The following is a 122209-nucleotide window of genomic DNA, read 5'->3' on the forward strand; positions in this document are numbered from 1 at the left end:
AAACATATATTTGACGTCAGATAGCGCCCAGTTACGGGGCAGGTAATTAAATCAGGATGACACGTTCAGATGTGACTGGAAGGGTAGGGGAGAGAGAGTGGGAATTTAAACTGAGACCTGAGACAAGAAAGAAACCAGGCAGCAGGAACCAGTGGTCGGTCCCGAAAGAGAACAAGCTTGGCTGGCAAAGGAGGCCAGGATGGGTGGAGAGCAGAGAGAGAGGGACGGATGCCAGGTAAGAAAGGCGCCGGTCCAGAACATTCAGGTCCTCGAAAGCGTAGGGAGGAATTTAATTTTATCTATAACGTCAAGAAAAGCCACTGAGGATTTTAAGCGAAGTTGGAATTACGTCTCATATTTATTTTTACATTTTTATTCACATCTTAAAAGGCGTCTCTGGCTAATTGGGACCTTCAGTGGAGAGTAGGTTACACTAATGGTAAAGCCCCTAACTTTCCAGCTGACCTTTCCCCATTTAGGATCTTCATTCCACATCTACAAAGGGAGAGTGGGAGGGGACAGGGTCCCAAGGGATCAGTGATAAAGACCTTCCAGCTCGAAAAGGCAGAACACTTAACCACTCTAGACCGAAAGCTTCCGGGTCTCTCCGGACACCTTTTCCTTGCTACGCTTTCAGGGTTCAGGTGCAAAACCGCTGATAATTCCTCACAGCCCCCAGCGGAGAAGGAACCTCCCGAAGAACCAGGGACTCGCGGCCCTGCCGGGCAGCCAATCGTGAGGAGGAAAACAGCCAGGGGGCGGCACCCCCGCGGTCCGGGCCGCGTCATTGGCTGGCGGCCGCGTCGCTCGCCCGCGGGGCCACGTGACTGCCACCGTCCGGGCAGTCATACTGGCTGGGTCTTCCGCACCTCTCCACCGGTGCTTCCAGGCCGCTCTCCGCGGTCCCGCCCGGTGGGGCCCCGCCTTCCTCGGGGGCCGGGCGATGGGCGGGGAAGGGGACGGGCCGGTTAAAGGGAGGCCGGCCCGGGACCGGGCTACCTCTGCAGGCGCTGCTGTGTCCCCTCAGCCTCGCCACGGCGCAGGACGTGCCGCGGAGCCTCGTCGCACAGGGAGGCCAGGGACCTAGAGGTGAGAAGAGGGGAGGGGACGCGAGAAGGGGGAACCGGGCGGTGCCGGCCTCCACGCGGTCAGCGGGCCCCTCTTAGGGTCGTTCTGGCCTGTGCCGGAGACGTGGTGGCAGGAAGCCCGGACCAACGGTCGACGTGGGCGTCGTGGCCAGGCCGTTGTAGGTGGGTGTGCGTCAGGGTTGTACCCTCGGTCCGCAGACCCGGAGCAGGGTGAAAGCCCCCGACTCTCGTTGCGGCGATTCCGACCCCACTCCTCGGCCTCAGGGCTACCCACCTTCCACCCCACATCACGCGGATGCCCCGCACCTCGTAGATAGCCGTGCTGCTCTTGTGTTGGAGCCCTCGTCTAGGCGTCTGAAACTCGGAAAACTGGGAGAAAGACCTAGGAGATAGGAGCCGCCGCCACCACCCAGCGTCCCACCCTCGGACAGATGGGGAACCAGGCTTGGACACGGGAGAGGACCTCATTATCTTGGTTTTTAAAACCACACATCTGGTTAAGTACAAATCAGGGACTGTACTTCGAGACACATAGACTAAGTTGTAATCTTTCACTGGATAGTTGGGAACACTGAAAGGACACAGAGAGGGAGGGCCAGGTCCTCTCCTGAAATTATACAGCATGTCATTTGCAGAGCTGGGACTTGTACCCACCTCTCCCAAACTCATAGAATATAAGGCTGAGTCCTTTTTTTTTTTTTTTTTTTTGCACGGATTGGGGACCACCTGAGTTGGGAGCATTCAGGACTTAAACTTTCTGGCACCCATTCTAGTACCTTTTTTTCCGCCCCCCTCCTTTTCTCTAGGGCTCTTTATGTCAAATCTGGAACCAGTGTGATATCCAGTATTGGGTTAAGCAGAAGTTCTTGTTTTTGAAAATCAAGAGAGAAAAGGAAAGCCAAACCTACTGGAAGACAGAAGCCCATTTTTTTTCCCCCGTCAAGAATCTCGAAGGACAGACTAGTAACTGTCGTTTATTGAACAAATGCTATGTGCCAGGCACTGTGCTGGGTACTTGTACTACCTTTACAACAGCCCTGCAAGTTAGATAATGTTATCCCCATTTTACAGGTGAGAAAATGATGCTGAGTAAAAGGAAGTTTTTCACCCGTGCCATACAGTTGTTGAATAGTGTGGCTGGGATCTGAATAGAAATCTGTTCAACTCCAGGACATATCCAGTGATTCTCCTAGTAGGGCCCTTACCTCACTGGCTCTGAGTCTCCAGGGATTCAGTCTTGGATCTCATCCCTGGATTTGCCTGAGAAACCGCACTTGAATATCACTGAACTATAATATGCTGCCTCCCAGGGGTAGATCTAGAGATAACACATTCAGGGCTGGGGAGAGGTCCAGATTGGATTCACAAGGGGTGAGGATTTTGATCATTGACTTCGCTTTTAGTGAGCATAGACCCCCCCCCCCCAAGCAGATGCTTGCCACACTGAAATTTCATGACATAAACTTCGTTATGGCGCATGGAGGCGGAGAGAGAGAGAGAGGTCACTCCTTTTTCTTTACTACATAGCTGTTCAAGTGTCATTTCTCCATTCACTCAACAAATATTTGTTAAGCACTTATTAGGTGCTAGCATGGTTCAAGACCCTGGAGATAACAGCTGTGAACCAAAGAGCAAATTACTGCACTGATGAGAAAGACAATTAACCAAAAGTTAACTAACTAACTAACTAACTAACTAAATAAATAAATAAATAAATAAATAAAAGTATGAGATGGTAAGAAGGGCCATGGAGAAAAATAAAGCAAAGTAAGGGGGACAGGAGTACAGGGCAGGGATGAGGGAGGGAGGCGTGGTGGCGGCAGTGATGCTGTATTATGTGTTGTGTCTGGGAAGGAACTGCTTAGGGTAGTATTTGAGCGGAAACCTAAAAGAAGCAAGAGGGAAAGCTATGAACACAGCCCCGAGCACCATTCTAGTTAGAGGGCCAGCAAAAGGAGACGGAGGTAGGAACAACCTGCTTGGCCTGTTTGACTCTCCGCTGGGATCTGAATTATTATTCTGGCCAAAGTACAGTTACAGAGATAAATTTTACATTGTTGCTCCTGACAGAAAAAAAGAAAATGAAAACGTTACCAGTGCACATGTGTAATGTGAAAGATAAAATTGATTTCATTCTTAATCCTCTGCCAAACCTGCTTCAATAATGTTGTGCCAACAGCTTCAAGAGTTTTGCCACCTTCACTGATTAAAATTAATAAGACTCAGAACTATGAGTTGAGCACTTGGCCGCAAAATGGCAATTTGAACTAGCCCCGAAGACTTCTTAGCAAGGAAACAAATCTGGGGGGTCAGGTGGTATTTTGGAAAGAGAGGGAACCTTGGAAATTGGAAAACGAGGGTTGAGACTTTGGTCCTACTAGTTGAGGCAGTGACTACAACTTTGGTTTTTCTCATATTGGAGGAGAGGACTCATAATCTGTTCTCGGATCTGTTGAGGAGGCAAGTGGGAGGTGTATATGAAATCTTTTTGAAAGCTGTGACTTACTCTTCAAGGAACTATTATTTGATCGTGGTTTTACATGACGTTATTTTCCTCTTTGGTATTTTAGTTTTTCGTCTTACATTGATTGGGCTTTATACCAGAAACAATACGTCATAGTGGCGTTTGAGGTGGGCCTTAAAGGATTAGGAAAAGGACCAAGATAAATGGAGATAGAAAGGAAAGGCATTCCAGATTGAGTGAACAACATGAGGAAAGGCTCAGAGGAACCAGGGATGCTTAATATTTTCCTAGATTGGTGACTAGAACACCAGAGCATGGAAAGAAGCAAAAGAAAGGCAGGTTCAGCTCGTTCAGAGAGAGAAGCCTGTGCTAAACTTTGTAGACCGTATGCAGGAGGAGGTGGGGTGCCATTGCAGATTTTCGAAGAGTGATCCACATGGTTCGATCTCTTGTTAATGAATGCTTCTTTTGAAAAAGAGGCAACACAGCATGGTGGTTAAAAAAAAAAACGACGGGTTCAGTTAGGTGTTTAAGGCTGAAGTACGTCTGGGGACAAAACTCCAAAGCAACCAACCGGTGTGGATGGAGAGGTGCAAAAGTGCAGACGTAGCAAAACGTTGACAATTGGTGAACTGTGAAATTGTTTAATAGGTGAACTGTGCTGCACGTATCATTCTTTCAACTTTTCTGAAGGTTTGAGAAGTTTCAAAAGAAGCAGTCGAGAGACAGAGTGCGTGTGAATCACACAGGCTTTGCTTCCCGTCACGGTTCCACTACTTGCCAGCAGTGTGAGTACAGGAAAATGATTCCCAACCGCACAGTCCACACCTGTTACAGCCTAGTTGTAACTGAGATTTTTCCGTGTAAGTGAAGAGAGAGAGTCTTTTGGTAGGTGACTTGTTCACATTAATATGAGGTGAATGTTAAGACTTCAAGTTTCCCACAAACTTTAGATCTCGGTTATTTTATGGAGTCGCGATTTATTTTCCCTTCTCTGTTTTCTTTTGGATTGTTTCGTATTATTTTCTGTGATTCCATTTTAGCTCCTCTGTTGGTTTATTAGCCATAGCTCTGTGATTAATGGAGTTGTATTAGGGTTTATAGTATGCATCCTTAATTTATCACACTCTACCTTCGCCATTATTATACCATTTTGTGTATAAGAGCCTTTTAATACTCTGCTTCCTCTCCTCCTGGTTTTATGTTCAAATATATATTAAACATGTAAAATAGACCACTTTAACCGTTTTCAGTTTGCAGTTCAGTGCATTAGGTACGATTCACTGTGTCGTGCAACTGTCACGACTTTTATTTTTAAAACTTAAGGGGCACCTGGGTGGCTCAGTCAGTTGAGTGTCCAACTCTTGATTTCGGCTCAAGTCATTTATCTCCCGATTTGTGAGTTCGAGCCCCTTGCCAGGCTCTGCGCTGATGGTGCGGAGCCTGCTCAGGATTCTCTCTCTCTCCCTCTCTCTCTCTCTCTCTCTCTCTCTGCCTGTGCACTTTCTCTCTCTCTTAAAATAAACTTTAAAAAAAAAAAACAAAAAAACTCGGGACACCTGGGCGGCTCAGTAGGTGTTCTTCAGCTCAGGTCGTGATCTCAAGGTTCCTGAGTTCGAGCCCCACATTCGACTGCACACCGACAGTGCGGAGCCTGCTTGGGATTCTCTCTCCCTCTCTCTCTGCCCCTCCCCCGTGTGTGCTCTCTTTTTTAAAATAAATGAATAAACTTAAAAAAAAAAAACAACAAAACTTGAAACAGAAACTGTAACCATTAAGCGATAACTCCTTCCCTGCAGTCCCTGGTAATTTCTAATCTATTTTCTGTCTCTCTAAATTTGCCTGTTATAGATACTTTATGTAAGTGGGATTATATAGTATTTGTCCTTTTGTGACTGGCTTCATAGTGGTTTCAGAGTTCATCCATGATGTATGTGACGAGTATCAGAACTTCATTTATTTTAAAGGCTAGATAATATTCCATCTTATGGCTGATATCACACTTTGTTTATCCATTCGTCTGTTGGTGCACACTTAGGTTGTTTCCACTTTTTGGCTGTTGTGAGTCAATGCTGTTATGAACAGTAGCATACAAGTATTTGAGTCCCTGGTTTTAATTTTTGGGGTGTATATATCTAGGAATGGAATTGCTGGGTCACATAAGGATTCTCTAACAGAGGAAACTACCAAACTGTTTTTCTCAAAAGATACACCATTTTACATTTCCACCAGCAGGGTACCAATTACCTTTCAGAGAAACAAAAATTAGGTTTTAAAAGTAAATTTAGTTCTTTTTGAAATCTTTTTGTTAAAATAACTTTTTAAAATAAAAACCAACTGGGGAGCCTGGGTGGCTTGGTCAGTTAAGCATCCCACTTCAGCTCAGGTCATGATCTCACGGTTTGTAGGTTTGAGCCCCACATCGGGCTCTGTACTGACAGCTCAGAGCCTGGAGCCTGCTTCAGATTCTGTGTTTCCCTCTCTCTCTGCCCCTCCCCCCGCCTTGTGCACATGCTCTTGCTCGCTCTCTCAAAAATAAATAAACATTAAAATAATAATAATAAAAACCAATCCACCCATTAACAAACAACTTACTAGGTGCCTTCTGTGTGCCAGATTTTATGCTAGGTATTGTGAGAATACACAAAAAGTAGAAAACATCTCTTTGAACAATTCTTAATCTAGTTGGGAAGATAAAGCATCTCCCCAACAAATGTTCATTGAACATCTAAACAATGGGAGTTCAGAGAAAAAATGAGGTACCATTTATGTGCTAGTATGTTCCTTTATGTGCAATATGTTCCTCCTCTCCCCATTTATTTTTCCAGTTTTGGCTTCTCTCTTGGGCCTGATACCCCCATTTCCAGTTGCTCACTGGACATCCTCATGTGGACATCTGATAGAAATTTCAAACCTGTGAAACCTAAAGTCAAACTTTTTGTTGTCTCCTATCTTTTCGTTTCCTCCTCCGTGTTCCTATACATCATTCTTCCTTGTGCGTGTCGCACCTCACGATCTGTCTTGGATTTGTCCATCTCCTTTAGTGTCTCCGGTCTTGTTCTACCACTGAAATGTCAAGCCTCTCCCATCCCTGCCCTGCCTTGGAGTTTATGCCTTTGTCAGCCATAGCTTACAGGATGAAATCTAGGCTTCTTGGGATCAAATACGAAACCAGTCTTTCACTCTAGTCTTAACCTCCTGCAGCTTCACCCTAGGAATTGGCATTCTAGGTGACTTTTTCCTGGGTCTTGGATTAAACTGTGACCTTTTACTTGCCTGAGTTTCCTTTCCTTTCTTGCTTACAACTTGTTCACATTGGCCCACAGCTCATCCTCCACTCTCAGAATACGCCAAACCTCTGTTAATGGCATGTAGAGTGTTATAGCTTATCTGTTTATAATTGTCTTAGTCCTTTGATTGTTGGTAGAAACTGGATTTCTTATTCATTTTAGCAAGAACTTACTGATCTATTATGTGCTAAGTATTGTTCTTGTACAGTGGATATGAGAAAGACTATAAATAATGGTATTTTTAATGTATAAATACATTATATAATTTCAAAAGTCCCTGTGAAAGTGCTATGAAGAAATAAAGCCAGGTAAGGATTTAGAGAATGATGGAGTGGAGTATTATTTTATTTGCAATGGCCAAGGAATGTCTCTCTAAGGGGATGATACACTGACTGAGCCCTGAAGGATGAGAAAAAGCCTGCAAAGATCTGGGAGTGATTATTACAGGCAAAGAGAACTTGAGCAAGTGCAAAGACCTTAGAAAGGGAATCAACTTGGCGTGTTCCAGAACAGCAAGAAGGCCAGTAGGAAATGAGGGTAGAGAGGTAGGCAGGGTTCAGGTATTGTAGGCCATTAGAGTAGCCCAGATAAGATGTGATGGTGGAGGGGAGTGAAAAGTGATTAGGTTCAGGTACTTGGGACAGTAGGGAGCAGGTGGATATCATATTTGAGGTAGCACAGACAGGACTTACTGACGGATGATATATACGATTAGTAGGTTAGAGGAAAGAAAGATTGACCCCTTGGTTTTGGGTCTAGATTCTGAGGCAGTGTGTCTAGCACAGTGGTTAGCTTATGATGCTTAGAAGGGGCGCCTGGGTGGCTCAGTCGGTGAGGTGTCCGACTTCGGCTCAGGTCATGATTTCACGGTTTGTGGGTTCGAGCCCTGTGTCGGGCTCTGTGCTGACAGCTTGGAGCCTGGAGCCTGCTTCGCATTCTGTGTCTCCTTCTCTCTCTGCTTCTCTCTCTCTCTCTCTCCCTCTCTCTCAAAAATAAGCATTAAAAACAGTAAAAATTAAAAAGAAAAAGATTGTCCTCTGAAAAGGCACTTCAGTTTCACAAATTACAGAACTGTTATACATGCATTGTTAGTTAAAAGTATGTGCTATAATTACCAACAGCAGACATTGGTTTGCTTCTATCCAAATCTTCAAAAAGAAGTTGGCTGACTGCTATCAGGCTCATACAGAAAGGATGTAACCTCTCTTCTAGTCCAGTGCTCTAGCCTCTCAGTAATTCACACGGGAATTGTGTCAATGCTGCCTGTCTGCCACCTGGATCACACCGCTTTCTAGGTGTCACAGCTGCATGTGTGCAGCTAAAGAATAAAGTGAAGAAATGTCATTCCTTTTTGTGTTACTCAAACTACCATTGTACTTTAATGTATGCATAGGTAAATGCACTGTTCAGCGTTTTGTTTTTTTCTTCCCCTGTGATTCCTGCAAGGTAATGTGGAAGGTTCAAGTATTTTCCTCTTGAACCTTTCCTTTTCTCACTCTCGATTATCAATGTTAATAAAGGGAGAAACTGGCCCAGATGATACGGTACACTTGTGTTTTATTGAACTTCATGGAAAGTATAGTTTGTATTCCAGCCTCCTTAAAATGGAAGTCTGGCTGTAGGCTCCATTCCAAGGATAAACACTGTCATGTCTTAATTTCCATGAAGCAATTGATGAATACTATAATTGAAAGCAGTAACTGGCTTAAGGAAGGGAGAGGATTTTTGTGCGAAAAGGGGTATTTGAAAAATATGTTCCAAAGGAGATATTTCCACTTGAAAACAAATATTGCTTTGCATTCTACTTTTCCTGTACTTGAGTTATTTGCTTAGCAAATATTTTAGCTCCTATTTTGGAAAGCATATACCTGGACATGTTGGGGGATACAAAGATGAATTAGACTGGAGCTTGCTCTCAAGGAGCTTACTGTGTGTGAAGGTCACACCTACCATTTAGTGTAAGATAATTTTTTTTTTTTAACGTTTATTTATTTTTGAGACAGAGAGAGACAGAGCATGAACGGGGGAGGGGCAGAGAGAGAGGGAGACACAGAATCGGAAGCAGGCTCCAGGCTCTGAGCCATCAGCCCAGAGCCCGACGCGGGGCTCGAACTCACGGACCGTGAGATCGTGACCTGAGCTGAAGTCGGATGCTTAACCGACTGAGCCACCCAGGCGCCCCAGTGTAAGATAATTTTTAATGTAGTTTTATGTTGCTTTGTGTTTTAAAATCTGTGTGAAAAAGGAAAAAAAATAGTGTTGAGAGTTTTAGGAGGTGAGTAGAATAGATAAAGGAGACTATGCGTGGCTTTTGGATTCAGACTGATGGCTGTGTCAGTTCTACTTCTAGGACTGTTTGTGAATGAATACCTAAGTTTTTGAGAGTTCGAGGTGGAAAAGGGCCACGGCCAAGAGTATAGTAAAAGGAGAGTTGGGTACACATTTGTAGGTATCAGTCCAGGTCATTTGGGGTAGCAGGTAGGTGAAACTGGAATGTGTCGAGCAGCTGAATTCTATAGTGTTTGGAACTATGTGAGGTTAGAGAAAGCTAATTAGATAGGTGATAGGAATAGTGCCTTGCTCAAAAAGAGCTATACTTAGAGTCCTAAAATCTGGATTTTATTAGCTGACTCAGTCACAAGCTAAATAAATCACTGCATTGGACAAGTCCTTTCACTTTTATAATCTATCTATATTTAAAGTGGGTTTCTTATAGATAGCATATAGTTGGGTCTTAATTTTTAATCTAATCTGACACTGGCTACCTTTTCAATGGCACGTTTAGAACATTCACATTTGACGTGATTATTTTTATGTTTGTTTTAAACTCTACATCCTGCCAGCTATTTTCAGTGTGTTCCATCTACTTTTGGTCTCCTTTTCCCCCCCTCTTTTTTTGTTTTCTTTTGGGTTGAGAATTTTTTACGATCTCATTTTATCTCCACAATTAACTCACCGTTTATGCCTTTCAAAAAATTTAGTGGTTCCTCTTGGGTTTACAAATACATCGTTAATCAGAGCCTACCTTCAAATAATAATGAATCACTTCACATCTAGTTTAAGACTTTACAATTCCCAATTACCCATTTTTTTGTGCTATTTTTATAAATATTATTTTGCGTATGCTATAAACAAAATACATTCCTACCATTGCTTAGATGTTTACCTTTTAGAGCAGTTTAAGATATTTTAAATTAAAACATGGATTTGACTTGATTTTCATTTGTTCCATTCCTTGACTTTATTTCTTTGTTGTGTTTTGTGTAGCCCTAGTTTCTGTCTGGTATATGTATACATGGTAGTGCTGGTCTGCTGGATATTCTTAGTGTTTGAGAAAGTCTTTGTTTCTCCTTCATCTTCTAAAAGATATTTTCTCTAGGTATAGAATTCTGGGTTGACAGCTATTTTTCTGTGATAAAGGTATTACGCAGTCACCTTCTGATGTTTCTAATAAGTCCACTGTAATTTTTGTCTTTATTCCTCTGTATGTAGTGTGTGTTTTTAATTTGGCCATTTTTAGGCTGTTATCTTTGTTTTCAGCAGCTTGAATATGATATGTGTAGGTGTGGGATTTTGTTTGGTTTTTCTTTCTATATTTGTCATTTTTGGTATTCTCTGAGATTCTTGGATCTATACTTTGGTGTCTGTCTTTAATTTGGGAAAATTCTTGGCCATTATGTCTTCAAATATTTCTTCTGTCCATTCTTTGTCCTCTCCTTTTGGGATTCCAAGTACACATGAGTTAGATTGTTTACTATCTTCCATAGCTCTTGGATGTTCTCTTACATTGTTGTTACTGATTAAAAAAAAAAAAAAATCTGTTTTTCTCTTTTTTTTTAAATTTGGGTAATTTCTATTGACCTATCCTCAATTTCATGGATTCTTTCTTTGGCTCTGTCGAGTCTGTTGATGATCCTGTCAGAGGCATTCTTCATCTCTATTACTGTGTTTTTTTCACTTTTAGTATTTCAATTCAATTATTTCTTATAGTTTCCATCACTCTTGTACTTTGTAGTATTAATTTTTATCTTTTTCCTTCCCGGATAGCAGCCGTGTAGGGCAAGATTTGGATTTTCTTAGTTTTTTTCTTATGCCTCTTTTGCATATCTTAGGTTTGGAAAAGCCCTTTGACCCAGGAATCACCAAGAGCTGTTCCAAAATAAAAGGACCTAAGAAATGTACTCAAACTAGGTTGGCCTGAGTAGGAAGTAAGAAGAGAGTTACAGACCGGTTGCATTGAGGAATGAAGACCTGCTGTGTGTATCCACCAATCTGATTGACTTGCTCAGGGTAAGTTGTGATCTAAATCTGTTCTTTTCTTCTTTTTCTACTTAATGAGATCATCAAGTAACTATTATTTTACTCTTGTTCATTGGGAGGATCAGCTATAGCCCCTTCATCCAAACAAAATTAATGTGGATTACTTTGCAAGGGTGTATTTTTCTGTCAATTCCAAAACAGGAAACTTTCTGAGTCTTCTGTCTAGTATATTTTGTCTCTGTTTGGCCACAGTCATAAAGTGTGTATTCATTTGTTCTTTGATCCATTCAAACATTTTGTAAGCCTACTATCTCGGAATTACTATCCACCTGTTGGTGATTACAATGATGAGCGAGATATCCTTTCCTCCAAGAGCTGGAGAGACTCTTAGTTAACTAACACAAGAGTATTACTAGTACTATAATGAAAGTGAAAAATACTATGGGATATAGAAGTATAGTGATTCACTTGGGCTAGGGGATTGGTCGGTGCTTTGTAGAAAGGGTAGTGTTGTTTAACTGGGTGTAAAAATGATTAGAATCTTGATGGGCAGAGAGGTTGATGGCCATTCTAAGCTAAGCAAACAGCTAACACAAAGACACTGACTTGTGAAGTATCTGGTAAACAGTTTATGGTGTATTCAAAAAGAAAAAAAAAAAAGACCATCTTCTTTGCTTCAGGGACTTGCAGGTAGCAGCAAAGTTTTGAGACTAGATCCTGTTTTGCAGTATACCTGGGAGTGAAAAACCTGGAAAGAAGATAGTGATAGTAGGAGACAGGCCACCCTGATACTTTTTTTGGAGGAAAAAAGTGCAGGGGGAGCCAGGCAGAGATGGGGAAGAATCCTTGATGGTTTTTACTTTGGGGAAGCCCTATACCCAATCAATTATTTGCTCTGACTTGGCTATTTTTGGTCTATATTTTGTGTTTGTTTTTGTTTTCCCTGATCAAAACATATGAGGCTCAACTAACTAAAGAAAGTGAATATAAGACACCTACCCCCGAACTGAACTCGTCTTCACTCTCATGGATGACAAGTAGGACTGTTAAAATGTGTGAGCACTGAGAATTACTTAACCAGTTAATCCCGGTTTTTTCTTTGGGGTAGGAGGCTGAAGCATCTATCTCCAGAAATGTCTTTGGAAAGTAAAGAGCAACATGATCTGTCACTCACTGACTTATCTGAAGGAAATGACCAACACGGCCCTCTGTGTAACATCCCTCCGGAGCCTGCAAATGAATCAAGTACCGACTTCAAGCAGTTTGAAGCCAATGATCAATGCACACCTTATCGTAGGATCCATATGGAGCCTCAAGAGAAATCAAATACTAACTTCAAGAAATTTGTCATTAAAAAATTGCGGAGGACTTGCCAGTGCAGTCCAACCAAAGCCAAAAATGTGATTTTTGGTTTCCTTCCTGTTTTGCGATGGCTCCCAAAGTATGATCTGAAGAAAAACATTTTAGGGGATGTGATGTCTGGCTTGATTGTGGGCATCTTATTAGTACCCCAATCCATCGCTTATTCCCTCTTGGCTGGCCAAGAACCTATCTATGGTCTGTACACCTCTTTTTTTGCCAGCATCATTTATTTCCTATTGGGTACCTCCCGTCACATCTCTGTGGGCATTTTTGGAATATTGTGCCTTATGATTGGTGAGGTAGTTGACCGAGAACTACACAAAGCCGGCTATGACACTGCCCATACTGCTCCTTCTTTAGGGATGGTTTCAAATGGGAGCACATTATTAAACCAGACATCAGACTGGATATGTGACAGAAGTTGCTATGCAATTGCAGTTGGCAGCACTGTGACCTTTATGGCTGGAGTTTATCAGGTAAGAAACAATGGAACGGGTGGTTGCTTCTACCAAAAGAATTCACCATACATGAAATCTCAGATCTGTAAGGGATCTCAGAGATCTTAGTAGTTAAAGCTGTCATTTACTGAATGCTTAGGATATGTGAGGGATAGAGCCAAAATTCAGACCATAGTTTGACTCCACATGGAAGATAAGGCTGCTTCTCTTTCCTCAACCTTAGGCTGCCTCTGAACCAGTGAATTTCAGTCAGCCAGATTGTAATTATTTGGTTGCAAAATGTAGACCAGAAAGGGACCTCAGATCACCTAGTACAACTCCTTAATTTTACATGTTGAGAAACACTGGGTTTTCTTGAGATTGTGTGTGGTTCCTTATTGGCAGAGTCAGCACTAACAAGCAGGAGGAGGGTAACAGGATGAGGGTTGGCAGAGGGAGGAGTGCAGGAGATTTCAAACTATAGATGCCCCCCCCCCCCCCCCGCCACCAACCCCACTTTAGAATCGTTGCTCTAGTAAGTGACTCTCACTAAAGACAGCACTTTCCGTGGACTGCTAGGGAACAAGTTGAGAACCATATTTCATATGATTAGCCAGAAGAAAGGATTACAAATTAAATTCTCCTTGGGTCTCCCATAGAATCCGCAAACCTACCATTGTCATCACACCCCTGTCTTTTAGCATCTGGGAGTCGATGCCAGCATTAAACCTCTTCTCCATTATAGGCATCTGGTTCCAATATGGGAAAGGGAAGAGTAGCTCACTTAGTTTGGTGCCTGGGAAAGAGGAAGAGAAGGGGCTGCTGTGCAGAGTGGTGCTCTTCAGGGTCCAGTTTTGCTTTTTTGTTATTATGTCTCACCAAGAATGAGGAAGGGCTCAGGGAAATTCTGAGGAATTATTGGGAAGAGGAAAAAAATAAAGAAGTAAAAATGTATCTTTGACGATGCAGAATTAATATGGGAAGCAGTTTGGCATAAGCACACACACACTGAATGAGAATAGTTTCTCAGCGTGAGGTTAAAGACTGTTCTATAATTTAAATGTGATTCTATTTTGATGTGAATCAAAATTTTTTTATTAATTAAAACTTTACTTTTATGGTAACGATTTATAATTTAATGGAAATACATGCCCTTGTCATTAGAAGAATTTTTCCAATTTGAGTTTTTGTAATTTGTAATTTTTTGTGGACATTGTTTTCTTGAGGTCTGAACTTTATTCACATTTCAGAAACATTGTACAAGAAGGTAGGAACCCTAAGTTCTTGTCTTACCCAGGCTGAGGAACAGTGAGACTTTGGACCAGTTGCTTAACCCTCTGAGTGTCAGTAAAATGAACCCTCTCTTTGTAAAATGAGAGGGTTGATGTATGATTGTGTTTTTTTCTACCTCTGACATTTTGTGATGCTCTGATGTATGTCTCCATGCAAGGCAGTGCCAGGATATTAGAGGATTTAGAAGCTCTTTTCCATTTATATTTAACACTTGTATATCCTTCCTTCCAGGTAGCGATGGGCTTCTTTCAAGTGGGCTTTGTTTCTGTCTACCTCTCAGATGCCTTGCTGAGTGGATTTGTCACTGGTGCCTCCTTCACTATTCTTACATCTCAGGCCAAGTACCTCCTTGGGCTCAGCCTTCCTCGGAGTAATGGTGTGGGCTCGCTCATCACTACTTGGATACATATCTTCAGAAACATCCATAGGACCAATATCTGTGATCTCATCACCAGCCTTTTGTGCCTTTTGGTTCTTTTGCCAACCAAAGAACTCAATGAGCACTTCAAGTCCAAGCTTAAGGCACCAATTCCTACCGAACTCATTGTCGTCGTGGCAGCCACATTAGCTTCTCATTTTGGGAAACTCCACGAGAAATACAATAGCAGTATTGCTGGACATATTCCCACGGGGTTTATGCCACCCAAAGCACCGGACTGGAACTTAATTCCCAGTTTGGCTGTAGACGCAATAGCTATTTCTATCATTGGTTTTGCTATCACTGTATCACTTTCTGAGATGTTTGCCAAGAAACATGGCTACACAGTCAGAGCTAATCAGGAAATGTATGCCATTGGCTTTTGCAATATCATCCCTTCCTTCTTCCACTGCTTTACTACTAGCGCGGCTCTTGCGAAGACTTTGGTTAAAGAATCAACAGGCTGCCAAACTCAGCTTTCTGCTGTGGTGACAGCTTTGGTTCTTTTGTTGGTCCTCCTGGTAATTGCTCCTTTATTCTATTCTCTTCAGAAAAGTGTCCTTGGTGTGATCACTATTGTAAATCTCCGGGGAGCCCTACGTAAATTTAAGGATCTACCCAAAATGTGGAAGGTTAGCAGAATGGATACAGTTATCTGGTTTGTCACTATGCTGTCCTCTGCACTGATAAGTACTGAAATAGGCCTGCTCATTGGGGTTTGTTTTTCTATGTTTTGTGTCATTCTCCGCACACAGAAGCCAAAGATTTCATTGCTTGGCTGGGTGGAAGAGTCCGAAATCTTTGAATCCATGTCTGCTTATAAGAATCTTCAGACAAAGCCAGGCGTCAAGATATTCCGTTTTGTAGCCCCTCTCTACTACATAAACAAAGAATGTTTTAAATCTGCTTTATACAAAAAAACTCTCAACCCAGTCTTAGTAAAGGCAGCTCAGAAGAAGGCTGCCAAGACAAAGATCACAAAGGAGACAGTGATTTTCAGTGGAATCCAGGATGAAGTTTCACTGCAACTTTCCCATGATCCTTTGGATCTCCATACCATAGTAATTGACTGCAGTGCAATACAGTTTTTAGATACAGCAGGGATCCACACCCTGAAAGAAGTTCGTAGAGATTATGAAGCCATTGGCATCCAGGTTCTGCTGGCTCAGTGCAATCCCTCTGTGAGGGATTCCCTGGCCTGCGGAGAGTATTGCAAAAAGGAAGAAGAAAACCTTCTCTTTTATAGTGTCTATGAAGCGATGGCTTTTGCAGAAGAATATCAGAATCAGAAAGGAGTATGTATTCCCAATGGTCTAAGTCCTTCCAGTGATTGAGAAAGTAGATGGAAAGAATACTTATGTCTAGCCAGTAGGTTGGTTTGAAGTGTGTAACACTTTCCGGTTCCACAGCAGAAAATGTTGCACACTTGAAATTTTAACCTGATGATTAGGTATTATTCCTTTGAAGCTGATGGCCTTTGTAGATATCTACACATATGCAGCAGAGTAGAGCTTATAGTCAACCAGAATCAAAAAGAAGAAAATACCATGGTTTCAAGCTTTCTTGCAGATATGAGGTATTCTTGGAATTAAATGTCTATTGAATTGAACTGTAAAGTGACCCCCAAACTTAATTACCATCTTGTGTTTTAGAAGATTCGCATTTGGATTCTTCCTTCTCCAGGAAGTAAAGCTGTCGTTGACATTCTGAGAAGTGCTGGAGCCTGCTTGATATGGCTCTTTGGAGAGGGAGTAGAAAGGAGGCAGGGAAACAGTGTTGTGCCTGCTCTTATACCAGCAGGTCGGGAGACTTCTGGAGCACCAGGTTCGTTCTTACTTGTGTTTCTCCATTCCCAGTCTTTACTCCCTAGACAGCAGTAAGATCTCTGGCTTTTAATACGAGAGCGCCATTCCTTGCCTTAAGGCAAGGAACCACGGGCACTATCTTATTAGGAGCTGGATGGCTGGGCAGGCTTGTGAAATCCTACCAGCCAGCCTCATATTACTTACAGCATTCTCTGTAATACACTTGATGTTTTTATTCATGCCTTTTTGTTTAGGGTAAGTGGATAAGCAAAGGGCTCTTGCTCATAATCAGCCAAAATAATAGGAATCTGCCCTGTCTTTTCTGTGACCTCAATCAATCCCTGTTTCTGAGTATTTCTCTACCATTAAGCTCTGGTGTAGCTTTCATTCATCCATTGTTTCCCATGGAATCTGTCTTACACTGTTGAGGATTACCAGCAACTAGCTTGCCAGGTAGAAGGCAGAATGCCAACTCCACAAGTCTAGAAGGCGTTTTTAATGAGCTTGAGGCAAACTGTTGGATGGATTGCAAAAAGGAATGATTGACAGTTTCCCTTAGGAATTTGTATACTTAGCAGTGAATTTTTTTCCCCTTCCCTTGGCATTTTAGTGAGGGTCCACTGCGGATTGACAGTCTTTCTCAAGTAGGAGGTACTGTTCATCTTTACTCTGCAAGAATATTTTATTGTAACCAATGGAAAAGAATGCATGGAAGTGATAGCGTGCTTCCAGAAGAACATCAATAATTAATTGGTGGATGTTTTAGTGAAAACAAAGCTAATGCTCACTGTCAGGCACCCTATTGATGTCCAGTAAATATGGATGACAGTGACAGCTTTTAACTCTTTGGGCCACCTAAAGCTGTTATGCAAGAGGATTTAGAAACATCCCAGATTCTGTGGGTGTATTATTTATGACAGCTGGCCACAGGTTGTGGCTCCAGGAATAGTTCCTTTTGAAAAGCAAGAATGTCTGGCATTGAAAGCTTATTGTCCTGTATGTGGACCTTGATAGACAAGAAAAAATAGGGGTTTTCCAAAGTTAGGATGAGGAGACTAATTTAGAGGACGTTAAAACATTTAGCTACAGTATTTAAAGCAAGAAAAATAATTGCAAAAACGCAAATCATTTTTTAACCTGCACTACATTCTAAACAATTTAAATGTGAGACCCAAACCCTATGGGTAGGGCATCTATTAGAGTGGGACACTTTAAAACATATTTAGCTTTCTTTTGGGCTTCATAAATTTCAAGTATTGCTTTTCTATTGGTGGAGCTCTGTCCATCTATTTGCATGGAAAATGCCTTTCAGTTGTTAAAACAAAGCAGTTTCTCAGTAAAAAGTTGGATTTCTGTCTTTGAGGTGATTGATTTCATGATTAAATATAATAGTACTAAATTTTGACATCCTTTTAGAACTTTAGTCTAGAATTTCAGAAATGTTAACTACCGTTTGTATTCGTGGGGTTTTTTGGTTTGCTTTCAGCCAATATTTGCCCTTTCTACCCAGTTTTAGGGATAGAAATAGTAAAATTCCAGTGTCTTGGTTGGTTATTTGTTTTTAATCCCTGTTCTCCCTCCCTCAAGGCAGGTTTGAATCCCGACCATTATAGATGTCTAATGTCATGTGAGAGAGTAAATAAGTACATGTTCAAGACGACCCTGTCTGTAATTTAGCAAACACTAGCACAGCAAAGAAAAGTGTCCACGGAATTTGGAGAATCCCTTAGGAGTAACAGGGTCTGATTTTTACCTGGCATTTCTGTCCACATGTGGATATAAACAATTAATGGAGCTGTATGCAATTAGCAAATTCTCGAATTGTATTCTGGTTTGTTCCTCTCCTACCCAAACAAACAAACAAAGAGATTCTGCTTTTGGTAGCTACTTACAAAAACACTTAAGATTTCACTAGAATTTATAGCTCCATCCTCTGCTTTGGTTGAGGTCCACCTATACTTACACATTATTGATTGCTAGTGTTTAAAAAAAATCAAATCCGAAACCAAAATCTAGTTCACCAACAAAACTATTGTTTTCATTTTCTTTCTTGCTCAAGGGCTTAGACCTTGAGTTCAATAACTGATACTTTACATACTTTATTGATACAAAAATATCTTGCATACCTTAAACTTTAGAATCTAAATGAAGTGTTTTCTCATTGCTTATTGACAAATGTATGAAATTCTAAATATCTTAAAATGGTCATGTAATTGAAACGTAATGTGTACATTCTTGATAGTAAAAACTGGAAGGGGGGAGTATGCTAAAAACAGAAAGAGTAAGGATAACTGTCAAGAGGAGTGAAGGGAATACACCATCGAAAAAAGACGATCTCTGACCAAATGGGGGAGAAAGGAGAGGGACTCAGTTGAATGGAGTCCAATCCCTGGTTGGTCCTGACCTTGGGAGATCAGGATTAGGAGCCACACCTTAGTTTTGACAGCAAGGTCGGAACTGGGTTCTGTTACAAGAAAGGGAGGGTAGATTCACCAAAGCAGAAAGAGCTGAGGAGCATGTGGTACCCTAGGGCTGGGGCAAAGGCCCAGTGGACCTGCTCTGGAGCACTAGACTGAGTGACTATAGCCTCTGATGGTGGTAGAAGTGACAGATGTCTAGTTGACAAGTTTTGTTTAATAGGACCAAAGGAAAACAAATTTTGATAGTCTGACTTAGCTGTTAAACAGTAGTAGTCATTGAAGCCAAAATTTGTTGGTAAATTTACAGTATGGTACATGGTAATCTTTAAACATGTATCAAGAAGTTAGATGAGTTCATTAGACTAGTCTAATGCTAATGAAAATGTTTTAACCAGAACAATAATTCTCTGTAAGGGGATTTTTCTTAGCAGTTGGTCACTGAAGAATGCATTGTGTGGCTTTTAGCCCTGATCTTAATAGGAAACTGAGAAAAACACCATGAATTTCTTGGGAACTTAAATTAGTCTAGAAGTTACAATGATAAATTTGAGCTTTGTGATGCTTGTTATTGTTCTTAAGGATTGTTTTCCTTTGTGTATTGCTACAGATGAGCTATAGGGTTTTGTTTTGTTTTTTCAGCAATGTAGATAATATCTCAGTACTTACTGAGGATCCGTGCTGGAGTCTAGGGTCCTGCACCAAGTACTAGAACTATGGTACTAAATCTCGCAGATGGGCTATAATGGTCACCCTCCTAGGATAACACCCAGGACACTTGGAGGGGTTTATGGAGGGGCTAAGCTGAGCCTGGACTGAGGTCTGAGCAGAAGACCGGCAACTGAGGCAAACAAGGAGGCATGAACACTCCTGGTCTATTCAGGGAATGATTCCAGTGACATGGTAAAAATCCCATGAATAGGATTTAGACTTCGTTTAGTTTTTCTGTTCTTTGATGTTTTTCATTTTTTGCATCTGTTTTCTTTCTCTATTTTAGTGATGCCTTAATTTGAAGCTGGGTTTAAAAAACTGCAAAGAAGAGGAAATCAGATCTAGAAAGCTTTTAGCCTTTGAACTAATTTGGCTTTTTTTCCTTTTGTACTAAGATTTTATTAGATAATCATGATTGGAATCATCAGGTGCTAATAACAAGAATGAAAATTATAATGGAACAGGCCCAAATAATAAGCCTACTGGTTTGTTATCACAGCCTATGATTAAAGTAAAACACTGTTGAAATATTGTAAGTTAAAGGTACATTTTAGTTTTTAAAAAACAAACATTAGTAACTTTAGGGATGGAGAATTTAGATGTGGGAGTAGGAGAAGATTTATTTTTATAAGGTAATTTTTATCCTGACAAGGACTATTTTTGAAAAGTGTTTTGCACCTAAAATTTTTAAGTGAACATATTCAATACAGTTGGGAAAGTTAAATAAGCAATATACTAAATAGTGAATTTTTTTGATATGAATTTTATTTTTCTCTTAATGACACAAGATAAGGAGATCCTGAATTATGAAAACTAGAATAATGAAGGACACCAAATGCGTTCATTGGAGGTACAATGTTTGCAAGTCTGCACTGGAGCATTGTACCTTTTTTGGACTTGAATTATAGCTCTTAAAAAGGCCAAATACTTACAATGTAATTAATATAATCTAATCCAATATAAACAAAATACCAATGGCAAAATTTCTAACTGAAGGTTTTTTAGTTGGCAAATAGACAAGCAGACTTAGCCAGAAAGGATTTTTAACTGCAGCTTTAATGGACTTATTTTACGGGGCATGTGGGTAGCTCAGTCAGTTAAGCTCTGACTTTTGATTTCGGCTCAGGTCATGATCTCATGGTTTGTGGGATCGAGCCCTGCATTGGGCTCTGCACTGACAGCACAGAGCCTGCTTGGGATTCTCTCTCTCTCTTCCTCTCTCTCTGCCCCTCCCCCCACTCACAATCTTTCTGTCTCTCAAATAAACTTAGAAAAAATTTTTTTACATTAACTTATTTTAGGGAAGTTCACACCCCCTTTTCACCATCTCCCATCCCCCCGTCCCTCACCCCTAAAATAATAAGATGCTAGGAATCGAAAAGCTCTTGCCTTTTCCATTCAAATCAGTTGGGGAATTAGTATTTGAATTCTGATGCTACCATGATTTCTCAAAAATTAGTGGGAACAAATCAATCTATATACAACGCTACCTTTTTTTGTCTCCTTTGCAATGTTATATACAAATCAAGACAATATCAGGGTGACAGGTGAATGAACGTAAATTCTCAGTTTTGTCTATTCCCTAAAAAAGTATACTGCCCTTTTTTTCCCCAATTGTTCAAGGCTAATGACTTTTGGGAACATGTTTTATACCACATATATCTGTTTTTAATTAAAGCAAGTGCCTTGATGCCATTCTATATAAATCATGCTTAACCCTCTATGGGATGAGAATGAGTTGATGGATTGCAGTCTATTGCAGGAGGGGGGGGCGGGTAGTTGGTTAATAGCAGATGTTTTTCTTCTGGAAGGATATGTTCATGTTGTTTATTATGTAAGATCCTGTACGTGTTGAGATCTAGAGGTGTCATTTCATTCTGCTAATAAATTGTTAATGCTAATAAAATATTACTCTGTGTCTAAATTATTTAACTGCTTCACTAAGAAATACATTTAGGTCACCAGTGATCTTTAAAATACCATCTCTTTACATTTGGAGAGGGATCCATCCGGTCATTAATTTTTCCCAACTATGACAAGAGGATCTGTCCTTACAGAAAGCCATAATGCATAAAGAAACACAGTTCTTTTGTCTTTGCTTTGTGATCCTGAGTGAGTACATTAACCCTTTGGGGACTCAATTTTTTCATCAGTGAAGAGGGGAGGAGCACTAGATTGCTTGAGGAACCTTCTTCCAGTTCTCATGTTGCCTGACGACTACTACTCTGTACCATGTTGGAATCCAAAAATCCCAAACTGGCTAATGTCTCGCTAGTCCTAACTCTGAATTTCAGTAAGTGAATTTTGCGCCACATTTTCCCCGTCAGTAAGTGGAAGCTAACACCTTATACACAGAATGAAGGAGTTGGACTGAATGGTCGTCTAAGGGCCCTTCCAGTCTTGCTGTCCTGTGTACTCACCCTGTCTGCACGCAGCACCTGGCATGCAGAGCCTTGTGAAGTGCCTCACACACTCTGTAGCATCTCTGCAGGTGCCTTGGAGGGCTCTGCTTCCCCATCTGTCCTTTCAGTGCTCATGTTCTTGGTCTCTTCTCTCCTCATTTAGCATCATTGCTCGTTTTTAATTTTCAGATCTGATTGAGACCGATGAAAGTATGACTCTTGGAGAAATACCACATGTGCATGTAAAAATATCCACATTATTAAAAAGGTTGGTTCACAGACCCCACGTCATGACCATTTTGCATTATAAACTCCAGATGACTACATCCACGTCTATGGCTTCCGTTGCTTTATTATCTGCATGCTGGTGGCAGCCAAACACGACTTCCAGCCTTTCTAGATAGAACACCAGTCAGCCTGTCTATATATAAATCTCCAGAGCTGTTATTGGACAACTGTGCCTGGGTGCCCAGAGGCACGTCACATGCAACACATCCTCAAACTCCTCTTTTCCCGTTGACCTAGCTTGATCATGGCATGACCCAGCAACTCAAGCCAGAAACCTGGGAAATCCTAGAATATTCCTCTTCAATTCAATCACCAAATCCATCTCTTTCAACATCTCTTTCTTGCCCTGAATGTTCATTTATCTTCAGGACTATGCCACAGCCTGACTAGCTAATCTATTTCTCCACCACTCAGCCTCTACACTAGTTATCAATTATTTTCTTAAAAAAAAAAAAAAAAAGAAAGAAAGGACCTTTGCTATTTCTAAGTGGTTCTCTAGTGTTTTCAGAATAAGTTCAGAACTAATGCTGTAGCCAACAAGGCCTTAAAAACTTTGCCCTTGGGGCACCTGGGTGGTTCAGTCCATTAAGCATCTATCGCTCAGGTCATGATCTCATGGCTCATGGGTTCAAGCTCCACATCGCGCTCCGTGCTGACAGCTCAGAGCCTAGAGCCTGCTTCAGATTCTGTGTCTCCCTCTCTCTCTGGCCCTTCCCCACTCATGCTCTGTCTCTCTCTCTCAAAAATAAACATTAAAAAAAAAAAAACAAAAAACTTTGCCCTTGCTTACATCTTCAACCTCTTGTCCTGCCATACATCCCTTTGCTTGACATAACCTCTGACCTTAGGTGATCCCAAATGGGCCGTTTAAAAATACTGTTATATACGCTCTTGTTATGCTGTTCCTTCCACCAGGAGTTGCCTCCCAGCCCCATATGCCTAGCTTTTTACTAGTCTTTCCAAATACTTCTTACTAAATGTCCCTTGCTCTTGGCAAAATTTCCCATTGAATTCCTCTTCTCTCATGCAGGGTCTCCCTTTGGGCTTCATCTCTGTATATTCTCTAAAATGGCATTTACCATTCTGTTGTTTTTTCCTCTCTCCTCTCCTAACTGGACTCCTCGAAGATAGGGCCATGTATTTCATCCTTAGAGACTTCATGGCCAGCAGTGGGTATAAGGTCCAATGTATGACTATTACAAGCATGGATATGTTTGATGGATAGTCAATTCTCTAACATTGCCTCATTTGCAGAGCATGTCTATCTGTCCAGGGTCAATCACATGGCCTGTGGTTATCAATGGTTGGAAAAAGTCCCTGGTGAAGGGGTAGATGTGCAATGGATTGGATCACAAGGTGGTCCAAGTCACAGTTATTTCTTAGTTGCCCGAACAAGTCTCACATCCTGTGTCTTTTCTCTCCTTGTCGTCCTTTTCAATCTCTGCCATGTCAGGGAAATTACACATGGCCGCTTCTAAGGATACTTCGATTGGCCAAATGTTTCCATTATGTAGTCTTCCTCTGCCCTCTGGTGGCCAGAATATGCCACAACATTCCACTTCAAAGAACTATGGCCTCTGGTAGTAGGAACAATTGTTTAAGAGGTATGCAACTTTGGAATACATTATCTGAGCCTATTTGTCCTTTTGCATTGCAATTTTCTGGAAAGATTAAATGATAAGGAGTAAAACGGTTCTTGGCATATAATAGGCAATAATTCTTAGCTTCTTTCCTTTTTAATGAAAGAACCCATCTTAAGAACAGGACAAAGAAAACTTGAATTTTATCTAATGATTAGGCTGGGTGGTTCCAGAACACTAAACCCCAAGATCTGTTAGTGAAAAAAAGGTCTGGCAAGGGAGGTCCCTGCCTCTAGAAAGTACCTGTAAAGTTCCGAATAGGGATGGAAACTAATGACCATAGATAGCATTTATAAAATACATAGTCTGGGCCAGGTATACTTTATCCTCTTAACAGCTCGGCTGAGGTAGGTGCCTAGTTCCAGAATATTGGCCTACAGAGTGGATTGGTCAACTGGGGTAAAATAAATCCTCAAGTTGGGGACGAGGGACAGGAGGGTCAGGGAGAAATCATGGCCTGATGAAGACAGCAGACTCAAAAGGGATAATATTAGATTCTTTTAGTTTAAAAAGCAAAGCATCAAACAAAAACCCTAATGTCCAACAGGATCAAAGGTTTATCCAGTGTAAACCAGACCGCAAAAGTTCTGCTTTAGGTATGATTTCTATCTAATAGGATCTAATTCATGTGATACATTAGAGTCAAGAATGTGAGATTTAAAAAAAATGTTTATTTTTGAGAGAGAGAGAGTGGGGGAGAGGCAGAGAGAGAGGGAGACAGAGGATCCAAAGCAGGCTCTACACTGACAGCAGAAAGCCCGATGTGGTGTTTGAACCCATAAACCATGAGATCATGACTGATCTGAAGTCAGACACTTAACCAGTTGAGCCACCCAGGTGCCCCCTCTCTCTCTTCTTATTTTTTAAAACAAGTTTAAGCACATATTTACTCAATACTACTATATGCAAGGCACTTAAATAAAGCCTTTCAGGGGCGCCTGGGTGGCTCAGTCGGTTAAGCGTCCGACTTCGCTCAGGTCATGATCTCACGGTCCGTGGGTTCGAGCCCCGCGTCGGGCTCTGTGCTGACAGCTCAGAGCCTGGAGCCTGCTTCAGATTCTGTGTCTCCCTCTCTGTCTGACCCTCCCCCGTTCATGCTCTCTCTCTGTCTCAAAAATAAATAAACATTAAAAAAAAAAAATTAAAAAAAAAAAAAAGCCTTTCATACCAAAGTCTTGTGTGTGTAAATTCTGCAATACCTTTATATGGAAGGAAACAGTTGAAATTCTTCATTATCAAAGAACAGATGATAACCTGGAATAATATATTTGAGGCAAAGATACTCATGGAAAACCTTTGCAAATTCTTTTAAATACAGGACAGCCCTGCCCTATCTTCAAGTCATTTTCTGGTAGAATCAATGCTTCAAACAGCTTTTTTAAAAGGTGGCATTGACACATTACACGTGTATATCAATTTATACACAAATGTTTATTGAAGTGCCTATGAATGCCCAGCGCAGTGCTAGGCACCATTAAGGTTACAAGGGTCCCTGCTCCCATGGAGTTTACAGTCTAGTCAAAGAGCCACAGAACACTGATAAACATTTAAGTGTTTGAGTGCTAGAGACAAAAAGTGCCAAGGACTTGAGAGACAGAAGGGTGCTTAATTCCTCAAGAAAGGCTCGGAGAAAGAGGACTCCAGTTAGTTCTTGAAGGGCCTTATGTTCAGGGCCTACCTAGGTAGGGAGCAAGGCAAGGCATTCAGGTAAAGGCACACCAGCAGACATAGGGTTGGAGTGGAAGAAAACGGCCTATCCAGGAGCAGCACATACACTGAATTGTAGGGAACAAGCAAGCTAGAAACGTAGGCTGTAGCTAACTCTAGAGGGTGCTAAAACTCAACTGAATGATCTATTTTTTTTTTTTTTTTTAAGGCATTTAGGAGACACCAAAGACACGTGGGCAGGGGCCATCGCATGATGTCAATAGATCTGACATGTGCAAAGTGGACTTCAGGAGAAGAAAGGTGAGGGAAGAAACTCAAAATCATGTCAGTAACCCTGACACAAAATGGTGACCACAGGTAAGGTGCTGACGGTGAGATGGAACCCCAGGACTCAGCCAGAGGGCACTGTTTTCCTAAGTATTAAGGATTTAAAAATATGTATAGTGCTTTTGGGGCGCCTGGATGGTTCAGTTGGTTAAGCGTCCAACTCCTGGTCTTGGCTCAGATCATGATCTCATGGTTCATGTGACTGAGCCCCATGTCAGGCTCTGTTCTGACAGCATGGACCTGCATGGGATTCTCTCTCCCTCTGTCTCTAAAAATAAATAAATTTAAAAAAATTTTAAATAACAGGGCACCTGGGTGGTTCAGTTGGTTAAGCGTCCAACTTCGGCTCAGGTCATGATCTCGCAGTTTGTGAGTTCAAGCCCCGCAACAGGCTCTGTGCTGACAGCTCGGAGCCTAGAGCCTGCTCCAGATTCTGTCTCCCTTTCTTTCTGCCGCTTCCCCATTCACACTCTGTCTCGGTCTTTCTCAAAAATAAATAAACATTAAAAAAAATTTTAAATATGTATAGTACTTTTAATTATACTAGTTTGTTGAAAACTATCCAAAACAAGGTTTTAAAAATCCATTTAAGCATTTTTTTTGTGATTGTTGTTGTTTTGTTCAACATGGAAGCAATACTTTCTACAATTAATCTGCTTTATATGTGTTTCAATTAAAATGACTACAGAAATAAAAATTACTGAATTGCCATGGGTTTTTGAAATAACCACAAAATTAAGCTGTGTGTGTAGGCCGGGGGAGGGGGTGGGCACGGGGGGAATCTACCCGACAACACTGACAGGTATTGTACATACCTTCTAAAAATGAAACAGATGTCTCACATATTAGGAATAGATACCAGGGTTATAAAGGTTATCAAGGATATTAATAATATCCTTCTTTATGGGAAAGCAACTTTAATATTATAAATGTGGTCGTAAGTTTATACAGTCCTAAATAACTTAAAATCAACTCAGCTCTAGCAGATATCTCCGAAGAACAAACATAAAGGAATGAAAGTGAAGTAATTTCAGTAAAGGTAAACATAGTGTGCCTTCATCTTAATCATAAAGTCCAGGCTGGATTATCCACAGGTGTGGAGAACAGTGCAAATAATCCAAATAGAGAATGAGCCAAACCCTGTCACACATGTCCTCGCTCCCACAAACTTCCCTCTCACTTTGTCTGGAAAGTGAGAGGTACACTGGGCCGTATGTTTTCTCCCGTGATCCTGATTAGCAGGATTTTCTGATATTATACCATGCCTCCTGCTTTGTATTGTATCTCCTCTTTAATGCACCTCGTATTCCCCTGTGCCCCAGCTCCCTATAAGCAATAAGCCTCAAGTATTACAAGGTGTGTCAATATGCTAGGTGACTCCTGTTAATTCTTTGGGCACAGACAGATGTACCTCTACTGAATACCTGGCTAACTGGTGGGGCATATAGGAGAAAAGCTAGGAAGGTTGTAGATTACCAAATCAGCAGAAAGGAGTCAACAGATCTGGAATAAGAACAGCTAAGGCTTTTCTTTTTTGCTAGTTAGTGAGTGGGAGTTTTCAGATGGCCAAACGAAGAGAGAAGTACTAGAATCCAGCTAAACCAGTGGTTCTCAAAGTATGGATCCTGGACCACAGCAATATCAGCATAACCTAGGAACTTGTTAGGATTGCAAATTTGGGGGCCCCACCTAAGACCCACTGAATCAGAAAATAAGGAGGTGGAACCCAGCAATCTGGGTTTTAGCAAGCCTTCCAAGTGATTCTCAAGGGAGCTAACATTTGGAAAACACTGAGCTAGACTTACTGGGAAAAAGTTGGCTCTAGCCCCACAGCGTGTTTGACTTTCCTGTGGCCAATCCAATAATCTTTTCTGCACATCGGAATTACCTGGGGAGCTCCACAAACTAATGCCTGTGACCCATCACCAGTGATGGTGATTTAATTGGTTTGGGATAAGGCCTGGGCTTTGCAAATTTTTTTGAAGATCTTCAAGAGACCCTAAGGTGCAGACAACTTGGGGAACCATCTGATGAATCAAAAGATAACACACATAGTAGTCAAATTTCATTTCCAAATACCGTTCAAGGAAGTTTCCTGATTATTTCAGAGGACTGGAACGTTGTCATCAAAATCTTAAAATTTAAGTTCCGTATCCTATCTTTAAAAAAAAACCAAAACTCACTTTATTCTTGTAAACTACATTTTCTAACTTAAAAGGGACAGTTAATTCCTACATTATTTTGTTTGGAGAAAATCTGTAATTTTGGAGTCAACAAGAGTTTGTGTCACTTTTCTCATTAAATATTCATCTATGCCATTTAGTTGTCCAAAAACGGCATCAGGAACACCTGCACAAGTGGAAAGGAACTGTCTGAGTTTCTGTACACTTGAGATGGCCTCTGTGATGGTGATTTTTGGCTGCTGTGGTGAAGATGCCTCTCCCTCATCCTCACTTCCAGCTTCATCTGTATTTTCACCAGCCTCCGTGCCCTGGATGACCTCTGTGTCCATCAGATCTTGAGAGATGATAAGGTCATCGTCTGCAGTGACAAAGTCCTGGAAATTTATTTCATTTGGGACACAGGTGGCAATAGCCACGGAGTGCCACAACTCTTCAGTGGCTATCTCTGGTTCACTGGCTGCTGCTTCTGGGCCGGAATCTGTCAGTTCCATAGGGATGATGCCCGCCTTCTGCCAGCATCTCACCACCGTGGATTGCTTGACTGACCACCATGCTGCAGCGATCATGTCAATGGCCTGCCTCATGTCCACTTTTTCTTGATCCTCACTGCTGTGGCGCTTGAGGAGGATCTGTTTCAGGAGGTGGCTTCTATATAGCACTTTCATGGTGTGAATTATGCCAAGATTCAGGGGCTGCAGAACGGCAGTACAGTTGGAGGGCAGGTACCCCACCTGAATCCTTTCCAAGCGTGGCAGCATGTTGTGAGCCGAGCAGTTGTCAATCAGCAGGAGGATGCGGCGTTCCGCCCGCTTCATCCTGGCATCCACTTGCATCAGCCACTCGTTAAACAGGTCCTGCGTCATCCATGCCCACCGGTTGGCTCGGTAATCACAAGGGAGGGAATGGACATTCTTGAGACAGCGTGGGTTGGCTGACCTACCAACAATCAATGGTCTCATTTTTTCAGTCCCCGAAGCATTGCAACAAAAGAGTGCTGTCAACCGCTGCTTTGCTTTCTTGCCCCCTCTACAATGGTCCCCTTTAGCAGCAAGCGTGTGCTGGGGAAGCAACTGGAAAAACACTCCTGTCTCGTCAGCATTAAAGATATCATCTGGGCTGTAGTCAGCAATCAGTTTTATAATTTCCCCTGCATGCCACTCGTTAACCTTATCTATTCCTAGACCATTCATTAATCTGTCACTATCCTCTCTACAGACTGCTTTCAAAGCAATTCCGTGGCGATCCCTAAATCTGTTCAGCCAGCCCACACTTGCTTGAAAGTTGTCATAGCCAAGCATGTTGGCCAAGTTTAGTGCTTTTTTCCGAATGACAGAACCAGTCACAAGAATGTTTTTGGCATGGATTTCTCGAAACCAAGCAAAAACAGCCTTATCGATGTCGTCATAGAGAGCGTTTCTCATCCTTTTCCGCTGGGGTCCTACGGATGCCTCCCGGACCTTCTCTTCAAACTTGGCGCGGTCCTTTAAGAATGTAGACAAGGTGGAAGGAGTGATACCGAATTCTTTTGCCACATCGCCTTTCCTCTTTCCCGAGTCTACAGCTTCCACGACTTTCATTTTCTCCTCCAGGGAGAACTGCCGACGTTTCTTGTTCCCCTTGTTTGCCATGTCCGCAGAATGAGGGCCGGGCCACGATTACCAGGGCTGTGTGTGTCCCTCCTCCTGGCTTGTTTTGTCACAAGTGTAGAAAGCTGAGGAGACAAAATGGAGGACCTGTCGGGAACCAAGGATCACAGAATCCCCCTAAACGATGGGTCAGATTTTTCAAAATCCTACTAGGAAATGATAACATAAGGCCCAAATCAAGAGAAAACGGGATTCATACTACTGCTTTTGGTAGGGATTACTTATTTAGACTCGTAGCGTGTTTGAAATAGAAGAGATCTTACAGAGGATCTAGTTCATTTACACTTTACGAGCCTCTGTAGAAATAATAATAATGTCTGCTCTGATAGGAGAGTAGATTGAAACAATAGACGGTGAAGAGGTTTGTAAATAGCAGTGTGCTGTATAAATTCAAGGGATTATTTTCTGACTCATTTTAAAAACAGAAACTAAGGCCAAGAGAAGGGCCTACCCAAGTTCATACAGCTCAGATTTCTTGATTCCGAATTCGTGGCATTTCTTCTACTCCACAGTCCTGCTTGAAATGCCAACAAAATGAGATCTTCAAAGCTCTACCCCTATTTGGCTTGGAAGGATTTTCACTGTGGGGATGTTTGTGGTAGCCACACATTCATTTAGTGAATATTTATCGGTGCCAAGTGGCAAGGATATCGTGATGAACAACACAGTCAAGGTCCCCGCCCTTATGGAATATACAGTATGGTGGAGGAAGATCAACAGTAACTGAACAGATAAGTAAGAGAATGATAGAGTGTGATATGGCTATGAAAAAAATAAACATGATCAGGCAGTAGCAGTTTTGCTAATTGCCTGTGCAGACAGTTTATCATGAGAGTCCTCACAAGACAGGGGGCTGTGACCTTCTACTGTGACTGCAACTTTCCAAGCGCTGACTTCTATCACCACCTCCACACTTATCTATTCATTCTTGGCCTCCTCTACGTGCTAAGCACTGTGCTCGATGCCAGCCATACAGAGATGGATGGAACACAGTGCTCACCATTGAGGAGCACACCAGGGACTCAGAGAAGACAAGTACTACAGTGTATGGAAAACTATAAAAGAGGTTACAGAGTACTATGAGCTAGAACACAGAAGTGGAGATGATCAACTGGGTGGGGCATGGGCAGTGCACTTCAAAGAGGAAACCACTGATGTTGGGTCTTAAAGTATAAACAACTAGGAATTCATGAAATAGAAGGAAATGGGTGTAAAGGCAATAAAGTACTATATAAAACAAGAAGGCATGGTCAGGAAAAAAAGTCTCTGGAGAAGAAAGCAAGAGCCAAATCATAGAAATTCTAGCTTGATCCTGGGACAATAAGAGGCCAGAGAGGTCTGTTTATTTGAATGACATGATCATATTTGCATTTTTTAAATGTTTATTTATTTTGAGAGAGAGAGCCAGTGTGAGCGGGGGATGGCAGAGAGAGAGAGAGAGAGAGAGAGAGAGAGAGAGAGAATCCCAAGCAGGCTCCATGCTGTCAGCACAGAGCCCTACGCAGGGCTTGATCCCACAAACTGTGAGATCATGACCTGAGCCAAAATCAAGAGTCAGACGCTTAACCGGCTGAGCCACCCAGGTGCCCCAGATTTGCGCTTTAGAGAGTCCTTTGGTTGCAAAGTGGAGAACCTGATGGTTAAAATCATTTCCCCAAGAGGTGGCCCTAACTCTGAAGATGAAAGCAAGCTAGCCTAATAGGCCACAGACGGTTGGGATATGTTAATTTGAATGTAAAGGGAAGCTACTGGAGGATTTTAAGTGAGGAGAAAGATGACTGTTAGGTAAAGAATGGAACTGAAGGGGGTCAGAGAAAAAGCAGGGGAGACTAGTTAGGAGGCTGCTGTGTGAGTCCCAAAGTGAGAGAATGGTGACTGGGATTACAAGAATAGTGGATATGGTGAGAAATAGTCAGTTTGGGTCTATGTTTTTGTAGATCTTGCTGATGGACTGCATGTGAGGCGCAGGGGGAGTCAAAAGGTAACTCCCAGATTTCTGGTTGGAGCACTGAGCAATCCCATGGATGGTGGTACCATTTACTGAGATGAGAACTGATTACCGAGGAGATGGAAACCAATTACTGACGATCTACTTCATAAACGTAACTTGTTACTTTGCATGCTTTACACAGCTTACACAGACAGGACTGGGATTCAACTCCTGGGAGACTCAGCGCGAAGTCAGTGTTCTGAACACTTGTAGAGTGCTCCATACCCTGTTCTGGGAACTACCAGTATTGAGAGGAGACACGCAAAGAGAATGAAGCAAGAGCCAAGCCAAAGTCTCGTAGGTCAAGCTAAGTTTGAATTTTATTCTAAGTGAATGAAAAGACACTAAGTGATCTTAAGCAGAAAGTGACCGAATCAGACTTAACAATGCAAAAAGATCATTCCGCCTGTTGTGTGGAGAGCAGATGGCAGAGCTACAGGAGAGGAGGTGGGAAGAGACTGCATCAGTCCAGGAGGAAACAATGGTGACCAGGATGTTGGTGACAGTGGTACATGGAGAAAAGTATGCAGATTGGAAATACATCTGCAAGACAGTGAGGGTCGTGCAGGGACTTGTACAAATGTGGAACATTCTGTGACACTGGCGGGAAAATAGTATACCATTCTTGTCTGATTCCAGACCGTCTCCACTTGGGTCATTCAGCTAGGTTTCACTTCAGGAATTCACTATCATAACTGTGTGTGGGGCGGAAGGACGGATTGGGGGAGATCACCCGGGTGAGAAGGCCAGCTTGATGCGGCACTAACAGGTAAGAATCCTATCCTGAAAAAGCAGGGACAGACTGGGCAAGGCTGGGGTCAGGCCTTGAACACCGTGCTGAAAGGGAGGTGCTGGGGCTCCGGAGGGCCCGACGTGGCTTTGAGAGGTGAGGCGTGGCCTCGACCTCTCACGCTCGGCACAGCCCCGCCCCAGTTACCTGAGCGCCCTACGGCAACGCCCGAGGGCTAAGCGGCCCCGGCGTCCCACCGCGGGCGGCCGCAGCTTCCTCCTCCTCCCGGAACTTCTAGCCGGAAGCAGTCCGTCCGCCTTACCAAGCCCCCTCTAAGCCTCTAAGGAGTTCCTATGGGCCCGCCTCTCGACTAGGGCTGGACTGTTGCGCTTGCGCAAAGGGCCGCACGCAGTCACGCGCAGGTGGCCGCTTCCGGCGCGCCGCGAGGGCCGCCGGGAAGGGTCTCCCTGGCGATCCGAGGTGTGCTGCTGCCGCTGCTGCCGCCGCCGCCGCCGCCGCCGCGGAACCGGTGCTGCGGCGACGCCCGCGTCCCTGCTGTCTTCCTCGGGTTCCCCGGGGCTTGACCCCCGGGGCCCTCGGCAGGCGTCGGTGAAGAGCCTGCGGAGCGAACCTGTGCTCCCGTACCCGCCTTCCACGAACTCATATCGCGACTCCGAGGAGGGGGAGCGAGAGGACCTGTCGCGACTCCGCGCCGTGTGTCGCCGGGCGGGGCCGCGGGGCCGGGGCTCCTCCAGCCCCCGGGATGCGCGCGCGAGCCCTCGCCTCCACTTCCTTGTTGCAGCTGTCACGACTGGAGCCGCTTCTCGCCGACAGCGGGGAGCGCGAGTGCGCCGGCCAGCCCCCTCGTCGAGCCCTCGGGCCGGACGCCTCCGGGAATGTGAGCCGCGCGGCGTGCACGCTCCTCCGGGTAAGTCCCGCCCTCGAGCACCTCGCTGCACTGTGCCACCGACCCGCTGGGCCACCTCGAGTCGGGTCCTGCGGCTCTCTGAGCCCTGTTGCCACTTCCACAGAATAGGAGCAGTAAGCCTTAGTGTTCTTCCGCATTCGGAGGGGACGTCTGAGACCCCGAGAGGGGAAAGAACTAGCTCAAAGGCAAGCCATGGCCCCTAGTCGAACCGTCAAAGGCCATCTCGTGAGGTTATGAGGAGCATCTGAAAGAACAAAGTGTCTCAGATTTCACGTATTGCCCTTAATCCTGTTTTACAGATGAGAACAGCGAGGCTGAGAGAGTAAGTAGGTTTCTCAAGGTCATAGAGCTCTGTGTGGATGCCGTTAAAATGGGTAACTTAGAATCCTGATCTTTTGCCTTCTAGAGCCCTTGGTTTTAACCTTTATATTATCCTGTCTTTTTTTGCACTGGTGTATTGAGGCCTAGGGTCTGAAAATCATCTTGGACCCAGGTTAAAATGGGGTAGTCAAACAAGCAAAAACCCAGGGCAATCTATTCCTGCTCCCACCCCAAGGTGGTTGTAATGACTCTGTTTCCTAAATTGTTTTTGCTCTGGGTGCTAAAACCTTATATGGCATTCTTTACAGATGCTTTCCTGCAGTTACTGCTTTTCTTTGCAAGACTCTCAAGGGCTGAAAAGTCGATTGATTAAGGGCAAAAAAAGGACAGTACCTACATAGCCTTGATTTGAATTCTAGCTACCCTTATCCTGTGAAGGCACTGGCCTGTTAACTTACCCAACCAAGTTGTGGGTTATATTCTCTTCCTGGGTTGCACTGTGACAGAATGCAGGGTTTATTTGTTTTAATGGGAAGGGAAATCATTAAAGTGACACAGAATGAGAAAGAACCTTGGGAATAATGTGTTTTTGACTGGGGGTGTCTTTAAAGTTACAGGTGACACATTGTCTGCATTTTCTAGGGGAGGGTTTTTAGCTTTCATAGCATTCTCAAAGGTATTCTTGCCTTCCCCAAATTTAGCAGCTTACCTGTTTCAGCTTTTTCATCTCACATAAGGAACAACTGAAATTCGGGGTGGAGTATCGACTTGTCTGAGATCACATGGTTAGAGTTGAGCCTTGAAGCCAGGTCTTCGTGCGCTGCTCAACATGCAGTGCTCTTTTTCTCGTTATACCTTAACCAGGTAACCTCGTCATTTGTGGAGTGAGGTTTAAATGAGATGTGAGTGGGCTTTGTAATACACAGATGTCTCCTTTGTTTTCTGCTCTGACTCCCTCCTCCCAGAAACCTAAGTTCTCTTCTGACAGATTTTCAGGAGCAACAACAGTGTATCATTTCTGTCCCATAAAATTGAAGTGGTTTCTGGAAACCTTTCTCCCTCTAAGGATGGAGTCTTTTGGGTAAAACTCCTACTAAGAACGTGGCCACAGATATACTAGCTCTTGTGGCCACAAATATACTAGCTCTTCTTGAACTCGTCATTCAGGTTTTTTTGTGCCTTTCTTTTTCTAGCAAAATCTGTTCATAGATTTTCTGTTTCTTAGGCGGGACGGTAATGTTCGTCTGTCAGATTGCCGTTTAAACCTAAGCTGTCCAATACTCTAGCCATATATGTGGCTAATTTAAATTCATTACAGTTAAACAAAACCAAATTAATTTGGTTCCTCAATCATACTAGTCATATTTCAGGTGCTTAGTAGCCGTATTGGAGAGCACAGATACAGAACATTCCCATCATTTGCAGAAAGTGTATTGAACAGTGCTGGTTTAGAGGATTGCCAGTGGAGATGGGGAGCAGTGTAGTATAATGAAAGAAGGCTCAGAGAGTTGGCTTTTTCAATTAAAAAAAAAAAAAAATCTGTTAAGTCCCTATTTGGGTGTGGTGGCCTTAGGCATGTCATGAAACCACAGATTATTAATCTTTACTAATGAACCCTTTATTTTGTGTAGCACTTGACTATTCTCAAATAGACTTACTTCTATGGTATCCTTTGAGCCTTATCACTGTAAATCTGTAGCAAAGGTGGATGAGACATCTTTCTTTTTATATGTGAAAGACTCGAACCTGAACTAGCTGAAGGACCCTCCTGCTCAAAGTCACACAAGCTGGCAGAGTGTAAAGAAATCTATTACATACAGCCACTTACTGCGTGTCTGAATGAATCATTGAAGCAGTTTGCTTAAGGTAATGAAACATGAGAGAGGGTCCAGAACTTCTGACTCCTGGCTAAGTATTCTTTTTACCTGTTACCATATGGAATTCTTATAATGTGGGGGCTATTCTTTGAGTTGAAGAATTATTACGTCCCATGAATGATTATAAGCAAATGGGCTGTCTAAGCTAGTGATCCTAAATTTGCCTAGTCAAAGGAATCACCTGGGACACTTGTTAAGCATGCAGATTTCCATACCCTCTGGAGATTTTGGATTCTGAAAAGCTGAGGTGGAACCCTGGAATCTGTATGCTTGTTAAGTACTCCGCCCCCCCCTCCTCCTCCCAGTGCTTCCTAGGATCTGCTGAGTTTGGGAAATGACTGAACCTTAAGGGCCTGGCAGAGATAGGGCATCATTGGATCAAGTGCCTGCTGTCCTTTTTAGGATAGATTCTTGAAACTTGTTTGTGTTTGCCTTTGCTCTAGCCATGGATGCATCATATGATGGTACTGAGGTAACTGTCGTGATGGAGGAAATTGAGGAAGCCTACTGTTATACCTCTCCTGGGCCACCCAAGAAGAAGAAAAAGTATAAAATACATGGAGAAAAGGCCAAGAAACCCAGGTTAGCCAACACCTTTAGGTAGCTGACATTTATAAACACAAGCTGCTTGGAAAACTGTGTTGAGGAAGACCTTGGGCTGTGTCCAGATTCTTTGAGAGTGCCATGTCTGTTATTGAACGGGTGTGGTGTTGTGGGGAGAAGGGGATGGGAAGTAGGAAGTGATACCAGCAATTGCCATTCCTGGCCAGATTATGATCATGTTTTCCTGTCACTGGAAATTGTACCATACAAATGGTGGAAGCTATGTACAAATGAACTGTGTTATTTATTATTGTCATTGTCGATACTGAAGCATTTAAAATCGGGCATTAATAAAAATACAGAATCATAAACAGTATCAGCGATGTCTATAAAGACTATCCATACTGTAGCTCTAATCTCCCTCTTAACTAAACACTCCAAACTTCTTGCTGAAGGTACCAGTTTCAGGTTACTTTGGTAGTTAATTTACTTCCCTTTCTCAACTCTGGGGTGGTGCTGTTCACCAGTGAGATGGCCAGAGGCTGTGTAGAGGAGTAAAGCATGTGAGTGATAACCAGATTGTGATCAGCCCCCTAAGTAACCTTTCCCTGAGAGAGGAGTGACAGGGCACTTGTATATCTTTGCTCATACTGGCCTTTAAAGCCAGTCATTCCTGTAGAAAATGCGGTCCGTTGAAAAGTGAATCAGACAAGCTTCTGCTTCCAGCTTTCTGGAGGGAGAAACCTGTACACCATCTGGGGCTGTTACTTAAATGTTTGTTTGCTTCAGTCCCTGTTTGGTTAAATCCTTTGAAATAAAAAGCTGGGTTTTTGCCTCTTTACTGTCAAACCCTAACACTGCAGTATTTACTGGTTGAATGAGGGAAAATCTGAAGAAGTCACTGCTTCCTTTAGGTCGGCTTATCTTCTCTACTATTACGACATCTACTTGAAAGTGCAGCAGGAGCTCCCCCACCTCCCTCAATCCGAGATCAATAAGAAGATTAGTGAAAGTTGGAGGCTCCTGAGTGTGGCTGAGAGGAGTTATTATCTGGAGAAAGCCAAACTAGAGAAAGAAGGTTTGGATCCTGTAAGTAATTTTGTTTTCCAACTAATTTCTCCACTGGGTTAATGGTGAAGGCCTTGGGAAGACCAGCCTCCTATTCTCCTGTTTCTTTTTCTTGGGAAAACTTTGAGTCCATTTTATCTTTTTTTAGTTTTTCTTTTTTAAGGTCTATTCATTTATTTTGAGAGAGAGAGCATGCACGTGCAAGGGAGGGGCTGGGGGGGTGGGGAATGAATCCCAAGCAGACTTTGTGCTGTCAGTGCAGAGCTCAGCACAGGGCTCAGTCCCACGAACAGTGAGATCAAGACCTGAGCTGAAACCAAGAGTTGGATGCTTAACCGACTGAGCCACCCAGGTGCCCCAAGTTTTGTCTTCATGTAGTAGCTTATTTAGGCATTTCTCCTGCACAGTGTTCATGTTACTCATTGAACGTAATGAATATGTGTCGTGCTGGTTGCTATCAGTTATAACATAATCAGTAGTTGGGCTTGCAGAGTTTAGAAGTAGATATAGCTGCTTTGTATAATGTCACATTCTTCTGTTACCCGCTGGTGGTTGTGCACTGTGCCAGAAGCAGAAATGCAAGGTTAAAGCTGAAGATGATGGAGGAGACTGAGGCTTGAATTAAAGAATATTCTAGAGTGCCTTCCAGTTTGTGCCTATCAGCCATTGTGTATTTCTAGTTCACAGTAACAAAACACACTGGCAACTATTAATAGGGCTGGCTTATTTTTGTTTGTTTTTACTCTTTTTTAAGAGAAAGAGCTAGAGAGCACAAGTAGGTGAGAGGGGCAAAGGGAGAAAGAAAGAAAGGAAAGAGAAAATCTTAAGCAGGCTCAAAAGAAAAGAAAAGAGAAAATCTTAAGCAACTCCATGCTCAGTGTGGAGCCCAGTGTGGGGCTTGATCCCATGACCTATGCCAAAATTAAAGAGTCTGGATGTTCAACCATCTGAGCCACCCGGGTGCCCCAGGGCTGTTTTTTGTTCTGTTTTGTTTGTTTTTAACAAATTCCTGCAGGAAAAATATCCTTGTTACTGCAGGGTTAACCTTAACTCTTTTTTTCAGTTGAAACATTGTCTCTACTTTCTTTTTCGATAATATAGAGCAAAGGTTCTTCAGGAATGCAACAACTGTGTTACAGCAGAAGAGGTTGTGTTTTCCCTTAGTGGAGCCGTTTGCCAATGCCATTTAGATTATGTTGTCCTTATTGGCTTGGCATTCCTCTTCTGGAAGAGTTTTGTGCTATCTATGGTCTTGGAGATACCACTTTGTATCCCCTCCTTTAGATGATTTGTTTATAAATAATCTGGGAGACAATTCCTGTTGGAGATAGAAAGTGGAATTTAGGAATTAAGTGCATATACCCCTGTGGTTTCTCCATTATAAATTCAGCAACCTTTTGCCCTGATACGAGAAAATTTTCCCTATTCCCAGAGTGATAATAGCATTTAAAGGTAGACAGTAATATAGGTCCTTATGAAGACTTTAAAAAAAAAAATTTGTTTTTAAATGCTTGTTTATTTATTTTGAGAGAGAGAGAGATGGAGAGCGAGCAGGGCAGAGCCACAGAGAGAAGGAAACAGAATCCGAAGCAGGTTCTGCACTGTCAGGGCAGAGCCTAACGTGGGGCTCAAACTCACGAACTGTGAGATCATGACCTGAGCTGAAATCAAGAGTTGGACTGAGCCATCCAGGCACCCCTTGTCCTTATTAAGACTTTAATTTTTTTTTTTTTTAAGTAAATCATCTGCAGTATCCACATGGGATTTTATATATTTACCGTCATCTCTGCCACTACTGCCAAGAACATGAATAGATTATCTCTGATATTAACTAGCTGTGACCTTGGAAGAATCACTTAATCTTTGAGTGTTAGTTTCCTCATTTATAAAATGGGGAGTAATAGTAACTGCTTACAGTGTTTAAAATATATAACATAAAGCATCTAGCTGAGTCCTTGGCACACACTGCCTTGGTCAATAAATATCACTCTTTACTAGGTTAAGTGTCCAGTGGCCACATAATAAGAAAAGGTGGTATTTCATGAGCATCTGAACGTGCCAAGACTGGGGAAGGCTTTAGGTGCTGTGTTTGAACTCTCCCATGTTGCCTGGTGTGAAGGTGAGACCCTCCTGCCTGCATACTTTGAAAGCCTGTCAGAGACTTTGTGGCAGCTCGGCGTCTCGGCAGCCCTTCCAGTGTCTTGCCAAGTGGCAAGACCCGTGGTTCCAGCGTCATTCAGGCCGGCCTGGTTTCTCTGTGCTCGGATTTGTTGATTAAGTCCAGATCATTCTTTGCATTTGCTACCACTTAATCTTGTTCTCCTGACCTGTCTGCTTCAAAGGGTGACTTGAGAATGTCATTTCTCCATTATCTCTCCAGTAAAGGCTCCATAAAGGATTTGGCCTGTCTGCTTTTATGTTTCATCTGAGTGCTTCTTTTAACTTTCATCTCTGAGTGCTTCCTTTGTACCTTAAGTAGTCTCATCGACTTCTTGCTTTTGATTTATTTAAGGATCCTTTTGTAATGGACTTAGTGTTCCTTTTAAAAGATGCATCTGAAATTATTTCCATTTAATTTCAGTTCTCACTTAACTGTTGACTTTGAACTTTTCTGTTTTACTTATTGGGTAACTTTCAGTTTAATTTGAAAAAAGAAAACAAAAGCACCTTTTTCTTGGGTACCAATTAGCCATGAAGGGTTGTGCTTTTAATACCTGGTTTCCTTGCTCCTTAGAAGAGCTGGCTTAGAGTCCTAGCTTTGTTACTTTCTAATTTTGTATTTTAAGAAAATTTACCTCCCTAAGTTTTGGTAGGAATAATAATAGTACCCAACTTAATAGTGTTGTTTTTAAGGTCGGGAAAGTGTTTTCTAAACTTTAAGATCCTAGTCAGTGTTCATATTTCTATCTGGCCCACTCCCCCACCCCCACCAGTATAGTCAGGTCCTTGTCAGATATCCCCATCACTTTGTCTCATGATGTGATCGGTTCATCTTTGTAAGTCTGGGAGAACAGTGTTATCAGAATCCTTGCTTGCTGCCTTGAGTTCCAGTTTGACCTGTTGACTTGTATTTTAGGCTTTTTGGGATTTTACTGAACATCGTACATTCTCATGTTTCAATCTTCTGCCACTTTGGAATCCTAAAGTACCAGAGCTGGGAAGAACTCATAAATAGCTAAATTCAGCTTCTTCATTTTATAGATGGGGCAGCAAGACCTAAAAAGTGGAAAGTATTTGCTCAAAACTATGCAGATCTGGGATTCCAGCTCACAGTTTCAAATGCCAAGATCAGTGCCCTTTCAGAGTCTGATCTATTTTATCTATCTGTCTCCTGTGTGACTGAGCAAGTAAGCTACATTGGTGAAACTGTGATTCAGATGAGGGTGACACTGCTGTTGACGGAGGCTGACCCTAACTAAGTCTTGGGGTCAAGAGAGGAGTCTTTCTGGTACCCTTTTACAGGGGGGGGGGAAAAATCATCATACATGTATGTCCATGCGGTCTCATGCCATTTATCTCTGCTTGTCTTCCCCTTCCTGGCTTACTCATCCTCAGAACTCTAAGCTCTCTGCACTGACTGCTGTGGTTCCGGACATCCCAGGTTTCCGCAAGATCCTCCCCCGCTCAGATTACATCATCATCCCCAAGAGCAGCCTACAGGAGGATCGGAACTGCCCTCAGCTAGAGCTTTGTGTGGCCCAGAACCAGATATCCCCTAAAGGGCCATCTCTTGTGTCCAGTGCTGCCCCGGAGGCAGTGCCCAGCCATGCAGGCATGGCAGAGCAGTGCCTGGCTGTGGAGGCCCTAGCTGAGGAGGTGGGAGCCCTTGCCCAGCCAGGTGCTGTACAAGAGATCGCTACCTCAGAGATCCTCAGCCAGGATGTGCTCCTGGAGGAGGCTTCCCTGGAGGTAGGAGAGAGCCACCAACCGTACCAGACAAGCCTGGTGATTGAAGAGACCTTAGTGAACGGCTCACCAGACCTCCCCACCGGAAGCCTGGCTGTGCCCCACCCCCAGGTTGGGGAGAGCATGTCAGTGGTAACTGTCATGAGGGTAAGTGACTTTGGTACTGATGTCTCTTTTGCTTTATCTGAAATTCCTACAAAGGCAGCAAGTGCCATGCAGTGGTAGTGAAGAGTACTGGTGTGGACTTCTAGTAGGACTACAGTCCTCTTGAACCTTTTTGCCCCTGGGCTTACTCTAAAGTTCTCTTCAGTTTCTTAGGCACTCTTACCAACTCCTCTTGCCCATGATAGCTAGGGTTTTCTTCACATGAGATAGTCCAGAGGTACATTAACAGCATTTAAATGATATGGGCTATCCATGAATCGAAGCCAGGATCTGTCAAGCTGTTAGGATTTTATGTTCCCTGAAGATTGTTTTGGCAAACACAATAGTACCTTGAACTGTTGAGGAGAGTTTTCAGATGGTCTTCCTGGGCATAGAGTGTGTAGGAAAAAGGAAGCTCTACTTAAGGCCAGATCAATGGGACTTACAGTTCAGAGGAGTCTCTCCAGTGGCATAAGTGTCATGCCCAGCTGAGGGGAAAGAGCAGCTTCAGTGATCCCACTGCGTGGCTCCCCCCTATTACCCTGGGTAGTGTGGCATCCTTAGAGAGTAGGAGTTCTGCTTAGGCTGAGAGGAATGTAGGATGGCCTACATGTATGAGAGGAGAGCAGGTACCCCCTTGCGGAGGAATCTATGGTAGGCCTAAGTCCATTTTGTTTGTTGCCTCAGTGCTATTTATGATAATGAAGCATGCCACCTGCCTGCTTAAGGCAGATTGATAGGGTGTTAAGAACATGTGACAGGGTCAGAAGAGTTGGATTCTTTCACTAAGTGCTTATGTGATTTTAGGAATCCTAAGTCTGTTAGAACCTCAGTTTTCTCATCTGTGAAATGAGGATAGCACATTCTCTGCAGTAACAGTTTTCTCTTTATTCTAAATTAAAGTTTTGAGATGATCATAGATTCGTTTTTTTGGGCAAGCACATTGTTGTTATTGGACTTGATCAGTCTTTCAGTGTTGTGGGTGGCCCTGGGTGTTTGTTCTTTATTCCATCTCAGTAAAACCGTCCTTCTCTCCGTGTGCCCACAGGATCCCAGTGAGAGTAGCTCCTCTGCGCCAGCCACGCAGTTCATCATGTTGCCTCTTCCTGCCTACTCAGTTGTGGAGAACCCCACCTCCATCAAACTGGTCAGTGTGTGGGGAGCTGATGGAGATTAGCGCTCCATAAGAATTCTCTTCCAGGTAGTTCTGTAAAAGTCCTAGTAACGTTAAGACAGTAGTACCACTGGCAAACTCAAATTATCTGGTCCAGGTATTTACTGGGCAGAGGGGTATGGGGAGGGTCTGTGAATGGGGTGCTGCAGGACCCTTAAACTCCTCAAGTTACATACGAACTTTTCTTCTTAAGAGCATTTACCTAGGATAGGTTCAGTACCTCTTTCCAAATTCTCAGAAGCATACATGATATAGAAAAATTGAGGGGCCACTGATCTGATTCAATCTTATTACTGTGCCAATTAGAAAAAAGGGCCAGAGAAGAGAAAGGACTTGTTCTCCTAAGTATTCAAAACCACTGGGCTGCAAAACAAGCCAGAACCAGGACCCTAGTCTTTTGATTCTCAGTTAATGTTATTTTCCATCACATACTGCAGCATATGGGCTGAGATTTATCCCTAAATATTTCATGTTTTTTTATGCTATTGTAATGTTATTCCAAAGCTTTTTTTCTTTCTTTTTTTTTTTAAAGTTTACCTTTTTGAGAGAGACAGCGAGAGTGAGGGAGGAGCAGAGAGAAGGAGAGAGAGAATCCCAAGCAGGCTGTGTGCTGTCAGCACAGAGCCCAACGTGGGGTTCAAGCTCACAAAACTGCAAGATCATGACCTGAGCCGAAATCAAGAGTCAGACACTTAACTGACTGAGCCACCCAGGCACTCCAAAACTGTTTTCAGTATCTGATTGTTCACTACTAATATATGATAATATAATTGATTTTTTTGTTTATTAAATTAGTATTTTGCAACTTTGTTAAACTCATGTTTCCTGGTAGCCTTTTTGTAGTCTCTGTTGCATTTTCTACATAGATGATCATGTTGTCTGTGAATAAGGACAGTTTTATTTCCTCCTTTCTGATCTGGATTCCTTATTTCTTATCACCCTGTCTAGGACCTCCAGTACAATTGAATAGAAATGGTGAGAGCAGATATCTTTGTCTTGTTCCTTGTCTTAGGAGGAAAGCATTCAGTCTTTCACCACTAGGTGTGATATTAGTTACAGGTTTTTCAAAGATACCCTAATCAAATTTAAGAAGTTCTCTTATATTCCTAATTTGCTGGGAGCTTTTATCAGGAATGGATGTTGGATTGTGTCAAATGTTTTTCCTATGTTTGTTGAGATGGTTGTAGGAATTTTCTTTTTTAGTTTGTTAACGTGGTTAATTTCATTGTTTTTCAAATGTTAAACCAACCCTACATTCCTGGAATAAACCCCACTTGGCATTGAGGTGTTATTCTTCCAGCATATTGTTGGATTTGTTTTGCTGAAGTTTTGCGCAGAAATTTTGTGTCTATATTCACGAAGGATGTTGGTCTCTAATTTTCTTGTATATTGCTTATCTGGCTTTAGTATCAGGGTAATGCTTACCTAATAGAGCTAGGAAGTACTTTTTCCTCTTCATTTTTCTAGAAGAGTTTGTATAGTATTGGCATTATTTCTTCTTTAAACATTTGGTAATTGCTGGTGAGGTCATTCTGGACCTGGAGACTTCTTTGTGGGAAGATTTTTAACTGCAAGTCCAATTTTTAAAATATGTATAGGACTATTTCGATTATTTTTTTAAATGTTTGTTTATTTTGATAGCGCGTCCATGAGTGGGGAAGAGGGACAGAGAGAGAGAGAGAGAGAGGAAGAGAGAGAATCCCAAACAGGCCCCATGCTCAGTGCAGAGTCTGATTTGGGCTCTGAGATCGTGACCTGAGCGGAAATCAAGAGTCAGATGCTCACCCGACTGAGCCACCCAGGCACCCCTAAATTATCTGTTTTTGAGTGAGCTTTGGTAGTTTGTCTTTCAGGGAATTTGTTCATCTCATATAAGTTGTGAAATTTATTGATGTAAAATTGTTCGAAACATTCCTTTATTTTTTTTTAAACTGTGGTAAAGTAGGCATAACATAAAATTTATCATTTTATCCATTTTTAAGGGTATAATTCGGTGTCATTAAGTATATTGACATTGTTGTGGAGTCATTACCAGTATCTATTTCCAGAAGTTTCATCATCCCAAACAGAAACCTTGTACCTATTAAACTATAACTCTCCTTTCTTCCCTCCCATGGCCCCTGGTAACCTCCGTTTTACTTTCTGTCTCTGAATTTGCATGGTTTAGGTACCTCATATAATTGGAGTCATGCAAATATTGTTCTCATGGTCTCTCCTTTTTTCACTTAGCATAATGTTGTCAAGGTTCACCTATCTTATACCGTGTATCAGAATTTCATTCTTTTTTATGGCTGAATGATATTCCATTGTGTGTATACGCTATATTTTCTTTATCCATTCTTAAACATTGATGGACATCTGGTGTGTTTTCACCTTTCGGCTGTTGTGAATATTGCTCCTATGAACTTTAGTGGATAAGTGTCTGCTTGAGTCCTTGATTTCAGTTGTTTTGGGTATATACCTAAGAGTGGAATTGCTGGATCATGTGGTAATTCTGTGTTCAAAATGCTGAAGAATGCTTATCCTTCTAATATCTATAGATTCTATTGCTTTTACTTCTCTCATCGCTGGTAGCATAAATTTGGGTCTCTCTCTCTCTCTCTCCGCCCCGCGCCCCCCCCCCCAAGCCTGACTAGAGGTTATCAATTTTATTGACCTTCAAAGAACCAGCTTTTAGTTTCATTGATTTTCTCTATTGTTTTTTCTATGTTCTGTTTCACTGATTTTTGCCCAGGTCTTTATTATCTTTCTTCTTACTTTGGGCTTCATTTATTCTTTTTTAGTTTCTTAAGATAGAAGCTGAGGTCATTGATTTGAGACCTTTTTTTTCTAATATAGGTGCTTAGTGCTATAAGTTTCCCTCTAAGCACTACTTTAGTGGCATCCCACAAATTTTGATATACTTTCATTTTCATTTTGTTCAAAATACTTCTAACTTATTCTTTGACCCAGAAGTTACTTAAAAGTTTTTTTAATGTTTATTTATTTTTGAGACAGAGACAGAGCATGAGCGGGGGAGGGGCAGAGAAAGGGCGACACAGAATCTGAAGCAGGCTCCAGGCTCCGAGCTGTCAACACAGAGCCCGACGCGGGGCTCGAACTCGCCAACTGCGAGATCATGACCTGAGCCGAAGTCAGACGCTCAACCGACTGAGCGACCCAGGTGCCCTGACCCAGAAGTTATTTAAAAGTATATTATTTGCTTTCCAAATATTTGGGAGTTTTCAGATATCTTGTCTTTTATTGATTTCTGATTTCATTCCATTATAGTCAGAACTTTGCAGTCTGTAAGACCTGAATCCTTTTAAATTTATTGAGATTTATTTTATGGCCCAGGTTATGGTTTGTCTTGATAAATGTTCTGTGTGCACTTGAAAAGAATGCGTATTTTGCTTTTGAGTGGAATATTATACACATATCAGATTAGGTCACGTTGATTGATAGTATTCAACTCTTACATCCTTAATGATTTTCTGTTGCCTTGTTTTATCAGTTATTAAGAACAGACATCCACCTATCACTATAAATAGTATTTATTTCTTTTTCCATCTTTATTAATTTTTGTGTCATATGTTGACTCTTTTTTTTATTAAGTACTTAAACCTTTAGGATTGTTATGTCTTCTTGGTAAATTGACCCCTTCATCATTATGAAATGACCTTCTTTATCTCTGGCAATATTGTCTGCTATGAAATTTACTTTTTTTTAATGTTTATTTATTTTGAGAGAGAGAGAGAGTGTGTGTGTGTGCACACATGAGCAGTGGTGGGTAGGGAGGAAGAGGGGGAGAGAGAGAATCCCAAGCAGGCCCCACACTGTCAGCGTGAAGCCTGACAGAGGGCTCGATCTCAGGAACCATGAGGTCATGACCTGAGCTGAAATCAAGAGTCAGATGCTTAACTGAGCCACTCAGATGCCTTGTCAGTCTGAAATTTGAATATTGAGCTTTCTTTGCATTGTTGTTATTAGCAAGTTTTATCTTTTTCCAGCATTTTACTTTTAACCTATTTATCTTGTATTTAAAGTACTTTTTTTTTTGCAGCAGTATATAGTTTGGCTCTAAGAGCAAGACTTTATGACAACCTTCTATTTTTTAATTGTGGTATTTGGGCCATATACATTTAATGTGATTAATTATATGTTTAAGTTTAAATTTGTCATTTTACTGTTTTTTTATTCTGTTGTATTTTGCTTTATTTTGAATTGGATGTTTTTGATGAATCCATTTTATCTCCTTTATTGGCTTACTAGCCATTAACTTTGTATTAGTTATTATGGTGGCTTTTTAGGATTAATATTGTACATTTTAACTTATCACGGTCTATCTTCTAAAACCTTGGATAAACAATATATTTTTAGATGAGAAAGTTGTATCTTAAACAGGAACAACCCCTGCAACCCAATTCAAAGGCCTGAGCCTTTGCTCTCCTGGAAATTGTTATTCTCTCATAATTTAATAAGTGTCAGCCAGACTCTTCCAGAAAAGCTTTTATAGATAATACTTAAGAATGAAACACCAGCCTTGAAAACTAGCATTTTTTCCCTAAAGTTCTTTCTATAAGCTGCTGTTTAGGAGTCTTCCCAAGTTCATGGGAATTTATTTATAGAACTGACCTAACTTAAATTTTTACTCTGCTTTCTGGTGGTATTCAGAATGAATATTCTGTATGGAGCCACAGTCGGAGTGAAGATCAGAGAAGTTTTATATCCCAGTAATAATAATTTCTCACAAACCTATAGAATCTTCTACGGTTTACTGAGTGACATGTTTCCTTATTTCTTACCTCATTTGTTTTTCAAGAGATATCCATGAAATAGGAAGAATAGGAAGGGCGGGTGATTTTACAGAAGAGGGGATAAGGTGACTTACCCCCATGTCATCCCGTGTGTCAGTAGTGGAGTTGGAACTTGAAACCCGGTCTCTTTCCCTCTTACCACACTACTTCACCCTCAACCTTGACTTGCTACTATTAGAATCACCTTTTCCCTAGGCATTCTGGCACAGGTAGCCTAGTGGCAGCTTGGTGTTTCTCCAAGGGAGGTTTTTGCTTTTTGGCCAGGCTAGGAAAAATGGGACTAATATCTGAGTAAACATCTGTAAGACACAACAAATCTGACAGGAAAATGTCTCCTTTGCGGCATTAATCAAGAAATGGAGCTTGGCTAATTTCTGTTTGTAGCCGAAAATAAAAACCCATTGTAATCATTCTGTTCAAAGGGAAATCATTGGAGATGGTGAGAGCCAGTAGCTGAATATATTCGTATGCCGATAATTAAATTCAGTTGCATATCAAAGGACTTGATTTCTGTTGAAATTCCCTTTTTTTTTTTTAAGTGGCCATACTCTATTTTTATATCTCTGAACCCTAAGTCCTAGGTTCTCTGATTTTTAACTAACAGGAATGAAGAGGAAGCAAATTCTTCGAAGTATTTAGGGCTGTAGTGTGCAGCCAAGTGCGTGGAAGGAATCTAGGACCAAGAATCAAAGACCTCTGGGTTCTAAGTCTAGGTGTGCCCTAGATTCACTATACAACTTGAGGTAAAGCATTTAACTGCTCTGAACCTCAGTAGTTACAAATACCTACTTCATAGAATTGCGGAAAGCGTTAAATGAGATATTGGTAAAGCGTTCAGCGCTGTGTGGTGCTTCATTAATTAGTAGCAGTTATTGCTGTGTCTGTTCTTCTGATACCTGTGTAATCCTAGGCAGCTGTCTTTCCTCATTTGAACCCAGTTTCTTCATTTCTCAAAAGTGAACTAATTGTATCTTACAACCTTTCCAATTCTGACCTTTTAAGATACCACGAATTGGCTATTCTTCTACAAACTGGTATCCTCCTGGCAGTTTTGTGCTTATAATGGTCTTCAGGATCTGAGAGGGCTTGCACTGTGGTGTTGATTCTGACCCACTCTTTTCCTTACAGACCACTACATACACCCGCCGGGGCCATGGGACATGCACCAGCCCAGGTTGCTCCTTTACCTACGTCACCAGGCACAAACCACCTAAGTGCCCTATCTGTGGTAACTTCCTAGGAGGGAAGTGGATCCCAAAGGTAAGGTCCATTGGCCATTGCTGCTTTGGAAACCCCATAAAGTAGGCTCCCTGTTCCCCTTTAGAGCAAAGGACTTAAAAAATAAATATTTGTTTTTACTTTCTGACTATACAAGTAAGTCATTTTCATAAAATGTCATCCATAATCTTACCCCATCCAAAGAAAAGTCATTATTAACATTTTGTTGTATCTTCTTCTAGTCTTTTTTCTGTGAATACACAAGTTCTGTAGCTTGACCTTTTTTTTTTTTTTTTACTTCACATATCATGCCATTAAATATTCAAGACCATTATCTTTAATTGCTTTATAACTTCCTATGAATGACTACACTATGTCAGTTTATTCATTTCCTGTTAAATTTTTAACAATCCACCCTCCACACTGACTGCTTAGTGATTCAGATGCGTAGCTCACATCTGCTCACTTTTTAGCTCAAAGTCCTTTCAGTATCCTATAGCTGCTATTAAAAGTAAAGGTCCTTAACCAGATATCTAGGTCTTTCATAGTTAACTCTCCAAATGTATACTTCTGTCTCTGTTTCTAAGTAACTGATGCTTGATAAATAAATGAGCATCAGAGCTATGCCCCTGTGAAGTTCAGTTCAACACATTGCTTTGTTACTTGTTTTATACTTCACATTGACTATATAAATCATACATAACTTGTCACATTTTTGTATGAGACTGTAAATTGTTTAGGGTCAAAAGAACTAGAATCGTCCGGGATGGGATATAGAGGAGATGGTCTTGAAGGATCAGTGGAATTTGGGTAGGTAGAAAAGGAAAGAGAGAGCATTGTTTTTGTGACAATAACTTAGGCTAGGTTTGTGTTTGTTAGGTGTCTAGCTCAGCAGGGTCCACATTTATCTGTAGAGAGAAAACTTCTATAGTGCCATACCTTTTAAGTTCCTTGGGGGCAGTTTCCATAGAACATCTCTGAAAAATACTGGGATGGTGACTTTTGCCCTCTGGCTGAATGTTGGGAGTTCAGGGCATCACTAATTCCAGGAGACAGAATAAGTTAATACTTAAAAATACACTTCTGGGGGTGCCTGGCTGGCTCATTTGGGAGAGCATGAGACTCTTGATCTCGGGGTCGTGAGTTTGAGCCCTACATTGGGGGTGGAGACCATATATGTATGTACATACATACATAAATACATAAGTAAACGCATAAATACATAAACTTTTAAAGGGAAAGAAAGAAAGAGGCATGTGATCTCTGTACCGGATTTCTGGCACTGAGTTCCTAAAACCCTAGAAATTTCCAGTGTTAGGAGAGAGAAGAGTGTCTTTGGGAGGATAAGAAAAAAAAGTACACTTCTGGAGTCTGCTTTTCTCCGTTTGAACTTCTGTCTCTCAAGGATTTTGGCTATATAATCTTGGGCAAGTCATTTTATGTCTATTCTTGATTTGGTTTTTCTTTCATTTGTAAATGGAGATTAACAATAGTGCCTACCTCATTAGGGTTTTTGGATGGATCAAATGAGATTATCCCTGTAAAGTGGATGGTGCATTCCTAGTATAGATTAAATCCTCAGCAAGAGGTCACTGCTATCATTATTGGCAGTAATAGAATTACAGTCTCTATTACTGCTTTTTACACTATCAGTTCTCAGGGCAGGAAGGGCCCAGTGCTTGTGTGTTTCAGATTTTGTTGAGTTTCTTGTGCTCACCATCTGTCTTGTGCTGCTGTGCAGCCATTCAGTTTCCTCCCATCCTAATTATCCTCCCCAAAATGTACTTCCTCATCTGCAGTAGGGAGATTGAATAGGGTAGTTGGACTGCTCCTTGACCCTTCTTCACAGATGCACAGCAGGTTTGTCACATGACCTTATTTCTGATGCTTTTTTATGGAAGAGTCTAACTCATCCTGTAGCCTTGTCTCCTTCAGGTTCTGTTTTTAGTTTGGCTTTCTTTTTTTCATTTATGTCTTTTTCCCTTCTTTGATTGAAATAACTTGAGCCATGGTTCTCTTTCTGAGAGCAAATTCACATTGTGAAATCAAATTTTTTTTATTAGCTACTTGTCCCCCATCTTTTAAAAAAAATTTTTTTTTAATGGTTATTTTTGAGAGAGAGAGACAGAGACAGAGTGCGAGCAGGGGAGGAGCAGAGAGAAAGGGAGACTCAGAATCTGAAGCAGGTTTCAGGCTCTGAACCATCAGTACAGAGCCTGATGCAGGGCTCAAACCCACGAACTGTGAAATCACAACCTGAGTCGAAGTTGGACGCTTAACCGATTGAGCCACCCAGGCGCCCATAGGTACTTGTCCCCCATGTTGATTTGTTAAGTCAGATTCTTTTCTCCAGAGGTTTTTATAGAATTGCCATGTAAAGAGTAAATACTATGATTTCAGAATTTCATAGGATCAGAGTGAGTGAGTGTAAGAAGAAAAAGGGTAACATTTTAGCATCAGTGCACTTGGAATTTTAGGGAAAAAAGTGACTTTGGTCATCAGGCAGTTCAATTCCAAGTCTCTAGTTGAGGAAAGATAGATTCAAGAGAAGTGACTTGTTAAGTTCATGTAGCTAATTATGTCAGTGCTTTTCCACTAAATCACACTTCTCAGGCATTGCTATGCTGTTTAGCTGCAGAATTTTAAGATTTCTGGAGTTCTGATTTTTGAAGCTGCAAGTATAAATAGTTTCTAAAAGCTCCAAATGTGTTCATGCCTGTCAGGAAATGACTCACCTTTTCTTGTATTGTTCCAGAGTTTCATACTGGCTAAAATTAGCCCAAGAAACGTTTGGCACAGTTCCCAATGAGTTGGATGGAACAAAAGATAGTATATAAACCTCTGTAGCCCAAGGCCTCACTCCTTTGGCTCTCTGATGGTGGTAATTGAGGTCTCTGAGCAGGCAACTGGTGGTATTTACCTTCTATCTGGAAAGAAAGTGAAATCTCAAAAGGGTAGGCTGAGTTAAGGAAATGTGAGCTCATTAGCTAGTTATTTTGCTCTGATTCCTTAAATTATTCAGTCTCCCTGAAGAGAATTTTTATCTGCAACAGCCTACTTAGTGGGCAGTGTTTTGCTCAGAGATTTCATTGCAGAGATTTAGCTTGTCTCCTGTTTTTCTACCAACTTTTCCCTCTCCAGCAGTCAGTAAGCTCAGTGCAGTTTACTAGGAATTTTTCTCTGTATTTAACTTGTCTTCACGGACTTATTAAAGTCTAATAAGTCTAATAAAGTCACACTTACTGTGTGTTAGAATCGGAGAATGCTTTACAGGAGATTTCTTAGGTCATCTATGTTGGTTCTTAACCAGAGGCAGTGTGCTGCCCAGGCCCCTTTGGAAGTGGAAGGGGTTTTGGTAGTCTGTGACTGGGAGAGAATACTAAACGGTAATAACATCAGCCACAGATGCTAGACTTCTTCAGCATGCAGGGGAATCCTGCACCATGAATTGAGCCCCCCGAAAGACTGTTGTACTGCTGTTGACGAATGGTGAGAGGCCGACCCTCTTGTTTCATGGTAGCAAAGTGAGAGAGTTCAGGTGAAGGTTGTCTGAGGTGACATAAGTCATTAGATGTGGAGCACAACCTAGATAGAACCCAGCTTCTATGTTTATATCTCTTCATTTATAGCACTTTTCACTATTCACATGGAGTTAAAAGAACCTTCCTGAGACAACCGCGGTTTTAAAAAAATTGCTTGTGTATGTAGGTAAACGTATGTGTATGTATGTATGTGTGTGTATAAATAATAGTATATTTCCACAGCATAAAAGCTAAGGCACCAAGGAATTTTTCAAGTAGGCTGACCTGAAATAGTGGCTGGGATTTATAGTGAGTTTGAATATTTTCTAGTAAGTAATTAATATACGTATGAGTTAATTTGACTGAGTGAGAAGTTTGTGGCGTGTGTGTAAGCCAGCCTTAAGACTCACCTGAAAGAATCTGGGACAAAAGATAGAGTTTTCCCTAACAGAATTGGAATTTTTGAGGCTCATCATGTGAGATGTGACTGCATTGGGATAAAGGGAACACCAAGATAAAGAGCTTGGGACTTCTGGGCCCAAATATGGCAACGTATCAGCTTCTTTCTAGACCTAGAGAAGCAGGCTTTGAACAAAGGTCAGGTTCAAAATGCCAACTTCATTTTCTGAAACCTAAAGAGGCTATCAATAAGAAATTTGTTAGAACAGCTGTATGCTAACCTGGGTGTTGAATATTGTAGTGAAGGGGACCTGAAGTCTGAAGACTTGGATTCTGGCCAGCTTTGTCTTGACACCTGACATTAGCCTGTTCCTGCCTCTGGGTCTCAGTTTCCTAGTCTGTTGCCCATACGTTGTTGTTGTGAGGAGCGAACGAGAAAAGATTTGTGATGTGTTGTCCACTGTAAAATGCCAAATGCCTACAGGCATTCTTATTTTTTTTAGGAAAAGCCAGCCAAAGTCAAAGTGGAATTGGCTCCTGGTGTCTCCTCCAAAGGTTCGGTGGTTAAAAGAAATCAGCAGCCTGTCACCACTGAGCAAAACTCCTCTAAGGAAAATGCCTCCAAACTGACTCTGGAGAACTCAGAAGCTGTAAGCCAGCTCCTAAGTGTAGCTCCTCCGAGAGAAGTGGGTGAGGAGAATGAGTGGGAGGAAGTGATCATCTCAGATGCCCATGTTTTGGTCAAGGAAGCTCCTGGGAATCGTGGTACGGCAGCCACGAAGACGCCGGTGGTCAAGAATGGTGTGCCGCCTGAGGTCTCTCTGGGGACAACTGAGAATGACAGTCCAGGACCAGACATACCACCACCAGCTGAGAGGACCAGCACCTCCAGTCCTCTCCCTGCTCCCAAAAAGCCTGCAGGGTAAATGTGTTTATATGTTATAGGATTGTTTTTAGAATAGCAAGTTGGGAAATGTTCCTTGTTTTGTTTTATGTCGTTATTAGCATTACTGAGAGAGGCAGCAGAGCCCAATTAATGTTTCCTATTTTAGAGATATGGAAACTAAGGCCCAGAGCCACAGAATGATTTGCCTTTCCTCTTACACTCTGCTGTCTGTGCGTTGCTGGCACATTCCTGTGCATCCCTTCTTGTCATTTTCCCAGAAGCACTTGCTAGGATCCTGTTGGTACAGCCTGAGGCCAGTGTTAGAAGCTAGTATCCAATCCTGGATAGTAGATTTGGAAAGAGAAGCCTTATTAAGGTATAGAAAGATTCTTGTCCTGGTGATCAGAGAATTCAGTTCTGGTTGTAATCTGTCTCTGACTTCTGTTTGACCTTGTGCATAGTCACCTCATGCCCGTTCTTTCCTCTGAAAAATCTTGAGTTGGATATTAGAAAAATCTAATCCTTAATGGCTGACCTCATAGACTTTAGATTGTGTGTGAAGCATGCATAGCCCAGTGCATTGCAGATAGGAGGTGGTCCATAAATATGGGCTATTTTTCCTCCCCATGCCCTCCCTAAAGGCTTGACTGCATTTTTCATGTGGCCCCTTCCCAGAGGCAGTTGTGGTCTTGTAACTAAAGGCCCTTATTTGTTTATATTAGTGGTTCTCAATGGGGAGCAGTTTGTCCCCAGGGGACATTGTGGCAATGTTTAGAGACATTTTTGGTTGTTAACAACTGTGGGGAAGAAGGGTGCTGCAGGCATCTAGTTGGTAGAGGCCAGAGATACTGCTAAACATTCACAGGACAGGCTCCTACAAAGAATTACCCAGCCCAAAATGTCAATAGTGCCAAGGCTTAGAAATTCTGGTTTCTATTATTTGATTTAAAATTGTTTATTGTTGACTAGGAGATATATGCACATGATTCAAACTCAAAGGGTATAAGGAATATACACTGAAAAAAATCTCTTCTAGTCTATCCTTAAGTCATCCATTTCCGTTTTCCAGACAATCAGTTTTCTCAAATTTCTGTTTTCAGAGATAATTTTAGACATATACTACAAATATGTGTATGTGTATATATATTTTTTCCTACCTTTTTTTATATAAATGGTAGCATAACTTATGTATTTCTACATCTTGCCTGTTTTTATTTATAGTATACTTTGGGATGGTTCTGTATCTTTAGAGCATGAAGCTGTGTAGTTTCGACTGTTCGTTTTAGGCAAGCGTGTCACTCGACAAGAGCCTTCTGTGATGTAGGCTCTGTGCTCAGCATTGGAGCTACAAGAAAATGTGGATTTTGTTCTGCGGGTGTTTTAGCCTCCCTCATCTGGGAGACTGATATACTTTAAATACTAATTAGAGACAGATCAGATATTATAACTACACTAGCTGTTTGTATTCCTCACAGTGGGCACTATTTTGTATTTATCTTCGTAATGACCCCTGAAATATCTACCCTGAGTTTACTACACTATCCTTCTGCTAAAATGCTATTTGGAGATTGTGCTTTGGTTTCTTCCACTTGGTCCAGAATTTTTAGGTTTCCCTTCTTTTTTTTTTTTTTTTTTTTTTTTTTTTTTTTTCCAGAGTTGACCCGCTCACCCCTGGGCTCAGAGCCCCTGAGCTTAAGGGCAAAGCTCGGGGCAAGCCCTCATTACTGGCTGCGGCAAGACCCATGAGAGCAATTCTCCCAGCCCCATCTAATGTGGGCCGAGGCAACAGCATGGGACTGTCCAGGGCCAGGCAGGCCTTTCCCCTGAGTGGTAAGGGCTGGGACAAACCCGGGAGCGGGGAGCTGTCAGATAGGAAGGGGACAGCATTGGGGTTGTTGAGAATGGAGATGAGAGAATGAGGGGGACTCTGAATGCATTTAAGTCACCAGTTTGACTTCTGATTGTCTCAGATAAAACCCCCTCTGTGAGGACTTGTGGCCTGAAGCCAAGCACGCTGAAGCAGCTGGGCCAGCCGATCCAACAGTCATCACACAGCAGCGAAGTGAAGGTAAGACCTGTTCTCCAGAGGTAGGGCATCCTGGGGGCAGGCCTGCTGCTCCGAGAACAGGGCTTCTATTTAGTGTCTCAGAGCCATAGGCAGAAGCCTATTACATTGGAAAGTGACCTCTGGAATGAAGTTGAGCATGAATGAGTTACTTATTTTTACTTACTTTTTTTCTTATTATAAAACGAATGCACGTTTAAACTTTTGACTTGGAAATAATTTTTTTAAGTTTATTTATTTTGTGAGAGAGTGTGCAGAAGGGATACAAAGAGAAGGACAGAGAGAGAGGGGGAGAGAGAGAATCCCAAGCAGGCTCTGCACCCTCAGCAAGGAGTCCGATGTAAGGCTCTAACTCATGAACTGTGAGATCATGACCTGAGTTGAAGTTGGATACTTAACCCACTGAGCCACCCAGGCGTCCCTTAATTTAGAAACAATTTAAAATTTAGGAAAATAATTGCAAGAGTGAAGACAGTACAAAGAAAGTACCCGTGTACTTTTCACTCATAGTTGCTTATTGGTAAGGTATCACCCATTTTGTTTCATCATTTGTGCTCATGTATGTTTCTAAAGTACATGTAATTTAAGGGAAAGTTACATGGCCTTTTGCTTCTTAATATTTCAGTGTGCATTTTCTAAGAATAAGGATATTCTGTTACTGAAACATTGATACAATACTTCAGTCTGTCATTTGTATTCCAGTTTCGACAATTTTACCCAGTTATGTTCTTTATAGCGTTTTTGCACTCCAGTACAGGGTTCATTGTAGGATTAGATACTGCATTTAGTTGTCTTGTTTCTTTAGCCTCTTGAAAAAATGAACGCGCGGTTGTTGTAGAAAATACAGAGAATTCAGTAAGGCAGAAAGAAAGTCAGTCTCTTGTAATCCTGCCACCCAGAACTAACTGCTGATGGCATTCTGTGCCCATTCAGCCTCTGAGGCTTTTCCTAGGTTTGTGGGCATTTTTTTAATATAATTTTTTAAAACCAAAAATCATGGCTCTTCACGTTCCAGTTTGTAGCCAGTACAGTCCATTCATATTAATGATAGAGGTTTTTTTTTGGTTTTTTATCCATATGTGACCAGAATAGTTACTATCAAAATTCCCTAAATGAGCATTTTTTTACTAGACCTCTTTTTTTGGGCCATGACCCTCAATAACACATTTTTACATCACAGCCCAGTAAACATCCATACCTGTATACATAAAAAGAATAAGGAAGCTATGCCCTTACTATATGTGGTTATTTTGGTATTTTCCATTTTGCAAATGGAAATGGTTTCAACTCATTAAATTAATTTCATGACCTGTCAGTGGATTTTGTGGCCTGTAGATCAAAAACCCTGTTAGACCAAAATGGAATGGGAAACTCGGGCTGCCTTCTCCCTTGCAGGGTGCTCTGCCAGGCAACTCCCTTTGTTCCAAATTTGCCCCAAATAGAGTATCAACTGGCTTTTACTTTGAAGGCTGATCTGTCACCCAGATGTGGTGTCAGCACTGGATGCATGTGTGATTTAGATCTAGAAGGATCTAGTCTGCTTTTCTGCTTTGTAGATTTCCAGCCTTTAGAGTCCCTTTACTTGGGTAAACTCCCGGTCTTCTCTGTAAATAGTTTCCTTTTGACTGGTAACATTGGGTATTTGTTAAAAGTTGCAAGTCCTTTTGCTAGTCTTAGGCCAGTTAAGTTACATCAAATTATATGTTCTGAATATCAACTTAAATTCAGTATTACAGAATAATTACTAATGCTGTCTTCATCTTTTTTTTCTTTAATAGTATAGAACATTTGAAAAGTTCATAGATAGTGGTGAAAGGGGAAAAAGTCACGATCTTCCTCTCAACCTGTGACATTTTAGTGAACAATCTTTTCGAGTTCTTTCTATGCCAACATTACTCAACCACATATTTGTGTGGTATATGACTATTATAAGTTTTTCCCACTTGGTAGCAGTTGTAAATCTGATTCACAGTGTTTCTGGTATGCAGTGTTAGAAGCTGCACAGAAGAATGTGGCAACCCTGGGCTTGAAAATGACATTTAAACTTTTGGCGGGCTGGTGACTGCTGACTAGCATCCTAGAGCTCACATGGAGTGTGGCTCTACAAATTCCCTGGGAAACTATTTCCTCAAGCTCTTTCAGGACACAGGCCCTCAGGAGTGTGAGGTTTTATAGAAAAGCACTAAATCACTGGTTCTGATCCACAGCTAACAAATGGCCCGGGCAGTCGGACGTCACAAGTAAAAGTTGTAGAAGTCAAGCCTGATCTGTTTCCTCCATACAAGTACAGCTGCACTGTAACGCTGGTAAGTGTGGCCAGGTGATGGGTTGACAAGGACATGGGTTTTGGTTTTAGGTGGAGGGCGAGTAGAAGTCTGAGGGAGGTGGGGAGTGGTAGTTAGGAGTGAGAGTAGGGTCAGAGATAGATCATTGGTTCTGAAGATCCCTTCACTGATCCAGATGGTAGCTGCTGGGTGAATTAGCTAGGTGTTTTGCAGGCGAGATCTATAGCGTGTAGGCCAGTTGAGACCTGGATGTTTCTTGGAGTAATTGGACATGAGAATCCAGTCCAGCTGTAGCATTCAACAGTCTTTGGACCTTTTAGCCTCAAAAGTCTGTTATCCACTGGTAAGTGTGAGAAAGGTCTATTTTTCCCCCTTAAAATAGAGTCACAGTCAGTACTGGCCTCTTAAAGGATTTGAGAAGTGCTTTGGTAAAGCATCTTTGTTTAGCCTCGCGTTTGCCACAAACCTTTTCCCTCCCCACCCACCTTTTATTTTTATCCTTATTTACTTATTTTATATATCTTTTTTAAAAAAAAATTTTTTTTTAACGTTTATTTATTTTTGAGACAGAGAGACAAAGCATAACGGGGGAGGGTCAGAGAGAGGGAGACACAGAATCCGAAACAGGCTCCAGGCTCTGAGCTGTCAGCACAGAGCCCGACGCAGGGCTCAAATTCACGGACCATGAGACCATGACCCAAGCCGAAGTCGGCCGCTTAACCGACTGAGCCACCCAGGCGCCCCTTATATATCTTTTAATGTTTGTTTGTTTTTGAGAGAGACAAAGCAGGAGTGGGGGAAGGGCAGAGAGAGGGAGGGATAGAGAATCCCAAGCAGGCTCCAGGCTCTGAGCTGTCAGCACAGCACTGCAGGGGCTCGAACTCACGGACTGCGAGATCATGACCTGAGCCGGAGTTGGACACCTAACCGTCTGAGCGACCCAGGCACCTCATCACCTTTTATTTTTAACACAGCATATATTAACATCCCAATAAACATCCCAGTAAACAAACAGAGTGGGACTCTGGGGTCATCCTTTTACAGGGGAAGCCACATGGAGCAGTGGAATACGCACTCAAAGGACTTAGTCCCAAAGTGGTTCTGGCTCTGCTGCCAGCATGCACATGACTTGGGGCAAGCAGGCATCTTTGCTTCTCTGGTCCTCAGTTTTCACCGTCTGTAAAATGCTGCATCAGTTTAGATACCACGTTGGGGCTCTTTTTTTGCTTCTAGCATTCTCTAATTTTATTGATCCTTAGATACCGATTAGCCAGGTAACTTTTGGCAGGTTCTCTGCCTGAATTGAGTAAGATACACAGATATTGAGAGAGCAGCTGGATTTTTAAAAACTCTTACCTGATAAAGGCAGGCAGGTACAGAACCATTCATTCCTTCATTCAGAAAATATTTACTGAAAGCCTGCTCTGGCCAGACCCTCTGCTAGGGATTCTGTAGTAACAAGACAGGACAGTATGGTGGACTAGTGCATAGACTGGCCTGATCCTTAAGGAGAATATCTCCTTTATCCTGAATATCTGCTCAGGTTTCTTTTCTCAGAGACTAATTACTACCTTCTCCATGCCATCTATACCGTCACCTCCCTATCCCTTTAACTACAGAAGGCCACTAGGGTTACTATCTGGGGGAGCTTCCCAGGACCTTCTCTTTTTTGATTAGATAGCAGCATGTCACAGGAGCCTAGATGCCAGAGATTTGAGCTTAGGTAGTCCAGAGGTCCTGATTGTCTTCAGGAAGGGTGTGGATGCTTGTTCACCACAGTCTTCAGCCTTCTGCTAGAATAGGCCTGCTTCTCTCTGCCAGTAGCCTGGACCCTGAGGGCATTTGAATTTCTAACATTTTTTACAAATATTTATTTTTTTGAGAGAGTGAGTGAACATATAGGAGCATGTGTGAAATTGTGTGTGTTGGGGGGGGGGGGGGGGGGAGAGAGAAAGAGAAAGAGAGGGAGAGAGAGAGAAATCAGCCCCAAGCAGGCTTGGCACTGACAGCACAGAGCTGGTTCCGGGGCTTGAACTCACAAACCATGAGATCATGACCTGAACTGAAACCGGGAGTCAGACGCTTAGCTGACTGAGCCACGCAGGTGTTCCATGGCATTTGAATTTCTGACACTAAAGAGTCAGCTCACTTGTTTCACAGATGGGGAGGGACTTGCCAAAATTATACAGGCTGTATTAAGATTGAAAGGAGGTAACCGCAGAGTAAGGATCTTGCATCAAGGCTCTTTGGAAGTTAGTCTGAATCTGGTTTTGCCATTGTCACTTTCTTCTCTGATTTACTGATAGCTGGTCATCCTGGTTTTTGACTCTGCCCAGGTGTAACTTTTGTGGAATTGAATACTGGTTTTACTTTTTTAGGATTTGGGCCTCGCTACTTCAAGAGGTCGGGGAAAATGCAAGAATCCCTCTTGTAACTACGTCTACACCAACCGACATAAACCGCGGATTTGTCCCAGCTGTGGTTTTAACCTTGCTAAAGACCGGACTGAGAAAACCACCAAGGCTCTTGTGAGTTCCTCCCCTAAACACATCCCCTAGCCTTGTGTTGGGCTTTGTTAGTGGACCTGTTTTAGTAGAAATAAAATGATTTCTTGGTACATGATCATAATTAGAACACCAGAACTGGAACCAGTTTTAAATTCTGGACGTTCTCTTTGGGCTTCCTTGTCCTCATTATTAAGTTGAGAGAATTGGAAAACGTTCTAGCCCAGTGGATCAAGAGTTCATTCACCAAAGAGAATGGGAATACAGGCTTTACAGAGGATTCTTAAGGGGTGCCTCGTGGCTCAGTTGGTTAAGCATCCCCTCTTGATTTCAGGTCAGGTCATGATCTCACAGTTTATGAGTTCGACCCCTGCTGGTTGCACGGAGCCTGCTTGGGATTCTTCCGCGCCTCTCTTTCTGCCTCTCTCCCTCTCTCCCTCTCCTGTCTCTAAAAACTAAATAAACTTAAAAAAGTTTTTTCTTTAAATAGGATTTTGAAGAGAGGGACGGAAGGGTTACATTCTTTTAGTTCTGAGACCTGGTGGAGCACTGGTAAATAGTATTTTGGTAAACAGAGAATGCCAGTCCTAAGACTTTGTAGATTAGATCACTGCCTCTCAGGTTCCTTATAGAGCTTTTGGCTGAATACAAAGCTTCACTTCTAGCAGTTTTGGCAAATCTCTGAAGTTGGACCAAACTGTTTGGAGTATAAAACACATTCCATTTGCCCCATTAGGGCTCATTTTTTATTTATTAGAACCAGGAAAAAAATGGGTATTTTTAGAGGTCCTCAGACTTTACACATGAATTTTTTTTTTTTTTTTTTTAATGTTTGAGAGTGTGTACATGCATGTTCTAGTCGGGGAAAGGGAGAGAGAATCCCAAGCAGGGTCCACACTGTCAGTGCAGAGCCCAGCATGACGCTCGATCCCACAAACTGTGAGATTATGACCTGAGTTGAAATCAAGAGTCGGGCGCTTAACCAACTGAGCCATCCAGGCGCCCCTCCACGTGTGAATTTCTTTAAGTGTACAGAACGTTACAGTACCTCAGGCAGCAGATGGAATGACTGGGTTGAAGGTAAGAAGATAGATCTCCCTGATCTGCCTTGGGAGGAAAGAGGATGGCGTACAGAACAGGTCAGGATCCAAGGTGGAGTCTGGCCACTCCAGATCTAAGCTGGACTTTGCAGGGTGGAAATGATTTGGATGGAAGAGGAAGGCATGCCATACTCCAGGATAAGCATGGGTACAAGCGAAGCGCTAGGGAGTCTGGTGCTCTAATCACCTAGAAAAGAAAGGTGTGTGTGTATATATATATATATATATATATGTATATATATATATATATATATATATATATATATATGGAGGAGTATGCAAAATAAGCTGCTTGAAAGGCATATTGTGGCCATATTGTGGAAGATGTTTAACATTAGACCAGACAATTTGTTTTTTAGGCGATGAGGTCACATTGAATGTCCTTCATTCATTGTGAGGGCTAGAAGGTTGTGTCAGGAAGGAGGCATATGGGGTTTGGGAATGGACAGGACTACCCAGGTGGTGAGAACCATTTCAAGCTAAGTTTTCTATGGATATGGCGGGCAGGGCAGGGGAGCTCCTGGCAGATAAATCTCACCCCCTGGCCCCAGGTTTGTTTCCATACTTGAGGTGGTGTTCTGAGGTTATCCTTGTGAGAAAGGGAAATAGAACTAAAGTATGTGGGCACTGATGGCTTAGTGGAAAACACATGGGGACTGGGAAGAGAGAGACAGCTGGGAGGACCCTCAGCTGGATGCCATCCCTCTTCGGAGTTTTAGTTTCTCTAGTGACAAAAGCGGGCCAGGTAGATTGTATCTGGACATTTTATTTTCAGGGCCGTGAACCCCAGAGAAGACTCAGAATTGAGCTTCAAATAATCTGTAAATCCCTGAAATAGCATGTAAAATGGGTCCGTAGCTTCCATCACATTCTGTTCCATTGGCTGCTCTCTGCTGGCAATGAGCTTCCTGGATCTTCTATGCCTTTAATGGGAAGAAAGAGGAGGTCTTCACTTAGTGTTGACCATATTCTGCCTTGACTCTGTCTTAGCTCCCTGTGACACCGTAATCTCTTTTAGGACAGGTGTATCTGTTCCCCCATGCCTTCTGACCTTAGAGTGTGCATACTCAATGTATTGATCATGATCATGGAATGGAATTGAGTCCTGTATAAGTAGATGCTCTGAACATTCCCTTCTCCTATTTGATTGTAGCAATTGGTGTGGTTTGCAGTGTGGAAATGGATGTTGGTTCCCTGGATCGAGGATGATGAGGTGACCTAACTTTCAATGTCAGACAGGAATTGTTCAAGGACTTCTAGCCAATTGATTTCAAATCCTACTCTTGGAATTTTATATTCTTTTGTCTTTGGTTGATAGCTGCTTACCTCCAGTATCCTTCTGACATTCTGTCACCTTTCAACTTCCTAAGTTTTAGAGAAATAAAATGTAATTACTGTTTTTCTGTAAACTAAAACACTAGTCTGAGACCCAAGGACCTTAGTGTGTAATGCTCTCTGGAGCCCCCTGGTGGCCATATGCTTCCTGCGCAGTTTGTCATTGGTGGCTGTAATTAAGACTGCAGCAACTCTGGGCTGGAATGGTCTTCATTCCTGTCTTTCACTGTGGCTCAGAGTAGAAGGATAGTATCCCTGCCAGCTACTCTTCCAGCCCATAGTTCAACATAGACAGGGCTGGGAATACACTGTCTCCCAGGGCAACTCATTCTAGTGTCAGTCAGCTCTCTGCAGTTGTTCTTTTTCTTCCAGCAAGCATGCATTGAATGCCTACTGTAGGTCAGGCCTTTGGAGATACAAAGATAAATAGAACATGGTCCCTTCCCTTGAGGAACACACAGTCTCGTGGGGGAGAAAGGTAAGTAGCCAAACTACAGATAAATGAGATGAGAGCTATAGGTGTGCAGAGTTCATAGAAAGTTCCTTCGTGTTATTAGGCAATTAACTTCTGCAAAGCAACATATTATATGTCCAGCAAATAGGAATTAGAATCTTTAGTGTGCTCTCATGCTGGTTTTGGGAATCAGCAAATAAACAGGAACCTTATACTCACCGAAAATAGGGGAACGGTCTCACCAGGTGTGAGACATGAATTCTGCAGTAAAAGAATGGACTCTGGAAACATGAGGGAGGGAGTGATTCCTGTTGCATTTATACAAGGGATCTCGGAGGAACCTCCATTTTTTAATGAGCATTTCAGGACCTTAGTCCTAAAAGCCTTTGATTGATATATGAAATAGTTCCCTTGTACCCAGAAGATAAAAGTGTTAAAGACAAATACCTTAAGTAGTACAGATATTTGGTGACATATCAAAACTACCATTTGTAGAGCTTTCATTGTCTACCAGGTACTATGCTAAGTGCTTTACTTGCAATATTTTGTTTACTCTGCAGGATAACTCTAGGAGATTACTGGTACTTCATCCTTCATTTCATAGATAAGAAAATTGAGGCTCAGAAAGATTCAGTAGATTGCTTTGGGTCACAAATGTATGGCTATTAAGTGGCATATCCAGGATTGAGACCCGGGTCTGTTATTCTCCAAACCTGGTGAATGGGAGCTTACCTCTGAAACCATTTCTGAGTGATGTGTATAATCCTCTCCTTTTACTGGTAGAGAACTTTGTGCCAGAGAGAGAACACCTGCCTCGAGTCACGCAGCAAGTTACTAACTGAGGTGGTTTGGAAACTAGGTTTCCTACCCTCAGCCACAGATGGGCCCATCCCTCTGCCGCTTGCAGCCTCTCAGCATTTTAGACCAAGGCTGGCGGTGCCCTGGCTGTTTGCTGATCATTCAATCTGCTCCTCTCCCAGGAGGTCAGCTCACCGCTCCCAGATGTGCTGAGTGCCACAGAGCCCCTGAGCCTGGCCCAGAGGGAGGTCCAGCGCCAGTCCACTCTGCAGCTGCTGCGCAAAGTCCTGCAGATTCCTGAGAACGAGTCTGAGCTGGCTGAGGTCTTCGCCTTGATTCACGAACTCAACAGCTCTCGACTCATTCTGTCCAACGTGAGTGAAGAGACGGTCACCATCGAGCAGACCTCTTGGTCGAATTATTATGAGTCTCCGTCCACGCAGTGCCTACTCTGTAGCAGCCCATTATTCAAAGGGGGACAAAAGTAAGCACCCCTTTCAGATTTACCCTGTCCCTAGCTGCCATATCTTACTTGGCCCATCTTGCCCCTTTTTCCAAACTTCTGTAAAGCTATATCTGCTTCTCTTAGGTTTCCTTTGCTTTTTCAATTGCCTAAAGTAAAAGCATAGTGATTAGTAATTATCCATTATTTCTATTGAAAATGCCTGAAAGTTGTCGTCACCAAGTTAGGATTTCATTTACATCTGGACTGCCCGGCACAGTGCTTGGATTTGGGAGTTCAGGGGCATTGGTTAAAGTAGGTAATGAATCCAGAGTAGTATTAACTTAAGGGGTGATTCCACAGACCACATGCCACCAGAGCAGACACCCACCTAGAAAACCTTGGAACACGAGCTCCAGCATCTTCATTTGCCTACTTCATTAAAATCTTGAGAACTTTGCCGTTGATCACTGAGCCCTGGAACTGCATAAGTTGATTTCCTTTATGTTTTTCTGTCGGTGATGTTTTGGTACTAGCTCCCTGGCCGGGCCCCAGGAGTGCTGGCTGCTGACAGCCAGCCGGCTACAGGTGGTGACTGCCCAGGTGAAGATGTGTCTGAACCCTCATTGTCTGGCCCTGCACAGCTTCACGGACATCTATGCAGGTGGGTGTCATTGTCTGGCCCTGCACAGCTTCACGGACATCTATGCAGGTGGTATCAGCCTTTCTTCCTTCAGAGGGCCCCAAAACAGGCTTGGGAACAGCCTCTGTTGGTCAGACCTCTGGTTCTTTGAGCACTGCACCTTCCCTCAGATGTGGCTTCTGAGAAAGAGGGGATTTTTTCTCGTGGATGTCTTGGTGCCAGAAGATTACTTCTGGGCTCTTATATTAGGGCTCTTGTATCTTGGATCTTTAGACAAAGTTAATTTTTAAATAACAGATCTTCATTGTGGGAAAAAAATAGAAAATGCTGACAGGTACAAAGAAGAAAATAAAAGGGAATATGGGATTTATGGGTTTATGGTTTTTCTTTCAGCAAAAGTGGGGTCGTGCTGGATATCGTTTTGGGATATTCTTTTTATTTTTTTTATGTTTACTTATTTTGAGAGCGAGAAAGCGTGAGCCTGAGTGGGGGAGAGGAACAGAGGGGGTGAAAGAATCCCAAGCAAGCTTCACACGGGGCTTGATCTCATGACCATGAGATTGTGACGTGAACCAAAATCAAGAGTTAGATGCTTGGGGCGCCTGCGTGGCTCAGTCGGTTGAGCGTCTGACTTCGGTTCAGGTCATGATCTCATGGCTCGTGACTTCGAGCCCCGCGTCGGGCTCTGTGCTGACAGCTTAGAGCCTGGAGCCTGCTTCCGATTCTGTGTCTCCCTCTCTCTGCCCCTAACCCACTCGCATTCTGTCTCTGTCTCTCTCAAAAATAAATAATTAAAAACATTAAAAAACAAATTTTTTAAAAAAGAGTTAGATGCTTAACCGACTGAGCCACCCACATGCCCCGGAATATTCTTTTTAAGTTTGGCAGTGTACCATGGGCATCTTCCTGTGCCAGCAAGTGGGGAAATACATGACCATTTTTAGAGAGTGTATGGGACTCCATTTTAGAATTCTCTTTATAATTAACTCTTTGTGTATAGCCTTAATTATTTCTTTTGGACAAGTGCTCAAAACGGAATTGCTGCGTGTTCACCCATTCTCCCTGTATGTTCATCAGCATCAGACATTTGTGGAAACATTCACCATGTACCACCGTTGTAAGAATTTGGAATTTGAATTTCATACATACACTTGAGTGCCAAAGATTAGAGTATTTGTGATTTATTCTCCTCCTCTTCAGAGCCTTACACTGCCTTGTTTTGTATTCACGCTCTCAATGTCTTGAATTGCCCAGCTGAGTTTGTATTATTTTATGCTTTTGCGAGTAGATAATGAGAGTGCTATTTCCCTGCAGTCTATCTGGGTCAGTAGTACCTAGGATTATATATATTTTTGATTTTAGCTTTAATTTTAAATTTACATCAACAATAACATTTACTTCATTGTCGTACAGTCACATGAGTTCTGACAGGTGCACCGAGTTGTGTACCTGCCACCACAATCCGTGTATAGGACAGTTCCATGGCCTAAAACATTCCTCCTGTGTGTAATCACCCCTGACCTCTAGCAGCCATCTGATCTCTTCTTCATTCCTATAGCTCCATCTTTCTAGAATGTCATTTAATCCAATCATAGTATGTAGTATTTTTTAAAAATATGTTTCAAAGATTAAAATTCTTTTCAGTGTAGTTGATACACAATGTATGCAGTATCTTAAGTGAGTCTGGCTTCTTTTGTTAAACATCATGCCTTTGAAAGTCATCCACATTGTTGCATGTATCGGCAGTTTGTTCCTCCTTCTTGTTGAGTAGTTTTGCATTGTGTGAAGTACCACAGTTAGTTTATCTGTTCACTTTTTGAAGGACATTTGTGTGTTACCAGTTTTGGGCACTTTTGAATAGAGCTGCTATGAACACTCATGTACGGGCTTTTGTGTAAACAAATTTTCATCTTTTGGATGAATACCGAGGAGTCAGACTGCTGGGCCATATGCTAAGTGTATCTTTATTTTTGTAAAGGAATTGCCAAACTGTTTACTTAAATGTTTGTACCATTTTGCATTATGTCCAACAGGGAATGAGAGGGTTTTTTTGTTCGTGTTTTTCTAGCCGTTCTGATGGCTATGTGTAGTGGTATTTCTTCGTGGTTTTAATTTGTGTCTCCTCAATGACTAGTGATGTTGAGCATCTTTTCATGGGTTTATTTGCCATCCACATGTCGTCTTTGGTGAAGTATCTGTTCCATCTTTGGTCTGTTGGAGTAGATTGTTTGTTTTCTTACTGTTAAATTCTTTATAATTCTGGACCCATAAGTCCTTTGTCAGATAAGTGATTTACAAGTGTTTTCTCATGGTTTTTGGCTTGATTTTTCATTCTCTTAAAGAAATCATCCACAGAGCAGAAGTTCTTAATTATGACAAAGACTACTTCATCAGTTGTTTCTTTTAGGGATTACGCTTTTTGCAGTCTATGGTCTCTCTACGTCGGTGAAGACCATATATATTTTTCTGTGTTTTCTTCTAATTTTTATAAGTTTATGGATTACATTTAAGTTTGTAATTCATTTTGAGTTAATTTTTATATAAGGTGTGAGTATAACGTGTGAGGCCCAGATTGAGTTCTTCCTTTTTTTTTTTTTTTTTTTGCCTGTGGACATCCAGTTGTACCACCATTTGTTGAAAGGTAGTCTTTTCTCCATTGAATTGCCTTTGCTTCTTTGTTGAAAAACAGTTGATCATATGTGTGGGTTTATTTCTGTTCTCTGTTCTCTTTCGTTGTTTTATGTTGTCTGTCCCTTTGCCATTACCACACTGGTCTTGATTACTACAGCTGGATAGTGGGTCTTAAAATCAGTTAGTGTGAGTCCTCCAACCTTGTTCTTTCTAGTTGTTTTGGCTATTTTAGTTCCTTTGCATTTCCTTTTTTTTCTTTTTTTTTTTAATTATTTTTTTAATTTTTATTTTGAGAGAGAGCGCGTGCCAGTTGGGGAGGGGCAGAGGGAGGGAGAATTCGAAGCAGGCTCCGCACTGTCAGCACAGAGCTCTGGGCTCAAACCCACTTACCATGAGATCATGACCTGAGCCGAAATGAAGAGTTGGACACTCAACAGACTGAGCCACCCAGGTGCCCCTCCTTTGCATTTCCATGTAAATTTTAGAATCAGCTTCTCAGTATCTGCAGAGTCCTACTGGAATTTTAATTGGCATTACATTGAATCTATAGATCAATTTGAAAGTTTAACACGCTTAAAAATATTGAGTCTTCCAATCCATAAACATGTCAATCTGTCTTATTAGGGTTTCTTTTATTTCTTTCATCAGTGTTTCGTAGTTTTCAGCATGTAGATCCTGCACATATTTTGTTAAGTATTTCATTTTGTTCAATTCTGAATGACATGGTTTCAATTTCTGACTGTTCAGTGTTAGTGTAGAAATACCGTTGGGTTTTGTCTATTGAGTTTTTACCCAGTGACCTTGCTAAATTTCCTTATCAGCTTTAGGAACTTTTTGCAGATTGGTATTATAATTTTTTAAAGTTTTGCCAATTTGATAGGTAAAAACTGGTGTATCATTTCCTAATTTGTTGCATTTCTTTGATTCTTAAGAGGATTGTATGTTGTTTTTTCTTAAATCTCTTTTGTGAATTTCTTTTGTTTCCATCCTTCATTTGAATGTTTTGTTGTTGACAGAGTTATTCCCCAGTTTATCAGTTGTCTTTTAATTGTGGTTAATTTGGGTTTTGTTTTGTTTTGGGACACAAAGGTGTTTTTGGTTTTTTGGTTTTTTTTCTTTTTGTTTTAATTTTTATGTAACCAGATTTGGTATTCTCCTTTATGGTTTCAGCCTTTGGTATCATGCTCGGAAAAGCCTTCCCCACTCCTTTATACCCTTCTGTAATGAGAACACATATTCTAGAACTTGCTTTTGTGCAAATTTATGCTTTATGTTTTGTGCAAATATAAAATCACCCTCTTTTATTTGTCTTCAATTGATTGCATTTAAATTTTTCTGAGTCTTTCATCTTCGGATTTTGTTAGGGGTGATTTTATAGTTTTTGTTACATCCCTGGGCTAGAGGGTACTCCTGGCCTTCCCCCACAGTGTGGCTGTTGAGAAGTAGAGGAAGGGCAGCCCCGCTGGTAATGAAGACTGAGCTGGGCCACAGGGAGGGGTTTCTGTTTTTATGAAAACATTCTCTACACATTTAATTGCGTGCTTTTTTCATTTAACTGTGTATTATGGATGGCTCCCATGTCAGAGCATTTAGGTTTACCTTATTCCTTCTAATGCATAATTTTCTATTTGAGAAATGTACCATAATTAATTTAGCTCTTATGCTATTGCTGGACATTTAGTTTGTTTCTAATTTTTTGCCGTTGTAGATGTTTTAACATGAGTTTCTGTGTTGCTTCTTTTTAACTCTGCAGGTCTCTTTAATGTGGGGAACAAGCTACTAGTGAGCCTGGACTTGCTGTTTGCAATCCGAAACCAGATCAAGTTGGGGGAGGACCCCAGAGTGTCCGTCAGCACTGTTCTGAAGTCAGTGCAGGAGCAGACAGGTACAGGTTGTCGTTCTCCCTTTTCCATGCTAGTTCTGAGTTCCCTGGGAATTTTCAGCACTGGGCTTCGGTTGAAAGAATCATCTTGCAGAAGAATCTGATAGTTCGGAAAGGAGACATTCTTGACTTCCCTGGAACTCTCCTCCTTTTGAATTTTGCAAATGCCAAATTAACTTTGGGAAGAATGAGTCTTTCCATCCAGCCAGGGACCCCCAGCACGAGGTTAAGCTGACTCTTTAGAAGTTCATCCTCTGATCATATGGGTAGACAAGGCCTCACTGCATGTTGATCAGACTCACTCTGAGTACATAGCTTCTGGAGGTCTGCTACCATTCCCAGGGCTCATGTTGAGACCTGAGGGTGGTGACCACCCTCCTTATTATTAGCAATTATTTTCCCCCTTGCTTTCCTTCTCTCTGTTGTTGCTTTTCCCTTCCTATCCCTGCAGGTTTCCGTTCCCTTGCACCTTGCTTGCTAGGAGGTCAGATAGAGTACTGCAGAGGTTCTGGGGTCAAACAGGCTTGTGTTTGAGTCTTGGCACTGCTACTTAGTGGCAGTGTATTTTTGAGCAAGTTATTCTCTGTGCCTCAGTTTCTCCAGTTGTAAAATGAGGATGAGAATAGCTTTTATTTCATAAAGATGTGAGAGTTAAATGAGTAACGTATTTGAAGTTGTTTGCACTGTGTTTAGTGCCTAGTAGGTACTTAGTGCGAGGTGGTTACATCTCTGATTGGAATTGCCCTTTGGGGTTGCCACCCGAGCCCTTAGGGCCAGGGTGCTTGACCCCGGGGTGTTCTTAGGGGAGAAGCAGTCTTGCAGAGTTGCTGTTCTTGCTGGCCATTGGTTCATGCCCAGTGGCCTCACGGTCTTTTGCCGTGACTTCTCAGAACTCTTGCTCTCCTTGCAGAAAAGACCCTCACCTTGGAGGAGCTGAGCCAGCTGCAGGAGCTGCTGTGCAATGGCTATTGGGCTTTCGAGTGCCTCACTGTCCGAGACTACAATGACATGATCTGTGGCATCTGTGGTGTGGCTCCCAAAGTGGAAATGGCCCAGAGGAATGAAGAAAATGTGTTGGCACTGAAGAGTGTGGAAGTAAGTATCTCCTGCCGCCTTTAGAACTGTCCTCACGCTTCGGCAGCCACCTTCCTTCATGCTGTCCCAGGAACAGATGGCTCTAGTCCTGCCTGAGAGAGGGGAGTGGCTTTTTTATCTAAGGAAGGCTGGATGGAAATTATGGCATTTGTTACTTGCCAACAAACTTATTAAACATGAACCAGGTACACTTTTTAGACACTTGGGACATGGCAGTAAAAAAACCTATAAAGTTCCTGTGCTCATGGGGCTCGAGTCCTGCTTTGGGAATGTGGGAAATCCCCAAATTTGAGAATTTAACAGGAAACAAACATTGTTAATAATTGTATGTTATATCAATGTCTATATTATATGTAGTAAGTAGTAATTAAAAGTAGCATAGTGACAGTAAAGCAGGTGAGGAGAAGAGAGCAGTTTGGTGGAGAGCGGGATTCCTGTTTTCTAGAGGGTAGTAGGGGGAGGCGTCTCTGATATGGTGGCATTTGAGGAGAGATCTGAAGCCCACGTAGCTCTCAGGGGAGGAATATTCCAGGCAGAGAGAGCAGCAAAACATGGTCTGAGGTGGGCTTCCTCTGCCTGGTTGAGGAATGGCAAGGAGGCTGGTGGAGAGCGGTGGAGAGAGTGGTGGGATATGTGAGTTCAAGAGGCTGCGGGAGGCCAGACTCCACGGGGGCACATGGGCCCCTGTGAAGACTTACACCAAGTGAGATGGAGAGCCATGGAAAGAAAGTGTGGAAAAGAATGACCTGATCGGGGACTTAGGTCCTTAAATAAAAAGCGTTCGCAGAGGTAATACCAAACTCAGATGGGTTTTATACCTTAATTCTAACATCTCCAAGAAATCTATGATTCTGATCAGAGAATGGTAAAAGCAGATGTATTTCTCCACCTCATTGTATAAGACCAAATAACCTTGAAAATAAAACCAGCCATTTACTATAAGAACAAATCGGAGCTGATTGTATTCATGAATATAGATGACACAGTGCTCTCTATGGGATAATAACAGTGAGTAGAGTAACACATCATGACTAAGCTTATCCCGGGAAACCAAGATTGTTTCAACGTTAGAAAATATACTAATGTAATTTGCTGCCGTACAGGTAAAAGGTAGAAACCCATATGATTATTTCATTAGATGTAAAAAAGGCTTTCATTATTATTTAACACCAGTTTCTTCTTTTTTTATATTTTTATATTTTTTAATGCTTATTTATTTTTGAGAGAGAGACAGAGCATGAGTGGGGGAGGGGCAGAGAGAGAGGGTGATACAGAATCTGAAGCAGGCTCCAGGCTCTGAGCTGTCAGCACAGAGCCCGATGCGGGGCTCGAACCCACACACCACGAGATCATGACCTGAACCAAAGTCAGCCGCTTAACTGACTGAGCCGCCCAGGCGCCCCAACCCCAATTTCTGATAAAACTCTTAGTAAACTGAGAAGAATAGGAATTTTTCTTAACCTGGTTACGTGGTGTTTCAAAAAATCCCATAGGTTCCTGAACTCTCTCCCACGATCATGCTGAGAGGTCTGGTCTGCATGCCTGTGAGTAGGCTAGCAGTAGCGTAGTGGTGGGGTGTGAGCTCCCCATCCCTGAACTTGCAACATGAAGTGTCTGTTGAGGCACTGGACCTTCAGCTCATCTGTTCTCTACCAGGGGTGGGTGCGGGCCCTCTCGAGAAAAGCTTGGGTGCATTTTGGCATGGCCAGCTGAGCCTATTAGGGATTTAATGCACATGCCTCTGTTTCTTCCCAATTAAAAAAAAAAAAAAAAAAAGATATATTTTGATTACGTATTCCTTTGAAGGATGGTGGTACATAACAAGACATATGAACGTAAGCATAGTGCTTCCTGGAGTCCTGTAAGTGTTGTTTGTAGATAAAGTAAACTATAAAAAAAATTTTGCTGTTGTGTGTTATGTCATCAAGAGGCTATTGCCAAACTTCCTCGGATCTGTTCATCTCATGGTATTATATATAGTGTAGTGTTAATAGTAATGCAGCTAGGGTTTATTGAGCATGTTACTGCGTTTGCCAAGTTCTTTGGCTCTGCTCAGTGCTTTATTATAGGACTTAGTTCTCCAAGCCTGTGAGATTTTTATAGATGAAGGGACCGAAGCCCAGGGGTTTTGTCCAAGCTCACCCTGCCAGGAGGGGTAGAACTGGACTTTGGTGTTGGCTATCTGACTCCGGAGTCTGAGTTTGTAAGCACTGCTGTGCTCACTCCTGGGACCCTGAGCTCCAATTTTTGTTGTTGTTGTTGTTCTTGTTCTTGTTTTTTGTTTTTAAACACATCTGGCTTCGGAGACCATTTGGTTTCCAGAAGTAAACAGATGCCCACCTCCCTGCAGAGCTTAAGTCTCGTAGACCTGCCTGGTACCTGCTTTGTCAGATCAAGGCTTTTTCTCAGAGAATGGCGTAGAATTCCCTTCACTCTCAGTATAGGCATCTCTTCTCTTCTGTGGTACTGGGTATTTCTTTCTAGAGACCAGGACTTCCTTTATTCTCCCTTTTGTGTGTGCAGGGTGGTGTGACGGATGTGTGGGGGAAGCAGGTGGAGGCTCTTCTGATGTCAGGGAAGTGGAACAAGAAGTTACTGAACAGAACTTAAATTTGCATTTGTCCCTGAGGAGACTGTCTGGTGGCCTCTCCCCTCAGGGACTGTATAGAGGAAGACCGTCTGGACTGATGACAGTCACCACATCAGTTTGCACACACAGCATCACAGTCAGCTGGCATTTCTCATCCCCTTGTTTTGTGGAGAGGGTGGGCTCAGTAGCTGTAAAGTGTGGTGGGACATCTGTGCTCTTTGCTCGCAGCGTGCACTAGCGCCCTGGGTGGCAGGAACACAAGGCTTAGGCTTTGGAACTGGACCTTTGTTCGCATTCTTACTCTGCCCCTTACTGCACTAGTGTCACCTCAGACAGACTCCCAGACTTACAGAGCAGTAATCAGTGTCCAGCACATAGCGGGTAGTCAGTGGTAGTCCCCCTTTCCTTGTGAGTCAGGGAGAGGACTGGACTATAGATGGATGCAGAAGGGACATAGGATTGTTCGGGTGTTGGGGAGTGCTGTAGTATGGGAGAGAGGAATGCAGCCAAAAGGCAGTTGGGTACTAAGATGTCAGATCTGGGGGTCCCCTGGCCGTGCATGGCTGTCAGATGCGCCCCCCCCCCCCCCGCCCCCCACTTTTGTTGTCCGGAGTGTATCAAGAAGGGGGGCTGTTCTGTTGCTAATACTCTGTGGCTCCTACAGTTTGATCATTTTTATCCTTATCTTTTAGTTCACCTGGCCCGAGTTCTTGGGCCCTAGTGAGGTAAACGTGGAGGACTTTTGGGCCACAATGGAGACAGAGGTGATTGAGCAGGTGGCCTTCCCTGCCAGCATCCCTATCACCAAGTTTGATGCGTCTGTTATTGCCCCCTTCTTTCCACCGCTCATGAGAGGAGCTGTGGTCGTCAACACTGAGAAAGACAAAAACCTGGATGTGCAGCCAGTACCTGGTGAGATCACCTGACTCAGGTCAGGGGAGGGCCCAGTCCAGAGTCTGGAACATTTTCATGGCCAGACAGCATAAGTGGGGGGCGGGGGCGGTGCGATGGGCAGGCTCACCTAGAGGGCTCTTTGGAGAAAGATAGTGACAATCTGTGACAAAATTCCCTAGAGATTAAAGTCATGGTGCAGAATTTTGGAGAGCTGCCAGCCAACTTTCACAAAACAGTACTTTTCCTTACCAAGTGGAATACATTTCCTATTTTATTTCATTTTTTAAATTCTGGACGTGACCTCAGATGATCTTAAAAGTATTTTAATACGTTGTGATCGGCTGGTTCTCAAACAGTGCTTCCTAACATTAGTTGCTGAGGTCTCACCTCATGTTTACTGTTTCAAGACCCAGAAACTGGTTTTCTTTTCTAAGACCTCCACATAGTTCTCTGTTGGCCAGGCAGGTTCAGGAACACAATGTACAGAGAGTGTTCTTGAAATGAGCGCTACTGCTCATCTGCTGCTGCCCTTGTGGTAAGCATCTGAGATCTTGATTCTTAAATACCCATTTTGGGGTTCTTTGAGGGCACTCTACTGAATCTCTTCCCTACATGTTCAAGGGTAGAAAGCCGGTTCTGAGAGACTTCAAATATCTCCAGAAGTTATAAGACCTTCTTTGAGTCCACCTCCTCCAGCACCCGGGGCAGTGCTTGGGGCAGAGCCTGCTTCCACCGCCTGCTGTACTTAGGCCTCGTCTCCCCCGCCCCGCTTCTCATCCTCACACATGAGGGGCTACCTGTGACCTCTGTTGGCTGGCAGCAGCCCCCCCACCCCCCCTTTAACAGGGCTGTCTCTTGCAGGCCATGGCAGTGCCTTGGTGAGGCTACTCCACGAGGGCACCTGCAAGCTTGAGGAGATTGGCTCCTACAGTGAGGAGGAGCTACGGCACCTGCTGAGGCAGTGTGGCATCCCCTTTGGGACAGAAGACTCCAAGGTGAGTGTCGGGGGTGCCAGTGCAGATAGGGACTTTGCGAGCAGGCTGGCTGCCCTTTCTGGGCAAAGAGATGAGCACCCGTGACAAGTGCCTTCACCGGACAGAAGGTGCGGGCAGTCAGGGAGGCCTGGGATGTGGTCCACAGCCAGAGCATAACAGGAATGGGAGGCCTTTGCCTCCAGTCAGTTCCTCTGTGGGCCCAGACTCTGGGGTCAGGAATCCTGGCTCTCCCACTTACTGGGCGTGATCTTGGATAAGCTCCCCTACGTTTCTCAGCCTCATTTTCCTGGTTTACAAAGTGGAAATAACCAAACTACCAACCCATGAAATTGTTGTAAGGGAGGCACTTTGCAGTATGTGGTTATCACCTCTCCTGGCTCTTAGAAAATGAATGCTGTTACATGCATGAAGAGAGACAGTGTGTGTATGCATGTGTGCGTGCGTGCACACGTATATGTGAATGTGTGTGTTTTATGCATGTATTATTTCCTTTTTTTTATACTAATATGCTGTTGAAAATGTTACGCTTTCTTCAAGTTCAGACTCAAATATTAGCTTTTTTTGAAGCATTCCCTGCCCTGTAAAAAGTAGGAAGACTCCAGGCTTCAAGAGTCTGGCACTTTGGTCATTCTGGCTGGCTCTGTCTGTGACCTGGTCCTTTCACGGCCCTCAGAGGACTTTGGGCTAGGGAGGCTCCAAGGCCCACTCTGGCCTTGACAGTTTATTCTTTTGCTTTGGATATTGAAGTGAGCATTTGGTGCTGCACACCAGGCCTGGTCCCTTAGCATTTACTGCTCTGTTTTTAATCTTCTCTTGCTCCAGGAACAGCTCTGCTTCTCCTTGTTGGCCCTCTATGAATCTGTACAGAATGGAACCAGAGTTAGACAGCCCCCACCTCATCTCACAGGGGGTAAAATCTACAAGGTGTGCCCCCATCAGGTAAGAGGATAAGAAAGATACTGTGAATTTGTCCACACCAGATTGTCCACACAGGGAATCTGGTTGATCCAGCTCATCCTGTGGGAGCTGGCGCTTAGGTCACTGGGCAGCCTGCGGAGTAGCTCCTTAGGGGTCAGTGCCAGCATTTGCACTAGGAAGGGACCCTGCATCGTCACCAATGAGGATTAATCCCCTTTCCACATGCTGGCCCTGCATAGCTGTTGAGGATTCAGAGGTGAGCGCCGAAGATGTCATTCCTCCACTAGATGACCTCATTCTAGAGGGGAAATAAAGCCACCATGGCATATGGCGCTAGCTCTGAAGGAACTAGACGAGACCTGAGATAGAAGATAACAGAGAGGGACCTGCTGTCTGGAGCAGCCAGTGATAAGCTGTGGAAGTAATGTTCCAGCAGAGGGAGGGGTTGACCGCTAAGTCCTGAGTGGGGAAGCCTAGTGAGCCCAGAGGAGGAAGGTTGGAAGGGTCACCAGAGGCCAGATCATGTAGAGCTTTGTAGGCCACAGCAGCAGTCTGGGTTTCCTTCTGAGAGTGATGAAGGGCCCACTGGACAGTTCTGAGTGGGAACTGGGGAGGCCGTAGTTCAGATTTTGGTTTAAGAAGAGCACGCCTTATGTCTGTAGAGCCTGAACAGGGTAGACACTGGGATGACTCTGGGAAGGTTGCGTGCCATATGACAAAGCTGGCCAAGGAAGACGCTGGGGTTGAAAACCCCTTGAACAAGTACTTAAACAGGGCAGAGATTGCCAGCACAGCCTTCAGTTAATTCAGGTGTGTGAGCGGACGTGGCGACTGGCTAGCCACAGAGAATCCGATTATCAGCTTCTTTGACAAAAGCTGCGTCTGAAGGGCAGACTTGATGCCTCTCCCTGGCAGAACAGAGCCTGCTCAGAGGACTGTGCTCATGTGACTGGGGACTGTCTCGTGGGAAGCATTTGACCACACAGGGCTGTGAGAGCTGCAGAGCTCAGGGCTGTGATAGGCGAGCAGGGTTACTAGGAGGTGATAGCCAGGACTGGTAGGGGTGAAGGTAGGGAGGTGGAGGCAGATGCAGGATTCCCCACTGTACACAGAGCTCTTCAGCAATGAAATGGCATCTGGGGGCGGGGGGCCCTGTTGGTGGAGATGTTTCCTGGTTAACATTGGGCAGCATATCCGGGTCTGCTGGAGAGCTGCTCAAAATACAGATGCTCAGGCCCCACCCCCAGAGGTTAATTCCTTAGGTTTGGAGTGGGGCCCTGGAACCTCCATCTTGAACCAGCTATTAGCTGCTGGTGCTGTGTGGCTGGGAATCGGAGCCACTGGACTTGACAGTGCTTGTTAGTGTGGAGGGTGGGGTTTAGAGCAGATGCCCTTGGGGCCTCTCAGCCTCAGTTGAAGACCAAATGGTCCCAGCTATTCTCTCAGGAAGTCGGGGACGAACTAACAACTTCAATTAGGGACAGAAGTAGGAAGCAGGATGTGACGGGCTCTGGCAGGACGGCCATGGCTTTAGTCACAAAACCTGATTATTCCTGGGAAGAAGGCAGTGAAGACTCAACTCAGTCTGTCTGCTGATTGGCTGTGCTGTGTCCTCCCATCTCCCTGCCCAGGTGATCTGTGGCTCCAAGTATCTCGTGCGGGGCGAAAGTGCCCGCGACCATGTGGATCTGCTGGTCTCTTCCCGCCATTGGCCACCTGTCTACGTGGTAGACATGGCCACACCAGTGGCCCTGTGTGCTGACCTCTGCTACCCAGAGCTGACCAACCAGATGTGGGGGAGGAACCAGGGCTGCTTCTCTAGTCCTGCGGAGCCACCTGTGGTGAGTTCCCTTCTGAGGAACTGGAATAAATCCCGCAGACTCACCATGTTTCACCTCCTGGTTCTTTGGGAAGGCCTTACGGGAACCGTCTCCGGCATCCTTTGTCTCCACTACTATTTTGTCTTGATGCTCTGAACCAGCATGTACTCCACAAATTTTTACTGACCAACCCCTGTACATGTGAGGCCACAGCATGTCACTGAGGAGTGCCCAGGATGTCCCAAACACAGATATTTTGGAGTCAAAGGAGTTGCCCTCCAGATAAGCCTAGAAAATTGCTGCTTTTTGGAGACATCATGCGTGTTGGTGTACTAAAGACCCAGACCAGCCAGGTGTTGGATTTGACCACGAATATACCGCATGGCATACCTGTTATGATCTAGAGGTACAGAGGCTTAGAAAACACCGGTCGTATCCAATCTACTCTTCTTACTAAAAGGGTAGAGTAAGGTCCAGAGAGGGGAGGTGGACTTATCCAGTGTCACAAAAGCAGATTAGAGGCAGAGCCCTTGTCTCTGCTTCTTGGTGCTTTGAACCAGGCAGTGATTCTTACCAGACACATGTGCCCTTTGCTGGAAGACATGTTAGGACCGGCAACAGGAAAAAGGGGGACATCATTGTCATCATTCATCTTTTCCTTATTCCCTGGGACTCACTGGCTCTGCGAGCTTGTGCTGGGCACTGCCGAAAGGCGACTGAGCCTCAGCAAGGGCCCCCTTCTCCCCACTCCCCGCAGCCCCAGCCTGAATTGACTAGGCACAGTAGTAAGTGATAACAGCTCAGGTAATCCAACATCTGTTCTGGGAGGTGGCCTCTGTTGCTGTCCCCGTCCTCATGAGGAGACAGAGGCACTGAGGAAGAAGAGAGGGGACTTGCCCCAGGAGATGTAGGCATATGTGGAGACATGAGGGTTTACTGGGCTGACTGACCCCACAGCCTTCATTCTCCCCCACCACACAGCTTCTGCCTCAGTCATTCCCTCATGTCAGAGTGGTTTCTTCTCTCTCCTCTAGAGCGTATCCTGCCCAGAGCTCTTGGACCAGCATTATACTGTGGACGTGATGGAGGCTGAGCACTCTGTCCAGCACCCAGCCACCAAGACTGCCGCACGGCACATCGTCCATATAGACACACAGTCCAGTCTTGGTGACCCCAGTACCGGGCACCACTCTTCAGCCCTATGCCCTGAGTTAGCACCCTACGCAGCCATCCTGGCCTCCATTGCAGACAGCAAACCAAACAGTGTCCGCCAGCGGCCCATTGCCTTTGACAATGCCACCCACTATTACCTCTATAACCGCCTCATGGACTTCCTCACCAGCCGCGAAATCGTCAACCGGCAGATCCATGACATCGTGCAGAGCTGCCAGCCTGGCGAGGTGGTCATCCGCGACACCCTCTACCGCCTTGGGGTTGCTCAGATCAAGACAGAGGCTGAGGAAGAGGGTGAGGAAGAGGAGGTGGCTGCAGTGACAGTATAAGCCAGGCTCTTGCACCGGGACAGGGACTGCACCATCTCAAGCCATAGTGAGGCCCTTGCCCGAGGCAGATCCATCCAGGGAACCGGTGGGAATGTTCACCTTTGGGGAGGCCTCTGATGCTGGGACTGACCAAAGAGCTTCCCTTTCCTGAGCATGGTGGGGCACGGGAGCCATGGTTCTCAATCTCCTGGGGGTCAGGAGAAGCACCAGGACACTCCTTACTAGCCCCAGAGAGCACTTAGGGGACTAGGATGTTCAACAGAGGGGAACGGAGGCTGAGGGAATGCTGGTAGCGGATGGCTTCCCTGGGGCCTGCTGCGGGTCTGGGTGGAGGTCCTGGGGTGGGCTGAAGCGGAGTCCGGCCTTCCGGGGGGGGAGGCCACTGAGGTAGCTCTTCCCACCCCAGGGAACGCTCTTTCCAGCCCCTGTGGCCACACAACTTCCTTTTAGCCTGTTGCCTTTGACTTGGGGGCCTTTGGGGCCTCATTAGCTCTAGGGGTCCCTTTGGGCTCTTGATTTTCCCAGAGGAGGGATGCATTTCCTTCCTACTCTTCCTGCACCCAGATTTGGGGGAAGCTGAGGAAGGAGAAACAGCCACCGCTCTCTTCCAGGACTGTCTTCTCTGCCCTGAGCTTTAAGGAAGAGGACCCCCTTCCTCCTTTCCCTGGCCACTGCTGCTGCACCCCACATCCTTTCTGGGCCCTGGATCCTCACCACAGAAGGGATGTGGCCCACTGGCATGACATAACCTGGCGGCAGTAGGAAAAACTCCCTTCTGTGAAGGGGAAGCAGACTGGGCCATAAGGAAACAGCGGGACTGGCTCAAGTGCCTAAGGTTTGCTTAGGGCACGGGAATTGGCCGTGTGTTATTTAATTTATTGAGAGGAGTGGAGTAGGTGGCTTTTTTCCCCTCCTTCCCCTGCCAAGAATAAAATTTATTAAATTATCTGTTTTGGTGAAGCAAGAATCAATTCCACGCTCCTTGTGTGGGGCACAGTGTGGTTGAACGACCAAGGTGCTGAGCTGGTCACTGGACATGAAGAAGGATGGAAGGAGGTCCCAGGGAATCCGCAGGCCCTCGTGTGGCACAAAGAACCAGAGGCCAGCTGTGTTAATGCTGTTAGTTTAATGACAGAGATGTCCCGCAGCGTGACTGTTAGTTAAGAGGAGTCAGCTTGTCGGAGTGTGTGCTGCTTGCTTGGTGTGGCCAGCCACACGGGTCCCCTGCCTTCCAGCTCAGAACGACAGGGTGGGGGGGGGGGGGCAGAACCCCGAACTTTTAGCTGCCACCTGGCTCGTTCTAGGGACCAGATCCAGGGAGGGTGGGGCTGTAGAGAGAAGGCCAAAGGGCAGGGACTAGGAGGTACAGTTCATTCTTACAAAAGAGCCCCCCCCCCCCCCCCCCCCCCGCTCTGAGGCACTGGGCCAGGCACAGTCTCTGAGCACCTGTCTGCTCTTGCCGTTTCACTTGGCTACAGGGGGGGTCCTCTGCCAAGGCCTAAGGAGCCTTGTCTTCTCAATGTTAGGGCACTTCATGGCCATAAAATCAGTCCATTTCCAGTGAGACAAGCGAGTTAGGGAAAGGGGTTCCTGGAAGTCAGAACAAGGTTAAAAGAGTGAGCTGGGGGTTCTCCCAATCGGCATAGCAAACATGAGGCCATAGCATTGAGAACAGTGGGCGGGGTGGGGGGCTCAGCCCTAGCCCCTGATTGGCAGTGATGGCCCAGGCCCTGGAAGCGGGGTCCTCCCGAGACCCCCGTGGATCTCACGTTCCTGAGTTTCAGAGCTGGGCTGGGCTGTTGAGTGAAATGACCAAGGGCAGAGTCTGTAGGTTCTCCCCGTGGTGCCCCATCCACGGAGGAGTTGAAGCTTGGAGGAAGGGGAAAGCGGCGCTTCCCTGTTGTCCCCTCAGCAGAACTGGTAGTTGTTGGGCTGCAGCAGGGGCTGGGCGATATCCCCCTGCTCACAGCAGGCCAGGTGCTCGCTAGAGCTCTCCTCCTCGGGCTCACTACTGCTGCCACCGCCACTGCCAGTGCGGCAGCTGCTGCTGCTGCTGCTGCTGCTGCTGCTGCTGCTGCTGCTGCTTGGCAAGTTGGTGTAGTTCTGAGGGTGGGAGAGTCAGGGGTGGTCAGTCCTGACCTCTCAGGCCCAGCCCGGCCCTGCTGGAGCCAGCCACCCATCCTGAGGCCAGCCCCACTCACCGGCACTCTCCTGTCCTCTTGGGCCTGCTTCTGGAGGAGGGAGCAGATCTGCTGGAACGTGGGTCTGCGGGTGGGCTCCAGGGCCCAGCAGGCCTGCATGATGCTATATCTAAGGTAGGACAGAAGCTGCCCGTGGGTCTGGGGATCCAATATGCACACATGCACACGTGGGCACATGCACACACACCCTTACAGTCTTGCCCAGCAGAGGTCCTGAAACCTAGTGAAAAGTGTGCCTGACACAAGGCCTGTGCTAAGTCCTTGATATGCATTATCTCATTTAATCTCCCCAGTAACCCTTGGAAGCTATTTTCATCACGCCCATTTGACAGCTGAGGGGAGAAAAAACTCAGAGATGCTATCTTGCCCAGGCTCCTAGAACTGAGAAGGGGCACTCCCGCTGCCTGCAGGTAGGTCTGAGAGGTGGGCTGAGATGACTGTAACAAAAGACGAACATGGCAGTGAGCCGGCCACAAGTGCCTGGCCAGACGCGGGAGCGGCTGTGTCGAGAGTGGCTGGGGAAAGGTGTGCTGGGCGAGTTCACGGCCTGCCGGCCCACGGAAAGGCCGTGGCGAGGGTAGGGAGGTGGCAATTCTTGGTGGGCCAGCTGTAGCGAGGTGGTTAGGAGGCTGCATTGCAGGCTGGCTGGTTACACAGTGAAGGAGTGGCTGACACCACAGAGAGCCAAGATAAGAAATGAGAAGAGTCTGCCTCGACATAATAATAGAGTCTGACTTCAAAGTCTATCATTTGAGTTAGCACCAGTCCCATTTAAGAGACCTCTGAGAACAGCTACTTGGAAACCAGCGGAAATCCCGCACTCCCTAAAATGGGCTTGTTTTGGCCCACTGGGGGGGAGATGAAGCCTGGCCCTGGAACACTGTGGACAGGGAGAGACTAGGACCACACACCTTTCCATCCCCTTCAGCCAAAGCCTGGGGAGTCCTCTCTTCTCCCTGGGGCCCCTCACTTACATGTTCTTTGGGGCGAATGCAGGCTGGGCCATTTGGTATCCATCCTTCACCAGTTTGTAGAACTTGCTGTTCACCAGGATGCCAGGGTAAGGGTTCAGCCCTGCAAAGGCCAAGAGCACGTAGGAGCCCATGCTCGGGGCTCACATTCACCTGCCCCCACACCCACACCTACATAAGAGTTACAGTAGGCATAGGCTTCAGTGAAATTTGGGAATTTCAGTGAAATTCACCCCGGCCTCATCACACCACACAAAGAATTCCAGCACAGGCTTGGAATAAAAGGTTACAGGAGCTCGCTGAAGGGCTTAGCCCAAGTCTCTGTGCCTAGCACTCCAGAAGTGAGATGTGCACACTTAAGACAAGGAGGGAAAACTTCATCTGAGGAAGCAGCAACTGCACCGGCAGGCAGATGAAGGAACAGCCCAGAAGGAATGCCTGGCAGCATGGAGCATCTGCCTGGCCCACACGGGAGCTGCACTGCTTGGTTTTCAGACGCTTTGCCCGTCACTTCACTCCCACCAGCCTTTCCTCTGCCCTGGGCAGCAAACACTCTTGGCTGGCATCCTTCGTGAGGTATAGGACACCATGGTAACCAAACACGGGTCAGCCCCAGGCTGAGCCTGCACTGGCCCAGTGGCTTACCGAGTGAGAAGATTTCCCAGAGCAAGATGCCATAGGACCAGACGTCGCTCTGAACCGTGTAGACACAGTCAAAGATGCTCTCCGGAGCCATCCACTTCACAGGCAGGCGGGCCTGGCACGGAAGACCCCGGTCACCTCGGACCCCGGCTCACTGCCCTCTCCCCAGCCCGGCCCACCCTCCCCAGCACTCACATTGCCCTTGACGATGTAGTTGGAGTCATTCATGATGTCCCTAGCCAGCCCGAAGTCCCCAATCTTGGCCACACGCCCACTGGTCAGCAGGACGTTTCGGGCCGCCACGTCCCGGTGGATGCACTGACAGAAAGTACTTGCAGAGTTAGTCTCGGCCCATCCCCCACTTGAGCCTGAGGTGCAGGGGGAACAGCCAGGGTCCCCCCAGAATGCCTTGGGCTCCTCGTCGAGGGAGTGAGCATCAGTTTTGGTCCTGTACCCTGGCTCCCATCCCTACCTGCTACCAAGATCCAGGTCTGAGGAAGTTTCATATGGCTGGAAAGTTGGGTGTTTAGAAACCACCATCACTGTGGCCCACTGGGCCTGAGCAGTGGGAGCTGACTCAGAGCCAGGCAACCCGCTTGTGCTCAGCAGCTATGAGCCCTGGTGCTGGAAACAGCCTCTGACCCCACCGGCTGCTGATAATAGCAGCTGCCCCTTCAGGGCCCGACCGTGCCAGGCTCTTCCCTAAGCATCTGCACACACCGTAACCCTGTTTTGCCCTCCCAAATCTGCTGTGAGGGGGGCGGTCACAGCCCCCACCTGCTGGGAACCTCCTGAGTTGGGCATATTGTACACATCATCTCCTACCCTCATGACAACTCAGGGAGCTTCCTTTATCGGCCCCATGAGACCGTGTGCTTCACAAGAGGACATAGTCGTCTTGTTCACGCTGTTGACCAAAACTGAAGGAATAAGGCCTGTTCTTGGAAACGGGGTCCTCCGTGGCCTGCTGCACCCCAGGGAAACAGGTCTGCTCAGGCTGGGGCCCTCACCGTCCTGAGTTTGAGGAACTCTTCAGGCATGGGTTTCTCCCACTCACCCCTAGAGGCTGTGTGGCCGCTGCCCACTTGCTCTCTGGCACCCTGGCTCCTCCTTGTCTTCACCACGTGCTCCCCTTTCCTCCCCTTCATCCTTAATCACCCAGCCTCACGGGAGATGTGGGGGTTCAGCCACCTCCCACCTCCCTGGATGACCACATTTGGACCCAGTTTCCAACTCACGTTCTTAGAGGCAAGGAAGGCCATCCCCTGGGCCACCTGGCTCGAGAAGTGGAGCAGGTCCCGTAGCTCCAGTGGCCTCCCGTCCTCCTTGCCCAGGTCTGGTGTGGGGAGAGGTGTCAGGGCAGCCCCACCACACCCCAGCCCCCAGCGGCCCCTGTCCTCCGCCCTCCGCACCTGCCACCCAGCGCCTCCTCACCTTCTTCAGAGAAGGAGTCGTTTGAAGAAGAAGTGGAGACAGGCCTCATCTCCACGTAGGTGTCTACACCCTGACTGGAGAAACCGCTGTCTCTATATAGGAAAAAGGATGTGGGGGTGGGTAGGTCCCCATTGCTATACTAACCAGCACGGGCCTTGGCCTCCAGCTCCCCGTGTCCTCTCCAATCAGCAGGGAAGGGCAGGGACCTCAAGGTCAACTCGAACATCCCTTTCTGACAAGGAACCCCCCCAACCCCAACTGCCACCACATTCTGTGTAAGCGATCATTGATCCCTGCTTGGCCATCCCAGGGAGGAAGCTTACAATTTGTTCTGTCTTTGGGCAGCTCTCTGCCTATTACAAAGTTCTGCACTTTTCCTAATGCCAGTCTGCCCCTGGGATTTTCCTCCTGCTGGTCCTTGCTCTGCCCTCAAGGGCCACACAGAAGTAGGCTCCCTTTTCCCATAACAGCCCTGCAGGGATTTGAGGATATTCTAGGGCCCCTTCTTTGAGCCTTCCCTGCCTGGACAGTGGCTCTCACCACTGGCCAGCTTCACATTCAACCACCTGGGGAGTTGTCAACTCTCCCCATGCCCAGAACACCTCAGAAATTAGGGGTGAAACCCAGTCATTCACACTTTGAAACCTCTCCAGGCAGTTCCTGTGTGCAGCCTGAGCGGAGGCCTCTGGTCTAGAGGAGGGCTTCCTAAACTGTAATTCATGAGGGTAGGAGTCACCTGGGCAGTCTCATCTAAATGCTGATTCTGATTCAGCAGGTCTGGCGGGCCCGAGCTGTGTCTCTAACAGCTCTTAGGTGATGGCTGTGAGCCTAGGCTTTCAGTCGTAGGTAGGTTGGAGAAGCACTTCTCTAGATTGAATAGCCACTACTGTTTCTAGTATTCTAACAGGTGTGATTTCTGGCCGTCTCCCTTTCCTGTCCCCTCTGCGATGGAGATGCGCACCTTGACCATGCCCATACTCTAGTGTTCCCAGAAAGAGAAGGGAGTGTCTTATCTATGCTCTGACCGTGGCAAAACCATCCCCTCCCCTGCTCTAGAAACTATACTTCTAGCCTGGGAACCTGTTGGCAGGATTGGTTCCCATGCCATTTGCCCTTGAAGTGACCCCACTGTATGAATCCTTTCCCCATCTGCACATTTGAAGATAAGAAGTTAATACTTCACTTTAGTTCTCATTTTTATTTGACCTGGCCTGAGGTTCCAGCCTGCAGAGGCCCAGTGTGAGCCGCCCTTTCAGAGGGGTGTCAGAGAATCAGAAGAGGAAGCAGATCCTGCCAGCCCTCCTATTCGAGGATACTGGATGGAGTTAAATGGCCTCCTTCCCCTTTTGCCTCCCCAGGCTTGGCAGCTGAAAGTGGCTAAAATAGGGGTTCATTGTACACCCTTCTTGTTCTGGTCCTGTCTCAGCAGCCTGGCCCTGAGGCCCCACAACCCCCAAGACTGAGACTTCCAGGACACCACTGTGGCTCAGGTGAGCACTGGACCAGGAGTCAAGGGAGCAGAATCCGAGCCCAGGCTCCGCCTCTGCCCCTGACTCATGTGTGACATGAAACTGGCCACTTCCTCTCTCTGGTTCCCCATGTGGCTTTGTCCATTTGTCTCTGAGTGGCTTCCAGGAATCACAGCAGTACAGAATAACGGAGACGGAAAGTCTCTGAGAGGCTCAATCCCCCAATGGCTTGCCTGGAGAAACCGAGGCCCAAGTACATCAGGGACCTGGCCACAGACTGTTTTGCCCCTTCTCAGCCAACAACGAACAGACTCTGTCCAGGTGCTCTGCAGCCCCTGACGGCATGGGAAAAACAGGGCCATTACCCCCAAGATCTGACCATCTCTTGCTAGAGCCCTGAACGGATCTTGGCTGACCTTTTACGTACATTCAAGTGACGATACCATTAACGCCTGTCTCCACCAGACTATGAGTCACCCATCTTTGCCCAACATGCTCCTAGAACATAGTAGGTCCTCAATTATTTGTTGGATGACAGAAATAAGTAGTAGAAAAACTGAGTTAGCCCACAGAAGCTGGGGTGACTACTCCCCGTGGAACGTGAGGGCCACACAGCCACCGAAGCCTGAGTTCACTTTAGGGACAGACCCTGGGGCTTCCTCCCAGTCCCAGCCTCTTTCCTGTCCTTTGCCAGGGTACTACCTGCGAACATATTTCTTCTCCAGGTGGATGTTCTTGTAGCCAGCGCCTGCCTCGGGGTCCTGGCCCACACTCAGGCTGGGGCCCAGCATGGCCTCAGCCTGCCTTCGCAGGAAGTTGAGCAGGTCGCCGTAGCAACAGTACTCAGTGATGACCAGAACAGGGCCTAGAGCAGCCAAGAGAGTGGGGTAAGTGCACTCCTTATCCTCCCCACCCCCGTGTGAACAGACATGGGGTAGGGCAACAGGACACCCTGGAATGGGGATTCAAGAGCCCTGAGTTCTAATCCTGACTGACTGTGAGCAGCTTTTTCTGCTTCCTTTGCCTCAGTAACCCCATCTGTCTAAAGCAGAGGAATCTCAAAAAACCGTAGTAGAATTCCTTCTTCAAAGGATATCTGTGACAGTTCCGTAGAGGTCAAGGCCCTGGGGCACCTCTGTGGACCCTGTGGTGAATGTCCAAGTGTCTTTGGGTGGGATCTTCCCTCCGGACCCCCGGAATCAGACTCCCTGCAGCAGGGCCTGGGGACCTGCACTCTTATTCCCCTCTCTGGCTGACTCTGATACCCACCAAAGTCTGAGAGCCACTGATCAGAGCTCCCAGAACTATCTATCATTCATAAACAGCTTCTGACCCATCCAGGCACCTGGTGTGGGGATTTGAGGAATGCTGAGATAGATAGGGATCCTTCCAGAACTTGGGGGAGATGGGAAGATGGGGTGGGGTGGCCATGGGCCCCGATGCCTGCCAGGACCCCTCACCTCCGTGGGTACAGGCTCCCAGAAGGTTGACTATGTTCTCGTGTTGGCCCAGGTGACTCATGATCTTCAGTTCTGACATGAGGGCCTCCTTCTCATCTGCATGAGCAGTGGCTGGGAGATGGAGCCACAGGTCCCATAGATGGGGAAGGGCAGGACATACAGAGCCACACGGACAGATGGGAGACACCCAGGAGAGCAAGCAGGGCGTACCCAGGGCCCCAGAGTGACCAGTGACCGAAAGAGGGAAGAGGAGAAATGCGGGCACACAGATAGGAGTTAGGGAGGGAGAGAGGAGAGATGGCCTGTCACTGAGCTGCTCTCGAGTGGCAGGCAGCCAAGCTGTGGCCAGGCCGTGGCCCAGGGTGGCCTCTGTGCACCCTAGCCTCTTTGGGGCTCCAAAGAGCCCCTCCACACCCAGGAGCTAAGGGGAGGCTGGGGCTCACTCAAGAAGCTAAGAGTCCTTGCCCCCAATCCCAGGCCCTGTCCCCCAGGCTGTCATAGGCCAAAAATGTGTCTCTCATGGCAGGGCAGCCCCTCCCCAAGGTACATGGGCTCCTACCCGCTCCCCCAGATTCCCGAAGCCCCTGCCCCTTACTCACACTTCAGCATCTTCACAGCCACCTTCAGGACGGCATCTTCCTTGCCCAGACCAAAGGCTGTGGCCTCTACCACCTTCCCGAAGGCACCGGCTCCAAGAGTCTTACCTGCCACACACACACACATGTACACACACACACACACAGAGTCTCCTTAGGTCCCCACCGACAAAGGGCTCATAGGCTCCTGCAATGTATGCGTGATGGGTGCCAAGACCTCATCTCACCAAACTGCAGGTTGTTTCGGGGGAACTCCCACTTCTCATTGTAGGGCAGCTGGGTGGGGTCGATGAAGGTGTAGCTGTTGCCCTCGTAGCTCTCGATGATCTTCCAGCGCACCTGGTACTTGGGCTTCTGCAGAGGAAGAGGGGGGAAAGTCAACCAGGCCTGCAGGCAGATGTGGGATCTCATCCCCAACCCCCAAGAGCAGGGGGTGTGGACAGTCCCAAGGCATGGTGGGAGGAGGCAGGGGTGGCCTGAGATGTGGTGAGAGGGCCCGGGTCATCCCATGTCCAAGGCACTGAGAGCCCCGTCCTTGACTGGTTTGGCCTCACCATGTGACCTGCCTTTCTCTAAGCCTTGGTTTTCCCCACCTGTGCACTGAAAGATGTGAGCAGGGTCACCTCTGAGAGCCTTGACAGCTTTGATAACTTGGTAATTCTCGAGCCAGGAGGGTGGGAGGACCTTGAAGTATGTCCGTCCGTCCATGCATCCATCCCCCCATCCTCCCATCCAAATAGTGTCTGGGTTTATTTTTAATTGTGGCAAGATGCATACAACAGAAAATTTATCATCTCAAATTTCTCATTCTCATTATTTGAGTGTACATTTCAGTAATGTTCATTCCCATTGTTATGCAACCAGTCTCCAGAATTCTTTTCACCTTGCACAACTAAAACTCCTTACTCATTAAGCAGCTCCCCTTTCCTACCTCCCCTGAGCCCCGGGCCACGTATCCCTTGAATCTGCCTACTCTAAGTACCTCATTTAGTTGGAATCACACAGTATGTGTCCTTTTGTGACTGGCTTATTTCACTTAGTATAATGTCTTCAAGGCTCCCCCGTGTGTCAGAATTTCCTGCCTTTCTAAGGCTGAATAACATTTCCAGACAAATATTTCACCAAACTCCTATTTGTGCCAGACGCCACGGATTCAGAATTAAAGAAGAGAAAGCCCTGCCCCTGTGGCGTTTGCATTCAGGGGGCTAAGACAGGCATTCAACTCAAATTAAATAGATAAATAGATAAATAGACAAATAAATAAATAAATAAATAAATAAATAAATAAATAAATAGAGGACATTTTCAACTAGTGCCGTGAAGAAAATAAAGCAAAGTGATGGAACAGAGAGAGCCAGGTGCAACTGAAGGTGTAGGGCAGGGAAGGCCTGAGGAGGAACCAGCCAGGTGACTGGCAGACGAAGCACTTTGCAGGTAAAGTCAATAGCAGATGCATTGGCCTGCAGGTGGGCAAAGTCCTGGCAAGTCCGAGGGACTGGCCGGTGCCCATGTGGCTGGAGGGAGGTGAGGGCTGTTCCAGAGACAGGAAGGTCTTGAGCTCTGGGATGAGTGGATTCCCTCCTAGCTGCAATGAGAAGCCCTCGAGGGCTTGACGCCGGTCTTTACACAGACTTTGCACTGTGTTTGTTTTAAGCTAGAGGGAGAGGGAGAGGGCAGAGCCAGATCTAGGAGGAGGAGTGACTGCCTCTCTCTTTCCTGCCCAGGGTGGCAGCTGCTTGGGGGCATCATGCCAGGGGGTGGTGCCCAGGAGAAGTGCTGATGGAAGATGGGCTTTAGGTGGAAAGTGGAAGCTGGGCTTGGGCGGTGGAGGACACTGAGGCCTTGGGTCAGCAGTCCACCTCTTTCCGGTCAGCCCTAGGGGACAAGGACCAGCTGGGCTGTGCTTAGCCGCTGGACTCCTTCTCGGGTCACCCAGCCCAGGGGAGCTAAAGGGTATGTGAGTGGGTGTTGGGGAGGAAGGCAGCCTGTGGCTGCAAGTTGCATCAGGTTAAGAGAAAAGACTCCAGATAGCTGTAAGGGAGAGCTTCCAGATGGTAGTTTGGGAGACGAGACTGCAGTTAGACATAAGGAAGAACTTCCAGGTTCTGATTCAGGAGAGAGACTATAGCTAAACTTAACATCCATGCTGTGACTTGGGAGGAGAGTCTGAAACGGGACAAAAGGAGGAACCTCCTGAGGCACAGAGGATTCAGGCCCTGCATGTGGGTGCCTCCCCAAACCAAAACATGGAGAGAAAGCCGGGAAGGGATTCTTTGACCTCCCCTGGCCACTTCCGTCCCCAGGGGGCTTCTGTGGCCAAAGCTGTTTTTCCTCCTCACCACTTCTCCTTCTTCTGGCCTATGCAGCTGGGCCTGAGTCAGCCCCCTCCCCAGAGCTGCTTTCCCTTCCCCACCCCCAGCCAGGCAGGGGATATTGGGGAAAGGGAGGGGGATCACAGGAGGAAGAGGTTGTCTGGCTGGATCTCACAGATCTCTGAATCCCAGACTCTACCAGGAGGAAGACACAGCTCTCTCCCCGCCACACCTCAGGCATCCCTATCCCTTCCTCTGCTTCTGTGCCACCTTGGCTCCCCAGGGCTTCTATGTAGAGGGTCTCCTCGGAGGGAGAGCTAACGGGAGTAGTTCCAAAGAGAGTAGGGAGTGCTCCTTGAGCACCCCTGTGAGCTGCATTCAGCCAAGCTGAACACTCAGTGTGCTCCATGTTTCTTATTCCTCGCGGCGGGCCCAGGCCCAGGCTCACCCCCACTGCCCCTTGGTGACTGAGATGGGCAGGGAGACATCAAAGTCCTGTGGCCCTCCCTGTCTAGGCCTGCTGTTTCTGGGCTGTTGGATGGTCTCTGTCTTAGGAAGGTAGTGACCTCAACATGTCCCACTGGAAACCTTGGAGACCCTCCTGTCCGGCCCCAATAGGCCTCCAGTCCCCAGAGGTCGGTTCTGACTCCAGAATCCCAGCTTGCACTCCTCCCTACCTCATCCTTTCCTCTTTGAGTGCCTCCTACCAGCCTGCTGACTCCTGACCTTTCCTCCTCCCCCTTTGGCCCCTTTGTGGTCTGGCTGGGGCCAGAAAGGCGATGACTCAGCCCTGAGGCAGAAACAGCCCTTCCCCCCACCCCCAGCTAGAGCCACCCCTTAGTCCAGGCTGAATTCTCAGTGCAGAGGCAAATCTCAGAACCCCATGGGGCAAAGCAGAGGGGAATTGGGTGGAAGGCCCTGAGGCAAGGCCAAGGCCATCTTGACCCCTCAAGGTCTTGTCTCATGGGATGCCCTCCTTTTCTTGGCCTTGGATGGGCTCAGGGGGCAGCTGAGTTTCCTGGATGGGAAATGAGGTGTTTCCACATTCCAAAAATGGTTCCATGGAGAGAAGATAAGGTGCCCTCAAACCAACACTGGCCAAGGGCGCTGGACAGCTCAAGGTAGAAAGGGCTGGAGAGGGAACTGGACCCTTCTCTGGAATCTCAGCAGGGGTGTCATGGGCTGAGGAGGCAGCTCTGTGGGGCACTGGGAGCAGTTTTCAGCTCCGTATAAGGAAGAAGTTGACAATAATCAGAGCTGCTCAGAGAAGGAACAGGCGGCCACAAGAGTGAGTTAATTCCTGTCCATAGAGGTGGGCGAGCAGGGCCCGCTGTGTGTGTGTAGTCAAGGAGATGCCCAACCTCAGACACCCCTCCAGTCCCAAGATGCGTGAGCTAACTCAGGTTCCCCAGTCAGCTTCCTCCTGGGACGAGGGCGGGCAGCCTCCGTCCTGAGCTCTGTCTGTGCCCAGCACCCTGCTAAGTCCCCTACCTACATTCCGTTGTTGAATCCTCACCACAGCCTGGTAGGGTGGCCACCATTATTAACCCCATTTCACATTGGAGAAACAGAGACAGAGACACTCCCAACTTCCCCAGAGTTGTAATAGCTGGAGACTGGCAGAGACAGGACCCACATCTATCCAACTCCCAACCCCAGACTCTCAGGAGGCTCTTGGAATGTCAAAGGAAGAAGACATTACCATGGTACAGGTGGGGAAACTGAGGACCAGAGTGGGCAGTGAGTCAGCCAAGGTCTCATGGCAAAACAGTTGGAGCTGGACGCAGATCCCTGAAGTCTTAACCTGAGGCCTTCATTTGCTGGGTGCTGGCATGAGCATGAGAGCTGACCCCATGGCCCCCAGGGTGCCCCAATATCCTGTCCACACTGCCTACTCCAAGCCCTCTTCTCATACTAAAACCCCCGAGGTGGGGAAGAGAAGGCAGCAGAGGAGGCCCACCAGGTGGTTATTCACCCCTAAATCACATTGCTCCCTTGTTCAAACCCACGGATGGCTCTGAGCCTACAGGACGGGGTCCAACTTCTTGGACCCCTCAACCTGCCCCACCTGCCTCCTCCCTCTTCCAGGGACCAGTATTTTCAGAACTCGCCTTTGTCTTTCCCCCCTCCCTCCCCTTTGCACACATTACCCTTCCCTGGAGATACCCTTTCCCTGAGCCTTGTCTCCCCTGCTGCACACCCCCCACCCCCATTCTCCAAGGTCTGTCCCACCCATGCCAACCACCTCCTCCAAGCAGGCTCCCTTCCTCACCAACAGAAGAGATCCTTCTACCTCTGACCTCCCACAGGCCTCAGTATCTATTGCAGCGGCCACCATCTTTTGTGTAGGAAGGCAGCTAGGCAAGGTGGCAGAGGCCTCGGGCTGGCATGTGGGAGGCACCTGGGACCCTCGGGCAGATTCTTCAACCTTGCCAACCCCCAGTTTCCTTACTGTAAAATGCTGGCTGCTACACTCCCTGCTTCCAGGTTGTTGTGAGGGAAAGATAAGATGATTCAGTGTTTCACATGATGGTTAAAAAACATGTTTTTTTTTAAAACCCAGCCTCTGCCACTGACTGGCTGTAGACTAGAGCACTGTCTAAACCTCTCAGAACCTCAGCTTCCAACTCTGTAAGATTGGGTTAGTGATGCTATCTACATGCTGCCATTGTTGAGGGCATTAAGCTCTGTAATCCATACCCTGTCTTTTCTGGTTATTTGACTTGCAGCCATCTCCTGCTCTAGACGGTCAACCCTATGAGGCAAGAGCCTCAGAGGCTCTGAGTTTGGGCTCACTTGGCACCAAGCCACGCACGTTCGCATACAGTTGGCGCCCGCTGAAGAGCGGCTGGCTGAATGGGTGACAGAACGACTGGGTGTGCGGGGGCTAAAGGCTAGATCCTTGCAACCCGGTGACACTCCCCCAGGCCACCAGGCGCCTGGCTCCCCACCCCGCCACACTGCCCAGGCTCACCTGCTTATACTTGTACAAAAGCAGCAAGAGTAGCAGCAGCAACAAGGCCATGATGGACATGCAAGTGAGCAGCACGGGCGTGAAGAGCAGCTCGTCGGGGAGCTGCGTATGGGCTCCTGGAAGGGGAGAGCAGAGGAGGGAGCCGGCAGAGGGGACCTTCAGGACCCTCCGCCACCACTGAGAGCAGGCCACTGCACTGCCTGGAGCACAGTAGGTGCTCAGTAAATGCCTGTTGACTGAACAGTCTTCTCCCCCAGAAGCCCCAGACCCTCGCAAAGCCTTCCTGTAGACCCTCCCCCAGCCAGGGGCGGGGAGGACGGCCTCTCCAGTTCTGCTCATGCCTCGCCCCAAACCCTGCCCGAAGTCACAGCGTCTGTGGCTGGGGAACCCCTCAGGTCATGCAGTACCCACTCCTGCCAGTGCAAGGAGCCTCTGCAGCAGGCTGGCTTAGTACTGGCTGTGGCTTCCACACGCGCACGCGCGTGCACACATACACACACACACACACACACACACACACACACACACACACACTAGTGATGGGTGTTCAGCTCCTACGCCTTTGGGCAGCTCAGACAGACAGACCTGGAGGTTAGACTGAACTCTGCCTTCCCAGCATTTCCCTGCTGCTTCCTGGAGGGCCCTTTGGAACCACACAGCCCTTCTAAGGGTCTGAAAGCCTGGCTCGTGGCCACTGGCTCTCTTCTTCCCAGACCAATAACCTTAGTTCTTTCAATGCGTTTGAAGAACGTAACTTCCATTTTCCACATCAACACCAGCGTGGTTCTGAGGCCAGATCTCACCTCTGCCACTTAGGAGGTGTGTGACATTGAACGTGTGTGACTTCTCCCTAAGCCTCAGGTTCATCATCTCCTAAGTGGGAAGGAAAATAGTGCCAACCTCCTGGGGTCATGTGAGCTCGCTGAGATAATGACTGTAAGGTGCTTAGCACAATGCCTGGCACAGGGTAAGCATTCAGTGAAATGTCAGTATGGTCTTTTTAATATATGACCACCAGCAGTGAGACAGAGCAGCCACGGGCAGCTGCACGCGGAATCTGGCCCTGGTCGCAGCTGCCCCAAGGCACCTGAGGGGCCACCTCTGAGCCAGTCCGAGGCTCCCACTCTGTCCGTCTGCCCAGAGGGTCTCGCCGGGGCTTGCCACACAGTGGTGCTGAAACCTGGCTGTAGGAAGTCGGAAGGTGCTGTGGGTCTCTACGGCTCTGGGCCTCTCAGACCCAGACACCTGGAGCCTTTGTGCGACACAGAGAAAGGCACCCCTTCCTCTAAATGGACACAGCCTGCATCTGTGCCCAGTGCTGGCCATCAGCCCCACCCTCCGACAGTGGCCCTGAATGGACGGGGCTGTGTCTCTGGAGGGAGAAGAGTCCAAGAGGGATGGAGAAGGCTGTCAAGGCTGGCCCTGGGGTGGGGATGGACTGTGTTCACTTGTTGTCTGTCTCTGTCACCAGGCTCTAAGCCCCATGGAGGCACTGCTCACCCGAGTGAGTGCTGGGCACATAGCAGATGCCAAATATCCATACTTGTGAATTAGTGAGTGAGTTGGAAGATGAGCGGAGGGGCCAGACGAGGCCACGCTCTAGGCTGCTTTCTTTCTGGGCCTCACAGCTTGCTGCCCTTTGCCCTTCTCCTCCCTGTGTCTAGTCCCATGCGGTCCAGACTCCTCCACCTGGCCTCTTCAGGAGACCTTTGGTCAGGAGGCGCCTGGAATCAGACCCCAAGAGGTGGAACACGATGGGTCTGGGATCTGCTCCACTCTGGCACTCTGGCCCTGGCCTCCAGGGGGCTGGGGCAGTTTCCCGAGCCCGCCTCCCACCATGGGCTGGGAGGGGCAAAGGCTCACCTATAGAGATGGGCCAGAAGGTCTGGGAGCTGTTCCCCACACTGTTGAAGGCTCTACACTCATATGTCCTGTTGTGTTCCAAGGTCCCGATGGCCAGCAGGCTATGCACGATCACCTCGTGGAAGGGTACTTGGCTCAGGACCTCAGAGTGTGAGTCCTCTAGGACCAGCCCTGCAGACTCATCACACCTGGCAAGAGCAGAGTGTGGCTTAGAGCTTTGGGATGCCCAGCCCCCCTTGGCTCTGCAGCCCGGGGTGAAGAAGGTAAGCAGAGCCACTTACCTATCGGTGTGGCTCCTGCACTGCAGCCACGTCACACTGGGCTGGGGGTACCCGGAGGCTTCACAGAGCAGTGTGTCCGAGCCATTGATGAGGGTCATCGTGACCCTTACCTCCGGAGGGTCTGAGGAGAAAGAGAGGAGCGGTAGAGGGAGGGATCAGCCCCAGAGGCCCCAACTCCCCTGTGTGACCACCCTGCACTGAGCTGCTATCCCTCCATCACCCCCACCTGCAAGCCCCAGGGACCTTAGTGCCCAGCCCTCGCTCCATCACTCACATCGCAGGGTGAGCTCAAAGGTCAGGGCATTCTGGCCTCCAGCGTTTCGGGCCAAGAAGGAGTAGCGACCGGCCTCCGAGCGCTTCAGGCGAGGCAGGGAGAGGGTCGAGGTGTACCTGCACGAAAGGGGCAGGCTGTCTGGCGTGAACCCCAGTCCTGGTATGGCCCCTGCAGGACAGTGGGCTCAGACAACCTCCCTAAAGGGCTTTGTTTTATTTTTCATAAAGCATCCAGGGCACAAAGGCCTTGGGTGAGCCAGGTCCCCAGGCTGAGTGCCGTTGAGACATGGGAAAACCAACCCAATTCCCTTAATTTCTTCTCTCGTTTATGAAGTGGTTTTGTTCTGAGGTTTAGTAGAAATGATGTCTGTGAGGTGCCGACCCTGGAAGGCACATTAGCTGCTATCTCTAAAGCACCAGCCCTGCCAGGAGGGACCGTGAGAGGGACGAGAGGCAGGATGTAGCCATGGGGCTACAGCAACCAGGGCTCAAGTCCTGGGGCTGTTATTTCTTAGCTGTGTGATCTTAGAGAAGTACTCGCCCTCTCTGACCCTCCGTTTCCTTTTCTGTGAGGGCAACACTGATGGTAATTAATGCACAGATTTGGCCTGAGGATTAAAGGGACATGTATTCAGGGTGCTTGACACAGAGCCCGAGTCATTGTAGGTACGCAGTTTAATGGTGCCCTTTGCTGCAGAAAAAGACCTGGAAGCAAATGAGAAGAATGTCAGTTATCCTCAGCTGATTCCAGGTAATTTTTTGTTTTATTCTTTTCTTAAGCCCTATTTTGGCATTTGTCCATAATGGACGTGCATAATTTAGGTAATAAATAAGTTGTTTAAAAATACATTATAGCATCTAATTATAAATCATACTAGACTAAAACCCATGGTATGCAAAGGGCAATCTCTTCCAGCCAGAACTTTGGTGTCCAGAACCCCTGTACTCATCTGCTTGGTAAGCTGAAAGAATTTAACTTCTTTTTGCCGGACTCAAAGTCACCGTTATGAACATATCCATCACATGAGCTAAGTTTGGTGGCTGTTTGGTGCCCCGGGTTATCTGCCCTGTGCTGGATGGCCCCATGCTACTGCGTTTTGGGGGAGCTCCATGGTTTCTTTCCACAATGTCCCTGTTGCTTATGGACCAATGTTTCATTTGTCCCTGGACTGTCCCCCTCCCAGGGGTCTATAGGCTCCAGATTCAGAACTTCTGCTTTAGACAAGGGGAGGCTCGAAATCCTGACCAGAATGGATGAGAAGGAAACTGAGAAGAGAAAAATGAGGACAAGGAAACATTTTTGTTCTGTTAAACATTTCGTTCTGTGCTGATTCTGACAACTGGAAAGCAGGAGTCCAGGATTTAATGAGGTCTGGGCTTCAGCAGCTAGAAAGAGAACCCCAGAGAGTTCTGGAGTTGGAAGACGGCTGAAGGATTATCTACCCCAGGGGATGGTAAAAACATTTCCTTGCCTGAGTCAGTTATAATAAAAATACTGTTTGGGACTGTGTCAAGAAAGACTCCGAGGCTGCATTTGGACCCTGAGGGAAAGAGTTCAAAAATGGATTAGAATTAGAGATATCTATCAAGAGTGTGGGAGGGGAAGCGGTTGCACGCACAGCGCACGCTTGCTGTCCTTGAACGCTGGACTCTCGTTCAAATAGAAGCGGGTGAAGCAGCTATCGTCTTAACACGTGCCATGGTGTTTCTCCCATGGAGGAGACTCTCTTGTGTAGAAGTCTACGCTGGCGAGGCCACTTTGGATGGGAAAGTAACACCCTGAGGACGTAAGGAGACAGGAAAAAGGGACTTCTAACATGTTGTGTTTGCGGGAGAAGCAAGAGTCTGGAAATGGAGAGATGGGAGAAAAGAGGAGATACAGTGAGATGGCACTTTGTGAGAAGAGTTTTGAGCCTGTGGACAAGAATAGCTAGTGAGAAATTCTCAGAAGCGGGCCACCACAGGCCTTTCAAGAACTTTTGATGTATACGTGATCATGTGATGTGAATTCTCTCTACCCCCCAAACCCATGTATGTGGCAGAGTCCCTGTGCAGTCCTTATTACGAGTGTGTTTAGTAGAAATCATGGAGCAGTGGTCTTCTGTATTTGGATCGGCCGCAAAAGAAGAGAATGAGATTAAGAGTTCTTGAGTGAGCAGGAGAGTGCACACCCCCAAGAAATGGTAGAGCTCTTGAGGAGGGCATTGGATCTCCCAAGGATGTGGGACAGAGGGGCAAGCCAATTTGATTTCAATCTCAAACACAGATGATCGATATTGAGGTTCTAAGATCAGGGAAAGTGAGACAGAGAAAGGGGAAGGGGTTTACTCAAGGTCACCAGCAAGGTTGAGACGTGACCCAGTCAGTGTCCTGCCTCCTGGCGGAAGCATTCCCCTTCTGGATGTGGGGCTCTCCAGATGGGAGCTGATAGGTGGTACCTGTATGTGTCCTTGATGGTGACAAAATCGAGCTTGTCCTGGTAGTCAGAGAAGGGTCCCAGATAGGTCCAGTTAAAACTTTCTAGGCCTGGGTAGGCCTCCACCTTGACTTGGAGATCAACCTTCTCACCCACAGTCACCTCCTGGAGGAGACTCTGCTCAGAGGTCAAGTTCAAGTAGGCACTCTCTGGAAAGCGTAACACATAAAGATCTGGCATTAGTGGGAAGATGTCTCAGTTGGTTTGTTCACTGGTGATCTACCCATTCATTCAGCCATTCAGCTGGACCCTTCCTGAGTGCCTACTATGTGCCAGGCACATAGCCCCCACCTCTAACCAAAACTTTCCCTCTGACATCTTCCTTCTTACCACTGCCCCATAGAAGCCCAAACTCTTCTCTTCACTGAGTCCCTGGGAGAACCTGGGCAAATGTCTATTCTCCTTGCTACCTCTGCCTCCTTATTTGTATAACAAAGAGATTGAGTATATTTGTGTTGTTGTAACTTTTTGAAACTTTTTCAGTAGCAAAAACATAAAAATCTGCTGTTTTTTTCAGATGCCCTCACCTATTTCCCCTTCTCCTGGTAATAGTTCAGGCAGCAAGGCTTCCACATCCAGCTCTAAGTGGGCATGTGACTCAGGCCAGCCAGTCAAGGTGATGCCCCCTTTACACCAGTGAGTGGTTTGGGGTAGGCACTTGTGCCCATGGGTCCATGACACTTATTTCCATGAGTTTTGTTGGAGCTCTGAGAAAGGAGAAGCCCTAATTCCACTCGGGTTGTCAAGCCTGATGCTGCTATGGGTCCCACAAGAAAAATGTACAGCTGAGAGTTGAGAGACAACTAGAAGCAACTAGATCCAATTTACCCGAAGCTCATATCCATGGGCTTTTTAGCTATAAGGCTGATGAAAATCCCCGTGATTAGGCCAGCTTAAGTTGGTTTCTGTTACCTGTGCCTGAAAGAGTCCTGACTAGTTTCTTCTAATTAAATCTTGCATGAATTAAAATCAAGTTGCCGTGGTTGAATCTCAGGCAGAGGAGCTATGGCAAGAATCCCCATGTACTCAGCTTCTCCATGCCTCTAATGGAAGCCCCTGAAATGCTTTCTTAAATCCCCCAAGACTTTGCAAAATGCTCTGGACTAGATGATATACAGGGGCTCCTCTCCTTACTCAGCTCCGTGAAATCTAATATTCACTCTTCTACCCTGTGATGTACCTGCTCCAAAGCCCCTATGGGTCCCCATCACCTCCACTATACAGATATGCGTTTAAGGTTCTCTTCAATCAATTCTCCTCCTCAGGCCCATCTAGCTGTCTCCCCTCTTCCTACACACACACACACACACACACACACACACACACACAATGCTCCACCCCACCCATCTGGGTCTCCTAACATCCCATGAACACACCACACCGCAGTCATTCCAGCCAAGCTTGGAGGTTTTGTTCAAGCCACTTTCTCCGCCAGGAACACTGTCCTCTTCCTTTTTTTTTACTTAGATCCTTCTCATCCTTCAAGGCTCCTCCCCATCAGGGGGTCTCCACCCACCACTCCAGGCCACAGGGAGCTCTCCCTCCTCTGGACTCCTGCCACCCTTCTAGACGACACATTCATGACGTACCACATCAACACTACTTTGCGCATCTGCTTCTCCCTTCGGCTGGTCATCTTTTCTATCCAACTAATCTGTGAGCTTCCTGGGTGAGGCTTTCGTCTTCTCTCTCCTACAGAGAACGTCTATCTATCCATCCTGCATCCATCCTCTCACCTCCTTCAGCACCACCCTTATCAAGCCACCGTAACCCCTAGCTTCGGTGACTGCAGTAGCCTCCTAACTGCCCACCCCCCCTCCATATCCACCCTCAACAAAGTGGGTGAGAGTAAGTGTCACATTCCTTTACTCAAACCCACCAATGGGCACCCCATCTTTCTCAAGGGGAAAAGCCCAAGTCCTTACATTGGCTTACTGAGCCGAGCCCTGTGGAATCTGCCACCTTGCCCCCTCCCTCTTTGACTTCACCTTGTGCCACTCTTCCTCCCGAACTCTGCGCCAGCCACACCGGCTGACCTGTGCCTTGCGCGTGGTGAGCACAGTCCTGCCTTAAGGACAGTGCTTGCCGTCTGCCTGGAGCTCTGTTCTGCAGGATATCTGCATGGCTTACCCCTTCCCCAACTTCAAGTCATTGCTCAAGTGTCAGTTTCCCAGTGAGACCTTCCTTGATGACTACCCAATTTAAAATTCTTTTTTAACGTTTATTCATTTTTGAGAGACAGAGATAGAGCATGAGTCAGGGAGAGGAAGAGACAGAGGGAGACACAGAATCCGAAGCAGCCTCCAGGCTCCGAGCTGTCAACACAGAGCCCGACATGGGGCTCAAACCCACAAACTGTGAGATCATGACCTGAGCCAAAGCCAGACACTTAACCGACTGAGCCGCCCGGGTGCCCCTTTTTTTATTATTATTTTTTACGTTTATTCATTTTTGAGAGAGCACAAGTGGGGGAGGGGCAGAGAGAGAGGGGGTGACCACCCGATTTTAAATAGCAACCCTATAGAATTGATTTGGTTTTTAGGATTTATTTTGCTCATTGCTGTCTTTTCCCAACTAAAGCACAAACTTCATGTGGGCAAGGGTCTCTGTGTCTTTGCAACTGTATCCTCAGCATCCAGAACACTGTCTGACCAGAAGTGTTCATGGACACAACGTTTATAGAGTGACTACTATAGACGTGCACTAGAAAACACATAGGATTAGAACTCTTAACTGGGGAACAATTCTTTGTGCTCCTCTCCTCCTTTACCCCCCACAGCTCCCAGCACAGAGTGGGGCCCACAGCAGAGGTCGTGTCTACTGTGCATCTAGCCTAGTGCAGGTGCCATCATGGTGGTGACTGTCATGCTTCTCTCCCCTCCATCCCTCGTTTAATACACGAGTCATGGCCAGACCCAAATGACTCAGCCTGTCTTGACCTTTGCTTCTCCAGCCTCTGATCTCCCATCCAGTGCACAAGGCGTCAGACTGGCCTTGTCAGATAACATCTCCTGTGCACACTTAGGCAGCATTTACTCTGTACCAGGGTATATATACAGATTCACTTAATTCTCACAACAAACCTCTGAGGCAGTTCCTGCTCATACCGTTAGTATCCCATTTTGCAGTGGAGCAAGCTGCTGGTTGTTAGCAGGGTCAGCTTGGAGTGCTGCCTGGGATTGTGGACTCCCGGCCGCCACGAAGCACCCCACCACGCAGCCTGATCCCGCCATTCTCCTCTAAAGCTCTCAATGACTTCCAACCGGATATGATGCAAACTACACACCCATTTTACTGGCTGGATACTGCCTCCATCTCTGCGCCTCCTTGGCCACTTGTCACACGCCTCCACATCCCTGCCATTGTCAACTTCTTTTGATGCCTGAAATGCCCTCCACTCCCTTTACCTTTGGGCCTGACATAGGCGGTGTGGTTCCTCTTCCTTTCCCACCCTTCTACCTAGCTAACCTACCTCCATTCTTTTGGGCCTAGCTTAGGCCACACTGTCCAAGCCAGGATTGGGGGACCCCCTTGGTGTTCCCAGGACACCCCGTACTTCCTGCCTGATCACACTGGGTGAGCATTGTCTGCTCCTGTGTCCATCTGACGTGAGTGTTGCAGGCATGAAGGAATGAATGAGGGAGTGAGCCGCAAAGTATGTCCCTCCTGGACACCGATCACAAAACAAAATGCAGTAATGCACTGTAGGAGCTCCAGGGAGGAAGCAAGGGATTCTGGGGGAGGATCTGGGAAGGACTCCAGAGGTGTGGCTTCCTAGCCAGGCCCAAGATAAGGGAAATCTAGCGCAGGTGTTCTTAACAGCGTCTCCTCATTCTCCACCATCAGCCCCCTCCTTCCCAATCCCCTTATACACCCCCTCACCTCAGGATCCCCGTCAACCCTCCCCCATCAACCTAATGCTCACCTACCACCCGGAAGACCATGGAGGCGGAGTGGTTGCCCCAGGCATTGGTGGCCGTGCAGGAGTAGTTGCCAGCATCTTGGAAGCTCACGTGATCGAGGTTGAGAGTCAGGACTTTTTGGTAACGGTTATCATGGAAGTCGGATTGTTGAGAGATTGTGAGCTGTAGCCAGAAGGAATAGAAATGCTATACCAGGGTTGTTGAGGGATTAGAAAACTCTAGGTTCAAATCCTCAGCCTTTAAAGATTACTATCTGCCTTTTCTTGGGCAAGGGACTGAACTCTGAGCCTCAGTTTATTCATCTGTAAAATGGCACTAACACTGGCCCCTGCTCCTAGGGTTGTAGTGAAGAACAATGAACTATTACACGTAAATGGGGGTAGAGTTGTGCTTGGCACAATATAGGCACAGTGGGACAGGAAGGGGCTCTTAGATGCAGCCCCAAACCATTCCCTTTTACTCCCTCTGCTTCCCTCTCACCTTTATATTCCTGGGCTTCAAGGTGGCCTAGGAACCCCTTGCTAAGTCAGAAATGAACTGACCTCTGGCTCTTGTCAACAGGCTGGGGCAAAGGTCATGGGTCAAGGGGGTAGAGTACCACCTCCCTTCCCCTACAAGATTCAATGACATGAGCCTGAATCCTGGTCCTGAATCAGCTGTTGATGAGCAACGGGTGCACTCCCCTCTCTGGGCCTGGCCCATGCCCTCAGTCTAGAGAGCCAGCTCCCAACGAGGCTGGGCTCGGTCCTGCCAGGCCTGGTGTGCTGGCAGGGTGGGCACACTTCACCCTGCTGTCTCCCCAGGGACTGACCTTGGTGTCTCCATGACGGAGGGAGACGTCAAAGTTAACATCAATGTTGCTGGCTGAGCACACGATCTGGGCAGCCTCTCCTTGAATCCGCACCAGCTCTGCAGGCTCCAATGTCAAGGTCGCAGGTCCGGAGATGTCTGAGGCCAAGGGAAGCAACCCATGAACACCCAGGCCTGAGCCGTTGCTCTGCTCAGGGCCAGGCTACTGGCTGGGGCCCCCACCATGCTCCCATCCCAAATCCTGGGGGTGGAGGATCAGCCTTGAGGCCCCAGACAGCAAATCCTGTCTTTTGTACAGACTCTCTGAAGTCCACTTCCCTTCATCACCTCACCTCTCCCCAGTGTCACCCCGTTTTCTGCTTTGGATTCCTGCAACAGCCACTTGGAAGGCCCCCACTCCCCCTCTGACCCCTGTACAACCCAGATGCCTCACAGCAGCCCAAGTGAGCTCTTAAGAATGTAGATTGCGTCACGTCTGTGTCCTGGGCCAGTATCGGGCGGCTTCCCACTACTCTCGGGATACAAGCCCGGGCCCATTACTGACCGCTGAGCGCCTGCCGCCTGGTGCTCACCACCCTGCAGCCGCACCGGCCTTCCCACCTCACACACTGTACACTCGCCCGCCCTCCCGGAGCTTTCCCTTCAACGCTGCGAGTGGGTGGCTGCTCTCTTCCTTCAGATCTTTCGCTCAGAGAAGCCGTCTGTGACCAGTCAGCTGAATTCACCTCACCCCACCCCATACACATCCAGCTTTCTCCGGCTTGGTTTCTTGTTCATCCCAGTTGAAACGTTATTTGCTCTCTAGTCTGTTTCTCCTGGAAAGATGTCAAATCCCCAAAGGCGACATCCCCAGCGGCCAGGACAGTGCCTGATATAGAGCAGGTGTTGAATTAAAGTTCATGGCTATTGCTGTCATTGGAAGAAGATCGAATCCAGTTTCGCAAGGTCCAGAGACACTAAGGGACTCATCCAAGGTCACCAGGCTCCAGGGCCCTGCCAGATGGAGTGCAGGGAAAGAGACCTAAGGACTTCCTCTGTCCACATAGTGGGGTCCTGTGACTTCCTGAACAGGTTTCATGGCCTTAAAACCCCAGGGCTTTGGGCCAACCATGCCACTATTACCCTGGCCCTCATTGCAGGGACCTGATTCCTGTCTCAAGCCCAGGTGTCGAGCCTGTTACTCACACCAGTCGTTCCAGAAACCAGAATCCAGTCCATCAGCCTAGCCAGGGCAAGGGGGAAAGGAGTGAAATTTCACCACACCAGTGTCACCCCCACAGTGAGAGCCTTCCTGTGTGCCCACGCCCACCTCCCCAGCACTCAGCTCCCTACCCTTCCTGCGTGTGCCCAGCACCTGGCACCAGGCCGGCACTGAGTGGGAAATCCATGTCTGAGGGTGTGGGGCCGCTTTGGGCCCTCTTTCTGTTCCCGGAACATTCAGGGCCTGTTCCCACCTCATGGCTTTGTACCTGCTGTTTCCTCTGCCGAGGCACAGCTTCGCACAGCCACCTGCTCCCCATCATTCATAGTTCAGCTCGAATAAAATGGCACCCTCTCAGAGAGCCTCCCGTCCCACACACACCCTCTCCTCCATCACCTTGTGAGACCATCTGCATAGTGTGTCTCATGAGCTGAGGTCACTTCCCAGCAGGTGCCCCATGGGCGACCATGGTACAATTGGAAGGAAGAAGCCCAAGAAGGGGGCACCCCGTTACTCTCCATCAGGCCTGGGCCCTGTCACAGCTCGTACGTCTGCCGGCTCTCTGGCCCTCCCGGCCCCACGCACCTTTCTGCACTTTAAGCCAGATGCCCATCGATGTTACCGTCCTGCCGTCTACTTGCGCGCTGCATTGGTAGACGTGATTCTCAATGAACTTGGCCTTGTGGATGGTGAAGCCATGCCAGGGCGAGAAGGAATAGTTGGTTTGGCGCAAGACGGGCCGGCCACGCACCCGCACCAGTGAGACGCCTGCCTCCAACGCTGGGTCAGTAAGCAGGCAGGGCAGCAACGCATCCTGACCTTCCAACACTGTCACTTCCTGGGCCAGCACCTTCCAAGGCCGAGCAGGGTCTGGGGCAGAGGGGATACAGGGTTACAACTGTCCTCCCTCCACCAGGCCGAGTGGTCCCTGAACCCTGGGGACAGGGAGGCTCAGAGAAGCTGATCGTTTGCCTGAGGTCACACAATACCAGAGAAGCTCAGCCGGTGCTTTAGAGTGGGGACACTGGAGCCAGGTTCAGCCCATTACTTGATGCTGTGCGACTGTGGGCAAATGACTCAACCCCACCAGCCTCTGGAAAATGTCTGTAATCATGGAGCCTACCTCACAGGGTTATTATGAGGACTACATCAAACTGGAAGGACTGCACAGGTTTTTGTTAATGGCAGGCACTCAGTACACGTGGAACTGGCTTCTTATGGCTGTGAATATTAGGGCCCAGCCCTCCCACCCATTCCCAGTGGGACCTGTTGGGCCAGGCCTCTTGGGGGTGGGTTCAGAGTCCTCACCTTTGACATAGAGGTGGATGGTGGCATTGCCCCCCTGGGGGTTTCCAGGCTCAGTGCAGTGATAGGTCCCCGTGTTTTGGAAGGTGGCATTATTCGTGGTCAGGATGCTGCTGGGGGGATCGAGGTCCAGGTTCCAGTGCGGGGAGATGGGGCCGTCCCATTCCACGCTGCCGTTGCCCACACATCGCAGGGTCACTGTTGTGCCTGGCTCCACGACCAGCTCAGGGCCGCTGGGCTGTATCACTGGGACCCCTTGAGCTGGGGTTGGGGAGTGGCAAATAGACAGAAGTGAGGCCTGAGGAGACGCTTCCTGGTCTGATGATCCTGGCCTCTGAGATGGGGAGTGCCCTGGCAGGGGTGGTGCGAGTGCTAGCATTCAGCTGTGATTTGGAATCACCTTACACAAGTCCCTGTCCCCTCTGTCATGTGCTCAGCCCCCCCCCCCCACCTCAAACCTGCTTGGGGATGGCTTGATGTCCAGCAGCCCCCTCCTCTGAGAAACGGAGACTGGGAGCTTTCTCAGCTTCTAGTCACCTGCTGTCCCACGGGGTCTCCCCCAGACTCCTGCCTCAGTCTTCCCAGCCTCCCCAGGGGTTGACCCCTTCGGCCCCATGGACAAAGCGGGCCGTATCCCTTGTGCCAAGCCCAGGACCTGGCTCCAAGCAGGGGACTCAAACAAGCAAAGGAAAAGACAAACGGATGGAATGTTCATGGCAAAGTCCTCTGACTTAATCTATATGGGAAAGAAGAAAAGGGTCATAGGATCTCAGCCCAGCAGTGTTAGAAGGGTTCTGAGAGTCTTCTGTTATGCCCGCTCCCACCATTGGACATCTGGTCTGCAGCACAGGGGGATGGTTCAGAGGCTCTGTGCCTCAGTTGCCCCGCCTATAAAATGGAGGCAATACTTTGTACCCATTTATTGGGATGCCGGGAAGTTTAAATGCATGGAAAGCCTTTTGGACCTCACCTGTCACCAAATAAATAGTAAGGATTGGTCAGCAGTCCAGCCCAGCACCCCAGCACTGCTCTGTTTACTAGGAAGCCAATCTCTTTTAAGGAAAATTTGCTTGAAGGAGAAAAGAGAACTTGCAGCCCATATCAGGCCCTCCGGGAAGAAGGCCCGCTGCCTCTGCAGTGTCAGCATTTTTCCAGGGCTGAAAATAGGGACAAAGGAGGGAAGTGAGAGCTGATTCAAGGCCTTGGGGGGGCTGCCAGGCGCCCCTGAGCCTGTGTGGGCGGAAGCACATTGCTGGCGTCCAGCCCGGCCCCCGGTTTCCGCTCAGCCTGCAGCCCTTCCCCCCACGGACGCTCTCACTTCTGTTTCCTGGCCCTCCTGGCTACTGTCCCCTCTCTAGGGGCGAGACCCCCAGGAGAGGGAGTGCCGCCTGCCGCACACTGGAACATTCTGGGTTGCAGGGCCTGGCTCTCCCACTGACCAACTGGGTGCTCCCCATGAATCTGACCCCTCTACTCTAGTGACAGGGACAGGGACAGGGACACTCCTCCCCCCAGGGAATTGGCTGAATTCAGGGTGTCTCACTGTCCTGCACGAAAGTCCCTCACATGGTTATTTCCACCCCATCCCCACCACAGACTTCAGAATTGGAAAGATCTTCTCTGTCAAATTATTTCAGGATGACTCAAGTTCTGTTTTGATTTTATACCCATCAGAGGCGCGGGTTGCCTCTCTGCCTGAGCCTCTGATCAGCATGAAGAATTGAGCGAACTGGTGAATTCTGCCAAGCCCGACACCCGGGGGTATTTTATCCCTCCTGGGCCATGTGACCACCAGGGAGAGGGGCAGGTGCCATTTCTGGCAGGGTATCCCCAAATCCCAACAGAGCTGGTGCTGCCCCATTACAGCCACAGCAGTGCGGCGACCCCCACCCCGGGGTTTTACTGCAGGTGAGAGCTTGGACTATGGGGTCACACCCCCTGGGTCTGAAACTTGGTTCTCCCTGATGCTGGGTAGGTCACTTATCCTCTCTGACCCTCAGCTACTGTTCCATCCAATGGGATTAGTCCGTTTCCACCTCTGAGGTCTTGGGAGGATTCGATGAGGTAATACCAGTCCTTGTCTCAGTCAACTGCTGGTGGCCTGGACTACTGCTTCAGTGGAGACATTTCTAACCCCCCTTCTGGTCCTGACACTCTATATCTAACGTTTTGAACCTTTAAAGGTCAGTCTGTGACCGTACCATCGGCGATCTCGGATTCTGTGATTCTTGCTGTGGTCCCCTTCTGCACCCGCCTGGTCTCATAGGCACCTTCTCCCTTCCCCTCCCCTGCCCTGTCTCTCTAGTGGCTGTCTCGGCTTCCTGGAAATGTGGTCAGAGAAATGTGTCCTGTTTTGTCTTGTCCTGTTGTCCTGGATATTCATGCAGAGCAAGGCTGACACCCTCAACTTCTGTCCCTAACTTCCCCCTGCTGGCTTGGCCAGTGGGGAGAGCCTGCTCAGGCCAGTCCTCCTTGGGCTGGGGGCTGGGGCTTGGCAGACACTGACCAAGGTCCCCTTCTGTGCCTGTCTCTCATCTCAGCTCCCAGGGTGTCCCCCAACTTCCACTCCTCTCCCTCAACCCACACACACATGGCACTCCAAGGCCTGGGACGTAGCCCCCTCATCAGACCAGGATCTTAAGGAGCCTCGAACCATCTCTAGGGTGTTCAGAGCCTGGCCCTTGACTCCCTCACGGCAGCCCTCACCCGCCACTCACTCATGACTGGTCTGTTGGGCTAAAAGCTGAGGCTTCCAGCTTGCTGCCTCCCACCTTTTCCTTCTTCTGGGTCTGGAGGCTGGACAACCTCCCCACCCCCAACAGGGTTCCACGGACAAATTCTGGGCACGAAGACAGGACAAGGCAGTGAAATAAAACCCATGGAAATTTCTAGAGAGAGGGGAATAGTTTTATCTTAATCGGGATGGTGGGTACACAAACGTATATGTTTGTCAAACCTCATCAGGCTGTATATTTAAGAATCTGTACATTCTACTGCAAGTAATTTACATCTCAATTAAAAAAAAACAAAAACAACCAGACACACTCAAGCCCAGAGACGTTGGGCCAGAAAAAGACCTTCAGTGGGGTGAGCCATCTCCTCATCGGGGACTAGACGTACCTCCTCCCCAGGATCCTGCAGCCCCAGAACTGTGAGGAGGCCAGAGCTGATGCTGCCTTCCCACCCTACTCCAGCCCTATCCTGGCCCAAGATACCTCCAAATAAGCATGTGATCAAATAGAACTGTAGCTACAAGCCAGGCCACCAGTCCCTCGCCTCCAGTTAGGCACCCTCCTGGGAAGGAGATTCTTGCCAGTGTGGCTCTACCAGTGAGTTGGAGGCAAGGTAGCAGCCTATGTCTGGGAGGGTTCTGGCCAGGGAGTCCCTCACTGCCCTCCCCCACCCAGGCCCTCCCTCATCTCCTCCCAAATTCACCTCACCTGAGCCCTGGGCCAGAGAGGGTAACCTCTTATCTCTCCTTCCAGCCCCTTCCCCAAGCCTCTGGAGGAATGACCCTCCCCGCTCTGGCCTTTCCAAGTTGGGTCCTGCCTACTCTCATGGCTCATGGGCTGGCAGAATTGGCAGAGCCATCAGGAGCTCTCTAGGGCCTCCCTACTAGGCATAGGTCTGGACCAGCAGCTTTGGCCTCTCCTAGGAGCTTGTTAGAAGTGCAGAATCTCACATTGTACCTGGGACCCACTGAGTCAGGATGTGCATTGTGACAAGATCCCCAGGTAATCTGTATGCATAGCAAAGTCTGAAAAGCATCGTTTTAGTCTAGTTCACCACTGCCCCCAACACCTGCCTTTGGATAGATGAGGACACAGCAGCCCTGAGAGCATCAGGGGCTTGTTCAGGACACATGGTGAGCCAACATCTTAGCTGGAATGGATCCACAGCCCTGGCTGGGCTGGTTCCACCCCACCCATACCCTCTTTTCCTCCGCTGCCTTTCCAAAGCAGATACCTGCAAACCTGTAGTCCAGGCTGGGAGAGATGCAGGCACAGAGTGGGGACACCCGTGAGGAGCAGGGGTTTACAGAGTCCTTGCACAGGGGCCGCCTGTGTCACTCATTTCTGCCCCCCCCCCAACCCCCAGAGTCCCTGGTCTTACCATGCCAAGCTGTGGCCACCAGCAGGACCAGCAGAGCCCTTGGGCCCATGGCCTCAGTGGGGAGGCAGCAGGATGATGCAAGGCAGAGGGGTGGGCAAGGCCCTGGAGTCTCAGCGCTAGCTCCGTAGTGACCAGGACCACTGGGCATACGTTCCTCTCTGCTGTACTGGCTGTTTCTCTTGTTTTCCTCTTCCTCCTCCTCCTCCTTGGGCTGATCCCCTTCTTCCCCTTTTAGCTAGGCAAGGCAACCACAGAGTTTGGAAATCTTGGGTCTTTAGAAGAAAACAAAGCCATGACCCCCAGGGGGAGGGGTTGGAGTCTAGGACAGGGCCAGTCTGAGCCTGGGGGAGCTGGTTAAGTTTAGGGCCCTTCTGAAACCACCTTCCAAGTATCCTGGCAGAAGAGACATGCCCGAGGTCAAGCAGACAGTCAGTAGCACAAAGGGAGGGGTCTCCAGAGTGGCCAGACAGCTCTGGCTTAGCCAGAAGGAAAGTGAGGTTGGTCTGGGAGAGCTTCATGATAGAAGCAGGAAACTTCTATTTACAGGACACTCCCAGCTGAGCCCTTTACATTCACTGATTCCTCTGGTTCCTGTAGAACCTTTATGTGATGGGTACTATTGCCATTCCCATTTTGCAAATGGAAAGACAGGCTCGGAGAGATCAAGCATCTTAAACTTCTCCATAGTTACATGGCTACCGAATGGCAGAGGTGGGATTTTGATCTAGGCAGCCTGGTTGTAGAACTCCCTTTATGTTGCTTAATTATTTGTTTGTTTATTTGTTTATTTTTACAAAGAGTCGAATTGTGTTGCTATATTTCTTCAGAAAAATAGCATTCCTCTGCCTCTTTCTTTCCTGGAGTCAATTGCTTTTACTCCTTTTAATTGATTCCTGTAGTATTTTCCTTCTTATTTCTAAGTAACATGGTTCTAGAGTTAATTCTTGAAAGTAAAAAAATTCCAATACAACATTGATCCAGGAAAGTGATCATTCTTTCCATGCACTCGGGTATATGTAATATATTTCATATATACTTTTTTTTTTCCAGGAAAGTGTTCTGAACCTCAAGTAGTCATGAATACTAAACAAAACTGACTCAAGAAGAAATAGAAAATCTGAATAGACTTATAACTAGCAAAGAGACTAAATCTGTAAACAAAAACCCCCCAACAAAGGAAAACCCTCGATTAGATGGATTCACTGGTGAATTCTACAAAATATTTAAAGAATTAACCCCAATTCTTCTCAAATTCATTCACAAAATAGAAGAGGAAGGAACACTTCTCAACTCATTCATTGAGGACATTTATACTAAAGCCAGACAAAGACATCACAAGAAAAAAAACTACAGACCCATATCTCTGATGAATACAGATGCAAACATCTTCAGCAAAATACTAGGAAACCAAATATAATAGCACGTTAAAGTGGGATCCCAGAAATACAAAGATAGTTCAACACGTGAAAATCAATCTAATACACCACCTTGATAGAGTAAACAAAACCCACATTATCATCCCAATTGATGCGGAAGAAAACCTTTGACAAAATTTATGTTAAAAAAAACCACACAAAAAAAACTAGGAACATAAGGCAACATCTTTAACATGATTAATTAAAACCATGGGTGAAAAACTCGCAGCTAACTCAATGGTGAAAGATTGAAAACTTCTCCCTTTAAATCAGGAACAAGACAAGGATACCACTTTCACTGCTTCCATTTAACACTGTACTGGACGTTCTAGGCAGAGCAATCACAAGGAAAAATAAATATCCAAATTCAAAAGGAAGAAGTATTTGACATAATCCTATGTATTGAAAAAGCCTAATGAGTCTATAAGAAAAACCCTATGTATAGAAAATACATAATCCTATGCATAGAAAAATCCTAAAGGATCTACGAGAAAAAAAAAAAAAAACCCTCTTAGCGCTAATACATTCAGCAAAGTTGCAGGGTACAAGATCAACACCCAAAACTCAGTCGTATTTCTATACACTAACCGTGAGCAATCTAAAAAAGAAGTTTAAAAAACAATTGTATTTGGAATAACACCAAAATGAATAAAAATACTTGAGAATAACGTTAACCAAAAAGATGCAAGACATATACCCTGAAAACCACAAAACACTGCTGAAAGAAATAAACAAGACTAAACAAATGGAAAGACATCCTGTGTTCATGAATTGGAATATTTAATATTCCAGTGGCAGCACTCCCCTGAGTGATCTGTAAATTCAATGCAGTCCCTATTGAAAGCCCAGTGGCTATTTTTTCAGAAACGGAAAAGCTGATTCTCAAATTCATGTGGAATTTCAAGGGACTCCAAGTAGATAAAACAATATTAAAAAAGAACAAAGCTGGAGGAGTCACACTTCCCAGTTTCAAAACTTACTGCAAAGCTACAGATATCAAAACAGTGTAGTATCGACATAAGGAGAGGCATATAGGTCAACAGAATAACGTTGAAAGTCCAGAAATAAACCTTTACATCTATGGTTAATTGATTTTCAACAAGGGTGCCCAGGCCATTAATGTGGAAAAGACAATCTTTTCAACAGATTGTGTCAAGAGAACTGGATATCCACATACAAAGGAATGGAGTTAGACCCTTCGCACCATATAGAAAAATTATAAAGGATCAAAGATTTAAATACAAAAGCTAAAGCTATGAAACTCTTAGAAGAAAACCTAGGGGTAAATATGCATGACCTGAGCATGGAAATGGTTTCTTAGATATGTCAGATGTGCAAGCAACCAAAGAAAAATTCAGTAAGTTGGGCTTCAGCGAAATGAAACATTTTGGTCATCAAAGGACATTATCAAGAGAACAAATGAGGCGCCTGGGCGGCTCAGTCCATTGAGCGTCCGACTTCGGCTCAGGTCATGATCTCATGGCTCGTGAGTTCAGGCTCCACATTGGGCTCTGGGCTGACAGCTCAGAGCCTGGAGCCTGGTTTGGATTCTGTGTCTCCCTCTCTCTCTGCCCCTCCCTCACTCACACTCTGTCTCTCTCTGCCTCTCAAAAAATAAAGAAAACTAATAAAAAAAATTTAAGAGAATAAAAAGACAACACACAGATTGGGAGAAAATATTTACAAATTATATATATGATAAGAATTAGGTTTCCAGAATATATATGTATGTCTTCTAACTCATCAACAAAAAGGCAAACAACTCAATTAAAAGTGAGCAAAAAAGTTGAGTAGATATTTCTTCAAAAAAGACCTACAAAGGACCAACAAGCACATGAAAAGATGCTCAACATCATTAGTCATGAGGGAAATGCAAATCAAAACTGCAGTGAGATAGTACCACACACCAACCAGGTTGTCCATAATTTAAAAATCAGAAAATAACAAATGGACGATGGGGAAAAACGTGAGCCCTTGCACGTTGCCGGTGAGAATGCAAAATGGTGCAGCTGCTTGTGGCAATGGTTTGATAATTCCTCAAGAAGTTCCACGGAATTACCTACCATATGAGCCAGCAACCCCAGTCCTAGATGGATCCAGAAGAATGAAAAACAGGTACTGGAAATAATACTTGCACACGAATGTTTAATGCAGCACTATTCGTAATAACTAAAAGGTGGAAACAGTTGATTCATAGGTAGACAAAAGTGAGGCACAGCCATACAACGGAGGGTTATTCAGCCATAAAAAGAGAATGAAGCACTGATACGTGTCACAACATGAATGCATCTCCAAACGCTATGCTCAGCGAAGAAAGCCAGACGCAAAATCGCATATTGCATGACTATATTTAGATGGAACATCCAGAATACCTAAGTCCACAGAGGCAGAACGCTGACTGGTGGTTGCCAGGAACTGGAGGCAGGGGGAACAGGGAGTGACTGCTCGATGGGCACAGCATTTCCTTTCAGGGTGATGAGAATGTCTTAGAACTAGATAAAGGAGATGGCTGCCCAACATTGTGAGGGTATGAGACGTCACTGGATTGTACCCTGAAATAGTCGATGTTTAAGTTATGTGAATTTTACCTCAATTTAAAACAAAAGAGGAAGAAGAAGAAACAATGCAGACTTTCTTAGAAAAGCAAAAACGGAATTCATTGCCAGGAGACCGCGCTGCAAAAGAAGAAAATGTTGAGGGAAGCTCTTCAGGCCACAAGAATACGATACCAAACAGAGCTCAGCTATGCACACGAAAATAAAGAGTGCTGGAGATGAAAAAATAAAGGTAAACATAAAGAATACTTTAATCTTACTTTTAATTGCTTGAAAGATAACAGACTGTCTAAAGCAGACATGGGCAAAATTTTTTGTAAAGAACCAGATGGCCTATGTTTTAGGTTCTGTGGGCCATAAAGGTTGTGTGATAACTGCTTAAGGCTGCCATTGTCACGCAGAAGCAGCCACAGCCAACACCTACTACGCTGTTGAGTGTAGCTGTGTTCCAATGATACCTTATTTACAAAAACAAGTGGCAGGCTAGGTTTGGGCTGTAGTTTGCCAACCCCTGACTTAAAGCAAAAATAGCAGCCGTGTATTGTATGTTCATAGCATATGTAAAAGTGCAATGTATGACAACAATATTACAAAAAGATGGGTGGGAAGGATATGCTGTGTGCTCTTGTAAGATGTTTATACTATATTTGGAGCAGTATAATATTATTTTAGAGTAGATTGTGATTAATTAAAGATATATATATTTTTCAGTTTATTTATTTTATTTTTGAGAGGGAAAGAGACAGCATGAGCAGGGGAGGGGCAGAGAGAGGGAGAGAGAATCCCAAGCAGGCTCTGCGCTGTCAGCACAGAACCTGATGCGGGGCTCAAACTCACAAACCGTGAGATCATGATCTGAGCCGACATCAAGAGTCAGCGGCTAGACCGACTAAGCCACCCACGCGCCCCTAAAATTATATATTTTAAAACCTAGGATAACCACTAAAATTTTTTAAAAGGTGTGAGTTATAAGCCAATATGGAGATAAAATAGGGTCATAATAGAGTCATAAAATATACTCAGTTAATCCAAAGAAAGAAAAAGAGTACAAAGGAGAGACCAGGTGAAACAAATAGAAACATCTAACAAGATAGTAGATTTGTCTTATTATCTTACATGCAAGCTATTATCATATATGTAAGCAGCCTAAATATACAAACTAAAGACTTAGGTTGTCTGATTGGATAAAAATGCAAACTCCAGCTATTTGCTTTCTATAAGAAACCCACTTTAAATATAAAGACACAGGTAGGATAAAAGTAAATGGAAAAAGATATGCATACAAACAATAATCAAAAGTGCTGCGGTGCTGTATTGATATCAGACGAAGTAGACTTCCGAACAAGGAATACTTCTAAGGATAATGAAGGACATTACATAATGACAAAGGAGTCAATTATCCAAAATGACATAACAATTCTAAATGTATATGCACCTTAGAACAGAGCTTCAAAATAGAGGAAACAAAACCAATAGAACTGAGAGAACAGATAGACAAATCTCTGGTAAACACTTCTCTCTCAATAATAAATAATACAAGTAGAGAAAAAATAGTAAGAATATAGACCCGAACAAAACTATAAACCAATTTGACCTAATTGATATTTATAGCACAATCCACTGAACAGGTGCAGAATCCACATTCTTATTCAAGGCACATGAAACATTCACCAAGATTACTATATTCTGGGCCATAAAAAGAAAATAATAAAAAAGCACAAATACCTAAACTTTACAAATTATTTCTTGCATTATAACAGAATTAAACTTGAATTCTTTGGGACGTATGGGTGGCTCAGCCAGTTGAGCGTCCAACTCTTGATTTCATTTCAGGTCGTGATCCCAGGGTCCTGGGATCAAGCCCCACATCTTGAATTCTCTCTCTCTCTCCAACTCGCACATGTGCTCTCTTTTGCTCTCTCTAAAATAAAATAATTAACTTGAATTTATTAACAGAAAGATATCAGGGAAATCCCAAATATTGGAAATTGAGTAACACACTTATTAACAACCCTTGAATCAAAGAGGAAATCACCAGGATAACTAGAAAATATTTTGAATTGAATGAAAAAATAATCAGTGATCTGAACTTCTACCTTAAGAAACTAGAGAGAGAAGAACAAATTAAACCCAAAGCAACTGTGAGGAAGAAACTAAAGATACCATCAGAAATCAGTGATATCCAGAACAAAAGTGTTGGAGAAAAAGCAGTAAAACCATTGAAAAAAAATCAATGTAATATACAAGGGAAAAAAAAAAAAAACAAGAAAGACACAAATTACTAACATCAAGAATGAAAACGGGACGTTACTACCAACCCTATGGACAGGGTTACAAGAAAATCGCATAAACAACCCTAGGCCCATAGATTCATCAGGTTAGATAAAAAAGATAAATATGTAAAATAGACTAATCCCTTGAAAGACACAAAGTGCCAAATCTCACATGAATGGCCCCGTATTGATTTAAATCTTTCCAATGAAAAAAACAAACCCCTAGAAAACAAAAACCAAATTCTAGGACCAGATGTTTTTGCTGGCAAATTCTACAAAACAAGGAAGAGATAATACCAATTCTATACAAACTTTTCCACAATGTAGCAAAGGAGAGAACACTTTCCAACACATTGTATTATGCCAGCACTACCCTAATATCATAACTATACAAAGACATTACAAGAAAATAAAACTACAGACCAATGTCTTTAATGAACACAGATGCAAAAAATCCTCAACAAAATATTAGCAAACCAAATCCAACAATGCATTAAAAAAATTATTCACCACGATCAAGTGGAATTTATTCCCAGGATACAAGTGGTTCAGTATTTGCAAATCAATAAACGTGCTATGTCTGTCACATTAACAAGAGAAAAGACAAAAACCATATGATCCTCTCAATAGATACAGAAAAAGCATTTGACAATGCACAATGTCCGTTCATGATAAAAAAAACACAGTAGGTTTAGTGGGAACATACCTCAACATAATAAAGGCCATATATGAAAAACCCATAGCTAGCATCATATTCAATGGTGAGAGCTTTTCCTCTAAGATCAGGAACAAGACAAGGATGTCACTCTCATTACTTTTATTCAACATAGTAGTGCAAGTCCTAGCCCCAGTAGTCAGAGTAGAAAGAGAAATAAGACACATCCAGATTGGTAAGGAAGAAGTAAACTTTCACTATTTGCAGATGACATGATATTATATATAGAACACCCTAAAGACTCTACCAAAAAATTATTAGAACTGATAAATGAAGTCCATGAAGTCACAGGATACAAAATTAATGGACAGAAATCTGTAGCATTTCTGTACACTAACAATGAAGTAGCAGAAGGGGAAGTCAAGAAAGCACTCCCACTTATAATTGCACCAAAAATAATAAAATACCTAGGAATAAACCTAAGCAAGGAAGTGAAAGACATGAACCCTGAAAACTATAAAGCACTGATGAAAGAAATAGAAAATGACACAAATGGAAAGACATTCCATGCTCATAGACTCGAAGAACCAATATTGTTAAAATGTCCACACTACCCAAAGCATTCTACAGATTTAATGCAACCCTTATCAGAATACCAACAACATTTTTTTAAACAGAACTAAAGCAAACAATATTGAAACTTGTATGGAACCCACAAAGACCCTGAATAGGCAAAGCAATTGTGAGAAAGAAGAATGAAGCTGGAGGTATCACAATCCCAGAATTCAAGACAGACTAGAAAGCTGTAGTTATCAAAACAGTATGGCACTGGCACTAAACAGACACACAGAACAATGGAACAGAATAGAGAGCCACAAAAAGAAACCCATGCTTATATCGTCAATTAATCTATGACAAAGGAGGCAAGAATATCCAATGGGGAAATGACAGTCCCTTCAACAAATGGTGTTGGGAAAACTGGACAGCAACATGCAAAAGAATGAAACCGGACCACTTTCTTACATCATACACGAAAATAAACTCGAAATGGATTAAAGACCTCAAATGTGAGATCTGAAACCATAGAAGTCCTAGAAGAAAACACAAGCAGTAACTTCTTTGACATCAGCCATAGATTTTTCTAGAAACATCTCCTCGGGCAAAGGAAGCAAAAGTAAACTATTGGGACTACACCAAAATAAAAAGCTTTTGCCAGAGAAGGAAACCATCAACAAAACGAAAAGACAACCTACTGAATGGGAGAAGATATTGGCACATGACATATCTGATAAGGGGTGATGGAACTATATCTTTTTTTTTAAGTTTATTTATTTTGGGAGAGACAGAGACAGCATAAGTGGGGGTGGGGGGAGAGGTGGGCACGCAGAGAGAAAGGGAGAGAGAGAGAGAATCCCAAGTAGGCTCCACAACTGCCAGCTAAGGAACCCGACTCGGGGCTCGAATTCACCACCCTGGGATCATGACCTAAGCGGAAACCAAGAGTCAATCACTTAACCATCTGAGCCACCCAGACACCCCTGATGGAACTATATCTTAATTGTGGTAGTGGTAACATGACTATATACATTGTCAAATGGAGCACTACAGGGCTGCCTTGCTGGCCCAGTTCAAAGAGCAATGCAACTCTTGATCTCCAGGAATCGAGTTTGAGCCCTAGGATGGGTGTAGAGATAACACAAACAAAACAAAATAAAATGGACTACTATAAGGAACTGTAGATTTGAAAGGATGGATTCTACTCTGTGTTACTTAAACCTTAACAAAACAAATGGGGAATAAAAGTATAGGACTGAGAATAGCCAAGACAATCTCGAAGAAGATGAAAAAGAAAAATGGAAAGTCTTGTTCTACTATGTATCAACACATGCTATGAAGACACTATGTTGAGGTTGATATTGACTCACAGATGGACAAATGGTACAAAGTAAAGATCCTAGAAATAGATCTCTATCTACAGGCACTTGATAAATGATAGAGGTGACCCTGCAAGATTGGGGGGGGAGGGGAAACACACAGTCTTTCCAAGACACGGATGAGGTAATTGGCTACGTTCACGTTTTTTGAAGTGTATTTCTTCTACAGAGATCCTTTGTCCATGTTTCTATTTGCTCTTGTCTTTTATTGACTTGTTGGGACTGTTTTTATTCTGTATGATGTCTACTAACCCTGTTCTCGTGCATGTTGAAAGTATTTCCCACTAGTCTACCACATCTGTTTTAACTTTCTTTTTTGGTGTCTCTGTACACAGAAGTGTTTACTTGATATGTAGTAAAATTTGTTGGTCTTTTCATTTCTGGCTTCTGGGTTTCATGTCTTGCTTGGGCAGGGTGGGCCATTTATTGTTTACAGGGCACTTTCATTTCCATTTTCTCATACAGGCTTGGGCCACGGGGATGCAGCAAAGTACATACGTTCTCCACTGTAGAGATGAGAAGCGGGAAGGTCAGAGACGGTAAGTGACTTATCTCTGATCACACAGTTACTTTTGGGAAGACTCAGAGACAGATTTGGGATTCTCAGGGTCTGAAGCCAAGGTCACCGCTTTCTGCTACTGGGGCCACTGGCTCAATAGCATTCCCCTCACTACCACTGGTAGGTCACCTGCACGCCTCCTGTTGTTGGAAAGTATAGCCCGTGCTTCCCTATCAGGGAACAGACTGCCTCCTGGGGGCATCTCCTGTCACTTTTGGTGCTGCTTTCTGGACCCCCAGACAACTTTGTTCCTTGTCTCTCGATCGGCCTCCCATGATGTGGAGGCAGCCCCATGCTCCCTGGAGGCACCACTCCTCCAGGCTGAGCACTCCGGTCCTTTCACACTCCTCCTTGGACCTCGTCTCCAAACACATCCAGTCGTCCTCACTCTCGTCAGATCTTCAACATATGTGGGGTCATCAATATGACATTAACTTTCTCAAGTCCAACACGTTTGGAGGGAGTCCCTTCATGTAGTGACAGGGGTACAAAGGGCTACATATATCGTGGGGGGAATGGGCCTTGGAGGAGTCCTCCAGACAGAAAGAGAATCCACGAGAAGGACTGGTGTGGGGGCAGAGAGGACGAAAACTCAGGGTGAGGCAGAGGGATGGAACAGAGGTGGAAGTAGGAAAGGGTGAGGTCCAGGTGAAAAGAGCCCCTGACAACCCAGCCCAGACTTCATCCTGTAGGCCATGGGCTCTTCATGGGAGCCTCTAGATGGGCACCACCAAGTATGTATAGTCTGGGGACTCCAGCCTCAGAATCGTAGAGGTGCCTGTTGAAATGCAGAATCTGAGGCCATCCCAGGCCTGCTGAATTAGGGACGAGAGGTACAAACCTGCCCAGGAAATATGCTCCCTGGGGGATTCCAATGCTCGCTCATGGCGGAGGCCACTGCCCTCAGAAGTCCACGGATGGCCTCAAGAAAACCTGAGAACCCCTAACATGTCGGTAAAGTTTGTGTCTAATCTCAGGGTAGGGTGCCCAGCTTCCATACCATTCTCCCAAAGTCCTTGACCAAGTCTGCCAGAGACCCCTCTCTGGTGAAGGGTGTTGAGGTAGAGAAGGGATGTGGCCCCGCAAGGGATCTGCCCCAGGGGAGGAAACTAAGGCTCAGAGAGGTTAGGTCACTTGTCCAAGGTCCCAGAGCCAGCAGACGGCACAGCTGGGGTTGGGACCAGGCAGCTGGGCCACAGAGCCTGTGCTAATGACCACCACACTGCACAGAGTGATCCCGGGCCTCCCCAGCTGCAAACGTGCTGTCAGTGGACATGGGGTGAAACTGGCCTGGGATTCAGTGAGGCAATGCCCAGGAAGCCGCAGTGATGCGGCCGGGAGGATGAAGGGCAGGAATCTTGGATTGACATCACTCCTTCCTGTAGCAGAGGAACTTTGAAAAGGGTTTGCATGTCAGCCCAAGGATTAGGAAATCCCAAAGTCACTGTGTGGGCTGTGTCACACTTTTGCACATACTAAGGGCCAAAAGCTCATCTCCCCACCTGGCTCCTGGCTCCTGGCACCTCCAGACCTCATGGCAGGTACAACTTGTCCCCCACCTTCCTGACCACTCAACCCCAACCCATGCCCCGGGATTTAGGAAGTTCCCCTATCTCACGGTGGAGAAGCCCACGCCAGGAGCCAGGGACCCAGGACAGTTGGCTACTGGTCGTGCTACAACCCCAGGCCAGAGAGGTTCGACCACCCCAACCCCTACACCAGAGGATTCAACGGTCTCCGGCATCTGGGGTACGACACTGTGGGGCACTATTCCAGCACGGCAGTGCAGGTCAGGTCCCTATTCTAGCAGGGCTCATGGGACCCCTGGGATCTATCTGCTGCCGTTCTCCCTGCCTCTCTCCACCCACCCTCCCCCTGCACTGCATGCTGGGCTTGCAGCTGCTGAACTCACCTGGCCCCTTCTTACTGCTACACGTGGCTCTGCCTCTGTCTCCGTCTGGACTGAGCTCACCACTCTGCTGTCGGCCTGTCTCACCCTCTCTCTGGCCCCTGAGTTCGCAGCCCCTCTCCCGGCCAGCACAAGTGCTGTTCTAAGCAGGTTACTGACTGACTTTGTCCCAAGACCTCCAGCCCCAACGCAAGCTCCCTGGCAGGGCCTGGGCTTCTCCAGGTCTCGTTTATGTCCTGCGTTTGGCTGACGCCCAGCAGATGGGGAGCCCAGTCAGTGCTGGATGCGTGAATGAAAGAGGAAGCGGGTGAACAAGTGAAGAGTGGAGGGGGTTCTCCACTCTCAGAAACCACTTCACTGGGTGAGTGCGTCATGCATCTGGCCCTGCTGTAGGCCCAGGAAGGAGAAGGCGCAGAGCTCCGCCCTCCCTGCAGGGCCCTCACCTTCTTGGGGGATGTCCTCTCTAAGCAGCGGTACTGTCCTGCAGGCGACAGTGCTAACATTGATCTGTATTGACACGATCCATCATCCAACTGGGGAACTTTGAGCCCAAAAATTATTTGCTATAAATAATTGCACTAACACAGGGGCATGAAGAGGGCTCATTCTCCATCACCCTGTCCATTGGGCACTCCCTTTGTGCCAGTCTCTGCACAGATGATCTCGTCTTATCCCCATAACCACATTTGGGGATAGCTATAATTATCCCATGTCGCAGATGAGAAAAGACAGGCTCAGAGATGGTAAGTGACCTGCCCAGGGTCACACAGCCGATAAATGGCAGAACTGCATTTGAATCCAGAAACTTGTAACCACCTGCCTTCAGCAATGGCTGGGGCTCTCAAAAGGGTCAAGGCTAGAAGGGGATAACCTGGGCTTTAAAGCCAGAGAGATGGCGAATCACATTCTCCACTCTTAGCTGCATGACCACAGCCAGGTCCTGGGCCTCAATTTCTTCACAGGTAAAGTGGGGGAGAGGTTATTAACTCAGATCCAGTGAGACCATAATGCAGGTTAGTGTCCTCAACAACTATTGATCTAGAGTTCCCTCTGCACCTGGCCCTAGGGACACAGTGGTGACCATGGAGGTCATCTTCCACCTCCCTCTGGAGCTCACAGCCTGTTGGCAGAGCCAGGAAAGGAACCAGAAGCTCAGGGGGTTGTAGGACTTCCTGGGAGCACTGAAGAAGGGAGTCAAGAAGGAGTCTGCCTAAGCTGACTAGGAGTTGAGGGTGGGTTCAGGGAAGAGTAGGGAATATTCCAGGAGGGAGAGACAGCAGGTGCAGGCCCAGAGGTGAGAGAGTGCATAAGACATCCAGAGACTGAGGCTGTCAAACAAACAAAAGACTGGGAAGAAAAGCCACTTCCAACTGAATGATCAGGAAGGCTTCTTGGAGGAGGTCACTTTGATCTGTGCCAGAACTTCATGCAAGACTTTGCCCTTCAGCCGTT

General features: G+C 45.8%; 4 protein-coding genes across 10 annotated transcripts; 2 read left to right on the plus strand and 2 right to left on the minus strand.

Moving 5' to 3' along the window:
- The first annotated feature begins 831 nt into the window (after positions 1-831).
- SLC26A2 (solute carrier family 26 member 2) lies at positions 832-21453 on the plus strand. Of its 2 annotated transcripts, none has more exons than XM_019464399.2 (4): positions 832-1089; positions 10955-11132; positions 12211-12940; positions 14426-21453. In XM_019464399.2, exons 3-4 carry the CDS (start codon positions 12236-12238, stop codon positions 15944-15946), a joined length of 2226 nt encoding a protein of 741 aa, XP_019319944.1. In that variant the 5' UTR covers positions 832-1089; positions 10955-11132; positions 12211-12235; the 3' UTR covers positions 15947-21453. The 2 variants fall into 2 exon arrangements, with proteins under 2 accessions (XP_019319944.1, XP_019319945.1); XM_019464400.2 differs by lacking the exon at positions 832-1089 and adding an exon at positions 4217-4340.
- A 3834-nt stretch (positions 21454-25287) lies between these two features.
- Positions 25288-32758, minus strand: TIGD6 (tigger transposable element derived 6). The gene is made up of 2 exons (XM_019464405.2): positions 32627-32758; positions 25288-29764 (listed from the first exon to the last, which is right to left on the minus strand). Exon 2 carries the CDS (start codon positions 29679-29681, stop codon positions 28107-28109), a length of 1575 nt encoding a protein of 524 aa, XP_019319950.1. The 5' UTR covers positions 29682-29764; positions 32627-32758; the 3' UTR covers positions 25288-28106.
- Positions 32759-32850: 92 nt separating this feature from the next.
- HMGXB3 (HMG-box containing 3) lies at positions 32851-80099 on the plus strand. Of its 6 annotated transcripts, none has more exons than XM_019464403.2 (21): positions 32901-33347; positions 35407-35534; positions 35989-36127; positions 37003-37177; positions 40712-41209; positions 42255-42353; positions 48305-48436; positions 52818-53236; positions 54855-55030; positions 55171-55268; positions 57473-57571; positions 59929-60078; positions 63924-64225; positions 64720-64847; positions 69211-69342; positions 70250-70434; positions 73717-73936; positions 74780-74913; positions 75736-75852; positions 77463-77672; positions 78686-80099. In XM_019464403.2, the coding sequence occupies exons 3-21, from the start codon at positions 35991-35993 to the stop codon at positions 79151-79153; spliced, it is 3879 nt and encodes a 1292-aa protein (XP_019319948.1). In that variant the 5' UTR covers positions 32901-33347; positions 35407-35534; positions 35989-35990; the 3' UTR covers positions 79154-80099. The 6 variants fall into 6 exon arrangements, with proteins under 6 accessions (XP_019319946.1, XP_019319948.1, XP_019319947.1 ...); XM_053907018.1 differs by lacking the exon at positions 35407-35534 and having other exon boundaries at positions 32902-33347; positions 52818-52964; positions 53061-53236; XM_019464401.2 differs by lacking the exon at positions 35407-35534 and having other exon boundaries at positions 32851-33347.
- A 161-nt stretch (positions 80100-80260) lies between these two features.
- CSF1R (colony stimulating factor 1 receptor) lies at positions 80261-109678 on the minus strand. Its single transcript, XM_019464404.2, has 21 exons — positions 109458-109678; positions 105348-105605; positions 104625-104909; positions 102840-102976; positions 102031-102190; positions 98068-98254; positions 95631-95746; positions 95357-95477; positions 95076-95263; positions 93213-93328; positions 88154-88280; positions 87930-88034; positions 87331-87441; positions 86573-86735; positions 84402-84493; positions 84206-84303; positions 83163-83285; positions 82971-83082; positions 82329-82428; positions 81355-81463; positions 80261-81256 (listed from the first exon to the last, which is right to left on the minus strand). Exons 1-21 carry the CDS (start codon positions 109603-109605, stop codon positions 81062-81064), a joined length of 3051 nt encoding a protein of 1016 aa, XP_019319949.2. The 5' UTR covers positions 109606-109678; the 3' UTR covers positions 80261-81061.
- Between the last annotated feature and the right edge of the window lie 12531 nt (positions 109679-122209).

This window comes from Panthera pardus, unplaced genomic scaffold (genome assembly GCF_024362965.1).
Source record: "Panthera pardus isolate Hobbes unplaced genomic scaffold, ASM2436296v1 HiC_scaffold_2, whole genome shotgun sequence".
Taxonomy (NCBI): Eukaryota; Metazoa; Chordata; class Mammalia; order Carnivora; family Felidae; genus Panthera; species Panthera pardus.

Bases quoted from the DNA above. Each gene is read 5' to 3' on its own strand.
- SLC26A2 (XM_019464399.2), top strand. From the start codon at position 12,236: ATGTCTTTGGAAAGTAAAGAGCAACATGATCTGTCACTCACTGACTTA. The intron at 12,941-14,425 runs GTAAGAAACAAT...CCTTCCTTCCAG, and splicing joins TTATGGCTGGAGTTTATCAG to GTAGCGATGGGCTTCTTTCA.
- TIGD6 (XM_019464405.2), bottom strand. From the start codon at position 29,681: ATGGCAAACAAGGGGAACAAGAAACGTCGGCAGTTCTCCCTGGAGGAG.
- HMGXB3 (XM_019464401.2), top strand. From the start codon at position 35,991: ATGGATGCATCATATGATGGTACTGAGGTAACTGTCGTGATGGAGGAA. The intron at 37,178-40,711 runs GTAAGTAATTTT...ACTCATCCTCAG, and splicing joins AGAAAGAAGGTTTGGATCCT to AACTCTAAGCTCTCTGCACT. The intron at 57,572-59,928 runs GTAAGTGTGGCC...TTACTTTTTTAG, and splicing joins ACAGCTGCACTGTAACGCTG to GATTTGGGCCTCGCTACTTC.
- CSF1R (XM_019464404.2), bottom strand. From the start codon at position 109,605: ATGCCCAGTGGTCCTGGTCACTACGGAGCTAGCGCTGAGACTCCAGGG. The intron at 83,083-83,162 runs GTGAGTGCTGGG...CTTCCGTGCCAG, and splicing joins ACTACATCGTCAAGGGCAAT to GCCCGCCTGCCTGTGAAGTG. The intron at 81,257-81,354 runs GTGAGTGGGGCT...TCCCACCCTCAG, and splicing joins AAGAGGACAGGAGAGTGCCG to AACTACACCAACTTGCCAAG.